The sequence below is a fragment of the Arachis hypogaea genome, chromosome 15, assembly GCF_003086295.3.
Source record: "Arachis hypogaea cultivar Tifrunner chromosome 15, arahy.Tifrunner.gnm2.J5K5, whole genome shotgun sequence".
In the NCBI taxonomy this organism is placed as follows: Eukaryota; Viridiplantae; Streptophyta; class Magnoliopsida; order Fabales; family Fabaceae; genus Arachis; species Arachis hypogaea.
Genome location: NC_092050.1, coordinates 155332189 through 155454084, shown reverse-complemented (window position 1 = coordinate 155454084; position 121896 = coordinate 155332189). Strand labels below are relative to the sequence as shown.

The 121896-nt window shown below is 31.6% G+C and overlaps 9 protein-coding genes, 1 long non-coding RNA gene and 2 pseudogenes across 21 annotated transcripts; 7 read left to right on the top strand and 5 right to left on the bottom strand.

Moving 5' to 3' along the window:
• Window positions 1-203: 203 nt before the first annotated feature.
• Window positions 204-4820, top strand: LOC112751599 (protein NUCLEAR FUSION DEFECTIVE 4-like). Its single transcript, XM_072217305.1, has 3 exons — window positions 204-1432; window positions 2495-3032; window positions 3955-4820. Exons 1-3 carry the CDS (start codon window positions 1060-1062, stop codon window positions 4754-4756), a joined length of 1713 nt encoding a protein of 570 aa, XP_072073406.1. The 5' UTR covers window positions 204-1059; the 3' UTR covers window positions 4757-4820.
• A 3512-nt stretch (window positions 4821-8332) lies between these two features.
• Window positions 8333-10369, bottom strand: LOC112751598 (peroxidase 47-like; annotated as a pseudogene).
• A 7926-nt stretch (window positions 10370-18295) lies between these two features.
• Window positions 18296-20900, bottom strand: LOC112751597 (peroxidase 47). Its single transcript, XM_025800796.3, has 4 exons — window positions 20349-20900; window positions 19334-19522; window positions 19087-19249; window positions 18296-18825 (listed from the first exon to the last, which is right to left on the bottom strand). The coding sequence occupies exons 1-4, from the start codon at window positions 20595-20597 to the stop codon at window positions 18446-18448; spliced, it is 981 nt and encodes a 326-aa protein (XP_025656581.1). The 5' UTR covers window positions 20598-20900; the 3' UTR covers window positions 18296-18445.
• A 7443-nt stretch (window positions 20901-28343) lies between these two features.
• On the bottom strand, window positions 28344-42782 carry LOC112751595 (histone-lysine N-methyltransferase ASHH3). 11 transcript variants are annotated; one of them, XM_025800783.2, is made up of 21 exons: window positions 42646-42782; window positions 42298-42409; window positions 42151-42211; window positions 41511-41549; window positions 40794-40906; window positions 40425-40650; window positions 40273-40319; window positions 39973-40066; window positions 36479-36567; window positions 36204-36333; window positions 35858-35966; window positions 35646-35745; window positions 34982-35060; window positions 34703-34874; window positions 34525-34605; window positions 34257-34365; window positions 30116-30143; window positions 29840-29924; window positions 29669-29714; window positions 29487-29596; window positions 28344-28700 (listed from the first exon to the last, which is right to left on the bottom strand). In XM_025800783.2, exons 2-20 carry the CDS (start codon window positions 42406-42408, stop codon window positions 29564-29566), a joined length of 1752 nt encoding a protein of 583 aa, XP_025656568.1. In that variant the 5' UTR covers window position 42409; window positions 42646-42782; the 3' UTR covers window positions 28344-28700; window positions 29487-29563. The 11 variants fall into 11 exon arrangements, with proteins under 11 accessions (XP_025656568.1, XP_025656572.1, XP_025656569.1 ...); XM_025800787.3 differs by having other exon boundaries at window positions 34273-34365; XM_025800784.2 differs by having other exon boundaries at window positions 34257-34362.
• A 4308-nt stretch (window positions 42783-47090) lies between these two features.
• Window positions 47091-50170, top strand: LOC112751594 (uncharacterized). 2 transcript variants are annotated; one of them, XM_025800782.3, is made up of 7 exons: window positions 47091-47652; window positions 47741-47816; window positions 48321-48451; window positions 48561-48631; window positions 48975-49056; window positions 49221-49269; window positions 49720-50170. In XM_025800782.3, the coding sequence occupies exons 1-6, from the start codon at window positions 47218-47220 to the stop codon at window positions 49239-49241; spliced, it is 816 nt and encodes a 271-aa protein (XP_025656567.1). In that variant the 5' UTR covers window positions 47091-47217; the 3' UTR covers window positions 49242-49269; window positions 49720-50170. The 2 variants fall into 2 exon arrangements, 1 of the variants encoding a protein (XP_025656567.1); XR_003176425.3 differs by having other exon boundaries at window positions 47142-47652; window positions 48325-48451.
• A 3609-nt stretch (window positions 50171-53779) lies between these two features.
• Window positions 53780-62846, bottom strand: LOC112749361 (uncharacterized). The gene is made up of 4 exons (XM_025797619.3): window positions 61014-62846; window positions 60678-60805; window positions 60392-60458; window positions 53780-57971 (listed from the first exon to the last, which is right to left on the bottom strand). The coding sequence occupies exons 1-4, from the start codon at window positions 62812-62814 to the stop codon at window positions 56167-56169; spliced, it is 3801 nt and encodes a 1266-aa protein (XP_025653404.1). The 5' UTR covers window positions 62815-62846; the 3' UTR covers window positions 53780-56166.
• Window positions 54014-55569, top strand: LOC112751593 (putative clathrin assembly protein At1g33340). Its single transcript, XM_025800781.2, has one exon. It carries the CDS (start codon window positions 54014-54016, stop codon window positions 55181-55183), a length of 1170 nt encoding a protein of 389 aa, XP_025656566.1. The 3' UTR covers window positions 55184-55569.
• A 9865-nt stretch (window positions 62847-72711) lies between the features above and the next one.
• On the top strand, window positions 72712-73524 carry LOC112749360 (kunitz-type trypsin inhibitor-like 1 protein; annotated as a pseudogene).
• Window positions 73525-82215: 8691 nt separating this feature from the next.
• Window positions 82216-82911, top strand: LOC112751592 (kunitz-type trypsin inhibitor-like 1 protein). The gene has a single exon (XM_025800780.3). The coding sequence runs from the start codon at window positions 82216-82218 to the stop codon at window positions 82909-82911; it is 696 nt and encodes a 231-aa protein (XP_025656565.1).
• A 1884-nt stretch (window positions 82912-84795) lies between these two features.
• Window positions 84796-85440, bottom strand: LOC112749359 (kunitz-type trypsin inhibitor-like 2 protein). Its single transcript, XM_025797617.1, has one exon. The coding sequence runs from the start codon at window positions 85438-85440 to the stop codon at window positions 84796-84798; it is 645 nt and encodes a 214-aa protein (XP_025653402.1).
• A 14266-nt stretch (window positions 85441-99706) lies between these two features.
• On the top strand, window positions 99707-100485 carry LOC112747270 (uncharacterized). Its single transcript, XR_003174852.3, has 3 exons — window positions 99707-99776; window positions 99896-99944; window positions 100346-100485. It is a non-coding gene; the product is annotated as an uncharacterized lncRNA (long non-coding RNA).
• A 13374-nt stretch (window positions 100486-113859) lies between these two features.
• Window positions 113860-114771, top strand: LOC112751591 (kunitz-type trypsin inhibitor-like 2 protein). Its single transcript, XM_025800779.3, has one exon. It carries the CDS (start codon window positions 113914-113916, stop codon window positions 114541-114543), a length of 630 nt encoding a protein of 209 aa, XP_025656564.1. The 5' UTR covers window positions 113860-113913; the 3' UTR covers window positions 114544-114771.
• Window positions 114772-121896: the final 7125 nt, after the last annotated feature.

Below are 121896 nucleotides of genomic sequence, written 5' to 3'. Positions count from 1 at the left end.
AAGTTCCCACATGAAACCTACTTTAATTTCTTTTCCAAAACCTTACAATATGGCATCCTATAGTGTATATTTTTCTTATCCTAGTAGCCATTTATTTTGTCAATCATATCAAGATATGTAGCATTCAAAGTTTAATTTTACTAGAATCTAAAAAGAAAAATGGTTGAGTAGTATACTTAAAAAAATTAATCCAAGTAATTAATTAATATAAGGGTAAAGTATACTTTTTGTCCTTGAAATTTGGTAAAAAATTTAAAAATATACTTAAGTTTTATTTTGTTTCAATTTTATCTTATAAGTTTTCGATTTGCATCAAATATACACTCGATGGCTAAATTTTCAAAAAATTTAAGACCAATCTAATAATAATATTTGAAAATTATGCTTGATTTGGTTGTATTAAGAGTTGTTCTTATAAAATTGTTATTGAATTGGTCTTAAATTTTTTTAAAAATTAGCCGTCGGGAATATATTTGATGCAAATCGAAAACTTTTGTGACAAAATTGAAACAAAATAAAACTTAGCGATATTTTTAAAACTTTTGTCAAACTTCAGAAACAAAAAATATATTTTACCCTTAATATAATTAATCTGTCTTAGTAAGATAAAACTTTATAATTGTTATATTAAAAAAAAAAAAAATTTAGGTGGATTTGATATTTGTTAGTCCATTATTAATATTAAGAAATAATACCCACCATCACATTCTTATAGAATTTGAAACCTTAGTTAAATCAATGTTATGTTGACACATACACAACTTGCAACACTAATACCTTAAATAAAAGATTATTAGATATGCATAATAGGGAGACAATGATAGGTTTAAAAATTAAAGAATAATTAAGATGTCATTGTATGTGAATAGTAATAATACATAAAACAATAATGTTCTTTTTTTTAAAAAAAATATATATATATATATATATATGTCTGGCCATAAAGACAAATAATACAGCATATAGTTGTGTGTAGAAATAATATATATTAGCCAACCCATGTGTACATATATTATATGCATGGTTCCAAAATAGCCTAAGTTTCCTAAGAAGCAAAAAATGGTAGAAGAAGAGATGAGAAAAATGAAGAAGTTGAGCTACCAAATTGTAACTGGGAGGTGGTTCATGATCTTTGCCTCATGCTTAATCATGTCAGTCTCAGGAGCAACATACATGTTTGGTTTATACTCCAATGAAGTCAAATCCTCATTGGGATATGACCAATCTACCCTCAACTTGATTAGCTTCTTCAAGGACCTTGGTGCAAATCTTGGCATATTCTCAGGGCTTATCAATGAACTCACACCTCCATGGGTGATTCTCTCCATTGGTGCAGCCATGAACTTCTTTGGTTACTTCATGGTTTGGCTCTCTGTCACTGGCCACGTTGCAATTCCCCACGTTTGGCAAATGTGCCTATACTTCTACATTGGTGCACAAATCCTTCCATTCTATACTTTCCTATTTATGTTCCATATGCATCAATTTATTCTCCAAAAAATCAAACGTTTTAAATTTATCTTTGAAAGATACAGTTGTGAATCAAATTAATCATTTCATAAGTTAGATGATAAAACATAGCATAATCATTTTGCCACATATCATCATCTAATTCATTTTATGACACGTGAGATAAGTTTGAACTTTGAGAATCAAATTGATAAATACGTAGTTTTTAGGTAGCGTTTGTTTAAGAAACTAAAAATGAGATTTAGTATTGTGTTTGATGGTTAGAGATTAAAATTAAAAATTCTGTCTCAAAACTCAAAATTTTAGTACCTTCAAAAAGTGAGGATATAAAAAACTTAAATTTTTAGAGATGGAACTGAAATTTTAATATTTCTTTTAAAAAATACCCTTATTTAACTTTTTAAATTTTAAATTTTTTCCTTAATATCTATATTTATCTTAATTTAGACATAAGTTTGAGATATAACATAATCTAGTATATTTTATACTAGACATAATACAAAAACTTAATCTAGTCTCTGTCTCCTTTCCAAACACAGCCTTAGAATGAAGCTATTTAAACTATTAGGCTGCGTTTATTTATAGGGACATGACACTGAGACAGGGACACAGAGTCATGTTTGACAAATGAGACATTGACAAGGACATTGTGTCCAAAGACATTAAATTTGTGTATTTTGTGTCCATCATGACAAAAAGGACACAGAGATATTAACAAGGGATATAACTTATTTTTTATTTTTTCTTTTATTATTATTGTTAACTTTTCATAATTATACTTTTTATTGTTACATTTTTTTTAAAATTTTTTGAATGAAAAAAATGAGAATAAATTAGATTTTTATAATTTGTTCTACTTTATTAACAACAAAATACAAAAATACTAAATTATGTGTGTCTATGTTTATATCTTGTTTTTAGTGTCTTATCTTGTCATGTTCTAAAAAATAAACGCAACTTCAGATATTATCGTACAGTTTTTAATATTCGTATTTATATTTGTATTTGTATTTGTGCGACATAGGAGCTAATTCGCAATCATTTGCCAACACTGGTGCATTGGTAACGTGTGTGAAAAGCTTCCCAAGAAGCCGAGGAAGTGTTATTGGGCTTCTAAAAGGCTATGTTGGACTCAGTGGTGCAATCTTCACTCAACTCTACCATGCTTTTTATGGTGATGATTCTAAGGCTCTCATCTTGCTCATTGGATATCTTCCTGCTGTTATAAGCTTCTTGTTTTTACCCACGGTTCGGATCCTCGACATCGTTCCGCAACGGAAGGAGCTGAGAGTTTTCTACAAGCTTCTGTATATATCACTTGGTGTTGCTGTTTTTCTGATGCTGTTGATTGTGTTACAGAACAGGTTGAGTTTCAACAGGGTTCAGTACATTGTTGATGGCATCTTTGTTCTCTTGTTGCTTCTTCTTCCACTTGTTGTTGTCTTTAGAGAGGAACTTAACATCTTGAAGAATCATCATAATAACATCAATGATGCTTCTTCTTCTTCTTCTTCTTCTGGATTCAAAGTTGTCACACAGGTTCCATCTCCTGCTAATGAATTGTCCCAACTATAATCACACTCACAGGTAGTGTTCAAATTTCAAGTGCAAGTAATTTAGTAACGGGGAATGCTAGGGAACAATGATTATTTTGAACTAACATGAACAATCACTAATCAAATAAAAACACACTACACCTTTAAATTAATCATCTAAATTTTAATATTAAAATAACCATCCGTACACTAGTAAAATAAATATTCGATATATCTATTGTTTACATTATTTAATATTTTTATTATCTACCTATACTTTTTTTTTTAGTAATACTTTTGTTATGTGGATGTTATATATATGTTAGTTATTATGTCCAATATCTTATTAGATTGGTAAGTAATTTAATATAAAATTCAAGAGAAAATAAGAATGTGTTTAGTAGTTAAGACAAGACAATAATATATAAATAAAGAGAAAAAAAAAATACTCTTTAGTAGAAGAATAAAATATAAATAAAAATTTAGTTAATCTGTGTTTTAAAGTTACATGATAAATTTATGTTAGTTAAATGTTTTAAATTTCTTTTATTTAATAAATTTAAAACAAATACATAAAAAACTTATTATTTTTTGTATTTTTAATAAAAAAATTAATTTATAATTTTAACATATATCTTTCTTAGAACACAAGATAAATAGCCCTATAAATAATTTATTTTTTGAGTGTTAAATATATTTTTTATCTCTTTGTTCTTTCAGTATTAGATGTCATGTCTTAACTAGTGAATATGATTTAAGATAATAAAAAATAATAGAAAGTTTGTCTCTTTGTTATTGTTTAAAATTTAGACGGATAAAAATTGGATAAATTATTGTGTAAAAAAATCTTTTTTTGTCAAACATATTTGTGCCTCTCCTAGTATAAACAAAACATTAATATTTTGTATCAAAATGCAATAAATTTTTTTATTTTTTCTTTTAATTACAGTGCCATTTCACATGGTGAAACTTCATGTCTAAGCAACATATTCAAACCCCCAAGCAGGGGAGAGGACTACACAATCTTGCAAGCACTTTTCAGCATTGACATGTTAATCCTCTTCATAGCAACAACATTTGGTGTTGGTGGAACATTAACAGCACTAGACAACTTGGGACAAATTGGTAAATCATTGGGTTATCCCAAGAAGAGCCTCACAACATTTGTATCCCTAGTTAGCATATGGAACTACCTCGGACACGCCTCTTCAGGTTTCGCGTCCGAGGTATTCCTAAAAAAATACAAGTTCCCCCCGCCGTTGATGCTCTCCCTTGTCATGCTTCTATCTTGTGTCGGCCACCTTCTAATCGCGCTTGGAATCCCAAATTCATTATACTTTGCCTCCGTGATCATCGGATTCTGCTTTGGAGCCATATGGCCATTAATGTTTGCAATCATATCCGAAATTTTTGGACTCAAGTACTACTCAACATTGTACAATTTTGGAGCTGTGGCTAGCCCTGTTGGATCATTCATACTAAATGTGAAAGTAACAGGCTCTTTGTATGATAAAAAAGCTTTGAAGCAATTGGAAATGAAAGGACTACAAAGAAAAGTTGGACAAGACTTAACTTGTTTAGGAGTACAATGTTATAGGTTGCCATTTTTCATAATCACAGCATCAACATTAGTTGCTTGTTTAGTCTCATTTATTTTGGTCTTGAGGACTAGGGAATTCTATAAAGGTGACATTTATAAGAAGTTTAGGGTGAAAATTCAGACACATGCAGGGACGGATCCAGGAATTTAACTATGGAGGGGCCAAAATTAAAATTTTATATAATCAAATATAATGTCATATATTTAATAATAAATATAATTATAATTAATTTTTTAATTAAAAAATTAATAAATATTTATTAAATAAAAGAATTATTATCTCAATTTTTATAATTTTTTTCATAATTTTTTATGATTTTACATCTAATAAAATATAAAATTATCTATTTTTAAATATTTTGTTAATTAATTTACTTTAATAAGTATTTATGTGCCGCGAATTAAATTTTTATGTTTTATATCATTATAAAATATGACATAAAATAATATAAATTAATCTCACTAACAATTTTGTTATGTGAATTTAAAATATACTAAAGTATTTTTATATAATAATAGAGGTAAAAGTAATAAAAAAAGAAACAACTAAATTACCAATTAAAAAAAGAATAATATTATTGTAAATAATATTAAAGTATTTTTTATATAATTATAGAAGTTAAAATTAATTTAAAAAAATAAATATAAAAAGAACTTTAAATCAAATAAAAAAATACAAATAATATAAATGTATGTAGAGAAATTTAAACTCTAATACATAAAAAATATTAACTCTTTTTATTATTATTACACTATTAAATTTTACTCTATATAATACATCTATTATAATAATATATGAGTTTAAAATTTGTTGGGGGGGCCAAGGCCATCACTTGTCCCCCCTTAAATCCGTCCCTGAAATGGGCTACATTGAAAGCACTTCAAGCATTCTCACTACCATCTCCGACCTCTTCAGACTAGACGAAAGAAGTCGGAGATAGTAGTAGGGTGCTTGAAATATATTCACGTCAACTCCAAAATGGCTGTTAGGGGTACCCGCAAGAGAAAAAATATTTTATAAAAGTACTTGTATTTAAATAACATGTGAAAAATAGAATTGAAATTAATGGATTCAAAGATATTGAGAATTTTGAATTTATAGAAAAAAAAAAGGAGAAAAAACTAGTGAAGTGACTAATTTGTGAAGTGACTAATTTGGTGCACGACATTCAATTTCAGGGACTAAAATGAGTTACTTAACGCAAAGTAAGAGACTAATTTGGTGCATCTACAATAATGACATAATAGATGACACGTGGACGACTACTGTTGCGACACGTGGCACAAACAGACATGTGACCAAAAAGCACTGTAACACGTGGCACAACCATCCATGTCAACATGCCACGTGTCCCTGGTCAACACATCATCATACTATTACATGTAGCTAAATCATGGAGCGACACATGTCACTAACAGCCTACGTCATCAAGTCATGTAATCACGTCCTTAATGGAAAATAGGTTAAAGACAAACATGGTGCATTTTTGTCCATCTCAGAGACGTAATTGGTACAATTAGAATCTCAGAGACAATTTTAGTGCACGACGTCAATCTCAAAAACCATTTTAAGATTTAACTCGTGTACATATACTTAGAATTTAAGAATGTGTTAATGTATCTACTAATATATATGATAGCATCCTACCGTGTGACTTTTAAAAATTTATTTTTACGTATATTCTCAGAAACTAAAGATCATATTATTTATTTGCTATTTTTATCTTTTTAAAATTAGTAAAATACACAACCAAAAAATAAAAAATTTATTCGTTCAAAAGCATAAATAAAAACTCAACATTTTCATGTATTTTATGTCTAATCCCAAAGTAAGAGTGAATAGTATAACGAAAAAGAAATAAAATTAAAATAACTAATAAAAAAAATACGAAATACATATGATATAATTTAATTCATTATTTAAAAATAATTATTCAAATAAAAAGATACATAGAAAAAATTAGTAATCTATGTGTAAGTTTTATTTTATAATATAAAAAAAGAATTAATTCAACTGATTTATGAAATCATTAATAAATAAGGTTATCAAATTTTTACATATGATCACTCAAATATGATTTTAACCAAACCAGCTTTTCCATCACAAGCTCTGATTGTTACAAGAGAGAGAGTAAAGGCAAGTGTTCATAAACAAAAATTTCAGGGAGAATTTCTGTACTTTGTATGTGTACCGTAGTGTGACCCTAGACTTTTTGCTAGATTTATGTTACCCTATCTGCTAGTACCCAGCAAAAGGGAAATTAGTAATTATAAGGGGGACACATTTTATAATGATTTCGTCGCTCAAATTATGTAACGGAAATACATATTGCCAAATTATTCTTCCTAAATCGGCAAAAAAAAAAGATACCACTTTAAAATGGATTCAGTCGGTATATAAATTTCTATACTAGACATATTCATAAATAAAATAACTTGAGAGTCAACAGTTCGTTACACGTGAGAGTTCAATTAGTTACTCTGTGCTATTTAAGCAATGCAGTTCAAACAGTTATTGAACAATACAATTACAATCTGAAGCTCACTCTCAAATCCTCTCTTCTCTCACCTCATCTCAAATCCCTCTTTTCCTCATCCTCTCCAACTGAGGCCTGGTATCATTTCATTCGCTTACAGTTATACCATCAACCCACAACCCACTCAAGTTCTAGTTCTTGTTTTTGTTCATCACATCATTCTATTTCTCTCAATCAGTGATCCAACCCAATCTAAAATCAAGTAAATAATCTCTTTATTATTACTTAATATTTTATTTTGGCTACAAACATGTACCATTTTATATACAAAAATGTTTCACATATGTATGATAAGTTCGTTCGAAATTGAAGTCCTGTGGTTTTGGTGCCCACATGTTTTTCTCTTTGCCATTGGTTTTCCTTAGCTATGTACACACTACAAAATCATTGCAAAATTATAATAGCATCTTTGAATATGGCAACGAAGAAAATCCGATATAGTTGTGTTTAGTTTGACAATTTACGGTGTTTGTATACAAAGGATGCTAGTTCGCTGGGTTCCACCGTCTGAAGGGGCTATCAAACTCAACGTCGATGGAAGTTCAAGAGGAAATCCAGGAAGAGCCGGATGTGGTGGCTTGCTTAGAGATCAAGATGGCAACTGCATTACCGGATTCGTCAGTCATATTGGTTTCGCCGGCAGCATTGCAGCGGAACTGGTAGCTATTCGCCATGGTTTGTGGTTGGCGTGGCAGTTTGGGTACAGAAAGGTGGAATGTGAAAGTGATTGCATGGTGGCTCTCGAGATTATTCATGACAATGCCTGAGACTTCCCGGAATTCGCAGATATTGTAGAAGAAATTCTTCAGTTCATGCTTCTTGAGTGGGATGTCACTATCTACCATGTCATGAGAGAAGCAAATTCGTGTGCTGATTTTCTGGCAAAAATAGGTTCTTGTTCGAGTTCTGCATTTTCTCTTCTGAATAGGCCTCCGCCGGAACTCACTCACCTTCTTCTTGCCGACTCCAAGGGTGTTCTTTATTCTAGAGCTTAGTTGTATGAGGTTTTAAAAATTGTTGAGTTTTTTTTCATTATTCCTTAAATTATGCATGGTTGATGTACTCTTTTTCCTCTATTGGATTTTTTCCCAAGCTCCATGGGTTTTGTCCATAGGGGTTTTTTAAGGAGGCATAACCTACATAAGCCGAGTATCCATATAGTCGATACCAATCTTGGTGGAACAATGTACTATTCAGAACTATGTAACATATTCAATTTCAATGAAATTACAAAATTTCTGGAGAAATTATTCAATTCTATATTAACTGTTAATAATTGTCAATTATGTTCATCAGTGCTAATGTAATATTTATCAAACTATAGATATATAAATACATAGATCATATATTTGCTTTAAATAAGTCATAGCTAGATTCTCCAATTCAATTCATTTTGCGGCAGTTATCTCTAATTTGACCCTTGGAACCTTCTTTGATATCAAGCAAGCTCATTTTGACCATGGCTTGTTGCAAATCCAAGAAGAACAAGGCTTGGTTCTGTGCATAAGAGTTGACAAAATTCCTAGCTCTTGGACTAGTGAACGATGTTTGATCACAAATTGTCGAAATCATCCCTTGTTTCATCGAAGGGCTGCTCAGCATTGTCACCGGCACTGCATGTTCTGGACAGTGTCTTTGCAAATTCTGAGTTCAAATTTGGATCTACTTTTGTTAGCCTGTTCTTGAAAGAAGAACACCTACCTACTCCTATTGTGTGAGCCCCTGAAGATTCAAAACCACAAAACATTATTAAAAATGTTTCCTTGTTGCATAATCTCTATCAACTATTCTATTTGAAAATTATATGCATTTCTAGTTTAATATATAGATATTCTGTAACAGAAGGAATGACATAGTGAAAGCTAGTAATTATTAATTTAGAAGCTATTCATCAAGAAGCATGTATATATAGATAGAAATAGAAGCATAGGGACATATATGTATATTAATTACCAGAGAGAGCCACCATCTCTTGTGCTGAAAAGCCATGTTGGCCAAACATCTTGATGAGATCAGAAGCATTGAAGTTGGGAGATGGCAGATTAATGGTATCCTCAATTTTGGACCTTGTTCCATCTTTTCTTCCCTTTGGTATGTCATAAACTGGCCCCCCTGCCTGCTCATTGTGCCATTCATAATATATATTAGTATAAAATTAATGGTAAATAGAAAAATATATAAGTAGGTTGATCTTACAAAGAAAACTGCATCCCTAGCAGCTAAAGCAAGAATATCAGCACATGAAACTACTTCAGGGCATTGTCTTTCAAGCTCTTCTTTGATGTCATCAATGATTTCATAGCCTCTCAAACTCAAATTTGCTGGTGAATTCTTTTCTGCTTTGTTACCCTTTGTGGAATCAATCAAAATTGATCCATCACATCCCTAGTAGCAGATCACACAACCATACATATATGTTAGAATATTTATAATCTGCAATATATGTTGAATTTTATGGCAGAAAAATGGATACAACATGCATGACATCTTTTTAGTGAGTTACTTATTTACTATACCAATTGAAATTTTATATTAATATTGAGCTATATTTCTAATTTTTATAACAAATTTGATATTTATTCCAAAAACATTTATAATTACCAAGTCAATAATGTTATTCTTCAACATTAAAAAAATGAAGAATTATAAATATTTTTAAAATAAAACACACATTAAATATGTTTTAAGAACATGCAAGTATTTTTCTCTAACTTATTATATTACTCACAGAAACTCCAAAACAAAATCTTCGAACATGATACTGACACCCTATGACCGTAATAACAAACTCAACTAAGTAATTTCGCCAAACAACAACATGATCATTATTAATTACCACAAACTTAATTGAAATAGAAATGAAATTAAGAACCTGAATGAAACAATCATGGAAGTACATTCTGAGAAGAGGAGCAGCAAGTGAAGGATCATCTTCCAATGCCCTATTGATAATGTCCTTAACAACAGATTCAACAAAAGGGCAACTAAACAAATAGTAATTCATGTTCAAACCATCTGCTCCAATTCTGAAACCACTCACAATAATTCCCATCACACCAAACAGTCACCAAATTAGTCATCACTATCTTCAAACACTTCAATGGCCTTTTGTACACCATATTAATCAATGATACACAATACTATATATATATGTGTGTGTGTGTGTGTGTAGCACTAAATTAAAGAACACACTTTACTTAGTGGGAAAAAGCTGGCAGAACAATACATTCATTGTAGAGTGAGGAAACTGCAATATGTATATGTGCTATATATAATGATTGAAAATATACAAAATAAGCACAAAATTAGATTAAGGTGAGATTGAAAGGATAAAAAGTAAATAAAAAAAAATTAAATATCTGGATAGTGGTTTATCGTTTACTTTTGTTTTCTAAATTTCTTGAACCCTACGTAATCATATTGGTCAATATGAATGCTATATATGTATGTGTATATATATGGATGCATGGTGATTGCATTTGCATGTAAGTTGACAATAATAAGGATGTTCACCTATGTATAATTTTATTGAGTTTAATTTTGATGTTATAATTATTTAATTATAATAAATTATTCTTTTATTGTTTAAATTGTATTTTTAAAGAAATTTAATAATTATATTATTTTTTAAAATATCTTTTAATAATTTTTTAATTATTAAATTATAATTTTACCAAAATTTTTGTTAACAATTTTTTTTATATTTTACTATTAATTTTTCGATATCTATATATATTATTTTAATATTAAATAAAAAATTTTAGTAAGATTATTTTTCAATATCAATATATATTAATTGTTATACATATTAATAGTGGTAAGATTTTATATTTAATGTTAAAATAATATATATTGATATCAAAAAATTAATGGTAAATATAAAAATAATTATTAACAAAAATTTTAATAAAATCACAATTTAATAATTAAAAAATTATTGAATGGTAGGTATTTTAGAAAAAATAATTTAATTATTAATTTTTTAAAAAATATTTTGATAAAAATATAATTTAATCAATAAAAGAATAATTTATTAAAAGGTATTTTAGTAAGTAAAATTTAATGACAAAAAATAAAATTTTTGTTAATAGGTATTTTTTCAAAAAATAATTTTTTTTTTAAAAATAGATAAAGTTAATATTAGTTAATACAAAAAATTTAAAATGAATTAAAAAAATATTTTTTAAAAGTTAAAAAAGGGAGAAATGTATAATTATAAAATAGAAGAAAAAAGAATGTCATTTTAACATATCGAAAGAGAGGGAGTGAAATTTTCTCTTGTAATTATTGTTATTGTGTGAGTTAGTATAGTGGTTCATACGCGTCTAAGTTACATGCGGGAGAGGTCTTTTATTCCGTGTAATGTATATGTTATGAGCAGCATGCAACTCTCACTGTATTCAATTTTTATCAAATGAAATGAAATAATATGTTGAATTTATGCTTAGTTATATAATCAGATTTGTTCCATTCAAGTGTATATGTAAAGGTAGGATTGTAACTATTCATAACTTTGAATTAGAATCTAGTTTATATATAATATATGAGTAAGGATCAAATAACGTAATTTATTCAAGATATATACATGATAATTAACATAATATATTTATTCAAATAAAATATAAATAAACAAGAATTTTTTATTACATGCTTATTAATGTCTATTTCCATAAAAATTTGGTATAAATATTATTCACCATATATTATTATGATTCAAGGGTTAGATAGATCCTCATAAGTTTATGGTATAATTTTTTGGTATTTTTTTAAGGTGTTTAAATTGCGATGGAAATAAAAGAAAAATGAACTGATTAATATTAATTCCAATACAAAGCAAATATATATAAAATGGAAAAGGATAAATAGGTTTTTGACCTTTTGTCTTGCGGATATTTTCGTCTCTAACCATTAAAAGATATTTTTAAATTTCTGAGCTTCACAAAACTTGGACGGATCAGTTCCTCCGTCCAAATGCATCTGTCAGACCCAATAGAAAAGTCTGACGTGACTACTTTAATGCTTGTCACGTGTACGTGTGGATCACGGGTACGCGTCACCTGACAGACTTTCTTCTCACGCAGGATAAAAGATCAAGAATTTATTTGTCTTTTTCTCTAAAAAAAATTATGAATAACTAGTATAAGAAAACAATAAATTTAATTACAATGTGTATAATAAAAAAAAAATTAAAATCAGATGATAATTAAATTAATTAATTTTTAATAATTTTTAATTTTAAATTTTTAAAAAATAAAAATTTGCAATAATAATAATTACCTATTGTTGGTGGGCCTCAACAAGTTTGAAACAAAAAAAAAATAATTAAATAAAAGGAAGAGAAGTGGCTAAAACCAGGAAGAGGGAGAGAAGGTTTATTCATTATTCTGAATAAAACCAAACGAAGCAGGCTTGGACGTCGAATGAGAAAAAGAAATTTAGGGAAAAAAGGCAGGTTATTTTTTATCCCATTAAATTGGTAAATTTGTTTTATTTTTTATAAAATTTTAGTATGTTATTTTTAGTCTAAAAATGAATATTAAAATATAACTTGTTAGTTGTATTATTTTTTTTTGCTGATTTGAGATACCCACTTTATAAATAATTTATGTTGATTCTATCAATTTTGATAATGTATCTTGTTGATTGTTGAGATGTCCTAGTGCTACTAGAATGACTGATTGTGTACTCATTATTTTGATAGTGGAAGATTTTACTGGACTAGGTCTCGTGGGTTTTTTGTCCTTTTTTTAGGAATTTTTTCACGTTAAAATTTTAGTGTCTGATTATTTAATTTCTACCATTATATTTTCTACTTGGAGTATCTTTAGTATTATCTATTTAATCGCACAGGTTGTGGGAAAATTATTTTTGGTGCTTTCGCTTTAGACATGTTCTTGTTTGAATTTTTGTTGAGTTTTCCCAACAAAGTGGTATCTAGAGCTTTGGTTGTTTATTGCTGTGCTGATTAAATGGAGGAAAATACTCATGGGCCAAATATGGTCAAATTGAATTCTCAAAATTACTTGATTTAGAAGACCTTCATAGAAGATATGTTGTATAGCAAGGACTTGTATAATCCTGTGGAGGGGGATAAATCAAAAGGTACAAAATCCGATGCTGAATGGAAGAAGCTGAATCGGAAGGCAATTGCTTTGATTAAGCAATGGCTTGATCTTAGCGTATATTCATATGTTGACACCGAAACGAATGCTGAGAAGTTGTGGAATAAATTGAAGGAGTTATATGAGAGAAAGAATGTGCAAAACAAAGCATTCTGGATTAGAAAGCTTGTCAATATGAAATATATTGAAGGTAAATTAATGTTGAAGCACTTGAGCACTTTTCAAGAAACGGTGAACCAACTGACAAATAATGAAATCACTTTGAATGACGAGTTGCAAGTCTTGTTGTTGTTGAGCTCTTTGCCTGATAGTTGGAAAGTTTTGGTTGTGACACTAACTCACTTAGCTCCAAAAGAAAAGTTGACGTTAGCAATGGTTAAAGAGAGCATGTTGAATGAAGAAGCATGGTTTGACTAATGCCTCCTCCCAGTCAGAAGCACTTTTTCAGAGTCACGGGGAAGAAGACAAAGTAGAAAACCTCACAGTTCTGACAAGTCAGAGTCAAACCAAGTCAAGAGAAAAATACAAGCCAAGAAAGGAGTTCATTTGTCACCATTGTGGCAAGTCGGGGCATATCAAGAGGTATTGTAGGTTCTTGAAATGAGAACAATCAAGGAGAAGAAACAAAGACAAAGGTAAAGATAGTGATAAAGAAACTGCTGCTATTGTTTATGAAGATGTTCTTATCACATATGATAAAAATTATGTGAATCTTGTCTGTGATGATTCCACTTGGATTATGGATTCTGGTGCCTCATGTCATGTCACTCTGAGGTGTGAACTTTTCACTTCCTATACTACTGGAAATTTTGACAAGATTAAATTGGGAGATAAAGGAGTATGTGATATCATTGGTATGGGTGATATGTGACTTGAAACCAACATGGAATGCAAGTTACAGTTGAAGAATGTTAGGCATGCGCCAGATATGTGGTTCAATCTTATTTCAGTCAAGGCATTGGATCAAGAGGGTTATTGCACTTCCTTTGGTGGTGAAAAATGCAAGATTACTAAAGGAGCTCTCATTGTTGCTAAAGAAGACAATAGTCTCACTACTCTCTACCAGTTGCAAGCAAAGTTGTGCAAAGAAGAGGTGAATGTAGCTAATGATTCCTCTTCTGATTTGTGGCATATAAGGCTTGGTCACTGGAGTGAGAAAGGACTAAGCGTCTTAGCCAAGAAGCACTCACTTTCCGTGAAAGGTACAACTTTAAATACTCGTACTCATTGTTTTGTTGGAAAGCATGCTAGAGTATCATTTTATAGTTCTGGACCTCATAGGAGATCACATGTTCTAGATTTAGTTCACACTAATGTTTGCACCATGAATGTTAAGACACTAGGTGGTGCATCATACTTTGTTATTTTTATTGATAATTATTTTCGAAAAATGTGGGCTTTTGTTTTGAAATCTAAAGACCAGGTGCTCGATACCTTCAAACACTTTCATGCAAGTGTTGAAAGAGAAATAGGAAGGAAATTGAAATGTGTTCGAACAGATAATGGTGGTGAATACAGGGGTCCGTTTGAAGAGTATTGTAAAGGACATGGGATTAAACTTGAGAAAATAGTTCGTAAGACTTCTCAATATAATGGAGTTGCAGAGAGAATGAATTGCACTATCAATGATAGAGTTAGGTGTATGCTCTCTCATGCAAAGTTGCCTAAATCCTTTTGGGGTGAAGCAATGAGGACTTCGGTAGATTTGATCAACCTTTCTCCTTCAGTTCCACTAAATGTATGGTGATGTTCCAGAGAAAGTTTAGAGAGAGAAAGATGTCTCCTATAGTCACTTGCGAGTGTTCGGCTGTAAGACTTTTGTTCACATTCCAAGAGATGAAAGGTCCAAGCTTGATGGAAATTCAAAGTAGTGTATCTTCATGAATTATGGTCACGAAGACTTTAGTTACAGATTATAGGATCCAGTGAGTAAGAAAATAATTAGAAGTTGAGAAATAATTTTTTTTGAAGACCAAACTATTGAAGATCTTGAGAAGACAGATAAGCCAACAATAACTGTTAGACGTTTTGCTGATGATGAACCTGGTCCTTGATGAGGGAGATGTACAAGTTGATAATGATGGTGATGATTTGCATGATGAACTTACACCTCAACCTGAGGTGCCAGATGTTGAATTTCCACCTGAACCACCAGTTGAGGCTGAATTGAGAAGATCTACTAGAGAGCGTCATCCTTCTCAGAAATACTCTCCTCATGAGTATGTGATGAACACTGAGATTGGAAAACCAGAGAGCTACCAGGAAGCTACGTCTGATGAGCACAAGGAAGATTGGTTGAAGGCCATGCAAGAAGAAATGAAATTCTTGCATGAGAATCATACGTTTGAATTGGTGATGCTACCGAAGGGTAAGAGAGCATTCAAGAAGAAATGGGTGTTCAAATTGAAAGCGGATGAAAATGTCTCACGGCCAATGTACAAAGCTCGATTGGTTGTGAAAGGCTTTGAGCAAAAGAAAGGTATTAATTTTGAGAAAAATTTTTCTCCAGTTATGAAGATGTCCTCTATTCAAGTTGTGTTTGGATTGGCAGCTAGTTTGAATTTAGAGGTTGAGCAGCTTGATGCGAAGACTGCATTCCTTCACGGTGACATAGATAAAGAAATTTATATGAAACAACTAGAGGGTTTCGAGGTTAAAGGAAAGGACAATCTTGTATGCAAGTTGAAAAAGAGCTTATATGGGCTGACGCAAGCGCCAAGGCAGTGGTACACAAAGTTTGATTCCTTCATGGAAGGTCATGGGTATAGTAAGACTTCTTCTGATCATTGTGTATATGTTAAGAAATTCTCTGATGGTGATTTTATAATTCTCTTGCTTTATGTTGATGGCATGTTGATTGTTGGTCATGACACTAAGTAGTTGAAAGTCTTAAAAAAGATTTGAACAAATCTTTTGCTATGAAGGATTTGGGTCCTGCAAAGAAAATCCTTGACATGAGTATCACTCGTGGCAGGAAGAATGAAAAACTGTGGTTGTCACAGCAGAAGTATATTGAGAAGGTTTTAGAGAGGTTTAGCATGAGTAATTTCATACCTGTTAGTACTCCACTTGCTAGTCATTTCAAACTGAGTTCATGACAATGTCCTACAAGTGAGAAAGAGAAAGCAGAAATGAAGAAAATTCCATATACATCTGCAGTTGGCAGTTTGATGTATGATATGGTTTGCACCAGGCCAGATATTGCTCATGCTGTTGGAGTTTTTAGTCGGTTTCTCTCTAATCCTGGCAAGGAACACGGCAAGCAATGAAGTGGATTTTCAAATACCTTATGGTACTTCCAGAGTTTGTTTATGATTTGGAAATGGCCAACCTATGTTGGATGGTTACATAGATGCGGATATGGCTGGGGATCTTGATTCAAGAAAGTCTATTTCTGGTTATATGATGACTTTTGCAGGGAAAGCTGTGTCATGACAATCTCGACTTCAGAAATGTGTTGCTTTGTCTACTACAGATGCAGAATACATTGCTGTTGTTAAATCTTCTAAGGAACTCTTGTGGATGAAGAAATTTCTACAAGAGTTAGGCATCAATCAAGAGAAGTTTGTGTTATTTTGTGACAGTCAGAGTGCTATCCATCTTAGCAAGAATCCGATGTTTCATTCCAGATCAAAGCACATAGAGGTGAGGTATCATTGGATATGTCAAGCGCTTGAGATGAAGTCATATGCATTTGAGGAGTCCATACCGATGATAATGGTTCAAATATGATGACTAAGAGTTTACTTGCAGTGAAATTTGATTCCTACAAAGAGAAGGCGGACTTGTTGGACAGCCTATCCCCACTTAAGTTGATGAGGGGAGATTTGTTAGTGGGCCCACAAATTAAAAAAAATAATTCAATAAAAGGAAAAGAGCTAAAGGCACGAAGAGAGAGAGAGAGAAAGTTTATTCATTTTGAATAAAACTAAACAAAGCAGGGGCTTCGACGTCAAAGGAGAAGAAGAAATTTGGGGGAAAAGGGCATGCCATTTTTTATATGATTAAATCGATAAACTTGCTCCATTTCTATAAAATTTTAGTATGTTATTCCTAGTGTACAGATGAACATTAGGATATAACTTGTTAGTTATATTGCCTTCTCTTTTAGTTGGTTTTGGTGCCCACATGTTTTTCTCTTTGCCATTGGTTTTCCTTAGCTATGTACATACTACAGAATCATTGCAAAATTATAATAGCATCTTTGAATATGGCAACGAAGATCATCAGATATAGTTGCGTTTAGTTTGACAATTTACGGTGTTTGTATACAAAGGATGCTAGTTCGCTGGGTTCCACCGTCTGAAGGGGCTATCAAACTCAACGTGGATGGAAGTTCAAGAGGAAATCCAGGAAGAGCCGGATGTGGTGGCTTGCTTAGAGATCAAGATGGCAACTGCATTACCGGATTCGTCAGTCATATTGGTTTCGCCGGCAGCATTGCAGCGGAACTGGTAGCTATTCGCCATGGTTTGTGGTTGGCGTGGCAGTTTGGGTACAGAAAGGTGGAATGTGAAAGTGATTGCATGGTGGCTCTCGAGATTATTCATGACAATGCCTGAGACTTCCCGGAATTCGCAGATATTGTAGAAGAAATTCTTCAGTTCATGCTTCTTGAGTGGGATGTCACTATCTACCATGTCATGAGAGAAGCAAATTCGTGTGCTGATTTTCTGGCAAAAATAGGTTCTTGTTCGAGTTCTGCATTTTCTCTTCTGAATAGGCCTCCGCCGGAACTCACTCACCTTCTTCTTGCCGACTCCAAGGGTGTTCTTTATTCTAGAGCTTAGTTGTATGAGGTTTTAAAAATTGTTGAGTTTTTTTTCATTATTCCTTAAATTATGCATGGTTGATGTACTCTTTTTCCTCTATTGGATTTTTTTCCCAAGCTCCAGGGGTTTGGTCCATAGGGGTTTTTTAAGGAGGCATAACCTACATAGGCCGAGTATCCATATAGTCGATACCAATCTTGGTGGAACAATGTATTATTTAGAAGTATGTAACATATTCAATTTCAATGAAATTACAAAATTTCTGGAGAAATTATTGAATTCTATATTAACTGTTAATAATTGTCAATTATGTTCATCAATGCTAATGTAATATTTATCAAACCATAGATATATAAATACATATATCATATATATTAATTTTAAATAAGGCATAGCTAGATCCTCCAATTCAATTTATTCTGCGGCAGTTGTCTCTAACTTGACCCTTGGAACCTTCTTTGATATCAAGCAAGGTCATTTTGATCATGGCTTGTTGGAAATCCAAGAAGAACAAGGCTTGGTTCTGTGCATAAGAGTTGACAAAGTTCCTAGTTTTTGGACTAGTGAACAATGTTTGATCAGATGTGAGAACCCCATTGCTGGAAACCAAAGCGTCGAAGTACAAGTTGTCGAAATCATTCCTTGTTTCATCAAAGGGCTGCTCAGCATTGTCACCATCACTGCATGTTCTGGACAGTGTCTTTGCAAATTCTGAGTTCAAATTTGGATCCACTTTTGTTAGCCTGTTCTTGAAAGAAGAACACCTAGCTACTCCTATTGTATGAGCCCCTGAAAATTCAAAACCACAAAACATTATTAAAAATGCTTCCTTGTTGCATGATCTCTATCAACTATTCTATTGAAAGTTATAAGCATTTATAGTTTGATATATAGATATTCTGTAACAGAAGGAATGACATAGTGAAAGCTAGTAATTATGAATTTAGAAGCCTTTGTCAAAAAGTTTCACTTAATTATGATATTCATTATTCATCAACAAGCATGTAGAGGTATAAATAGAAGCATAGGGACATATATGTATATAATTACCAGAGAGAGCCACCATCTCTTGTGCTGAAAAGCCATGTTGGCCAAACATCTTGATGAGATCAGAAGCATTGAAGTTGGGAGATGGCAGATTAATGGTATCCTCAATTTTGGACCTTGTTCCATCTTTTCTTCCCTTTGGTATGTCATAAACTGGCCCCCGTGCCTGCTCATGAATTGTGCCATTCATAATATATATTAGTATAAAATTAATGGTAAGTAGAAAAATATATAAGTAGGTTGATCTTACAAAGAAAACTGCATCTCTAGCAGCTAAAGCAAGAATATCAGCACATGAAACTACTCCAGGGCATTGTCTTTCAAGCTCTTCTTTGATGTCATCTATAATTTCATAGCCTCTCAAACTCAAATTTGCTGGTGAATCCTTTTCTGCTTTGTTACCCTTTGTGGAATCAATCAAAATTGATCCATCACATCCCTAGTAGCAGATCACACAACCACACGTATATGTTAGAATATTTATAATCTGCAATATATGTTCAATTTTATGGCAGAAAAATGGATACAACATGCATGACATTTTTTTAGTGAGTTACTTATTATCTATACCAATTAATAAGAATGACACTTTTTTTATGCATTATTCCAATTCATACATAGATACCCTATCCACTTTAAAGTGTGTAAATTTAGCTTTATGTATATAACTACATCTACTCTTATCAGTTATCACTACTTTTTTTATTTCTGCACTCTGTCTTTCATTGTTTTAGAACATTCAAGTTCTTGTTCACTCATTCCATTCAATTCTCAAAGAAAATCAAAACATGTTAGTATATTAAGTTTCTCAATTAAAATGATAACATATGTTCGATTTTTTTTTTTAAATATATAATTTATTGATCACTTACACTCACAAAAAAAGAAGCATGTTTGTTTTGCAGTAAAAAACCCCTCAAAAAACAATGATTTATATTAATAGGGCAATATTTCTAATTTTTATAACAAATTTGATATTTATTCCAAAAACATTTATAATTACCAAGTCAATAACGTTATTCTTCAACATTAAAAAAATGACAAATTATAAATATTTTTAAAATAAAACGCACATAAAATATGTTTTAAGAACGTGCAAGTATTTCTCTTTAACTTAATATATTACTCACAGAAACTCCAAAACAAAATCCCCGAACATGATACTGAGACCCTAACAACAAACTCAACTAAGTAATTTCGCCATACAACAACATGATGGTGATTATTAATTACCACAAAATTAAAATGGAAATGAAATTAAGAACCTGAATGAAACAATCATGGAAGTGCATTCTAAGAAGAGGAGCAGCAAGTGAAGGATCATCTTCCAATGCCCTATTGACAATGTCCTTAACAACAGATTCAACAAAAGGGCAACTAAACAAATAGTAATTCATGTTCAAACCATCTGCTCCAATTCTGAAACCACTCACTATAATTCCCATCACAACAAACACTGTCACCAAATTAGCCATCACTATCTTCAAACACTTCAATGGCCTTTTGTACACCATATTAATCAATGATACAACACAACTACTATATATATAAATATATATATATATGTGTGTGTAGCACTAAATTAAAGAACACACTTTACTTAGTGGGAAAAAGCTGGCAGAACAATACATTCATTGTAGAGTGGGGAAACTGCAATATGTATATGTGCTATATATATAATGATTGAAAATATATAAAGTAAGCACACAATTAGATCAAGATGAGATTGAAAAGGATAAAAAGTAAATAAAAACAATAAATATCTGGATAGTGGTTTATCGTTTACTTTTGTTTTCTAAATTTCTTGAATCCTACGTAATCACATTGGTCAATATGAATGCTATATATGTATGTGTATATGGATGCATGGTGATTGCATGTAAGTTGACACGTAATAAGGGTGTTCACCATTCCATCACTTTTTTTTTTTGTCAAAGATAGGAGACTCAAACCCGCAACCTCTTAATTGAGTATGGAGAGACTATGCCATTTGAGCTATTACTCATTGGCTTCACCATTCCATCACTTGAATCTACCTTGTATGTATAATTTTATTGAGTTTAATTTTGATGTAAGTAAACAATTTTATAATTATTTAATTATAATAAAAGTTATTTTGAAAATTAGTTATTTCGTTATAATTTTTTGAAATTACATATCTAATATAAGAGGTCGCATTCAATACAAACGTATAAGTTTATCAAAATTTTTAGAATCATGCTGATCAGTCAGAAACTAAGGTAGCCTTTGGTAGAGAGACAGAGACTGAAAGACTGATACTGAGGGACAGAGACTTAGAGACAGAGACTGAAATAAATCTCAGTATTCTGTTTGGTGCAAAGTGGGAGACAGAAATTGAAATAAGAATGAAGCTCTAATTTAATTTGTACAAAGGATAAAATTGGAATTAATTAATTGAAATGAAGGTATTTTAGGTATAAAATGTTATTAAAGTTTCAGTCTCCTGTGTCCCTACTTTTTGGAGGTACTGAAATACTGAAATTTTGGGAACAGAGACAGAAATTTTAGTATCAGTCTCTGAGCCAACAAACATAATATTGAGTCTCAGTCTCCCAGTCTCTGTCCTAATATCTCAAAACAAACGCTACCTAAAATTTCATAAAATAAGTAAAATTGTTGAAATTCAGAAAATAATTGTAAATTATTTTTACAGTAGAAAAAGTGAAATTGTGGAACACTAATTAAGGGTTGACAACCAAATTAATTTAATCAATTAATAGGGTTTAATCAAGTAGTACTTTGACTATGAAACCTCCATAATACAGTGCAAATTGACTTGCATATTATTTGGAATTGGATGAACTGTAAGAAAGTGGGAAGTGGGGTGGTTGTGCGTATATATATATACAGAGAGAGAGAGAGAGAGCATTATAGCTGGCTGCCATTTATAGAGAGTATAGAGTGTACAAATAAACTTGTAATGAAAAAGTAATGTTAATGTATGTGGCATGTTATTGTTATTGTGTGAGTTAGTAAAGTGGTTCATACGCGTCTAAGTTACATGTGGGAGAGGTCTTTTATTCCGTATGTATATGTTATGAGCATCAGCATGCTACTCACTTTTTTAATTTGTATCAAATGAAATGAAATAATATGTTGAATTTATGCATAGTTATATAATCAGATTTGTTCCATTCAAGTGTATATGTAAAGGTAGGATTATATACTATTCATAACTTTGAATTAGAATCTAGTTTATAGGATTTGGATCCTCTAAAGTTTGAATTTCACTTTAGAGAGTAAAGTGTGATCTCTCACCATTGATTTCATAGGTAGGAACAAGAATAAATATGAAAGAGAAACTATTCAAGTGTAGAAGATCACACTTTACTCTCTAAAGTGAAATTCAAACTTTAGAAGATTCAAATCGTAGTTTATATATAATCTATGAGTAAGGATCAAATAACGTAATTTTTTTAAAAACTAACCATTGGATTTGAAATTATACCTTATAAATCATCTTTAGGAAATTTTATATCAATTCAAGATATATACATGATAATTAACATAATATATTTATTCAAAATATAAATAAACAAGAATTTTTACTTACATGCTTATTAATGTCTATTTCCATAAAATTTGGTATAAATATTATTCACCAAATATTATTTTGATTCAAGGGTAAGATAGATACTCATAAGTTTATGGTATAATTTTTTGGCATTTTTTGTAGGTGTCTAAATTGCGATGGTAATAAAAGAAAAATGGGGAACTGCTTAATATTAACTCCAATACAAAGCAAATATAAAAAAAATTATGAATCACTTAACATTTCTCAAATTTTATTTGAACTTTAAGTGCCATTATCCAACTAGAATGTAAATTCCAAGATGGTCCCATATTCAAATCATTGGCCAACAATTGTGTCAAGGGTAATTGTCATTCAAACATATGGATGTCGCATTTTTTTTTTTTTTGATGACTATATGGATGTCGCATTTAAAACCAAGAACATACGACAAATTTTAAAAAGATTATCACTTCTATCATGTGTAAACATCATAAAAATCATTTGCGCTAAAAGTCACAATTATTGTTTTAGTTTCACACTATTATTAAAGCATCAATGGATTTGTTCTTACATTCCAAGATCAACCAATTACATGTTATCCCAAGTTTTGTACATCCAACTCATAATCCATAAATTTTGCCAAATAATGTCTCAGTGGAAACAACAAAATTTAACACTAAAAATGGATCTACACAAATTCAACAAAAATGAATACAAACATACATGCTAAGCACAACACTGATGTGCCTTCTCTTTATTGACATAAGCCTGCTTGCATTCACTATAGGAAACCCCCTCATATTTCATCACAAATTTTAAGATCTTTGAATCAAAGAACTAATGGATACAAAAAAGAAAGAAAAATCATAGACTTTGTTGAATATCAGATTAGATCTGTTTTGATATAGTTTCCATCTTTAGATATCTAATTCTGTTGGATCTCCTAGTATTAAGGGATCTGATTCTATCTCCTAGTATTAAGGGATCTGATTCTATCATATCTCCTAGTATTAAGGGATTTTATTTCTGTACCTATGTATATATATATATATTGACGCTGGGAGATAATTCTCTCAAGGGAATTCATCCAAAACACAATCCTTGTCTCACTCCATTCGTATATTTCAAGTTGGTATCAGAGCGGGTTCCGACCCGGCTCTGGTTTCTATTTTTTTTTTTTTTTTTCTTCTTTTCCGGCTGCAATCTCTCAGCCGTGTTCCCTTTTCCCACCAGCTGACACTATCAGTTGTGTCTCTTCGTCAGAAATTGTTTTTTTCGGCCTGTCCCCAAAATTTCTCCGCTGCCCAGGCTTTTTCCGGCCCTCGTTTCCCTTCTGCAGGTGTTTTCCGGCCGTTTCTGAGTGTCTGCCATCATGTCTTCTGAGGTAATCCCCGACACCAACTCCAATGGTGGTAAACCGGCTGTTCTAACAATTGTCGTTTCTGGAACCGCTACAATGACCTCTGAAAAATTGATGGGTGCCAAAAATTACCTTTCTTGGGCTGATTCTGTAGAACTTTGGTTCATGGGCCAAGGCTATGAAGACCACCTTACTAAATCTGTTGATGATGTTCGCGCCGCTGACAAAACCACTTGGAAGAAGATTGATGCCCAGCTATGTAACCTTATGTGGCAGACCATTGATCCACCAAAGCTGACTATGTTTCGGGCTTACAAAACTTGTAAAAAGGTGTGGGATCGTGCTAAAGCTTTATACACTAATGACATTGCAAGACTTTACCATGTTGCTAAGAAGCTGTGTAGTTTACAGCTTCAAGGAACTGATATGGAATCTTATGTTGGGGCTGTGGAAGCTGTCAGGGAAGAGTTTTCGACTCTCCTTCCCTATGTGTCTAATGCTGATGAACATCATGCTCAACAGGGAAAGCTGTTTTTGGTACTTACGTTACTTGGGTTGCCAGCTGAACTTGAATCTCTTCGGCAACAAATATTGGGCACCTCACCCGTTCCTTCCCTTCAAGACGTATTTGCACGACTCTTGCAATCCGGCCCCTCTCTTGAGACCCATACTTTTGACCAAACTGCATTGGCATCCCAATCTTCTTCTCAAGTGTCCTTTCAAGTGCCCACTCGCGGCGGCCGTGGGGGTCGTGGTAATGGTCGTGGTAATCGTACTCGCCCTAGTTGTACCCATTGCCATAGGATTGGTCATACTCAGGATAAATGTTATGCTCTCCATGGTCGTCCTACTAAGGTAGCTAATGTTGTCCAAACTAATGAGCCATCTGACGTTCACTCCGCCGCACAACCACAAGGGATATTTGTCTCTGGCAATGATTATGATGAGTTTCTCAAGTACCAAGCTTCAAAGCAGGCATCTACTCCCGTTGCTTCGGTGGCCCACTCTGGTAATTCTGTTGCTTGTATCTCTCATTCCTCTTCTCTTGGACCATGGGTCCTTGACTCAGGTGCTTCTGATCACATTTCTGGTACTTCTTCTGTCCTCTCTAAACTTGAACACCCTGCATTTCTTCCTTCTATCACTTTGGCTGATGGTTCTAAAATTGGTGCTAAGGGAATAGGTCAAGCTACTCCTCTTCCTACAATACCTTTGAAATCTGTTCTTTACATGCCCAATTGTCCTTTCAATTTGATTTCTATTAGCCAACTTACTCGTTCTCTCAATTGTTCTGTTACCTTTTTTGCTGACTCCGTCATTGTGCAGGATCGAGGGACGGGACAGACGATTGGAACAGGATGTGAGTCTCAAGGACTGTATCGGCTTGCCTTACCCACTACTACTGTGTCTTCTGTTGCTGCTGTTGAGTCTCCGGACGTGGTCCATTGTCGCCTGGGACATCCCAGCCTCTCGAAGTTACAAGCTATGGTCCCGAGTTTATCTCGTCTTACTACCTTAGAGTGTCAAACTTGTCATTTAGGTAAACATGTTCGTAGTTCTTTTTCAAGTCGTGTCAATACACGGGCTGCGTCTCCCTTTTCTGTTATTCATTCTGATGTATGGGGACCTAGTCGAGTTACTTCTCATTCAGGCTTTCGTTATTTTGTCACCTTTATTGATGACTTTTCTCGTTGCACTTGGCTATATTTAATGAAGGACAGATCTGAATTATTTGTACATTTCAAGTCTTTCTGTTCTGAAATTCAAAACCAATTCAAAACTTCAATTAAAATTTTACGAAGTGATAATGCTCGTGAGTATTTTTCAGCACCCTTTTCGTCTTACTTGTCCTCCAAAGGCATTCTACATCAGTCATCTTGTCCTCATACCCCTCAACAGAATGGTGTGGCTGAGCGTAAACATCGTCACTTGATTGAAACTGCTCGCACTCTTCTTCTCCATACTCATGTTCCCCTTAAATTTTGGGGTGAGGCTGTTCTGACTGCATGTTATTTAATTAATCGTATGCCTTCTTCTGTTTTGCAAAATCAAGTTCCTCATTCCATTTTATTTCCTCATGAGCACATTTTTTCTCTTCCACTACGAGTCTTTGGTTGTACTTGTTTCATCCATGATCTTACCCCAGGCAAAGACAAGTTAACTGCTCGTTCTATCCAATGTGTTTTCTTAGGGTACACTCGATTTCAAAAGGGTTATCGTTGTTATTCTCCAGCTCTTAATCGTTTCTTCGTGTCTGCCGATGTCACTTTTCTTGAGAATACCCCTTTTTTCTCTGCACCCGACATCACTTCACCTTCCATTACGGAGGTGCTTCCTGTTCCTTACTTAGATGGGCCTCCTATTCCCACAAAGCCTCTCCAAGTTTATCATCGCCGCCCACGGCCTGCAGTCCAAGATAACTCATCTCCTGAACCCGTGGCTGAACCGTCCTTGGATCCTTCTTCGGGAGTTAGCAGTAGTCCTCCTATTGCTCTCAGACAAGGTACTCGTTCCACCCGTAATCCTAATCCTATTTATAATTTTCTCAGTTACCATCGTTTATCATCTTCGCACTATGCTTTTACCTCCTCTTTGTCTTCTGTTTCTATACCCAAAACAACAGCAGAAGCTCTTTCACATCCAGGGTGGCGCCAGGCTATGATTGAGGAGATGTCTGCCTTACATTCTACTGGTACTTGGGATCTTGTTCCACTGCCACCGGGCAAATCTACTGTGGGTTGTCGTTGGATCTATACTATTAAGGTCAGCTCAGACGGAACCATTGATCGATTAAAAGCCCGCCTTGTGGCTAAGGGCTACACTCAAATCTTTGGTTTGGACTATGGTGATACCTTCTCTCCTGTTGCGAAGATGGCCTCTGTTCGTCTTTTTCTTTCTATGGCTGCCATTCGCCATTGGCCTCTTCATCAACTTGATATTAAAAATGCTTTCTTACATGGTGATCTCGAGGAGGAAGTATACATGGAGCAACCTCCCGGGTTTGTTGCTCAGGGGGAGTCTTCCGGCTTAGTATGTCATTTACGCCGATCTTTATATGGCTTGAAACAATCCCCTCGAGCTTGGTTTGGTCGCTTTAGTGCTGTTATTTCTAAATTTGGCATGATTCAAAGTGAAGCAGATCATTCAGTTTTCTTCCGTCATTCTTCCTCCATGACCTCCATATATCTGGTTGTTTATGTGGATGATATTGTCATTACTGGAGATGATCATGAGGGAATCACTCAGTTAAAACAGCACTTGTTTGATCACTTTCAGACTAAGGATATGGGGAAGTTAAAATATTTCCTAGGAATTGAAGTGGCACAATCTAATGCGGGGATCTGTATCTCACAGAGAAAATATGCTCTAGATATTCTTGAAGAAACTGGAATGTTGGATTCTAGACCTGTAGATACACCAATGGATCCCAATACAAAACTTAGTCCAAATCAAGGAGAACCTCTTGCAGATCCTGGTAGATATCGCAGATTAATTGGCCGATTGAATTATTTGACAGTCACTCGGCCAGATATTTCATTTGCCACAAGTATCCTAAGTCAGTTTCTTGACTCTCCATGCGATAGTCATTGGGACGCAGCTGTTAGAGTCCTTAGATATATCAAAGGTGCTCCAGGAAAAGGTTTGTTGTATGAAGATAAAGGACATAACCAGATTGTTGGGTATACTGATGCAGATTGGGCAGGATCTCCATCTGATAGACGTTCTACATCTGGTTATTGTGTTTTTATTGGTGGAAACTTGATATCTTGGAAGAGTAAGAAGCAAAATGTTGTAGCAAGATCTAGTGCGGAAGCTGAATATAGAGCTATGGCACTTGCCACATGTGAACTTATATGGTTGAAGCAATTAGTTAAGGAACTTAAGTTTTGTGAGCCGAGTAAGATGGAACTGGTGTGCGATAATCAAGCTGCCTTACATATTGCTTCCAACCCTGTGTTTCATGAACGGACCAAGCACATAGAGATTGATTGCCATTTCATAAGGGAGAAGTTGCAAAGTGGGGAAATAGTAACAGCCTTTGTCAACTCCAACGATCAACTTGCAGATATTTTCACCAAAGCTCTCCGGGGTCCTCGGATACAATACATATGTAACAAGCTTGGTGCATATGATTTATATGCTCCAGCTTGAGGGGGAGTGTTGAATATCAGATTAGATCTGTTTTGATATAGTTTCCATCTTTAGATATCTAATTCTGTTGGATCTCCTAGTATTAAGGGATCTGATTCTATCTCCTAGTATTAAGGGATCTGATTCTATCATATCTCCTAGTATTAAGGGATTTTATTTCTGTACCTATGTATATATATATATTGACGCTGGGAGATAATTCTCTCAAGGGAATTCATCCAAAACACAATCCTTGTCTCACTCCATTCGTATATTTCAAGTGACTTGATACAACAATTGTGCAAATCCAAGGTAAGGTTACAAGATGAATTCTCACTTTATAGTACAATCAAGATTTGCAGAGACACAAAATATCTCTAGAAGTAACAACAATCTTCTAGGTTGGCGCGATACATCTTGTTCGGATGGAAACCAAAACAGCTTATTAATGCCTTCAATCAGAAACAATGATCTAGTCTAGGTATTAAGCTTTCTATCAGAATGAATTTTCAGAGCCTTAGCAACTCCAAAGAATTATGTACTGAAATGAAAGAATAATGCCTCCATTTTCACTAGTTTTCACCTACACACCTGAAACACAGTTATAGCAATCTTAGGAGGAATTTGGCTAAAGGAATAACACACAAAGGAACACCACACATTTCCTTTTCATTTTCAGAATTTAGCAGAAATAAGTGAGGAATAACTGAAATTAACTTAATTCCCTTCACGTGCTTTTTCCTATTTATATATATAAAAATAAATGAAAATACAGAGGGATTAGCTATAGCCCTGTTCTTTTTCCTACAATGACAAGAAAATTATCACAGCAGGAACAATGACATTAATAGCAATTCTGTTAGCTTAGAATCCTCATCTAGAATGGAAAATACTGCTCATCAAAGCATGCATTCAAGGTGGGTTTGGTAAAATTAGCTTTCAGTAAGCATACTCTATAACAATTATGTTCGGTAAAATTGTTTTTAAAACTTCAAAGGACTTTAATATACATAAAAGTAAATGTAAAGAGTAAGCATAAATCTAGAAAATCATTAATATATAATAAGATTATATTAGACTTGAAAAGAATAAGCTAGCTTTAAAAAATATCTTCATAGGTGTTTTAAAAGCACCTATTGCTTTTAAAAACTAAAAACAAAAGCACATGATCTTTTTGAATTATCAAACACAATAAGCTTTACTAAACCCACCCTCAATGCAAAGAACATCCTTCAAAAGTAGCCAAGGGAGACAAATAAAAAAAAAACAGCATAGTAATCAAAATCAACGCCTAAGGCGTCAATCTATCATAACAAGCACATAATCAGGAAGAAACACTACTAGTGTCACAGAGATAAATACTGAAAAAATACTAACAAGGAAGTAAGTGGTAGTGCAGCACTCAAAAGTAATTGTGTCACAAACTAGTGAGTTCCCAATCTTCTTTAGACATCTCAAATTTCAACACAGCCATCTTCAAACAGGATCTGCAAAAATTTATTGATACATGAGCACAACGTTGATCTAAGCTTTTAAAGCCCAACCAAAGTTTCTCTCACCAAGTGTTTTTGGGAATATTTGTTAAACCATTTAATAAGCCCAAACCTGTAACATAATAAGAATACATAAGAGTTGAAGTTGAATTCTACACATAATGTGGATAAAGTGAACTTGTTGATTAAATACATAAATATCAAAAGCATATAATTCAGAGGCAGAGTATCTAGTACCTCACATGTTCAAGGTGTTTTATCCTAATAACTTCCCCAATGCAAACTTTTAAGCTTTTAGATTGCGCAAAAACTTGAGAACTGCCTGAAATTCAAGCACAAAAGGAAAACTAAATGGATATGACAGCTAATTTTAAGCATAAATCAAATAGTATTTTAACATGTTTTGTTTAGTTTTCTAGAACCACAAAACCATGGCTTGAGGCATTCCAAAAAGCTTAACTAAACATGCTATATAACTCAATGTAATAAAGAGTAAGAAAGACGCAAGCTTACCAATTTGCAAACCTCCATTCTGATATACCTTTAAAAAATTGAAAAAAGAGAGTTAACATTAGTCAACCAGGCATATCTTATTATTTGATACACATGTAGTACATACAAATGCAATTCAAGAAATACACAAGGTTTAAGATAGTAGGATACTACGGCATTATGACCCGTGTAACCAACTTTGCCTATAGGATAAGACCTGATTGTTGTTGAGGCTATACTTATAGTATGATTGAATGATGAGGATAAGATGGAATAAGAATGAGGAGGAATTTACAGTATTGAAAGTTAGGTAGCACATTTCTAGTCGGAACAATTCCATCAAAATGAAGGAATGACTATTCTCCGAGAAAATGGATTGTGTAGGATCTATAAATCTACCTAATATCAGAAATTAAAATTCCCAAATCAATCATACTTACCCTTAATGCCCTACATTTGAGTTTACCCTGAAACTTGTTATACGAGATAAGAAATGGAAAAACTTAGAAAATTATGTTTCTACCTATATGCTGTAGCGCTATATTCAGCGCTACAGAGCTATAGTGCAGCTTTCCTAAAACAATGAGAATCGTGTTACATTGTGGATTTCATGTAGCAACCATGGCAGCTGCTATTCCCTGCCACTACTGATCAGGAAAAATTGAACTTTGACACTACTGATCATTATAGGAGGTTAGAAACGGAAAACCTTAGATAAATATGTTTCTACCTATAAGTAATATTGGTGCATGAAGGAATTTTAGATACCCATGGGTTCAGTGTTATCAAATAGCCATATCAGCGCAGATTTTCTGAAAAACACAATGAGAATCTGTTGAGTTGTGGATTTCAGGTCACAGCCATAACAACCGCTTTCTCTGTTGCCAGTCGCAGGAATGGCGACAGGATTCTTTTCGTTTTTTCTTTTAAAGGGAAGATTTGTGAATTTATGTTTTATTAAAAAAAACCCTACCCTTCCCTAATTAAATATGCCCTCCCTCTGCCTTTTCTCCTATGGCGACAGGCTCCACCAATTTCAGTCCGCCAGCGAGCAGCTGTACCCTCCCTGCACTATAATTCTATCTTTATTTAATTAGTGATGTATTTGATGAATTTAATTTCCTAGAATTTTTTAATATATCTCTAATTTTGTTGTTCCTAATTCATGTTAGACTTTTTATTAGATTTATGTTAGACCCTATCTGCTAGTAATTACACAGCATAAGGGAAATTAGTAATTATAAGGGGGACACATTTTGTGATGATTTCATTGCTCAAATTACATAACGGAAATATATATATTGCCAAATTATTCTTCCTAAATTGGCAAAAAAAGATACCTCTTCAAAATGGAGATTCAGTCAGTATATGAATTTCCATCCTAGACATATAAATAAAATAACTTTTGTATGGTAAAACTTAGGTAAGAAACTCGTCCTAAGCGACAAACGTTAGGGCATACCTTTAGACTCAACAAGAGCTCATAAAGGTATTTTCATACGATCCACCTACAGGAGAATCAAAATTCAAATCTAGGCCATGACAGTACATAAACAACAGGCTGACCTAGCTAGCAATTGTTTATTTTTTATTTTCAAAGTGAGATATAAGCTTAATTAATTAGTTATATATATATATAGCAACTAATTACTTAAATATTGGAAGCTTTTTAAGAAATGATGGCACCCTACAGAAACACACTCCTCTGAAAACTTGATGATACATCGGGTTTGGTTCAGAAGATGACAAAAGGAAACGGAAAATTTACCAAAAAGGATTATTAAACAATGATTAACTCATAAGTAGTTAATAAACACTATGTGGACATCTTGACCACTATTAGTTCCTAACGCATAAATTTTTTATGCTGATGCTCGTTTGCACGAAATTGATTTCGTGAATCGATGCATAAATTAAAAGTTAATGCAGGTGTGTCACTTGGTTCCCATGCGATATTTTTCTCTGGATTACAGTTATGCCACATCATTTGTGGAACAATTTCATGAAAAGCTTTTTGTATGATTTAGCAATGCTCATGTTTTCATCAAGAATTTCAGCTTTGTGATATTCCTAAATGTAGATAAATAAATGTGGTATAATCAATCCACTGTCCCAGCTACTTTTTAAGCCTATGGCTGCGTGAAATATATATATACCGTATTTAATTTGAAATATACAGATTATAAATATCTAAGATTGTTAAATTAATTCATTAAGTTTTATTTAAACGAAGTGTTCCAAGCTTTTATCTTTTGTCAAATTCACTCCTCTTTTACATGACAAGGATTATGCACATTCCTTTCCCACATTTCAAAAAGAATTACCAAAGATGCAGAATAAATGAGTAAGCTAACATAAAGGTAAATGAACACAAGCATTAAGCATTAAATATCAGTTGTCAATATTAAGAATCCAAATAGAATCAAGAAGTAAATAAATATAGATGAAAGCACTCAATTGATGTGTATGTCATTTTATCTCAGGCAGGCAAATAAAAGCCCCTTTAAACTAATTTACACACACAAGGTGGGGTATAGGAAGTGCCAATGAACAAACTCCTCATGATGAGGTGGTTGTTTTCATCACTAGAACCCATGACCGCCATGGCACGAGCATCAACCTTAACGCTATACATTTGACCTCTAAAAACAATATTCATATAGATTTTTGAGATTTGTCCGATTTATATATTCTAAACACATTTTAGCCAGTTTTGAGGAAATTCAGAATCAAATTCAAGAATTTAAAATCCTTCCACTAATGTTCCAAACATTTTGGAACAGTCCATCCATTTCGACCAATTTTAGCTAAAAAGTAGAAATTAAAGAAAAATGTTGACAAGGTCCACATCAGGTAAGCTATTTCAAGAAATTCTTAGATGCTCTCAAAGTGGGAAAAGAATTAAAAGAAAATAGCAAATAGGACTAAAATGGTTCTCTAATCCATTAAAAGTTTAACACCTCAGCTATTGTGGGTTAGTGTTTCTTATTTTTATTCCTATATCTGAGCTGTTTAACAAGGAATGGATCAGAGCTCAACTCTTTTTCTTGCTCGAAAAGGCATCTATTCTCAAGTAGTCCACCTTGGTCTTGATTTTAAGCACCATTTTTCTAACTTTCCCTTGGAACAACCACGTCTCAATTTTACTGAGAAGAGTGGCTATCATGTTATATTCCCCACATCCCAATTTTTTATTTAATGAAATAGCCACTCAAGGGTAGTTATACTCTTGTGAGGTATGTGTATCTTGTAAGTGTTTGTATTTTAGAAATCCCAAATTGATGAGTTTTTCATCAACTGTTGAGATTGTGTATTTACCTTCTAAGTGCACCATGCACTTCAAAGGAGCCAAATTTATTCTGAATGTAAATGCAGCACTAACCTGCGTAATATGGAAACGTATTTATACTTCTATAATAAATGTAAACACAGCATCAAAATGGAATCATGTGCCTAATGAGGGATCCATTAGTACTTCTACAATAAAAAGAAGGATCACGATAGTCTATGGGACGAGTGCCTATTGGGCTGTACAATTCTAAAATGTGAGGTGTGGCAGCACCAACCAATTGACCACAACGTGCTATCTCTGGGAATACAATCCACAGACAACTAGACTGATCTAAACGAATACATTTATACTCTTAAGATAATCAGCATCTTCATATTTTAATTAAAGAATAACAAATACAACCATCAAACATGAAAATACATTTAAGGGTATACACACATTTTTCTTTTCTCTTTACTTCAGTGGTACCTTGAAATCTTCAATGTATTTGCATTCTTCATTATACTCAATAAGTCATTTAATGGATATGTAAGCTAAAGTTACATATCCTTTGCCAGAAAAAATATATACAAGAACTAGATCTTATTCCACCAAGTGGAGTTGGCTACATAAATCAGATGACTCCAGCATCACCAAGAAACCAAGGAAAGAATGACTTCAGAAAAAACCTATAATCATGAAATGTGAAGTAGCAATGTTCTATACATTGCAAGGCTAATTAAAAGTTGAGAGAGTTTATTCCCCTGATTCAGATCGCATTGTTTTGCAATAAAATAATGATGAAATTTAAGTTTGGTTCTGTGCTTTGTTAAAATGAAAGTCACAGCCATTATCCAGATAGAATTTCTATTTAAGAGAAGATGAAGCCACCTGACATTTAACTGACATTTTAGGCTTTGTAGGTTGGACACCCAGCTTACGCCTGCAGGCAACAGCACCGCAGTGACAGTCTTGGTCTGCGCCAAATTGGACAAACCTGCTATATTGTTAGAATCCACCATCACTAACATAGAGATATGAGTATCATTCTGGTTTCTGGAGACACCCAAACTTTCTACAGGAGTGTATACTACTAGTAATATATTAGAAATAGTGCATATGAAAGGGGGTGATCAAATAAATAGTCAAGTGCTCATACCGGTAATCGTAGGTGAGTTGTTCACCCTTTTGAATGTCTCGTGTAGCAAAAATGGCTATTCTGGTTTCACCATCTGCTATCCTTAAGATAGAAAGAAGAGAAAGTGTGTTAGACTGAGTAATTAACTTAGCTGCTAAATGTCAGATACCTAACACTAACAAAACAATTCATAGCCAACCATTTCTGCATCTCGGTATTGGGACAGCAACTATGATTGATATATCTAGATTTGTTTCCCTTATATGTGGCATCAATCACAGTATCTCGATTGATTTCACATAAGTAAAAGTTTGAATCCCCACGATACTTCATGTTCCAAAGTCTTTCTTCACATGTTTTGTCATCAATTACTGATAAGACAGGTAATCTATAAGTAGCTTTTAAAACACAAATAAACTATCAATAACCTTTTCTCAAAATTTTATAATGCATACAAGCGAAACTAATTGCTTATCACCTTCTCCAACATATTCTATAACAAACTCCCCACGCTTAATATCTTCAGCAGCTACAATACCAGAGCCACATTTCTCAGTCTACAAGCAACATATTTACACAGAATGTTAAGTGCGAAAAATATGGGGGATATCCATGAACAAAAAGTTAATAAGGCAGAGGTATTGAATGATAGAGAAGTGGCACAGATAAATAAAGGGGCGGAAATTGATTTTCTAAAGCAAAAGAAAATCCTGGAATAATTTGGAAGAAACACAGAACTCATTTCAAACATTAGGAGGATGAAGAATCAATAAAAATAATAAAACAGATAAAATGATGCAAGAAACTGGAATTATAACATTGCAAATTACCAACAAAATAATCTTGAGGAGTAAACCATCAAAACGGTATCTAAAAGACTTTGAAGCAAACAAAAAAGAATCTGAGAATAAGTCTCCTATGGCCTCCAAAACATTACATATGTTTGACAAATTTTGATCCAACCATGAGTAAATTCAAGGCATATGTTGAGGAGTAAATTCATGGTTGGACCATTTTGTCAAATGTCCATAATCTTTTGGAACCATATGAGAATTTCATTCTTTTAGAGACTATTTTCCAACAGCAAAATCTTTCTAGTATTGCTTTCGTGGTTTACTCTCATCCTAAGCCAAAAGTTGTACCTGAACTAATTTCATCTTTTTCACCCGACGATGCTGAAATGGTTTGTTGAGACAGGAGCTCCCACATTTACAGGCTGAAGAACAGCAAGATAAAAGCACCCTATAGGGACAGAAAACAAAAGGAACAATGAGCATGGCTGCACATAATGTAATAGCATCTACAATTAAATGATAAAAGAGAGCATACCCCAGGCGCCATGTCGAATACTTACCCACAGTGGCAATCAATACCACACACATTCGGAGATTCAGGTGAAGGAGTACAAGAACAGAATATGCCATCATCAAACCGTCTCTTAAACTTCTTTGAAGTATATATATCTTAGATTGGATACATAAGAACAAACAAAGGAAGCTTTTCTAAAGCAATAGGACAGCCAAAAGAAAAAGAAAGATAAACAAAAACAAATTTAAAAGTGTAAAATACTTCAAAACAAGTATGGAAATTGTGATTTATGAACAACTTGAGATTTTAATGTTAGCTGGGTCCATAGAAAATGCTGCTTTCAACGCAAACACTGCTATTGAGAACATTTGATCAACATCTATAAAGGATACTGCGCTTTATGGATCTATACTGCACAGGTTTATTCTTGGTAAACGAATCTGGAAGCTCAAAGTCAACAGGTTCCTCAAGCTGCTTAGCCAAGTTGTTGAATACAGATCCAATCTCACTCAGGTCAGAATTCTGTTAAAAAGAAAAATCAAGGAACTCACTCAGCAGCCCAAACGCTATTCCAAAATTGCATCAAAATTAATTTCGAAGATACACACCCACATCCACAACATGTAATCTCAAAGGAATCTAAAAGCTAAAGATAACATCAAGCCACCTTTTTCATCGTATGCATGAAATCTGATGAAGGACTAGATATTTCAATGTGATAGCTCCCAATCTCAGATTGATTCTCAATAGAGGCTCCTAATTGAATATTGAAAATTATATCACAAAATCCACATACAAGACTTGTTCAATTTCTTCAATAACACGCTTTGCCTACACATGAACAATTTGTCAACCATAAGACAAAAAATTTAAGACATCAAACCTATATCTCTATTGAGGTTCCGAAATCAATAAAATCAAAATCAACATGCTCAACTGGATTTGACAGACAGAAATCAAACAGGCTGATTGATTAGTGGACAGATGGTACACTTTGCCTTTGGACTGTCAACAAAAAAAAAATTAATTCACAATTAGGCCAAATTTGTCCCATAAAAAAGGTATAAAAATAATCCATTCTTTAATGACCTTATATAAAGTCCATACAGTGCCCTCATGTATCTCAACCAATTCAACTCGCTCATTTTGAAAATATTATGACTGTTTCTTATTAACCACTTTATTCTGTTCATCCATTTAACAGTTTTGAATGCAGAAACAACTTAGAGATGTCAGCACTGGAGGACAGTAATGTAATTTAAATATGTGGATAGGAGTAAAAATTAAAGGGTATATTGGCACATAACAGGGTTCAGTTCAAACATCTACTGAAATTTAAAAGATCAAGTCCACAACTTTCAGAAATCTTGTCAACCTCAATTCTTAACAAAACTTCTCTGTAAATATCTATTCTAATCTAGAAGAAAATCCCCAATGCACAAAGTTTCCGGCTTTCAGTGTAAGTCCTTCCGACCAATACCACTTTAATTAAGACTCCAAGAATTCCAACTTCTCTTCCCACAGTTCCTCCTGTTAAAGATATAAACCATTCATGTGTTTATCCGCTTACTAGCTTAAGCTTTTGAAATAAATAGTTTAATGATACGTCCTCCTCTTACTAAATACTTCAAATTCTTGCTAACAAAATAGCGTTCTTCGATTATCGATTATTTCCAAATAATGCACTTCATTACAGCATCATGACGATGACGATGATGACAACAACTAGTATCTCCAATGTGCATCATCATTCCCAAATCCATAAATAAACAGCAGGTACTTTAAATTTAAAAGCGCAATTCTATCACTTTCTGTCTGCATAGAACAAAAAGGACAAAAATAAAAGAGGAAACAAAGTTCTAGGATTTCTACAATGATTGAAGAAGATTTCGGAATCATACAATTTCGAAACAAAAAATTCCCACTGAATCCAATTCCAAACACCAGAAAAAACTTCACATCAAACAACAAAGAAGCAAAAGAAAAGAATTGAAAATTTTCATTTCTCTCCACCTTTGACTCATAAGTCAAAAAAACTAGTGTGAGAAAACCAGTGAATAAATTATAATTATTAAAAAAAGAAAAAATAGACACACGTTGGTAAAAATCCAAAATCTCATCAAAGACTGTGCGGAATGAATTGGCTACATTGAAGACACAAGCGATGGAAAAAAAAGTCGAAATGTAATCTGTTAGAATCCACAAAAGGGGAATCGTCAAAGCAGAACAAAAGAAGCGCAATCACAGAGCAAAGATAGTGAAAGAGAGAGGGCAAATCTGCCACATTTGTCACAATAATCTGAAGAAGAAACACAGAGAGCAAACCTGGAAACGAAGTTGGAGTAAGAAGAAGAGAAAGAATGAATGAGGCAATGAAATGGGAAAAACGGATTACGATAGAAATTTTGGTATATATAGTGGCGGTAGCCGCTTATAACCAACTCAAACTGACGTCAGATTTTTTTTTTTTTAAATATTTTCTATTCACTAATGTTATTTTGTATTAATTATTTTTCAAAAAAGGAAATTTTGAATTTTACCTGAATAACGCCACCTTAATAAAATACTCAGAAATTAAACTGTGTTTGTTTTTATATGTAAATACTTAATATTTTATTGTTCAGAACACTTAGGCTTCTTTTGTGTTCTCTTTAAGTCAACTGTAGATTTTGAAGAAACAATAATACCGTTGACTTTGACTTGTGAATGGAAAAACAGTGAAAAGAAGGAGAACTAACCACGTGTCACTTTCATGTCAAAGTAAACACGTCAGTTCTGTCTTTTGCGGCAGAAAATCACACGTCAGTTTCAGTTGGTTGATACACGTGTGGCAATTTCTGCTTTTCCCCAAAGTCCAATCCTAACCCCAACAAATAAAACAAAAAAATTCAAATTATTTTGATGTGAAATTAAAGATTGAGAAAGAAGAACTATTAGATGATGATTTAATTAAGTTTATTAAATTATTTAATAATTTTTAAATATAAAAAATAGTTATATGTAACTTTTTTCAAAAAAAAAAAAGGAAAAGAAAATTATTTCATGTTAACACTGAAGATTTAGTTTATATGTATTATCACTGTAAATTTTTCTATCAAAATATCTAATAATGTATTATTAGTCGACTCCATCTAATAGGAAGACTTTCTTTCATATATCCAATATGTATTGTTGTATTAACAAATGTGTTTTCTTTTTATTTAAATTTCAGTTTTTCATAAGTCTTAAAAATGTAATTGTACAATTGAATGACAATTAAAATAAAAACTATTTTACACTATAGTTACTTATTACTAATATAAAAATATATAGGGATAAATAAGCTTTTAGTGCCTATAAAATATCCATTTCTATTTTGGTCCCTATAAAATTTTCCTTGAGTTTGGTATGTAAAATTTAGTGTTTTTCTTTTAATCCTTAATTTACTCCATTAAATACAGACATAATATATTAAATATTGATGACAAGTCTTGTCATATTAGTCCTTAACCTGTCGAACCAGAAAACACCATGAAAGACAAAAGAAATATATATTTCAGCTTACTACATCAGTATTTAATATAGTATTTCACAAAACAAATTAATGATGGAAAAAAACACCTTTAAATTTTACTAGACTAAAATAAAAACAATATATTTTATACAGAACACCAAAAAAGGGGTATATTATAGACACCAAAAGCTCATTTAGTTAGATATTTCATTCTAACAATATATTAAAATTAAGTTCAATGTGTAAATTTCAAATGGCCATTCATTATAAAGGTTTTGTTAAGGATTATGGAACAACAAACATTTGATAGAAAAAAGTATTTTATAATTTTCAATGCATTTTGAATCAAATTTCATAATTATAACCTCCTAACAAGTGATATAAAGGCATCCATTAGCAAAAATCCTTTTAATAAACTCTAAGTCATTTTATTTCAATATCTGCATCTAAAATATGTGCATACAGTAGATTAATAACGGGATTAGGGTATTAATAAAGACTTGTCCTGATTTTGTAACACAATGGAGTGAGACTCCTACTAACACAATTGGATAAAAGATGGAAATTTTAAAATTATAATTTTCAAAACCTAAACAAATTCTTGTGAACTTTTGGTACCAATCTACAAGTTAATGAAACTCTAGTGGATGTTCTTGATATATCCTTACTCTCTTCCTTCCCCATTGTTTCCACTGATTCCTCTGAGCCAAAATAGGGTCTATCTGATTCATTGTGTTTCAAAGCTTCCATTTCATTTACAGCCTAAAAATGACGAAGTTTAATTTAAAGCATGAGATACAATGAAACAAGTATCACATCTTTTCTTTTTTCTTTAGGGCGATTATTCAATCAGCGAAAGTGAAAAGTAGTTATTTTTACTAATTTGACAATACATGATTGAATGTGTGTTACTATGTAAAATATTTTTACACTAACAGTACATATAAAGTTAAATCAAGGTAGCTTACCCCATCATAGCATTGTACCACACAATCTTTAATACCATGCAAATAATCTGAAATGATCAATTAGTGAATGTTACTAAAATTTTAGGAAGATTAAAAGAAGATACCACAAATTCAAGGGTTAACCATAGCTCATAGCAGTTGAGAATAAGAACCTGAGTATGCCTTATCCTTGAATATCAGTAGACTGCGAGGCATCAATAGAACAGAGAATGGGAGGTAATTATCATCAAGCCTTTTATCTTCTCCATCAGAATCGTTGCCATTAACATCTTGCGGATCTAGTTTAAATCTAGCATGAGGTGTAAAGTCCATGACGACAGGCGATCCAAGTGAAAGAATAGCTACAACTGGGAAGTAAGCTGGACCATCTTGATGTGGCTGTAGAATTTGAAAAAATAAAATAAAACAATAAAAACGGAGTACATTTGAAAAATATTAATGAACAGGAATTGCAAATTCCATAGTTAAGCATTTCCGCCAATGAATATGGCTAGAAGCAAGCACAGAGGTGAAGGACAAACCATTATGCCTTGGTTAGGTAAGTACTCATTGATGAGAACATGATTGATTGCTGATGGAAATAGTTCTGATTCTTCTGATATCTTTTGTGTAAGATTTGTTAACCATGGAGGCACTGCAAGACAGATACAGATATACTTAAATGTTTGAAGCATATTAAAAACAAAAATATCTTAAGAAAGAGTGGTAGAAGGAGTTCAATGTTACATTTTTATTCATTAAATTAGATCCATAAGTATTATGATATATTCTCCTCATTCCATGATTAGGTCAGTTTCAAAACCAATCAGTATAGATCAACAATAACAATGGTTCAACAATCCTCATATTTGAAAGTCACCCTCACAAATTCAGACCTCACAGTGTATGCAAGACAACAACATAAGAATTCAAATTCAATCCACATCCACTTATGGAGCAACAGGTATCTAATAACATAATGTCTGAAGCAATTGCCATCAAATCAAAAAATGCTACAGGAATAAACCTACTGTTTCAGGTGTGCGAAAAGCAATATTTAAAGGTGGTAAAATCTTTAAGTGCATTGCAGGAGTTACTATACTAGTTATTTCAAGAGAAAACCGGCCTAAAATCAAATTGAAGATGGACAAGAATAACTTCTATAACATCGAGACCTTTCAGTTGCAATAGCTAGCATCATGCGTAATCATGCAGACTGTAGATTTGGATTGTGGAAGGAGAGAGATTTTCCAACTTACATGGTTGAGGTAGAAGGCCCTTCTCATGGACAACGCCACCTGCCAATGAACAATATTAATGAGAAAGAAATTTTTCGTGTCATCTCTGCGGTTCTGCTAAATACTATTAATTTGATTGGCTGTATGAACGAAGCAAAAAAGAAATATCATTGACATGGGCATGTTGAAAATTTGAAATTACTTAACAAACAAGACTCCCCTTAACCCACCCAAAGGAAAAAAGAGATCTAGTGAGATTTACTGTACTCATAAAACATGTTCAGTTCCTCAATTAAATTATTTTGTATCATGTTTCACTTTCTATCAATTCAAACATACCGAAATTTTGAGGATTTGATAGTGCAACTCAAAATCAATTCTACACTTCGAATCAATTTTGACTATAAGTTTGGTTACTAGTTTGCAAAACCAACTCTTGCTTCTAGAATTGATTCATGCAGACTTGAAAATATATGACCAAATATACATCACTTTACATCAAAATCAAATCTAAACTGAACCAATTCTGCCAGAAGTAATTCTAGCTAAAATGAGTTCTACAAAAGCAAAACCAAACACTCAAATGGTTTCTGCATTGACTTACAATCTACACAGTTAGCACACGGAAACCGGATATATAAAAAGTAAGAGGCCATCGTACCCCAATTCTGTAACCTCCTATTCTTCAACAACTTCCACTTTGATGCAGGGGCTCCATATATCTAATAACCATCAGAAAAACCAATTTAGAATACCCAAAACACTAAATGAACACAACAGTGAAAAGAAAAGAAATAGGAAGTGTTACATTGTTAAGAAGAAAGCTTTGTTCACTATCTGTGATGAAATCAGGTATATATATTACAGTAGGCAAAGATCCAACTTTGTAACTATCTAATTTCTCTTTCTCTTCCATCATTCTGCAAAATCAGGGTTTTAAACATTAGTTTGCATTGCATTATGTATCAAAGCATCGCAATCAACAGAACATACTAAAAGATATAACGCACTACTCTCCTTTTAACATAATCAGTGACCTAAATTTACTTCTTTTTTTCGAATAACTGAATTGATTGGAACTTAGTTCGGAATAGAAAATTAACACTGAAAATAGTCTATAGAAGAAAAGAAAAAAGCTGAAAGGAATAAAACATACTACCAATCTTGTTGTATTATGTGAAAGTTGCAAGCTTTTTAACAAAAGCCTGATGAAGAATGGTGGAGAGGGGTTAAGGGTTTGAAATAAGAGAGAGAAGGTGTTCTGCAGCGGAGCTCTGGAAGAACCTAGCCAGCTACCACTATGGGGTAATTTATTTATAATTTTTTTACTTTTTAACTAATATTTTAATATCATTAATACAAAAATAAAATGACAATTAAGTTATATTTGGTTTGTATTTTTATTTTCCGTTTTTATTTTTAGTCATTTCTATTTTTTAAATATTATGAAAAAAAAAGTAAAATCAGCCGAAAATAAGATTTCATTACTATTACTTTTACTATTTTTATTTTTTTTTTATAAAATCTAGAAAACAAAAAACAATAAAAATGAAAACGCAAACTAGACGTACTTTGGATTCTCAAAAATTAAAATTTTGAACTAATTAACCCTGAAAACAAAAAAGTATCAATTTAGTCATCATCATAGTAAATAATAGACACTTTATGTCATTTTATTAATTTATTACATAAAATTTAACTGTAGTGTTTATATGTTTAACGTGTCTATTTATAAAAAATTGTTATGTAGATAATAATAACTTTTAGAACGAAACTTCACCAGTTTTAATAGAATTTGTGATAAACAAAGAGTAGGTGATAAATGTTATATAAATTACATTGTTTCTTTTCTATGCTCATGCGATAACAATAGACATATATCTATAGAAGGATATACATATTCACTGTCTAAGTCAAAATCTTTAAAGATTTAATTGTCACTTTACTCTTAATACAATAAACAAATTATTAAGTAAGTTATGGCTTGATTTTTTTTCATTTACAAATTTGCTGCTGTCCAATAGGAACTTTTTTTTTATTTAAATTAAAAAATATAATATTTACCGATTTAAATAAACGTATAAGTATTTACCAAATTACATTTAGAATCATATCTCGGATACAGTGGGGAAGCCAAAAATTGAACGTATCTCGGATGCACGGATCCCGTTTTGTGATACGAGACGCGCTAGTCATATCACGGTTGCACCTGAGATATGAACAAGAGAGCATTTCGGATACACTGCGTCCGAGATATGTGCATGTTCTGACATAGAGCAGTGCATCCGAGATACGTGCAAGGAAGGAAAACAGGGGCACTGCATCCGAGATATAGTCAAGATTATATTAGGGTTTCAGCATCCAAGATAAATTGTACAATAAGTCTATTTATAGAAATCATCCCAATACCTCTCCTCACACAATTCACAAACCATTCTTTTATTTCTCTTCTTTCGATTTTTCTCTGATGGAGAACAATCAATACTTTTTTTGTGGTTTATCCGAATGGGATAGTCAGACATGGTAATGAAGGAGTAATTTTTTAGTCTGACAACACTGTGATGTTGCGCACTCACCGGGTTGATACCTTGGATGCGCTAAAGACGATGATGCTGCGCAATATGGGAGGAGTAGGAACAAATGAGGTTGGGAGGATTGCATATAGATTTTTGTATGCGCTTCCGAATGATGGATTTACGAACCGGTTATTCTGGATAGATGGGGATCAGCATGTGAGGGTAATGTTCGATGTACATGCGCGACTGATGCCCCAACATGTGATGGAGTTGTATTCTGTGGTCCGTGATGCAGTTGTAGGGGATTGGTCGTCTCCTCTGGGTCCTGAAGTCGTGCCGCTCGAGGCGATACCGATCAACTATGCCCAGCCTTATGATAGTGCCGACGATTCTGACAGTAAGGGCGATTCCACCTATGTTGCCGGGTCCGAGTCGTCAAGTGATACAGTGTCAGATGATGAGTTTGTGCTAGAGACTCCTAGTGGCAGCGTTGGTAGGTTTCTGCTACCTCCGCCTTTGGTCATTCCTCGACTGTCGGACGTTCCTAGCCATTACCAGACGTTGAACTTGGATGCAATGCGCAGGGGACGGGGAGGATTACAACACGGATGGTGGGGTGGAATTCCGAATTGGGCATAGGTTCAGCAACCGAGAAGCATTCCTACTGGCGGTGAAGAACTATAGTATTCGACGGAATACGGAGTACAGAGTGCTGGAGTCAGATAGGCTAAAATATCACTGTCGATGAAAGCAATTCTCCAATGGTTGTCCGTGGAGTCTATGTGTGGCATTACGATAAAACTTGAATTACTGGTATATTTTACATTATATTGTGGATGCATTAGACTCTATACGTTTGTTTTTTGTTTAGCATGTTATTGACATTGAATCAATATTCGCAGGGAGGTACGTCGGTTCGGTGGATCACATACCTGTCTGGCACCAACCATGTCTCAGGACCATGCGCAACTGGATAGTGGGTTGATTTGCAAGGTTGTGTTACCTATGATAAAGATTGATCCTTCGGTGTCTATCTCAGTATTGCAAAGTGCTGTCCATCAAAGTTACCATTTTAAGCCCTCATATCGGAAGGTGTGAATGGCAAAGGAAAAGGCAATTGCCAAGATCTATGGCGAGTTGGCGACTGGGAAGAGTCATACAATAGGATTCCGACACTCTTACAAGCCTTGCAGGAGTGCCTCCCAGATACGATCCACGAATGCCACGATGTCCCTTATTATAACGGGGATATGGTTGACGGATAGTGGAGTCAGTTTGATAAGATTTTCTGGGCATTTTCTCCATGTATTGAAGCGTTCAAATATTGCAAGCCGTTTGTATCGGAGGACGGAACACATCTGTATAGCAAGTACGAGGGCGTGCTTTTGATTGCTGTGGCTCAAGATGGTAACAACAATATTCTTCCTATAGCTTTCTCACTGGTGGAGTCTGAGACAACGGAGTCATAGTCGTTTTTCTTTTCAAACTTAAGACAACATGTTACTCCACAACCAGGAATCTTGATCATATCAGATAAATCACAGGCCATTCGTGCCGCTATTAATGCACCACACAGTGGATGGCATTCCCCGTCAGCATATCATGCTTACTGCATCCGGCACATGGCTTCAAACTTCAATTTCAGGTTCAAGTCGACCGAGGGTAAGAGGTACCTAATAAATGCGGCGTGCAGTCCGAGTAAGGAAGGATGCGACTAGTACTTGGATGCTATAGGTACATTGTCCCGTGAGATGGTGGATTGGGCTCTTCGTTTTAGGAAGGAATTGTGGTTGCAACATTGCGACGAAGGTCGATGGTATAGTCACATGACTACGAACCTATTGGAATGTACAAATGCCGTGCTGAAGGGAACGAGGAATCTTCTGGTAGCAGCGATTGTTCGGGCAACAGTTGTTCGTGCGTAGAGGACGCGAAGCACATGCTCAGTTACAGGATGGACAGATCCACTCGCAGCGGCTATTGGCAGCCATAGATAAGAACAGAGAGAACCTGCCGATGTTGCGAGTCACCCATTGTGATCGTAGGGTATCCGTTTTTAGCGTGGAAGAGATGGAGCCAGTAGACGGTTGGTCACAGACTTCATATCAGGTTTGTCTGACTGAGCGTACATGCGATTGTGGCCTGTTCCAGTCATTGCATTACCCATGTCGACATGCCCTGGCAGCATGTGCAGCTGCGAGTATTGAGTGGGGTCATTTTGTGGACCCCGTGTACACGATGGCCTCTGTATTCAAGGTATACTAGAGAGAATTTCCGCCGATACCAGACGAAAAGATGTAACCTCCATGGTACGGTGCATGCCTGAAGCCCAACTCAGCCATGAGGAGGAAGACATCGGGTAGGCCGGTATCCACTCGGATCTGAAATGAGATAGATGCCATTGAGCATGCGGAGAAGAGATGTGGGCTCTGCCGCGGAGAGGGCCACACCAGACGTGGGTGTCCCAATGCGCGGCACTCGAATCCATGACGACGCATACAATTTGGGGTTTAGCCGTTTAGGTCTTTTTGTTCCACTGTTATCACTCCGATGTACTGATTGTTATTAAATGTGTTTAATGTGTAATGAAGCATAATTTCTGTATACCTAAATTCAATTGTTATGGGACCATTTTTCATCTACAATATTACAAAATTTTCATTAAAAAAGTATACAATATTTTCATAACATTGGATCTTGAATATATCTCGGATGTAGTGTCCCTGTTTTCTTTTCTTGCACGTATCTCGGATGCACTGCTCTATGTCAGAATATGCACATATCTCGAACGCATTGTATTCGAGATGCTCTCTTGTTCATATCTCGGGTGCACCCGTGATATGATCAGCGCGTCTCGTATCACAAAACGGAATCAATGCGTCCAAGATACATTCAATTTTTGACTTCTCCCACTGTATTCGAGATATGACTCTAAATATAATTTAGTAAATATTTATACGTTTATTTAAATCGGTAAATATTTTTTTTATTTAAATAGAAAAAAAAAAGCTCCAATAGGTCACATTCACAAAACCAATTTTTAATACTTGCTTAAAAGCATGGGAGCTAACTAAGTTGGTTAAATAACAATTTGATGTCAAGAATGGGATGCCCTTTCGGACCAGTAACTGACAAAGGATATTTAAGTTCAAGAAATTAGTTAAACATTGGTAGTTGGTAACCCCATATATATAAATGATAAAGCGAAACCAATGCTCCTTCTTCTTCGAATGGCTCACAGAATGTTATTATTCATATGCAAACCAATTTTCCTTCTTCCTCTTAGAATCTTCGCTTCACACTCTTATTCTCTTCCATTTTCTCAATCACAATCACAATCACAATCACTGTTACCGCCGTTAACAACAACACCTTATTCTCTTCCACTTTCTCAATCAAAATCACTGCTACCACCGTTAACAACAACAGCAACTAGAAACAGAATCAACAACCGACTGTGGTGCTCCACCACCGTTGATGCCACCACCGAAGATGCTTCCAAACGCTACCTTGAGCTCACTGACGACGAGCTCATGCGCCAGTGCGAAATGGGAACTTTCAGGACCTCCGGCCCCGGCGGCCAGCACCGCAACAAACGCGACACCGCCGTCCGCCTCAAGCACCTCCCTACCGGCATCGTCGCTCAGGTATGTCATTTTACCCTTTTGCCCCTTCTCAAAATCTCGTCTTGCTTGGTTTATTCCTCAATTTCGGTGTTGTTCTTGTTTTGCATAGGCTTCCGAGGATCGCTCTCAGCACAAGAATCGCGCTTCCGCTTTGAAACGCCTTCGTGCTCGTATTGCTCTCAAACGTAAGCTCTATTATTTATTTGCTGTTCCAAGCTCTGGAATTTGATTGCTTGTTTCATTGGGTAGGAAAACATGTTTAGATAAATATATGAAATTGATTGAATTTACCAAGGGAGTCTCTGTATGTGTGTGTTTGGAGTGTTGGTGATTGAAATGTGTCTGACACATGGATACACGTGGATACGGCAACTCAACGAAGCATCTGTCCTTCACAATGAGCACAAAAGCATTTTTTCTTTAAAGAAAATTGAACCCTAACTGGCCTCAAGCTTACTAGTACAACTTAAAAGAATCAGCACTGGATAACTAGCTTCCTAAATAAACTAGCAAGTAGTGGATAAATATATTTGATTTCACAAAGTTGATCTAGGACTCTAGAGAAGGTTTTTTTTTCCCCATTACATTCTTAGATGAGATTGAAAATATATATTAACTAATAGCAAGCAATGTACACAGATTTTTTTTTTCTCCTGATAGATAAGATAGCATTTCTTTTGTTGGGCTAGTTAGGAAGACAGTGGATCTTGAAGCTTATTCGCCACCAAGGGAGCTTCTTCAGATACTTCCTCCCAAGTCATCCATTAGAGGTTCAGATTGTGGTCCACAAATTGGACCCAATAACCCCAAGTTTTTGCTGGTATGTTTATCTCTGCTCCTTGTGCCAATGTCTTTTGCTTTTCATTCTGTTCTTCATTATCTCCAGGCATTTTACAGAATTTAAAAACTGATTGTGTCCTTTCCAACAGGGAATGCAAGCTCTATTGGATCTCATTTTTGCAGTTGAGGGTTCCGTCTCAGATGCTGCAAAATATCTTGGGTACTTGGCTCATGTTTTCTGTCAGATTTTTGTTTTCCCATGTTCTGAGCATGTGAAACTTTCATCAAATGAGACATGGAATATTTTACCAGCTGATGGATGTATAGAATACCCACAAATCTAATTGAAATTTGATATTTGATATGAAAGTAATGAAGGAGATATAGGCTAGTTTCACTCATCTCATGAAGCAATTTCTCGTTTAAGCCGGACTGTTGTGATAACCGATATCATTTATTTATTTATTAGACAATATCTATATTGTTATTGTAACTACTGGCTTACCTTTTATATTTATGTGAAAAGTTTATAATTGTTTTGGCTTTTATTAAACATATTGCAGGTTAAGTACTGGGGCACTGTCTCGGTTAATTCTATCAGATGATTCACTTAGAATGGAAGTAAATGAACTGCGGGCATCAAAGGTATGCTTTTTTATGTTTTCTCTGGCATAAAATAGTTGTATTTTATCGATCACTTCAAGTTTTGTATAATTAGTTAATAGCATAAAAAGAAATAGAATGAACAGATAAGACATGTTTTATCTAACAAATAGTAATTCGGAATCTGCTTTTTGGTGCTTGAACAGGGTATGAAGCCTCTCAAGTAGAATCTCTGAATTTTCACTCCATATGCAGGTACAATTTATTCTATCTCCTGCTCATACGACCCACAATTTGAGTCAACATTTTGGGTATATATATGCAGTTGAATAGAGAAAACCTCCAATATGCATGGAATTTGGTTAAATAATGGAAAATAAGTTGTTATACGTTGTTATTTTAAGTGGTACTTGACACAAGAAAAATGGGACATTGTCAATAGGAGTTTATTCTGAAATTTAACTACAGTTATGAAGATCAACAGTTCGACCCATCTTTCACAACAAAAATTTATAGAAAACAAACTACTTAATTTCTACAACAATTTGGTTGGTAAACTTGGTGCAGAAGAAAGGACAGTTTATGAACTTTACTCTTTAATTTCCACCACAAATGAAAACCAAATTTGAAGAACATATAGTATTCATAGTTTTATTGAAATTAGTTATGATATATTCCTTAATTTTTACTATATTTTTCTTTCAGATGTCTCAGTTTGTGTCATGGATACATATATCTACTGAAGGAAATTCTTTGAGCCCATAACAAGGTATTTTTCTCCAGTGAAGAATCAAGGTTACAAATGAAATCAGAATTTCTGCTTGTAATTAAGACCTTATTCATCAGACTCCGTGTGTAGAGTGGAATGAAACTGGTTTTGTATGATATGTTGAAGGTGAAGCCTGAAGCAGCATCAAGACAGCAACCTCAAATACATGATGCATTCCTGTGTACACCTTGTTAAAACATTGACAGCTACTTTTGTAATTTTTTTTTCCCCTTTTTTTTCTTTTTTCTGGTTGTATTTTAATTTTTTAATTTTAGTTGTTTCTAGTGAACATCAAGTTGGCAACCTGATATACAAGATGCAGATCTTTGTAGATTTTATAGACAATGATTATAATTTATAACTATTCATTTCTTGATTTTTCTGGAAGGTATGTGCTTACTGCTTTTTTTTTTTTTTTTATTTGTTTCTAGTGGCATGATTATCAGAATAATCAAATTATTCTTGTAACTAATGATTATAATCATAGTTCTTCACTCAATGGAATCCACTCATAGGATGATTATACAGCACCAATTCATTGGATACGAAACATAATCCATGCTCATCTAGATTTATGTCTTCCAATTTTACTATGGTGCTTGCTGTTTATGAAGTCATGAACTCCACTTGTATCTTAAACTACTTTTTTTTTATGTTTTGACAATCATAATGTTTTGTTATTAAAATGATTAAAATGCTTTTAGCTTTTTGGTTTTTGGAACTTCTAAAAGAACAAGGGTGTAACTGTTGCAAATATGGAATTAAAGCTCATCGGAAATAAACCTCATTTAATTATTTATTTTGGCCTTTTAGTTAAGGATTTATATTCTAGAAAATGATATGGATGTTGATATCATGAAATAATTTTGTGACATCAATTAGTAGAAATTCAGTTTTGTCATCTAAATCTTGTTAAATTAAGTACATGTAACTATCTAACATAATTTGACAATTTTCTTAACTTTTTTATTCTATGTGTGATTCTCTTGATCTCTTCACTATTTTATTATCCATAAATTAGCATCTTTCACCTTTCTCAGTGGTCAAATTCCCACCATGTGATTTATAAATTCCAGAAACAGTGGCTGATGACTGACCTCTTCTTCTGGTTTAAGCCCTAATATATATTTTTTTTCTTAAAAAAGAAAAAAAAAATGTTAGAGTCATGTAGAGTACAGAAATCCTGAATGGCTGAAAATCCTTTCTTTTCAATTCCTCTGTTAATGGTCATGGAGATTCTTCCTTTCTTGACTTGACTTTGTCAAAGAGAGATACACAAAGAAAGTATGCAAATTGTAACATGGACCATTAGATAATGGGACTGTGTTTGAGTCATTGTGAAAAATCTTTGCTATTTAGCTTTGTCCATTAGAATTAGTACCTAATAACCATAGTCAGCTTTGAAATTGATGCCACAATAAAACAATTATAGTGAGTGCTGTTTTAGATTAGGCATCCTTCAGAATACCAAGGATATTCCCAGCCGCCAACAGCATATACATCACATATGACTGGATGCTTTAATTTCTTTTCTACTAATAACATTCTTTTTTGTGTCTGATGTAGGATATTGTTATAACATATTTTAAAATTATTATATTTTTTTATGAAAAATAATAATTTTTTTTATACATATTTGGGCATAAAGCCTAAAAAGAAAGAAAACTAGACAGAAATTATTCTAGAGAAAACAGTTCCAATGAAATCTACATGAAAACTTAAAGAAATATACAGAGAGAATAGAAAAAAAAAATGACATCCCAACTGAAACTCATGTTCTTCTCATGCCAATCTATCTACACAAGCATTCGCTTCTTGAACGATATTCCAATTACTTAGTCTATTGCAACGATCTTTAATAGCTAAAACTAATATTCTTATAGAATGCAAGTTGATGGTTTTTTAAAGTCACCGTACAACTACCCATTAATAAAGATCTAATTATAAATTTTTATCTTATATAAGGACTTAATTATAAATTTTTAAATTGTTTGATACCTAATGAAAAGTAATTAAGAAATAGTTTCAATTTAAATTATTTCGAGTAAATTATGCTCTTTTTTTTCTTTTGCTATTCTAATTTTGTATATCTTTATACTACCTTGTTTTCTCCTTTTGTACTACCATAACAAGGCATAACAAGGCATACTCTTTGTGCAAGGTTGCAACAAAAACTATAGTTCTCTTGCACTAAAAAGTTACCTTTTTTATGCCCAGTTTAGAGTTTAGAGTTTAGACTACTCCTTTACAACCTTACTTTTAATTTGGTAGTGCTTTATTTTCATTTGTCATCTTCAACCAACAGGATTCATCAACAGGGAACTATAAAAAAGTCATCAATTTTTTATAATCTAAAAAAAAAGTTGTTATTTTGTTTATAATCCCCCCCACCCAACATAACAAACAGTGAAAAAATCCTAGATGCTTACATACTATAAGAAAAGTTATTCCATCAACTTTTTATAATCTAACACGAATTATTGTATTACACATGTAGCAAATGCATGAATAAATCATAATGTACAAAACTGACGTGTTCAAATATAAATGGTATAAGGCAACTTTTTTCTTATTCTATGAATAAAAAAAAAAAATTATAGACGCTTATTGCAATCCAATATTAAAAAAAGCATATGTATTAAAATATAAGTCATACTAAAATCTAAAAATAATGAAGTGGATGTGAACATGAAATACAAGAATTTATGTAAAAAAATCTATTTTCTATATGCATTACCTTGGTGTAGAAACATCTTGGTTTATTATTGGTAGAATAGAATATAGCAACAACATACAACACTTTTTTGTCTTTGGATCTCTGTGGCAGTGGGTGGGGCTTCAACTTCCCCACCAAAATCAAAGTTTACATGATATGTATATATATATAGAACCTGTGGAGGAGAAGAAAGATTTGGCAAAGTCAAATTATTTTGTATTTTTGTGAATGGCAAGAGAGTTAAATGCTAAAAAGAATCATATGCTTGTGGAATGAGGTTCTTTCTCACCTTCCACTTTTTTTTCCTCCCACCGTTGACTCTCTTAGAATGACATAAAAAGTCTTAATTAACCTTGAAAAGCCTTCTAAGGCAAACTTTATTATTCCATGTTGGTTATGATATTGATCTGTATCAATCAATTACACCTTTAATAAATGGTAACCTTGATGACTATCCTTTAATTTGATTATCCCTTAGTGCTTTTTGACCTTTGGTTTACTTCAAGCTTATCTAAATAATTGCTACTTCAATTCTAGTAGAAAACAGAAAGTTCCTAAAAGAGAGTGAGGTAAAGCTGGTGAAAGATAAAATAACCTTTAATAGGAAAGTTAGGCAATAACTAGAAAAAGGAACAATAAGACTTTAAGAGGAAAAGAAAAACCGAAAAACAAAAACAAATATACTCATGTGCATATATAACATCAAGGATAAAAATGAAAATTAAATCCTAGCCCCCAGGTAAATTGTGTTGTAGGTTATCTTCCAAATAGAAAATATTTATGTGACTTTTTTTGTGTGGTAAAATTGTTAAATAAGAAGATATACAGATAAGAGGTAGAAAAGTATTTTTATATCAAACCAAAGTCACAAGACTAATTACTTTATTACCATATGATGAAATGTGGTTTATTCTTTAAAAATTTAAGATAAGTCTAAAATGAATACTAGTTAAAATTACATCATTCTCCTCCATTCATTCTAGTAGTTAGCTCATGGCTAAAACAAAAGAGGCTTACTATACAAAACAAAATCCTTTGCATTTTCATTGATCTTGCAATTCAGCCACTTTAAAAGGACCAAAAGAAAAGGAAGCTTGTTGATTATATACTCGTTGACTTTGCATGTAGGTTATTGCCTTTTTCCCCTATAGGACATATTGCAGTGCTGTTGGGTGCGTAGACTGCTAATCCATCACAAGAATTTATATATATATATATATATAAATCCAATTTACTATTCTACATGATGAATGTTCTTGTCCACATTACAATTCTCAGTATATAAAAAATGAAAGATTTGATTCTATGATTTGTAATTACACCCCAATATTTTAAGGACCTCACTTTTATTTTTCTCACTCTTCTCCCTACTCACCTTTATATGTTTATACTCTTTCAACTTCTTACCTCTAGTCCTCTACACACACCAAATTATTCCATATTAGTCTTAGCTTCTTCTAATCATAATTGAAGTTCTTCATTCCTTTTTGATTCAACAAGAAGCTAAGAAGAATATGGGTGTAGTAGATATACAAGGCAAGCTCAAATTGGCTATTGGCTCTATGAAAGATCATGCGTCTATTGGTAAGGCCTTGATGAACCATCACCAATATGATGGCTTTACCAGCATAAATATAGCAGTTCTGCGCGCCACCGGTCATGACAATGGCACCATTGATGACAAATACATGCATGAGATCCTCTTCCTTGTCTCAAACTCTCCGAATTCCATCCCCTTTCTTGCCGAGAGGATCTCTTGCCGCCTTGCCAAAACTAAGGACAGCCTTGTTGCCCTCAAGACCCTTGTCCTGATCCACCGCCTCCTCCGAGGAGGAAACAGGTCATTTGAAAAGGAATTATGCAAGGCACATGTTTCTGGCCATTTACAAATCAGTACAAGGCCATGTTTCACAAAGAATGGTTATGATCGTTCACTTGGATTCCTACAAAAATATGCTTCTTATATTGAAGAAAGGATGAGTTGGCTAATCAACCAAGCGGGGAAGCTTGAACCAGCAATTGTGTCAAAAGGGTTAGAGTTTAGGAGCTATGATGAGAAATCCATTGACATGGTATTCAGAACATTACCAAAATGCCAAGTTCTCATTGATAAGGTTTTGGAATTCTCATCAAATGATATGTTGGGGTCAGATCATAGCCTTGTTGCTCAAGTTGCCATGAGCAACACCTTGAGGGAAAGCTTCCAAGTTTATGTGACATTCTCTGAGGGGATCGCAGCACTTGACAACATGCTCTTTGATCTAACACCATCGGCAAGAGGCCTAGCATGTGAGATTCTCAAGAAAGCTTCATTGCAGAGCCAAAGGCTCCATGATCTGTATGCAAGTTGCAAGAAAATTGTTAGAAACAAAAGTTTGGAATATCCGTTTGTCCAATTAATCAGCATGGATCATATAATTGCATTGGATCAATATGGTAGTCCAAAAATTCAACCTTTGGCTTCACAATCACATGTCTCTTTATCAAGAAGAATGGGCATCTCAAACCCACCTCAGATTTCAAACCAATTCAAAGGATCATTACCAGAAAGGGAAAAGAAGGAAGAGAAAATTGAGATAAATTTGTCACCACCTACTACTCATTTTTCATGGACACTAGAGACTAAAATAAGCAAGGTATGGGTGGTATTTGAAGACGAACCTACCAATGAATCACAAGTGTAGTGCTGAATCCATTTTCACCTATTGCTGATACAAGAATGTTCTCCAAAGTTTGAACCTGAAATCAACTATATAGGTTTGGGTGAGTTTCTTCAATAGTTTTGGTAAACTAATAATGCTGTGAATCCCTTTCACTGTGGTGTGCCAAATATATTATTAATTGGAGAGTAATTTGGTAAAGAAGAATGTAATTTTTTTGAGGGGAAAAAACAATGTTGCTGTGGAAAATATAGGACACAAATGTTATAGAAGTGCACAACAATAGAATAGGTTATTTTCAGTTATATATAAGGCTATGTTCATAGTTTTAATTCATTATTGTATACAAAGCTTTTGGTCATTCAACATACATAGACGGAAAATGTTATTATTGATTGGTATTTGTTATTGTTTCAAAATTTGGTGAAACCATATATATTGGATTATTTGAACTTTCCAAAAGACTAATTCTGATTGTAGTATAAGAATTATTTTATTGTACAAATTTTCTTGATAACAAGATCTTTGGTACATGGTTTTATTTAAAAAATAAATAAAAGGGGGTATTGAGTATTGACTATTGAGCTTTGGTTGGTATATGAAGAATAGGCCAACCTTCTCCAAAAGGGTGGCTCTTGCTCCACTGTGTCCACTATAAAACACATAACAGCAATCAAGAAACAATTCCAATTCAATGGTCACAAACCACGATATCCTATGTTTTACCTTGCTCTGTAAAAATCCACATGAATGAAACTTAAAAGGAACTAGATGACTGGAATAACACAAAGCATAACCTTCTCAAGTAGGAGATTCTCGCTCTGCTGTGGGAAATTTGAAAACAAAGAACAGCATGGAAGGATCAAATTCATAGGCTTCAGCAAGTTGAGACAAAATTATCCCAATCTAAAGCCTCAAAATTTGACAACCAAGTAATATAGAATATATACCACACAACAGCTAAAACATCAAACCCTCAATTCAAAGAATGAAACAGGAGGTTATATTCAAACAAATTTCTGCACAAATTCTTGAAAAGCATTATCTCCTTTGTGGGCAGAAAAGTAATCTAAAAGCAATTCTGTGGTGGTAGCATCTCCTGTAAAACCTTTGTCTCTCATAATCTGAAGATATTTTATTGACCTTGGAACATCGTTTCTTCGCAGTAATCCTTGGACAAAGACATTATATGTGCAGGAATTTGGTAGGCAGCCAACCTCTTCCATATTCATCAGTAACTCTTCAGCATCAAGCAAAAGTCCTTCGTTACATAGACCTTTGATCATTATTGTATAAACATAGTCATTAGGTTTTAAGCCTTTTCCTGGCAGAGAAGAGAAGAGTTCTCGTGCATCATCTAGTTTTCCAGCATGGCACATCCCATCGAGCACAATACAGTAAATTACAATATTAAGATCCAAATTGTTCTCCATTTCTCTAAATAATGATATTGCATCAGAAAACAAATGACATCTAAATAGGCCATCCAATATAGTTCCACATGTCTGTAGATTAGGATGCTGGCCAAATTCGTGCATTGTAAGAAACAATTCTTTAGCAACTAACGGTTTCCCCACTTTGCAAAATCCATCAATAAGAGCAGTCCAAGTCACAACATCTAGATTTAATCCTTTATTGATCATTTCATTCAAGAGATAAATAGCCTTATTAATGCTTTTGATCTTGCACCATCCATGTATTAATGAAGTGTAAGTGTTAGAGTCAAGCTGGCATCCTTTGTGAACCATCAAATCAAATACTTCCATGGCCTTCTCCATTTGATTTTGGGAACAATAACTAGCAATCATTGAGTTATAGGTGACAACATCAGGCTCCTCTCCCACTCGAACCATTTGACCAAGTACAGCTCTAGCACTTGAAATCTTTCCTTCTTTATAAAGAGCATCCATTAAAATATTAAAAGTATGCATATCCGGCATAATGCCCTTTAGCTTCCTCTCACTCAGTAAAGATGCAGCCTCTTGCCATCTGCTGAAAGTACAAAGTCCTTGGATTAAACAATTGTAAGTGATAGTATCGGGTTGTATACCTTTTGTCGTCATTTCCAAGAACAGACTCAAAGCCTCATCTACTAGCCCATCCTTACAAAGGGCATCCAAAACTATGTTGTAAACGAAAACTTGTGGTATGAAATTTCTTGCTTCCATCTTCCTTAGAATCTCAATAGCAGCAGGCGTGTTGCCTTTCTTGCACAATCCAAGTAAGATTGGTCCAAAAGTGTGGCTGTTGGGTTGATACCCCATGTTATCCATGTGGTCAGCTAACCACATAGCATGATCCACATTGCCTTCAATACAAAGGCCATTAACAATGGTGTTAAACGTGCGCAGATCGGGCTCCACACCGATTTTGAACATCATCCCCACCACAGAGAACCCAAAGGCTGTGTGGTTCAAGTGGCACAAACAATTGACAACAATATTGAGAATAGAGATATCAGATTTGACTCCTAAGGAGAACAAGTGTTTGATTAAAGAAATGGCAACAGTGTAATGCTTCATCTTAACAATAGAGCTAAACAATAAGGTAAAGTCGCTCATACATGGCAAACAGTTCATGGAAACCATTCTGTTAAAGAAACGCAAAGCAGAATCAACGTTTTTCAGATTCCTAATACAACTTACACGGTATGATTTGTGTTTCATTGCCTCAATCTCAATGGTGGAACAATATGGATGAGAGTGAAGGAGAAAGGAGGGTTTAGGGTTAAAGATACCAACTTGAATCTGTTGAAGATGGTGATAGCGTAAGAAACGCAGAGAAGCACATGTTCTTCCTCGAAACATCTCACCTCAAATGGAAATGAATCCAAGACAGCATTTGCATCATTGAGAATCCTGAATGTTTGGGATTAAAAATGCTACTAAGTTATTATTGATAAAGATAAAGATGAAGCACTTGTTCTTCGGAACTTCGCAGTGATTCAGAGTGTGGTGGGTACTGGCAACAAATTAAGTTGATTCAGTTAGCTTCTGTACATCTTTTGTTTAATTAATAGAAAAAAGAGGAATGCCACGCCACTAATTTTGGTATTTTGTAACCATCAATTGGTCATTAATAGTGTTTTTAATAATGTGAGACATCTTGATGAGAGATTACTCACTTTTATTTTGATTGTTAAATATTCACCAAAAAACACAAAAATTACTGCCTTTTAGACTTTTTCTAGAAGAAAATATTGCCACTCGTATTTATCAAAATATCATTTTTTTAATAAATTTGTACAAATGAAAAAAAAAACGTGTAATTACGTGTAGAATGAAATTATTAAAATAGGGATGATTTTTAACTAATATGGAGGTATTATCATTTTAGCAAATAATTTAATTTTTATACACACTCAATATTTTATACATGCGATTCAATATTCATGTATTCATTTTTTATGTTTATCTATCTATTTATATATTTTCACATTAATAAAATTAATAAATTATATAAGTAATTATTCAAGAGAACATATGTGATTAGATTATTACACACGCTAAAATTATTTTATTACAAATTTAATTAAGTTATTATTGTGAAAAAGAAATTAAAAAATAGAATATTCATAAGCAAAAAAGTATAAATAATAAAAACTTAATTATATTATTGCATATCTGTTTTTTATTATTACAAAACTTCTAATTGTTCATTATCTTGTGATAATAAAAAGTTTAATAAAAGATAATAGCCGATAGTGTGAACTATTTTATTTTGACAATTTAAAAATATAGTATTTAATTTTGATACTCAGTCATTCAATTGCGTTCATTTATTTAAATAATTATTTACATAATGATTATAAAAGATAATTATTTTTTTATATGACGATAAGTAATTGAATGCATATGTACAGTTCTTTTACATTATCAGTGTATTAAAATTAAATATTTAAAAAAAAAACAAATGCATATGTAAATTTAAATATATTATCATTCATTAATATTATGAAAAATATAGATGAATAAAAACATTTTACTTTTACTTGTGTATAAAAATAAGGATAAAGTACTAAATTGGTCTCTATATTTGGGTGTAATTCTGTTTTGATCCTTAAAGTTTAAAGTGTCCTATTTGAATGAATTGAATCCAAAAAAGTTTCATTTAGCATTAATTTAGTCCCACAGTGAGGTCAAAGTTAAATAATTAACGGAATGTCTTACATAACAACAATACAAGAACAAAATCGATAATCTGGAGAACAAGTACAAGCTCCAGAGGCACAAAATCAACCGTTGATGCATCAATACATTTATTTATCATTCTCTTTAGTTCAATAGAAAATATTTTATTTATATTATAAGAAAAATAATAAATAAATATATTGATACATCAACGGTTGATTTTGTGCATCTAGAACTTGTACTTGTTCTCCATATTATTGATTTTGTTCTTGTACTGTTGTTATGTAGGACATTCAGTTAATTATTTAAGTTTGACCTCACTCTGAGACTAAATTGATGCTAAATGAAACTTTTTTGGATTCAAATAGGACACTTTAAACCTTAAGAACTAAAACAGAATTACGCCCAAATATAGGAGACCAATTTAATACTGTACCCTAAAAATAATAAAGATTAAATTAATTGAGATAATAATTAATTTATATTTTAATCGAGATAATAAATAATTTATAATTTAACTAAAAAATCTTGGGTTCAAATCTTAAAAATAATTATTTTTTATGAATTATATAATAAACATTTTAAGAAAATAATTTTAACACTAAATTGCACATATCCCCTTTATATATAATAAAAGATAAAAGAATAGATAGATGTGAAATCTAAGTTTGAATGTTTACAAAATTTGTCAATTAAGTTCCCATAAAAATATATCTAGAAATATTCAGTTTAATTTAAATATGAGGGGTATTTTAAAAGTGACATAAAATAGCATGAATTAGAATAAAATAATTATTCCATGTTTACATAACCTGGAATATTGCACATATTTTGCTGAGAATAACATGATCTATGAATCTATGATAAATATCACTAGTTCACTCTCTACTCTTGAATCAGATGAAATCTAAATATAACATATATACAGTGTCAATTTTTTGCTCGTACAAGAACAAAGCCAACCTTCTGTATAGGGAGATTCTTAATCTGGTGATCTGTGATCATAAGACAAAAGAATGTTGGAATTTGAAGTCAAATTTCACCATTCAAACCAATGTTCATATTGTTTATATTGCTCGGTAAATTATGTCTATAAAAACACAATGGTTGAATGCTATAGCACACAGCCAGCCTTCTGCAAAAGGAGATTCTTGCTCTGTTGTGGCAATCTGAAAACAAGGAAAACCACCATTGTACTATCACCAACACATCAATCAATATTTTAGGCATCACAATGCTTCTGTTCCACATTAAATACATACTCATGATGCCTAGGAAAACAATGAGATATCTGCCGACTGCCAAGCTGTAATCAGTAATCACAACCTAAATTGAATTATTCTTAATCAAATCGAATATGTTTCTAGTCTAGGTGCTTTGACACATACCTGCATATAGGAATTTTTCAGGTTATAGAAACACAGCCTCTTGTAGCCATTGATAATGTCATAGCAAAACATGCCTGCTTCTCTGAACTCTTTGGATGCATTACCATTTACCAACCCACTACCTTTATCTTAAAATTCAGGATGGAATTTCTTAGATGCACACTATTCAGTCTTGCTTTTCCTCTTTAATTTCCACTCATTACTTTCAATCATCCGATTTTGAATGTTTTCGGATATTGAACCCACAACATGTTCAAGGAAGACTCCAACCATTTGGGGCAGCAGGAATACCTTGGTCCTATTAAACAATGAAAAGAGAGATTAAATACAATCTTCAGTTCTGCAGCAACTCTTGCAATGCATTGTCTCCTTTATTAGCTGAGAAGGCGCAGATAAGCAATTCTACAGTGGTAGCATCTAAGGGAAAGCCCTTGTTTTTCATTCTTTGAAGGTATTTTCTTGACCTTGAAATGTCATATCTTTGCAGCAACCCTTGGACAAATACATTATAAGAACATCTATTAGGTGGGCAACCATTCTCTTCCATTTTCATGAGCAAGTCTTCAGCATCATCCAACAATCCTTCTTTGCATAGACCTCTAATCATTATGTTATAAGTATACGCATCAATTTTCATCCCTTTAACTAGAACACAAGAAAGAAGCTTCTGTGCATCATTGAATTTTCCACCTTTGCACAATCCGTCAAGCATGATATTGTAAATTGCAATATCAAGATCCAGATTACTATGCTCCATTGCCTTAAACAACAAAAATGCTTCAGAATGGAAATGACAATTGAATAGGCCATCCAATATAACAGCACAGGTCTGGAGATTGGGAACTTGTCCATGTTTGTTCATTGCAAGAAACAATTCCTTTGCAGCTAGTGGTTTACCTGCTTTGCAAAACCCACCTATAAGAGTGGTCCAAGTTACAACACCTGGATGTAATCCTTTGTTAACCATTTCTCCTAAGAGACACATGGCCTTATCGATGTCTTTAACTTTGCACCATCCATGGATTAAAGAGTTATAAGTCACAATGGTTGGCAAGCAGTTCTTATGAACCATCAAATCAAATAATTTCATGGCCTCCTCCATTTGACTTTGCAAACAATATCCATCAATCAAAGAGTTATAGGTAACAACATTAGGCTCCTCTCCCATCTGCAGCATGAAACTTAGCACACTTTTCGCCCCCAAAATCATGCCATCCTTGCAAAAAGCATCCACCAAGATTGTAAAAGTGTGCACGTCCGGCATAATTCCTCCCTGCATCATCTCATTCAGTAAAGAAGCAGCCTCATTCCATCGACCGAAGTTACACAAGCCATGAATCAAGCAATTATAAGTGATAACGGTAGGCCGAATACCGTTGTTGGTCATTTCAGCGAACAATCTCAAAGCATGAGATAGCAACCTATCCTTGCATAGACCATCCAAAATTGTGTTGTAAACAACAACATTCGCCTTGCAATCCCTTTCATTCATCTTCTTCAACCACTCAACTGCAGCATTTGTGTCTCCAATCTTACACAACCCATTAATAATTGCTCCAAAGGTGACACCATTGGGTTGATAACCAATGTTTTCCATGTGCTCGACCAACCATATAGCACTATCCACGTTCCCTTCAACACAAAGTCCATTAACAATGGTGTTAAGTGTCACCATTGTAGGCTCCAAACCAATTTTGAACATCATCCCCATCACAGAGAAACCAAATGCCGTGTTCTCCAAACGGCATAGACAATTGATAACAATATTGAGAGTACAGACATTAACACAAACACCTAATGAGCACATGTGCTTAATCAAAGAAATTGCAGTTGTGTAATCCTTCATCCTCACAATGAAACCAAACAGCAAGTTGAAGTCCTTCTCAGATGGTAAAGGATTCATTGAAACCATTTTGTGAAACAAATTGAAAGCAGAATCAACGTTTTTGAGGTTCCTAATAGAATTCAAGAGTTGAGTTCTGTTCACCGTTTTATGAACACCTATGCGACTATCATGGGTACAATAATTTGAAGAAGAAAAAGGGAAATTATAAGAAATTATGGGATTCGAAAGTGTAACAAGCCTTTGAAGGCGTAGCAAACAAGACTTGGAATTTGTTTTTCGTAAACCCAGCATTGTCTAATGTCTATGGATTCTGGAGCGACTAGTGAGAGTAAGGGACTGAGTCAGAGAGCGAGTTGAGTTGAGTTTCAGTTTCAACTCGGACTGAGAATTGGGCTCAATGAGTCCAGTCATGTTTGGCCCAATATTCCTAAGCCATGGGAATCTCAATCTTTCTCTACACTGCAACTTTGGGCTTCGGCCCAGATTTCTATAATTAAATTTTTTAAGTTCAAATACATAGAGCTTTAAAATATATTAAATTTAACTATTAGTAAAAGTTTTAAACTTTTTTTACTTTAATAAATAAGCAATAAATATATTAAAAATTTAAATTTTGTATTTTTATATTTTTTTATTTGATAACATTAACATGTGACATTAGGATATGTAATTGATAAACTTATTTAATTACTAAATTGTGAGCTTAGTTGCTCGTACCTCCTCCTGTTATATTAAGTATCTCTGTTTAATTTTGCATAAGTATTAAGACAATTATTAGATCATATTGAAAGTTTAAGCAATCAAAACTCAAAAGAGAAAAAAGTAAAATTTTAGCCAATGAGTAATAGCTCAAATGGCATAGACTCCCCATACTCAATTAAGAGGTTGCGGGTTTGAGTCTCCTATCTTTCCAAATTTTTAGCCAATGAGTAATAGCTCAAATGGCATAGACTCCCCATACTTAATTAAAAGGTTGCGGGTTCGAGGCTCAAATGGCATAGACTCCCCATACTTAATTAAAAGGTTGCGGGTTCGAGTCTCCTATCTTTCCAAATTTTTAGCTAATGAGTAATAGCTCAAATGGCATAGACTCCCCATACTCAATTAAGAGGTTGCGGGTTCGAGTCTCCTATCTTTCCAAATTTTTTAGCCAATGAGTAATAACTCAAATGGCATAGACTCTCCATACTCAATTAAGAGGTTGCGGGTTCGAGTCTCCTATCTTTCCAAATTTAAGCCAATGAATAATAGCTCAAATGACACAGACTCCCCATACTCAATTAAAATGTTGCGGGTTCGAGTCTCCTATCTTTCCAAATTTTTAACCAATGAGTTATAACTCAAAATGGCATAGACTCCCCATACTCAATTAAGAGGTCGCGGGTTCGAGTTACATATCTTTCTAAATTTTGCCAATGAGTAATAGCTCAAATGGCATAGTCTCCCCATACTCAATTAAGAGGTTGCGGGATCGAGTCTTCTATCTTTGGTAAAAAAAAAAAAAAAAAAGAGAAAAAAGTAAAAAGATCTCTAATACTATCTCTTTCTTCATTAATTATTTTATCTCCTAGAATTATCTTTCTATTTAGTATCTACATAATTTTTTAATGAACCTAAAAAGCAAAGTGATACTTATTTTAAAACCCAAAATGTAAGTAAAAATTAATTAATAGCTTCTTGAAATTAAAAATAACACTTAATTTGCAACAAAAACAAAAATAGAGTTTAGCAAATATATATCTTTAGAACACAAATTAAGATTATTATTACTAAAAAATTTTAAATATTTTATTTTAATAGATACACAATAATTATATTAAAAAAATAAACTTTACATAATTTTTTATCATAAATTTTTTTATTAATTTAATAACTTTAACAACTCCTCTTATGATATATATATATGGGTAAAAAACGTATTTAAACCAAGGGAAAAAATTTGTTACACAAATCAGCCAAATAGAAATCTGATACATCAATCAACCAAAGCATGTTATTATGTAATTCGAAGCAACTTCTCTCGAATTACATTCCTACATAATTCGAAACAATATAGTTCGAATTATGCACAAGCGTTTTGTGAAGGTAAATCGAAGCAACTTAGTTCGATTTACTCCTTGGTTTTGTTTCTATATAATTCGAATGAGGCTGATTCGAATTACTATGCATTGAGCTATTACTCTATTACAAATTTTTATAGTATTTCAAACATCTTTTAAATTATTTTTTAAAATTATTTTACCTGGAATAAAATATTTTTTGTGGTTTAATTTAAAAAAATATAAAAAAAATTTATTAAACTATATATTTACTCAAATTTTAAATATAATACTCTTCTACATAATTAATTTTTAAATAATTTTTTTAATTTTAAATAAAAAATTTTTAAATAATTATTTTACATGGAATAAAATATTTTTTGTGGTTTACTTTAAAAAATATTTAAAAAATTTATTAAACTATATATTTACTCAAATTTTAAATAATTTTTTTAATTTTTAAATTATTAATTATGTAGAAGAGTATTATATTTAAAATTTGAGTAAATATATAGTTTAATAAATTTTTTTAATATTTTTTTAAATTATATCACAAAAAATATTTTATTCCATGTAAAATAATTTTAAAAAATGACTTAAAAGATGTTTGGAATACTATAAAAATTTGTAATAGAGTAATAGCTCAATGCATAGTAATTCGAATTAGCCCCATTCGAATTATATAGAAACAAAACCAAGGAGTAAATCGAACCAAATTGCTTCGATTTACCTTCACAAAACGTTGTGCATAATTCAAACTATATTGTTTCGAATTATGTAGGAATGTAATTCGAAAGAAGTTGCTTCGAATTACGTAATAACATGCTTTGGTTGATTGATGTATCAGATTTCTATTTGTCTGATCTGTGTAACAAATTTTTTCCCTTGTTTTAAATACGTTTTTACCCTATATATATATATAAAATATGTGTATGTTATGGCATAATATTTATTCTTAACAAAAGAACGCGTTTCTTAATTCGTATAATAAGACAAGAATAAATTAATTTAAGGATAAAAAGAAAAACCCTTGATTTGTTAGGCTAGCTTGACACTAAAAAGTATGCATAGGAACCAATAAGTAGGATGTCAAATGGGCTAAGTTCGTCGAACTCTTCTGTTTAATTAACTACTTGAACTAGGTGGATATTTTGCTCCAAAAATAGACTTGTGAAAATGAGACCTTAACACTACAATATTTTGGGTCTATGGTCACAGTTTTTTTTGTTACGATAAAAAACCAATATCATAAACTCTCTATAGTTACGATTTTTTAGCGTGACAAAAAAAAACTATGGTCACGGTTTTGAGGGGTGACCTAAAAGGATCTATGATCACGGTTTTGGAGGATGACCTAAAAGGGTCTATGGTCACGGTTTTAGGAAGTGGCCTAAAATGATCTATGGTCACGGTTTTTTACAGTGACCATAAAGGGTCTATGGTCACGATTTTTCAAAAAAGGGTGACCTAAAAAGATCTATGGTCATGGTTTTGGGAGGTGACCTAAAGGGGTCTATGGTCACGGTTTTGGGAGTGGCCTAAAAGAGTTTATGGTCACAGTTTTGGAGGTGACCTAAAGATGTCTATGGTCACGATTTTTTACAGTGACCAAAAAGGGCCTATGGTCACGACTTTTCGGAAGGGTGACCTAAAAGGGTCTATGGTCACGGTTTTGGGGGTGACCTAAAGGGTCTATGGTCACGATTTTGGGAGTGACCTAAAAGGATCTATGGTCACGGTTTTTTACAGTGACCAAAAAGGGTCTATAGTCACGGTTTTTCAGAAGGATGACCTAAAAGGGTTTATGGTCACGGTTTTGGGGGTGACCTAAAGGGATCTATGGTTATGATTTTGGGAGGTGACCTAAAGGGGTCTATGGTCACCGTTTTGGGGTGTGAGCTAAAGGGGTCTATGGTCACCGTTTTGGGGGTGACCTATAGTCACAGTTTTTTGAAAGGGTGACCTAAAAAAGTCTATAGTCACGATTTTGGGAGGTGATCTAATTAAAGGTGTCTATGGTCACGGTTTTGGGAAGTGACCTAAAAGGGTCTATGGTCACGATTTTTTGAAAGGGTGACCTAAAAGGGTCTGTGGTCATGGTTTTGAGAGGTGATCTAAAATAGTCTATGATAACGATTTTGAGAGTTAATATAAAAGGATTTATAGTCACAGTTTTAATCATTTAAATTAAAATTAATTTAGATTTTTATATATTTTTTATAATTTTAAATATTTTATATATTTAAAATTTAAAAATTTTAATAATTAAAATTTAATAAAAATTTTATGTGATTTACTTTAAAATATTAAAATTTTAAATCTAATTTTATAAATAAAAAATTAAGTTGAATATTATTAATTTTAAATTAAAAATGATTTAAAACTTAATAATTATTAAGTTTTGTGTTTTTTTAGAAAAAAAAAAAACAAACGTCAAAACCCTAAAACTAAAGAAGCTAAGAAACCAACGCAGCCACACCCACACTCACTTAGCACCACGATCCTCTCCTGTCTAAAACTACACAGTATCAACGAACTAAACCTAGCGCCTAGCCACCCAACACTGCAGCCCGCCCCCGCAGCCATCGCATTCTCTGCCGCTACTGCAGCCACGCAGTCTCTGCATCTGTTCCTGCAGCCGCTGCACCTCCCCGTAACCCCACAGCCACCGCAGGCCTCACACCCACGCATCCTCCACCGCCACAGCAGGAAGATCCGTCGCCGTCATTGGAAACTGTGTCGCCGTGATTGGAAGCTCCGTCATAGTTAATTTCAGTTTGAGATGGTGATGCGGTGTTGGGAAACACTCAAAGTTCAAAGCACATGCAGGATGACTTAGACATTCATGTAATTTAACTCTCTCTGTCATGCTCATATTTGAGTTTGGTTACTTGCATTCTGTTGTTTTGCTTAATTAATTTTTTCTCTTTAATTTTTTTAAATCATGTATAAAAAGTTCTTGTTCACAGGTCTATTTCACGAGTCTTTACCTCGACAAGTTTTGCCCTTTTTGATTTCTAAATTCTAATCTCTCCCTTCTTGAACAAAAGAAACTTTTTGAATTGAAAATGCCTTGAACCAACAAGCTTATCTATCTTAAATAGAAAATATGATTCTGATTGATATAAAATAGACAATAAATGCTAAATAAATCAGTAGTGCTTTCATAAAGTACGAATTTTTTAGAAAAATATTAAAAACAAAAAACGAGATGATGGAAAGAGAAATAAAAAAAAACAGAGTAAGAAGAAAATAAGTGGACAAGATGGTATGGAAATCATGTATCTGGTCTGAAGCATTGGTGCAGTTCTTCTGGCTTTTCTTGTTTTGGGTCAATTGCTTGTGTCTTCATAGTTAACTAAAATTCTACTAGCTAGCAATTTAGACTTCATTTTTCTAGTCCCTGATCTTAAATTTAAATTATCAGTAGGTTTGGAAAAAAAATATAAATAAAAAATTGTCTCTGCTGTTGAACAATGTAGCTAGCTTTGATTTCAAAAATTAGGAAAAATAATAAAGATGACGAAGCTTAGTAGAAGATGTGATAATAAAAAGAAAAAAATATCATTTGATTTGATTAGTAGGTAGTATTTACATTATGGAGTTGAATGAGTGAATAAGAAGTAATAGCTAGTGATGGTAAGAGAGTTGAAGACGGTGAGAGCAGAGGGTACAAAAGTACTGTCGCTTGATGTTGAAGCACATGGGCAAGAAGCTAAAGCAGTGGTGTTGTTTGTATGTATTAAGGTTGCATTAATTTAGCTTGAATTTTTAATATGGCTAGAAAAAATAATATTTTATTTTAATCCAATTGAAACTGTTAAAACTATTTTTACTTATTCAAGTTTCTATTATCATATGTGTGTATTTGTTGTTAAAATTATTAATCTTCTTCTCAATTTTCATCCACCACTGAAAGTTCAGATTTACACTCACATTTGCCATACCCAGAAAGTATTTGCTGTTTTTGATATAAAAAGTTTACCTTTTTGAGAACCGGGTAGATTTGGGTTCTTTGTTTTGTGTGTTACCCATAGTCAACGATCTAAGCTTTTTGGATTTGGTCTCTTTGTGTAAAAGGGGTGACTCATATTAAGGGATTTTAGAGATTTGGAATTTGTGATTTTGACCTTGTGAATCTGAGTCTGTACAAATAGGTAAGAGTTAGAAAGACTATGTTCAAATGCTTGTATTACTTAGAATGCTTATGCTTATGTAATAATATCTACTAACACAAGTTAGTTTATGATGTAAGTGATGAATATTCTGTTTCCTTTTTTAGCCTAATTGTGTTGTTCTAAGGCATTATGATGTTTCCTCACGTTGCTTTTTAGTTAAATAGTATCCATCAATTAAGATTCATATGCATGATGTTACCTATTAATTAACGAAAAAATTGAATGTTGATGCGATTTGTTTAATGTTTCTTTCTTATCCAAATTTTGTTTGTTTGTTTTGTTACATATATTGTAGGCATCAAGGCTTTTTCTAAGAAATGGGTTATGATCTAAAAGTTGAAATGTCCAAGAAAATTTCTATTTTTGTTGTTATTGATTTAATTAGTTTTAATTTAGGTCTTTTGTGAAATTATAACAGTGTAGCACTAATGCTATCCGTTCCTTTCTTCTAATCAGTTTTTATGTATAACTGAAGTTGCTTTAAGTTATTCTTAGTAATTTATGAGTGTCAAAATAGGTAAAAGTTAATGTTGCATTCTTTTAGAATTAAATTGAATAATTAATATATAGTTCAACAAAAATTTTCATCCGGATTAGTATATTTTATTGAAATCATATTAAACAACAAGGACTGCTATATGGACTTTGGTTGTGTTAGCGTTAATTATTTGAAGTACAGCTAAGAAGAAAAGAAAAATTAAAGTTTTGATGCAGACTTTCTTTCTCATTTTTTTGTTGGGATAATTTAATTACTTTCATGCAATTGGGTTCTAAGTTCTTGTATCTTGATGGAGATAACTATATACAGAATGCTTTTTTTTTTTATCTTTTTCTTTTCGTTTCTTTTAGGATTCGTATTTGTTAATTGATTATTTTGTTTTCTTACTCTCGAATGTTCTTTATCTTCTCTTGAAAATTGTTTTGGCTTTATTTTGTGTACAAGATAATTTTTTCATATTGGTAAAGACAACAGGAGTTGACTAGTTACTGCGGCACCATTTATAACAACTTCGAATGTTCTTTACTTTTTTATAAGAGACCTTATCCGATATTATATGTAATAATGGATAAATTACACCTTATTTTAATTAGTGTTGTAATGGATATCTAGTTTTTAATGAAACTTTTATGATTTAGATTTATTGAATTTCTCATTCTTAGATTTATTTTGTGATTATCATCATTTTGAGATGTGATTATGCTTTTAAAAACATTAAATCTCATAAAACAAAATAGGTTATGGTCACCATTTAAAAATAGGGTGACCATAGATAAGCTATGGCCACGGTGAAAACGGTGACCATAGATAAGGCTATGGTCACGGCGAAAAACTATGACCATAGATAAGGCTATGGTCACGGTTTTAAGGAGGGGTGACCATAGATAAGGCTATGGTCACGGTTTTAGAGAGGAGTGACCATAGAGGCTATGGTCACGGTTTTAGGGAGGGGTGACCATAGAGACTATGATCACGGTTTTTACGCATGACCATAGATTAACCTATGGTCACGGTGAAAAAACGTGGCCTAAAGTGTCAGATTTTAAAAATTGAAATCGTGACCATAGATAAAAAAATCGTGATCATAGACCTATGGCCACGAAAGAATAGACCACAGTAAAAAATCGTAACCATAGGTCCAAAACCGTAACCATAGATCTATCGTCACCCTTTTTACTAGCTATGGTCACGATTTTTTACTGTGACCATAGACTTTTTTTTGTAGTGTAACGAACTTGAACTGGTTAACCTATAAATTAAAGGAGTTGGTTTGTTTAACCTAATTAAAATTTTCTCTGTCTTTTTTCTATTTTTTAATGTTTTCAATAACAATTCAACCTAAATATATCAAATTCTACTAAAATATTCCAAGTTTTAATCTATAAAAATACTATTTATATACTAAAATCAGCCAAATTTTAATAAGTCCTACTAACTTATCTATCTATCTAAGATAATAAAAATCAGCTGAAATTAATTTAAAGTTATTTTATTTTATATTTATTAATTATTTTTAAAATAAATACATAATATTAAATATAATGAATATATAATTTTAGATATTATATATATTAAATTATAATAAATATTTTAAATTAAATAAAATAATTAAAAATTTTTTTTCTAATATTACTTTTATATTATATTATATAATATATATATTATGTTATGTTCCACTTTTTTCAATCAATGGGTTTATGCCGTTTATCGTTCCTTTATTATTTTCAATCATATAAAAACCGCACGGAACATACTCTACCAAGTACCAACACATGGGCTATTTTCTATTTATCATCATATAGTATTTCTATTTACAAGTATTTTCTTACACATAAAAACACAATATATATCAAATGGAATACCTACTACTACTACTACTACTACTACTAATAATAATAATAATAATAATAATAGTAATATTTATTATTATTATTATTATTATTATTATTATTTTGTATGCAAAAGTGTTTTAACTAACTAAGTCTTATATTAAAATTTAAAAGTATACTATTTCAATCCTAAATGAGCTAAAACAAATGAGACAATTATTTGCAATTATCTTCCGTACTATAATTTTTTGCATTATTAGTGACAATATTTTTATCAGAAAGTCTAAAAGACCAGTATTTATTAAAATTTGGTTACTATTTAACCAGCAAAAAAAAGTGAGTAATTCCATATCATTAAATATAATTTTATACCATTAAAATATTAATAATAATTAATTAATAATTATAAATTACAAAATCTATACTAACCCCTAACTAGGGACGGTTCCAAGTATATTGGTGTGGGGGCAAACGCTCCCACTAGAATTTGGAATTTTTTTAGTAGTATATGATAATAATATTTATTTGTCCCCATTAGATTATTAAATTTGACATCACAATAATCTTTTACTCAATTTTTAGTACTTAATCGTCAATTTAAAAATTTTATATTAGATATTCGTTAGAATGATCAATTCTCATATTTAAACGAAATTAATATTTTTTTTAAAAATCAATTCAAAAAAATATTATTTATCTTTTTTTCAAATTAGTTTTAATTTTTGCGTAGCAACTATATTAATTGAAAGAACTTTTTTAACTATGAATATCAATAAGAGTCGGCTTCTAATTGTGTTGGGGAGTGAATTTTTAAATAATTGTTCAGTAATATATATGGAAAGAGAGAAAGTTTGATGGTAGTATTAAGAAAAAAATTAATTAATTTTTTAAAAATATAAAACCTAAAAGAATAAAATTTTAAATTAGATATTATTTAAATTACTATTTTAGTGTTTTAATTTGTATATTAGATATTTTGAAGGCTAATCATATTTTACAATAACAAAATATAATCATAACAATAATCATGTTATATATACATAAAAAATAATTATCTGTATAAAATATATATTAAAATATAAAATACACATTAAAAATAAGTTAAACAATACATGTATTTATACATAGATATATAGTGGCTAATAGATAATTTAATATTTAATTTTTTTATATACACATTATTTTTATTATAGAAATTATTATCATGTTATATCAATTTTTTCCCACTATCAAAATTTTCTGAATCCGTCACTGTCCCTAACTCTCTTCTATTTTTATTGTCCAATAATATTCGTAGTTAATTTCGTTAGTAACATTGATATTCATTATTAACCCATAAAAATCCATCACAAAAGTTTGATGCTAATACAAAAGATTCTAATAGTAACCAATGTGTACATATTTATTTTAACATAATAAAAAATATTTTATAAATTTGAACTTGAGTGTCAATTTGGGAAAAAGAAATATATACTATTTTTCCATGCATGCATCCGATGTTTTAGATTCACACGCACACTATACGTACTCTCTCAAACATGTAACTCTTGTAACTCTATAAATACTTTAAATAGAGGTTAAGACCTTATTAAGGGCATGAACACAAATAAATATAACAAAACTTTCTTCTTGATATATAAATCATGAAGCCAACATTACTCATAACTCTTTCTTTTCTCTTTGCCCTAATCACCTACATTCAACCATCCTTCTCTTACGCTGCAGTTGAACAAATGGTAGATATCAAATGGAAACCCTATTTTCCCAGGGCAAAGTCTCTATATCAAACCAGCTATCTTTGGCGCGGCGGGCGGAGGAGTTAGGCTTGGAAGGATCGGAAACTCAACGCAGGGGCAGAGCTACATTGTAACAAAAGGGGCAATGGTTCCCTAATTTTAATTTTTTACATGTAAATTATATGTAAATTTTAGTTTAGCCCCCTTAAAATTTTATTTTAGTCTTATTTTATTATATAAATATTTTTTGCCCATCTCTAATCTTTCATCTAGCTCCATCCCTGACTCAACGTGTCTAGTCACTGTCTTGCAGTTATAAATAGCATGTCTGTGGAATTTACGATACCAGGAATAAGTCCTGGTATCATCTTCACAGACACGACGCCACTAGACATATCATTTGAAGAGAGGCCCGAGTGTGCGGAATCTTCAAAGTGGGTGGTGGTGGTCGGAGACGGCGAATTCCCAAGAGATTGGATTGGTATTGGTGGTGTTGGGGATCATGAGGGCAAGAAATTGATCAATGGTAGGTTTATCATTGAGAGACATGATGATTTGAGTTACAAGCTTGTGTTTTGTCCCAATATAAGTGGTGCTACTTGCTCTGATGTTGGAAGGTACGATGATGAAGATGGAAGGCGTTTGGTTTTGACTAATAACAATGATCCTTTTCAAATTGTGTTTGTAGATGCCACCAATGTTGATGACGCCACCATATAGTTTCAATGAAATAATGTCCATTATTCATGTATTTGAAAGGAAATTTAAGGAGCGAATACATGTTCCGTACAATGTATATAATGGGATTAATTTCAAATTAAAATTAAAGTATCGGATGTTTATTTAAAGCGATTCAGTAGGATAACAGATGTTTATTATCCCTGATATTCTAATAGTTATTTTGGATAGTATAAGTGTATTATGTTTGATAAATTAGTAGTATTTTACTCTAGATGTTCAAATCTGTACGATAATCAATAGTTACTTTTTTTATTAGGTCAAAAAATCAGCCCATTATACACATTGTATACTTATTCTATTTTCATTATATATAGATTGAAAAATAATGCGTCATACTTATATGGTTCTTATTGTTAGCTTATCTTGTACCCTCTTTTTCAACCAATAATGTAAAGCATTGAATACATGCGGCATGAACAATAATATACATACAAAATGTGAATATTGATCCCTTTTTCTTCGAAAAAATATATTCTCTCAATTTTTTTAATTGTTGGTATAAATTATAAATTTTAATTTTTTAATTTTTTTATATATTTCTTCTTAATTCTATCTATAAAATATGTAATAATAAAAAATTATATTTTATTCCCTTAAATAAAAAAATTAAAAAAAATTCAATCTCATCCTATTAATACAAAACTTTAGTTCTCACACATAAATAAAAATATATATTATATAAATAAATTTAATTAAATATATTAAATTTATCTAATAATTTTTAATTATTAATTATTTTTAGATAAAATTATTTTTATGTGAATAATTATCTTGTGTACGAAGCCGAATAATTTTTGCTTTATGCGCCGAAGCAACGGCCCAATGGGTATTGGATCATATTTTTTTTTTATATGAAAAGGTACAGAATCTATTTACCAAAATTCCACAACAAATAATTTCTGTCAACTAATGGGGTTTATAGTTAGCATAATTTAAACTAATCATATAATTTCCGTCAAGTAATGGACTTGGATCGTTACCATATAATCTAAACTGATCTAGACTAACATTTAACGTACACGGATAACTATTAAGTTTAAAGTACTGTGAAAAAAAAAAAACTATTAAGTTTAAAGTCTAATAACATGATGAACGCCATAATAATTTCTTTAAAATTACTAAATTATATATCTATTCTTTTTTTTTTGTCCAATAATATGTCTTCTTCAGCAAGTTAAAAATTAATTTATTATAAATTAAAATTTTATTTAAAAATTTATTATTAATTAATAAAAAACTGTATATATATAAATTAAAGCATGATTCAAATTTTAATATTTATTTAAATATACGAATAAATAGACTATTTGATGACTAAACCAAATTGGTTCTATTCAACTTTTTTTAATATAATAAAATTAAGAACTCATTAGTTAATAGAAGCCCAATAATGTTTAAAGAAGTTCTAAGAACTTGAGAGTTGGCTGAAACTCAGTCTTAATATTTAACTATATAAATTAAATAATATTGATTATACCATAATTTCCCCTTCAATATTAAATAATTATATATTTAAACAAAGTAATATATTAGTAGAAAGAAATGTATCTAAGCACAATTAACCGGAACAGAAGGACGTGACGATTTTTCTTGTTTGTCAATCCTGTTGCATTTTATTGGCAATTCTGCTAGGTAACTAATAAAAATTTAGTCAATAGTAAATTAATAAGTATTTTTAAATTATATTTTATACTAATTAATTATTTTTAATTAGTAATTATTTAAATTTTAATTTTTTAAAAATATAAAATTAATAATAATTATTAATTACAGTTATTTAAAATTGATTGGTTAATTAAAAGTTTTTTATTTATATTTTTTTATTGGTTAAATCTTAATTAATTTTTTATTTTCTCAAATTGTATAGCTTTGCATATATAATTTATAAAATATATTTAATTATAAATAAAAAGCCAATCTCGTGCACCACGTTTGGGACTAATTTCATACTATCTATTATTTTTCCCGTATGGTTCCAATTTTATCGGATGACTCCGAAGGGACAACTATCTACTATATATTATTTTACCCCCAAAAAAAAATTGCACTATGACTATGATTAAGACTTTTGAGAGGGTCCAAAAACGTTTATTAAATCTGGTTCGATTCGGTTGGTCAGATTGAAAACTTTGGATCATCATTGAATAGATTAAATAATTAATTCAATCAAAATTTGTCAAATAAACATGATAAAATTCAATCAAATTCATTCAAAATCGATTTAAATGGACCCAGTTAAATCCGCGGTTAAGCTAAAAAAAAAAATTATTTTTTATACATATTTTTTTATTAAATATATTATTTAAATAAAATTAAATTATATTTATAAATTTAAAGGAAAAACAATATTTTATTAACTACAATAGATTTTTTATTTGTATGATTGTCATTTTTATTTTTTTATAAATATTTAAAGAGTATAATAAATTTAAATTTTTAAATATTTGAAGAGTATAATAAATATAAACTAATTGATGAGTTATTAAAATTTAAAAATAATAATTAATTAAATATAAATTAAAAATTAAAAAAATATATTTATTATGAAAATAAAAAAATTTGATGTAATTATTTAATTATGATGGAATCAACTAATTCAATCTGTGATACACCAATTAAATTAATAACCCAATAATTCAATAATCTGAACCGATTCGATTATGATAATAATGTTCAAAAACATTGCCACACATTGTTCTCTACCTTCTTAATCCTTTTCGCACGCGTTTGTTTTCTCCCCCAAATTAGGCTACGTTTATTCGTAATGGCACAGTTCTAAGTTGTAATTAGATTTTTCTCTTGTTTGTAATATTTCTTGCTATATTGACGAGATTCAAACTTGAGGTAAATTTTCAACCATTACCGCACCGCCACCATATGAGTTAAATTCCCTTTATTGGAACACTTCATGAACAGGTTTTTTATTTAAATAAAATAAAGAGTGAGTAATTAGTAATATTATCTCATTTTCTTAAACTAATTTTAAAAACGTAAATTCTATATTCTTAATAATATATAAAATGTTTTAGAGATGTGTGTTTTAAATTATATGTTAATTAACCGTTATTCCTTAAAACAATTTGTATTTTGAAGTGCTCTCAAGAAAATACACGTAAATTATTTTAATAAAAATATATATTAAATTTTAATTATTGAAAAATATCTTTAAAAAAAATGTTTTAAGTATCTTTATTTAAATAACTCTTTTAAATAAATTGTGTAATAATGCAAGAATTTCATTATCATGGATTCATGGTATGCATTATGCAAGAATCTCAAAATGTTCCTTCAACATGCCTAAAAAAACCAAATCTTTCTAAAATTAGATAGTCATCCATCATATTTACTAAGTAAATTCACAAATCAAAAAATAATTAATGAATATATTTAACATTTTTTATATAATACACAAATATTATTTTTTTAGTGAATAATTCTCATTCTACTCAATTTTTTCTTGGTATTAATTCTATTTATCAAGACAACCAAACAAATAACTCTACTCTAAGTGAAATTAAGTTTCTCCAAATAATTCTAATGATATTGTAACTTGTGACGTCTGATCCTCCGAAAATATTTTTACGTCCTGCAACACTTATACAAAAGAGTTAATAAAAAATACTTATTCTCTATCAAATTTTTGATGATTCTATCTCTCTCTGTCGTTTGCTAATTTAACCAACAAATTATAATAAATTGCATTGATTTTATCTAATAAATTATTTTAAATAATATTATAAAAATACTTTTTTTATATATCTCATTTATAGTGTAAATAAAATAAATAATAAAATTATATAAACGTAATATATGTATATCTATCACTCACTTAATATAAACTAGATAAATAATAGAGTATAGAAATATAAATAATTTGAAAATGCATATATAAGTATAAATATAAAATTTAATTTATAAAAAAATCCCTTCTCCATCTTCACGAAACATCTCTCCCAAATTGTCTCATAAAATTATTCTCGCTCCTATAACATGAATTTCCTTTTTTTATGTATCACAAACAATAAAATTTATTCCGAAAGTTACTTAAAACGTTGATTTGGGCCTGAACGTGAGATTTATGTCTCTTGTGAGGCAGCGTCCAACTTGTTTAGTGTCGAAGTACGTGCCGCTGTTTGAATTCTTCATAAAGAGACTCTAATATTTACGTCAGCAAAAATTTTAGACAAATTTTTAATAGATTAGAACATAAATTATATATGAGGGACGGCAGTGTATTTATAGTAAAATATTAACCACTTTTATTGAAATAATTCCACTTTTATTAGAGAATAATCGTTCCCTTTATCTTAAAGTTGTTAAAATCTATCTTTTAAAAAATATAAAAATAAATAGAGAGATTTAAAAAGACGGTTCAATCCTTTGTCAGCGCGTCCGACCTCTTTAAAGAGATCGGCCACAAATTAAAAGCCCTTTTATAGATTAAACCCCTTATTTTTGTTAGACGCTCTAGTTGTTTGGGTTAGAATACGAATAAAACTCTTGTATGTCTTTATGCGCTCTTTAAGATTCTTACTCTCTTTTTTTCTTTTTTTTTTCCATTAACGAAAAGAAAAAAGAAAAACTTAGTAAATTACATTATCAATAAAGACTAGTTCCTCAGTTTCTCTGTTATCCATATCATATCCCAAACGACAATAACCATTATTCCCCATATATGCAACAACAATAATTAATTAAATAGCTACAAACATGTCATGATAAATTCGTATTAATTAATATAAAATAATTATTATAATATTTAACAATATTTATTTAATTTATTAAAAAAATTAAAAATTAATATTTAATTTTAAAATATAAAATAAATCATTATTAAATATTTAAAATTTTAAAAATAAATTAAACAAAAATTAAACATTAAATTATAGACATTATAAAATTCATTTTAATATAAACTTGCACTGTATATATACAAACATGTGTCACATGCAATTATTACTGTTAGGAAAAGAAAAAAAACAAATTTGATATAGTTGATATAAAAAATTTTGATATTATATTTCAAACTCCAAATAAAAAAAAATCTTACACTAAAAGACGTATGCGACAATTGACTTATTATTCTTAGTGACCAAATCTCGGAAAACGAAAAACACGTTTATATATATATATATATATATATATATAATAACATGATTGTGCCTTTAATGTGAATAATTCAATTATTACTAGGATAAACTAATTAATTGATACGGTTGTCTACTTGTCTTGTGTGGGACTCTCTCTCTCTCTCAAAAAATTAAAGATGAAATTTTAATATAAGATAAAATATATCTATGTTAATTCACGTTTTAAATATATAAGTATTTATAATCTTTCCTGCACTTGATAGAGTTTAAAAAATTTTTTAAGTCTACCGTCATACTAGTATTTTAGTTATTTTTAATCGTTTATTTTAATTATAAAAATATATATATAATATATATAATTAAAATCAACAATTAAAAATTACTGATATACTGATATGACAGTACACTTGAAAATCTTCCTAGAGTTTATAGAGAAGCTGTTCATCAGAGAAGGTACAGCTCATCCTAGAGAATAAAAATCTATACGAAAAAGATTACAATAATTCTAAATCCATACAGTCGATATATCATAATAGAATTTATTATAGCATGGCTGTAGAGGGAGAAAATGCGGTGACAAGGCGATGAAAACTGCACTTGGAAGACAAGAATTGAATAAAGATAAACGAAGTGTTCTTTTTTTTTTTAATTTTAAAAATAAAAAATAGAAATACAAATCAAAATAGATAGTATTTTGTTGTGAATTGAATAAAAAAATATAAAAATATTATATACATAAAAAAATCAATCATTAAATGCAAAAAAAGAAATTAAACAAATTAAAACTTGATATTCATTTGTTTGTTATCGTATGTTTAATTAGCCAAAGCGATCAATCCATACCTTTTTTCTCAACGACGAAACACAAAGCTAGCAATAATAGTGGAATGAGGCAATTTTCAAATAGATTTGGATTATGGAAAAAAAAGCACCGCAATACCATTGATAATTTGATATCTCTCCATCTTTATTTAACATACATCTTGGCGTCAAGAACATCTCTAAGCTAAGTGTTCAAGTTTTAAAACTCAAGACAAAAGAACGAGGTTGAGAATGTTCATAGTTGTGATCTTCCAAGAATAGAGCAACGGAAATAGAAACGATGAAGACTGTAGAGTAGAGATAGAGATAAATTTACTTTAATAAAATAAAATAAAATGAATATTATAATTGAAATTGAGAGAAAGAAGTATATGATGATTATAGTTAACAATAATTTATTTGGGTCTAAATTGCTATAGTGATACTCTTATTATTTTAAAAAATTCTAAATTACCTTCGAATATGTGTGTTTTTCTTTTGCTTCTCTTTTTCCTTTTCTTTATTTGACTCTTTTATACCCAAATGAGTAGAACATGATTATGAAGTTACATCCTTATTTGATTGTCATTTTTTTATTTTTAATAAAAAAATATTCTAAAGATAGATTGATTGAAAAAATGATAAATTTTTTTATGGAAGATAAAGTATGATGAAATAATAATATAGAGAATAAATACGAAATAAATTGTGATATATGCTGCTTTTTTTTTAGTTTTTTATTTCATTTTATTATACTTAAAATAAAAAAAGAAAGTAATAGAATAAAACTAAATAAAATAAAATAAAATAAAAGATAAATATTTAATTAAAAATTTTAAAAATTAAAATAATTAATTATTATAATATGATAAAAAATAATTTTTGTTGAAGAGTTCTCAATGAGTTTGGTTAAGGCGTGAAAGGCCCACCATAAGTTTAATCTCCTAGTTTTTTAATTAATACATATATATTTAGGATAACTATCTGTGTCTTTAAAATGTTACGTGTAGAATTTTCGTAACTTAGATCAATGACTAATAAGTTAACTCCTCATATTATTGATCTATTTCATCTTTTTTATTAAAACAAAAAATAATAATTTATTTTCAGTTAACTAAAATTATGTGTATTTTTTACTTTGATGTTAGATGGATTACGTGACTTTTTATGAATTTAAAATTGTTAAATCTACTAATCAATTCCCACTTATTAATAGATTGATACTTTTTTCAAACTCAAATCAACAACTTTCTTTTTTTTTTATCGGATTGAACTAAAATCTATAGATTTACAATAATAAACTAGTTCAACTCAATATAATAGGCACCTATATATAGACAATGACAATCACATAAGAATATATATGATTAAATTCCATAGAAAAGAGATATATGTATAATCACGTGTTTTGTTGGGCTCAAATTAGCACTAGAGAGTGATTTTTCTGACATTGTGATAAAGGGGAATAACCTTTAAGTAACGCAGGTCCTATTACACATTTAACTAGTTCCTAAATAATTATTTTGGATTCACTATTTCTAATTGTAAGATTATTTTAAAGAATTTCAAATTTCATTATATTTCACATGTAAAGAGGAAAGGTAATATTTTTAATAGAAACGGCCTTTGAGGATATTTTTAATTTGGCCTACTTAAATGTTTTAAGTTCTTTTGGGTGAATATTAACAATATATATAGCTTTTTTTTAAAAAAACAATTTACATTCCTATTATTGTGTATATTAAAACATACTTATTCATCATAAAAATAATGTATTTGAGATTTTATAAAAAATATTATTATATTATTGTAAATAATTTTTTTGTTCATTATATATTTAATTATTATATTGTATATATTTTATTATTTTAATAACTAATTATTTAATTAATAAAATATATAATAATTAATTTAATAGTTGAACTTTAATGAATATGCATGGAATAATTTTTTACAATCTTAATTAAAATTTTAATTTTCTTTGGACACTTATAATAGATTAATAGCCTATATATTCAACAATTATATTAGACAAGTTTTATCCTTCTTTAGGGATGGAGAAAGAGATTTATACGCTCATAAAATACTTTATTATATAAACGACTTTATTAATCATATAATTTTAGAACATTGTTTCTAGAAGAAAAAGTCTAGGGGCAGTAATATTATTGAATTTTGGCCAGTATATAATTAGTAGAAAAAGGTTAGTCATTAGATGAAATCTCATACCAATCTCACACCATTAAATCATCATTGATGACTATTTGATGGTTACCAATTACAAAAGTTGCTAGTCTCCTAGCATTGCTCTAGAAATTATTCAACAATAATGACTGGTAACTAGAAATATTAAACACTTTTTTATAATCATTCACCATAAAAATATTCTATCAAATAATTATTTGTAATTATCCTAAAAAATGTTTATTATTTTTATGAAATACTTATTTTTTCTTAAAAAAATAATGTTGTTAACCTCATTATTTTAAACTATATACAGAAGTAATTAAATATTTATTAGTTATTAATATAAAATATATATTAAAAATAAATTAAATTATATAAATATTTACACATAAATATATAATAATTAATTTTAACGACTAATTTTAACATACATCTAGTAATTTAAAAAAAAGTTCAATGAAGTAACCCTAGGTGGACATGCATCTATAAATAGAGCTTAGCTAGCAGGCTCCAAAACACACAAACCAAAACTTCAATTGCTACAAACACCATCAAATCTTCAATTATTGAGAGTTTGCATAGATTCATCACCATGAAGAAACAAGCAGTAGCATCACTACTTACCCTTTCTTTCCTCCTCCTCTTAGCCTTTCCTTTAGCCTACTCACAGACTGTTTTTATACCTGTGAAGGACATTCATGGCAACGACGTTGTCACCGGTATCCCTTACCAAATTCGGCAACTTACACCTGGAAACCCAACCCCACATGGCGGCGGACTTATACACGGCAAAACTGGGAACTCAACGTGCCCAGTTTCTGTCGCATACACCACGGGTTTAATGTTTGGTTCTCCGGTGAAGTTCAACATACCGGAATGGGCAAACACCCCCGGCAAAATAGTCCCCCAAGGTGTCCCATTGGAGATTGAGTTCTCGGATGAGAACCCACTAGAGTGTGCTTCATCATCCCAATGGATGGTTTATGGTGACAATATTGAGACCCAAAAAGCGGTTGTGGGCATTGGTGGTCCTTTGGACCACCCTGACCAAAATACACTATTTGGGTATTTTAACATCCGAGAGTCTCAAGTTGGATACAATTTTATGTTCTGTTATATGTTCCAGGGTTCACCTCTTTGTTCTGATGTTGGGACCCACCTTCAAAACTATCCGGCTTCCCTTCTTGTTCTTACTGCTGGTAACCTCGTGAGTGACCCCGTCTTCTACTTTGGGCTTGAAAAAACCGATTCAGACTCTTCTGGAATTATCAAGACTGTTGCCTACTGAATCAAGCATGTATAGAGCTATCATGGCTATGTTCATGATATGCTTTGAAATGAATAATAATGATGTAAGTTTCTGTTATTGGGTGCTGGAAGCAAAAGTTCAACTCATGCATGCTTGCGTTGAACATATGATGTACTATCTAATGTAATAAATAAAAAATGCTTTCTTATATATTGGCGCTTGTTTGTTTATGAGACTCAGCAGTCTAATGTTAAGAAATTAATTTTTTTAGTTAATTTCAATTGATTTTTTAAAAATTATTTTGTTAATCATAAATTTTAAATTTCAAATTATAAATATTTAAATTTAAATCTTAAATTATATATCTAAATTTTTAAATTAAATAATTAAAAATTAATTCTTAATATTTTTTCTTAAAATAAGTATAAAAAACTAATTAAGCATCAGCTAACTATAAAATTTTAAATTCCAAATTTTAATAATATAAAAGTAAATATTAGCTAAATATCAACTAATAATTAGATTCTAATATTTCTCTTTAGCTTATACATGACAATTCCACACATTCTTGAATTATATTTTCTCTTATGAGGCCTAATTAGTCTGGTCCTGTTAGTATAAGGCTTTAGATATATATATATATATATATATATATATATATATATGCGCTTGCTGCTTGTTCTGTTTTGGAAACTTGTTTACTTAAAATTATTTAATTTAATTTAATATTTTAATTTTATATATGTAATATTTTATAAATATATTTATTTATTTTAACATTATTTAATTATTCCAATAATAATTAAAAGATATAAACTAAAATAAATGATAATAAAAAACTACGAAATAAAATAAATTCATATATATCATTTTAAAAAATTAGCCGTTAAAAATATATTTGTCATAAATAAAAATTTTTTGGGATAAAATTAAAAAAATAAAATTAAAAGATATTTTAAAAATTTTTAACGAATTTTAAAAATAAAAAATATATTTTACTTTCTTTTTTTTTTCTCTTGCACTTTGCTGAAATCGGTTTGCAATCATTTTTGCCCTCACGAATGAAATCTCTTTGAAAACTTTTTCTACTAACTTGATTCTGTTATTTTAACGGTAGGGATTCAGCAACAAAGTTAATAATTAAAAATCATAAAATAATTTAATATATTTGACTAAATTATTATCTAATAAATTTTATCTATTAATTTTATATAAATATATTTATATATGAATTTTCGCCTTAATATAAAATATACCGCTTTAAGCGTGCATTACTCAAATATTTTTGTGTGCAAACATTTTAATTTATAAATGTGTTCAGTCGAATAAAAATATTTAAAAAATGGTTACCCGTTTAAAATTTATAATAATATATATACCAGATGGTAGATTACTGCTAATCCTATTCAAGTATTCATCCCTCTTTACTTAAATCATGTTAAGTATTTTAAATTAAAAATTAAAATTGGCAATACAAAGGTGGCACATGCATATATAAGCAATCAACAAACAACAATTTCTCAGGTAACCAATAGGGATTTAATTATTAACAACTAACAAAGATTTAACTAATAACTATAAGTCAACAAGTATTTTTGTATTACATTCTATATTAATTAATTATCATTAATTAATAATTATTTAAATTTTATTTTTTAAAAATATAAAATTAATGATTATTAATTATAATTGTTTAAAGTTTGATGGTTAGAAATTTTTTACCAATACTTTTCCAACAAATAAAAATGCAAAACACACGTAATAAACTAGTAATCATTTATTCATCATATAGATACAGGACCTCTTACAGTTACATATACAGAGCCATTCACTAGCTACGTGGGAAGCACACTTATTAGTTACATACATATGTTGATGATGATGAGGTTTTGCTTAGCTTCCATAGTAACTGACTCTACTCATTCAAACCACAGTATGAGTGGGACCAGGTCTATCTTTGAAGATATCAAAGTGTAAGGTGGGGAAGTCCTGAGTGAGAACCAGAGGGCTCTCACCTGGTTTGAAATCCGTAACGTTTCCAAAAAGGTAGTTTATTCCATTCCCTATTCCAGGAGTTGGCACACTGTACCTAAGGATGTACGAAATTGTGTCTTTCTGGATACTAAACGTGCTTCCAATTGTTGCTTCCCCAGAGTGTTCTTCAGGACCTCCAATTCCCACGCTCAAGCTTTGAATCTCGCTGTTAACGAATGCCATCCACGTTGTTGAGATCGGTGTGTTTATGCCTGTGAACTTGATCTCTAACGGAGATTCCGTGGCGATTGGTACACCGGGATCTGGTGTTCCAACGATGGAGAAGCTCACTGGGATGCCGTCGAAGTAGGATATGGAATCGTCAACTTGGATGGTAACCGGGTCTACCTGTTTCCCGGTTGCGCCGAGGGTTATTCCGCGTTCATAGTTATGTACGGGGTACCATCGAATTGCGCCAAGAAAGTATGGGCTACCGGAGACTACCCGGTCGCCATCCCGGTCCAGCACTATTTCGGAACATGAGAAGGCTAAAAGGGAAATAAAGCCTAAGACGAAGAGGGCTGCTTCTTTCATGGTGTTTATTATTAGTGAGAGTATATCAGCTTGTTTTCTTTGTGTTTTGGACGACTATTTATATAGCATGGTCAGATTGATTATTAAGATGAGAGTATATATCGATTTTGGTTGTCAAAGAATTTTAGATCAGACACTTTTGTTTTTAACTAAAATTAATTATTCAATTAGTCACTAATAATTAATTCCATCAATCACTGAGGTCTTTTACTCCGTCAACTTTAACGAAAGACAAAATAGTTTCTAACAACTCTAACAGGGGACAAAATAGTTCCTGATCTCCTCTATTCTGAAACGACACTGTTCTCTTCCAATTTTTATCATATCTCGCATAATACTAACAGTCTAACACTGTAACTTCAAGTTACACAATACATACTCTATAACTTTAATGTTCACAAAAAGAAAAATTCTCAACTTATTCTCAACTAATTCATACTCAGAAAACTAATGACTATATCTCTCAACTACTTGTCGTCTTCGATAGATCTCATGAATCTAGACAGCAAGTCTAATTTGTTAAGACCCGTCGTCGTCATTGCCATCTCCCTCCTCCTCTGTCCTATCATCTCTATGACCACGTTGTCCATTACTCCAATTTCATCTTTTAACTTCTTCTCCGAACCAATGTTCAGTAATCGCTTCAGTTTCCATATGAGCAGCAACAGCGACATTGCTCGTTGTACTGATAGATTGGATGCGAGGTCGAAACTGTCTGCCAACTTGGACTCCGAGAAAGAAAGAATGAAGCACTCCGTATCTATTTCAAATGAGAATTTGCATATGATGTCGAAGGAGAATCTTCTCATGATGTTCTAATGTCCAACAATCTATATTACTTGCCAGAGAGTGGAGAAAGGCGTGTCTTTGGAGTAGTTGTGAAACTTGGTCTTGAGGATGTCGTGGACGTTGTCGGGGTTGGAGATGATGTTATCGAAGATGTGGAAGTAGATGCTTCTCGTGGGTGAAGTGCAGAGGAGGTGGATGTACTAGTCACAAAGACTTAGGAAGTGTGTGCTCAATGACATGTTGAGGTAAGTGCGACACGTGTGACAATTATACCATGGCTTAATCTTGGAGTTAAAGAGGAGAAAGGAAAAGATGGAAAAAAAGATTGTGAAAGTGAAGAAGGAGAGTATGAATATTAAAGTTATGCGAGATATGATAAAAATTGGGGAAGAACAGTGTCGTTTCGAATAAAGGGGTCAGAAATCATTTTGTTCCTTGTTAGAGTTGTCAGGGATCATTTTGTCCCCTATTAGAGTTGTCAGGAACTATTTTATCTTCCGTTAGAGTTGACGGAGCTAAGGGCCTAAGTGACTGACATAATTAATTGTTAGGGACCAATCGAGTAATTAATTTTAGTTAGCAAAAGTGTCTGGTCTAAAATTCTTTGAGGACCAAAATAAGTATATACTCTTAAAATAAAATATTACTGTGGTCACTAAAAAAAATATATATATTACTGTATTACTTTTTTTAATAATATTTTAGCGGATCTAAATTTATTAATATGTTTGCTTATAGATTAGCTAGATTTGGTTATAACTTTTTACATTATAGTTACTACATTTTTGACACGGTTATTCACGTCAAGTTGATTATACTAGTTTCTTTAACTAAAGATAGCAGTTAATTATATTAAATAATTTAATTGAATATATTAGAAAATTATTTTAACCATCTTTAAATAAATAATACTTTATTTTTAATTCTTTGTTTAGCTAATAGGCTAATAAGGCGAGCGTAAGTTCTAAAATAATTGTTGTGTAATCTTATAAAAAAAAATGTATAATTCCTTTTGGCATTTTTTGTCCCATTAAAAAAATAAATAACAAATAAAAAAATTAGATAATTAATATTTTTTTATCTTACATTTAAATCAATATTAGTTATTTGTTATTTTTTGTACTAAAATTAAAGTGTTATACTCTAATATTTTTCAACAACAAATATGTGTTATTATGGAAAAAAAAATTTTTTTACATAGAGATTTAAAATCTAAATAGACAGGAGGGATAGATATATACAAAATTGATAGATATTTTAATTAAAAAAAGTAAATAGAAATAGACCACAAATAATTAGGATTCCCCAACCAGAACCTTACATCAAGAAATCATAGCCAATAATATATAAGCTACTACAGTAGAAACAGCTCTCCATAGTCCATAAGACCACAACCACGTAGATATTGGGTCGTTCGAAGATCATAGCAGCTGTTGAATTTACTTGAAATATACTAACTTAATGTAGTTGTCAAACACAGTTGTGTGTATATATATATATAAAAACATACAGGATCAAGGTTCAAATGAACGGTGTTGAGACTTTATATAAATCAACGGTGTTGGGTCTTCCCATAAAGTTTTGTCCGAATCGATTTTGCACCGTTGAGCATTTGTTCTTTAATAAAATATTTTATATTATTATTTTTTTTAAATTATTCGCACAATAAAAAATATAAAAATAATTAATTTTATTGACAAAATTTTATATAATTAAATACATAAATAAAATATTTTATATTCACAATACCTTAAATTGAAATTCTAATAAATATTCACTTTATTTTAAAATATAGTTGGGCTACATAACATCCAAACAATTTTTTATCTAAGTCCATCCAAGCAGTTCCAAAATTAAAAAACCTCAATCTCATTAAATAAAATGTGTATACACGCGCTGAACCCTTCTCCCACAAATGTTATCGTTCGCGCTTGAATATGAAACAACGTTCATTTTTCACTGTCGAAACCACTACTGAAAAATTTTAAATCTCTCTCAAACCTCGTTCGTGTTCTTTGCGAAAACTACCGCTACTCCAGAATCGTATCAAGCTTTCGAAAGGAAGAAAAAAAACAAACAAAAATAAGAATAGAGACTCCCCAAGGTATGAGAAAAACTATTGTTATTATGTTCATTTAATTTCGCGCAAAACTCACGTTTCTCCTAGTTCGATTTAAGGTTTAGTGGATTGAGTTGGTGCGTTTAGTAGATCGACTTATTTTGATTCCATTTTTTTCTCTATAACTAGGACATACGATTGGACATGTGTTGTTATTTGCTTTAATTTCTGTGATATATAACCCGGTTCATTGTAGTTGGTGATTTACATTCACTTGATTGTTAAGTGTTCACTTGAGTTCAATTGCATACAGAAATATTTTAGAGTTGGTGATTTACGAATGGAAATATGTTTATCACGTTTTATTCAAACATTAAAGGAGTTCGGTTCATTGGAGTTGGTGATTTAGATTCACTTGATTGTTAAGTGTTCAGTTGAGTTCTTTTGCATGCAGAAATATTCTTCTTACTGATTGAATGTTTATCACGTTTTATTCAAATATGAATTGAGTTCAGTTCATTGGAGTTAGTGATTCACATTCACTTTATTATTAAGTATTCAGTTGAGTTCTTTTGCATACAGAAATATTTTTCTTGCTGATTGAATGTTTATCATGTTTTATTCAAACATGAAAGGAGTTCGGTCCATTGGAGTTGGTGATTTAGATTCACTTGATTGTTAAGTGTTCACTTGAGTTCATTTGCATGCAAAAAATATTTTTCTTGCTGATTGAATGTTTATCACGTTTTATTCAATCACCCCTTATGCCTGATTTTATTTTATATCCTTTTCAGGAATTAATAATATCCCAGATGAGGGTTTATGTTAGGGTAGAACCTTTGATGGAGGACGAAGAGGGAGTTGAAGCAGAATATATCAAGCTCAGCGGTCAACGAACAAAATTAACAAAATAAGAGATCAAGTAATTCAGGTATCTGAAGTCATAAGATTTCCCAAGCCATCTGCTGCCCTCTGAAACTCTTTTTGTAAATTCATATCTGGCAATATAGATAGTAAATAGGTTGTAGTTTCTTTTACTCGTTGTAATTAACACTAATTTGTTTAACTTGTTTAAAAAAGCAAACACTTCTTCTTTAATATATATATATATATATATATATATATATATATATATATATATATATATATATATATGAATATTAATGTAAATGTTAATGAAAATCTAATTTTAATGTATATATGTGAATGTTAATAAAAAATTTAATGTTAATGTATATATCTGTTAGAACTGTTTGGGCTGCTGTTTTATTCTAGGTTCACAGTGAATGGATTAAGGGTATTTATCAAACATCAAGAGTTCCAAAAACACAAATGAACCAAAATTAATACACTAGATAAACCGAAAAAAGTGTATGTAGCACTATTGCAGAAAGCTAATTTGAAAAAAAATGTTTTTATCAGTATTCAGTTTCAGAAACACCTAAACCTCAAGAGCCCTTCTCTACTGCATACGATTAGTTGATTCTTAATCTCATCTCCCTTTCGAGTCGTGTTCCTTATTTTGGTAGAAAAACCGGCAAGTTTGGAATAATTTTTGTAGAACTTTCTAAATTCTTCTAGTGTCTTGAAAATCATATATACCAACTTTTGGGATAAATTGTTTATCCACAACACACCTGGTCTGCATAATGAACCGAACACATTATTAAAATGAAACCATTGTATAGTACTAAATGAACGGAATATTATCCATTACATAAATTCAAATTCGAACAACTGTCTGCATAATGAACCGACCACATTATTAAAGCGAAACAATTGTATAGTACTAAATAAACGGAACATTAATTCACTACAAGAAAAAGCAGTATTTGTAACAAAAAAAATTGTTACAAAAAATCTAAATTTTGAAACGAAATATATTTGTAACAAAAAAGGGGGCTGTTGCAGTATGTCCTGTTACAAAAAGTTTTTGTAACAAATTTTTTTAATACAAAAACTAAAATTTGTTACAAAAGTGATAACAATATTTTACCTTTAAAATATTTTTCGTAACAATTTAAATTTTTGTGTCATAATATTTTGTTACAAAATACTACTTACTTTTGTAACATTTTTTATTCTTAGTTATAAAAATAGAAAATTTATTTTAAAATATTTAATTAAATAATTGATATATCAATTAATTTTCTAAACATGCTAACTTAACATTTATATAATATATAATCATATAGATAATTAGAATATCTTACATATCATTAAGATTCTTTTACAATAAAATAAGTTCTACAAATTCAACTAAACATAACTTTTTTCTAACATAAAATTGTATCATATTGAATTTATAATTCTTGACTCTTCTAGCATATTTCAGCCAATATAAAGTCTAGCATGTTGACATTAATTTTGTACTCCTATATAAATATGAACAATGGAAACCAAAATTAAAAAACAACACATAATACTATCTTTATCCGAGTGAAAATTAAATTAGAACTTACAAGTTAAAATTAACTAATTCTTTAAGAATCTATTATCAAAGTTTAAAACTAGCCAATCAAGAATGCAAATGATCAAGAATAATTGACAATTCAATATATAAACTCGGGCTAATTAATCATAATTCAATTAATTAAATTTACATAAGTATCAATTGTCAAACAATCACTACAAAACACAATTTTCACCAAAATTCTCATAACAAATATACTTGATTTTTTTCTTTTTATGCTTTTACACTCATAAAGTTCCATAATGATGTTTATGTCAAAACACAAGATAAGAACATTACAATAATTATCCTAATGAAAATCCAAACATAAAAAGAAAAAGTTCCAAAGCAGTACACCATCTAAATTTAACAAAGCAGTGAAGTACCTGAACAAGTTTATGTTATTGCAGAAGCAATAGTGATGTAGAGAGTTTAGAAATAGAGAAGTATAGCAAGAATGGAAAAATAAAACTGAATTAACTCAAATTGACAATGAATAAAAAATGCTATCGGATTACAATAAGTATTAGGCTTATATAGAAGAAGACTGTTGATAATAAAGCTAAAGGCTCCCTAACCAACTTATAACAAACTGAATAACTTGACAGCTAAGCCACACTATCTTAAACTTTCTTGAACTCTAATTGCTCCTGCTTTTCAGCTTTAACAACACCATCAACAAAATTATTCCAGAATCATTAAAATCAACCATCAACAGTTATTCCAGTTTCATAAAGATTATATATAGAAACAAAAAACTTAACAACAGAAGTTGCAACAACGTTATTCTGTCCAAGTTCAGAATAAAAAAAATCAGCACCATAGCACCATCAATAACTCAAAATCAGAAAAATAAGCAACTAACAACTCCGAAATCAGAATCTATAAAATTAACAAAACTTAACAATGCAGTGAAACATCATAGTACCATCAACAACTCAGAATAAAAAAAATCAGTAATTGGCAAATAGAGAAGAGACAAGGCTCAGTGATGTTTTTCAGCAACACAAAATTTTACCTCCAAATATGATTTTAAGCAACAAAAAAAATTTAGTTTAGTCATAATTTCAGCAACAAATTCAACTTTCATCCAAAAATTGAAGGCATAGTAATGATTTACAGCAATGAAATTGAAAAAAAAAAGAATATGGCTGAAGGAAGCTCACCTCCAGGGACTAACTGACAGTGACGGAAGCTGACCGAAGATGATAACAACCACCAGCTGAGGGACTAGATGCTGGTTTCGTTTCCCGACGATGGCAGAAACCAACTCTATTTCCTCATTGCGTTCTGGTCCTCTCCCGACAGTGACAGATCTGGCGACGACGGGAGTCACAGTGGCGTGAAATAGAGGCGCGAACGGCGATGGCGACGAACCTTCAGCGGCAGTGACGACGCATGCAGTGGCACTCGCAGTGACGATAGCGACGTGGACCACCACAACGACGACGGAACGTGACTGTAGCTCCCATCTCTCTCTCTCTCTCTCTCTCTCTCTCTCTCCCTCCCTCCCTCCCTCCCTCCCTCCCTCCCTCCCTCCCTCCCTCCCTCCCTCTCTCTCTCTCTCTCTCTCTCTCTCTCTCTCTCTCTCTCTCTCTCTCTCTCTCTCTCTCTCCTCGACGGCCACGCTGGGACGACAGCAGGCGTTCAGCGGCTGTGAGACGAAGACGCATGGCTTCACAAACGGTGAGGCGCTACGCCGGCGCGGGACAGCCGCATTCCTTCTTTTCTTCTATTGCAGCTCACTCTCTCACCTTTCTGTCTTTGTTATTTCTGTGTGTGTAGGAGGTCTGTGGGAAGAAGAGATGTGAGGGTTGTTAGGATAGGTGAGGTAAAATTAAGGTTTTAATTTGGGGATTAGGATTTGATTAGAGTATTAATTAAAAAATAAATTTAATTTAATATAATTAATTTTAAGAATAGTATATATTTTTTAAATTTATAAAATTAATCAAAATTTTTAAATATTTAATTTAAATTGTATAAAACTCTCATTATTTTTAATTACTAAAATTTTAAATTTTTAATATAAAAATACTCAATTATTTAAAATTTTTTATAAATTGTAATAAATTTTGAACTCAAAGTATCATAAAATTTAATTTAATTACTTTTAGAAAAAATAATTTTCTTTAAATAAAATTATCATAAAATATATTTTACTATTAAATATTTTTTATTTGAAAAATTAATTTCTAATGAGAATTCTGAATTGATTCCTAATAGATATTAGATATATTAATTTTTTAAAAAACTGATGATTACTAAGGGTTAGATATATTAATTTTTTTAAAAGATTAAAAAAAATCATTTTTACAATTTTTTTAAATTAATAATTTAATTTTTAATATTTTATAAAAAATACTTAATTATCAAAACCAATATTTTAGAAAACTAAAGTTTTGAAAAAAAATCACCATGTAAAAAATTATATAAATAATTTTTTTCCAACACTAAAGGTTTTAATATCTCGAAACAAAATCTTTTTTAGTTACAAAAAATTTTTAAATTTTGTGACAAAATCTGTTTTAGTTACAAAAAATCTTTTAATACTGAATTTTGTGACAAATTAATTTTTTGTTATAAAATATTTTGAACTTTTACAGTAACTTAATTTTTTGTTACAAAACATTATAAATTTTTGTAACAAAATACCATTTCGTTACAAAAACCAACACAATTTGTAACAAAAGAAATCATGTTGTTACAAAAAATTCTTATTTTGTAACTATAACTAATTTTTGTTACAAAAAAAACAACAATTTGTAACAATTTAAAAATTGATATAAAATTTTTGTTACAAATGCTTCATTTTCTTGTAGTGATTATTCATTATATAAATTCAAATTTGAACAACTGTATGCATAATGAACTGAACATGTTATTAAAGTGAAACCATTGTATAGTACTAAATGAATGGAACATTATCCATTATATAAATTCAAATTCGAACATTGTATATATATAATCAAATTCAAAAGACCTGCATCTAAAATTCAGAGATTGCATTCCATTCAATTCAATTCGGTTCAATCCAAATCAGAACACCTGCGTCTAGAATTTAGCAGTTGCATTCAATTCAATTCAATAATAAAAACCTTGTCCGCTTGATTCGATTCAAAAGAATAATCCAAATCGCTCTCATTCAACTGATTTGAAGTTGAGTCATTCATTGTTTTGATAGTTTATTGAAATCTAAAAACGAAGAAGATAAATCCACATATCGAAGTAGAAAACGAAGAAGAATAGGAAGAAGAACGACAAGCAGCAGAGAAAAATGACGAGTAGCAGAGAAGAAAAATAAGAAGAACGACAAGCAGCAGAGCAGATCCAAAAATTATAATCAGATCATTAACGTTGAAGAATGTTTACGTTGAAGAAGAAGTTTTACATAATTCTGTTACGTTAATAGGAAGGGGAGGGGGAGCGCGTGTATTTCACATAACTTAGGAGAGGGGGAGGCGCGTTGACAAAAAAGTACTTGGATGACTTGGTTAGGTTTTTGACATGGATGTGGAGCTATTATTTAAAATAATAGTAGCTTGTAAATTTATTACATTAGTTTTTCAATGATTTTAAAAAATGAAGAAGACAATTATCTTGAAACAAAGAAAAAAATAACATAAATAAAATTTTTTTATTTTTAATGTATCTTTTCAAAATAAAAATGTTAAGCTTTTTAATCAAGTAAGTCCGATCAAGTCATCATACACTTATTCTTCTTCTTCTTCTTTTTTCATTTGAGTTCTTTTTATTATTTTTTTTCTACATCATCATCATTATAATTACTTCTTGCATCTCATTGGCACCATTTTACCATTAGATTTATCCGACGATAATATTTTTTGGCACAGTTAAGCCATAATTAATAGACTCTTGTTAACAAAATTGTTAGCAGAAATTTAAAATTAGTAAAAATTAACAAATTATTTTATTAAAAAAATAAATGGTCTGAATACAATAAAATATTACAGAAGTAGAATAAATGAAATAGAAAAAAAATGCATAAAAATCTAACCCTACATATCCCAGTAATCGTCGTCGTCATCGTGGTCCCAATGTTGAGGCGGCGTAGTAGGTGCTACCGTCGGTGCCCACCAGCCGCATTGCCGCTGGAACCAACAGTCCCGCTGCCTCCAGCGTGCATTTGCTGGCTGTACTCCTCCATCCGCTGTCGCAACCGATCGAGCTGCTCCAACTTCTCCGTTAGGCCCAAGCTGACGGCATGCTCAGACTGCTCCGCTTGCCGGTGAAGCTCCTGTGTTAGCTTCTGCACCTCCTCCCTCAAGTCAATAACTTCCTGGGGATCAACAGGGCTGGTGGAAGAGATAGAAGCAGAGAAAGCCGCCAACGTGGAGGAGCGGAGGTCACTGGCGAAGAATGACTCCACCCGAAGCGGCAATTCTTGTGGAGTTCAGGACCGGTCTCATGCCAAACCCTACCAGGATTTATTATTGAGGTATTGGAGCTGATTTCATCGTTCCCACTAGGCGGCTGAGATTGCTGGGTTGCGACCTTCAACCTCTGCATGTAATCTTCTTGTGTCACACACGTTAATTGTGATTAGGATAACAGTTAAATAATTGACTTTAAACCAAATAAAGTTAAAACTTAGAATTAATTTAAACTAACATAATGAGTTGCAGATAACTCGTAAGCAAATTTTTTGTTGTTTGTCTTTAAAGTATGGGTATACTTAAAGGTCTTCATCAGTGTCACCTCACGATCTCACGATTAATTAAACTACAAATTAAGATATCAACTAATAAAATAAATGAACAAATTAAATAATTAATTCAAGTAACTATTAAAACGTTAAACAATAAGATTATGAGAACATATACAAATATATCAAATTTATAATTATATGGTTGCTAATTAATGTAGCTTATAGCTCGTTATAGATAAGAACACATACACATGACACATATAGGCACTAAACAATTTCTACCTTAGCTTGCAATGCAACTTGTACATTCACAATAACGGATGTAGAGTTGGAAAACCCACATTGCAATTGAAGTCAAAGATACATGCATATATATAGTGATAGTTATTTAATTTATAGATGGAACATTTAAACAGAAAACACAATGGAAAATAGCTATCATATTTATTTGGAAAATCTTTGATGCTAGTAATGATAATGTCTAATATAACAAGATCCAATAAAGGACAAATTATGAATCCACGTATTAATAGTCTAATACCTAAAAGATTATTATTGACTATGAATACTAAGAAAAAGTTGTTACTTTTAGAAGGGCACTAAGTTAGACCCTTTATAAAGCAAAGAAGCATCTAAAATTTAAAATTAAAGCTTTTTCAAAAGGACAAAATTAAATACCAGAACAATCCTAATAAAAATTTGCATTAAATTCACAAAATTCAGTTAAATGATAGCAAACTTTAGTAAATGAATTCAACAGTATCAAACGAATATAAATTAAAAAGCTGGAAGTTATAATACAAATAGTCAAATACTATATATTTTGGATAAAACAACACACTAAAATATAATTATAGTATAATATAAACTTTAAAATATCATTCAAATTATACAATTATTTAACTTAATTCATACAATTTTTTAGAATCATAACACTACTACCACAACTAACACAAATATAAATCAATTGATAAACATTCATCTTTAATAATAAATTTTTTCAGTATTACTATTTTCTTTTACATACTTATGATACCCATTTATCCATCAGAACATAGAAATTCAAAAGAAAAAATATAAATATTAAAGTCAAATAATTCATTACATTCATCGAGAAGTTTTTCTAATTTCTTTTAGGCATTTAATCAAACACCATGTGCATGAATGCTACAATGGCAGAATTTTAATAAGACAGTATCAGCAACAAGAGTTTTCAGTTTTCACAAGATCAAACACCAGTTAAACTTTTGTCATTTTCAATATTGAAATAGAAAACATAAATTCAAATTTTGTAGATAAAAAGAAATTAATAACACTACATCAGTAACAAGAGTTTCCACATCATCAGTAACAACAGTGGCAATTTTAAAAATAGTAGTAAAAATACTAGCAGAACTAGATAAGAAACAAAAGCAAAATAACAACATAATAAACAAGAGTTTAAAATCTAAATAAAAAAATAAAACAAATGTATGTTAAATTAAACTTTAAATGGCAGCAAGAAAAACAACATAATAAAGAAGAAATCAGCACCAACAAGAATTCACCTTTTATAGCCGAGGGAGATGGAGTACAAACTCGAATAGATGAGGGAAAGGGAGCACAAACGAAGGCTGGAATTCAAACACGCAAGGGAGCGGGAGCACAGATGAGGAACTTGAAGTGGAAGACGAGGGCTGGAGCATGGCGGACCAGAGGATGAACATCAACGGAAGCACGATGGAACAGAGGCTGAAAAGTAGTGGAAGCGTGATGAAAAGACGCGTAATAGACGCGTTGATGTGACGCTGAAGCAATGCAAGCGACGGCAGAGCAAACGTGACAGTGCAGGTGGCTGGACAGCTTGAAGAAGGGCGAGGAGATGGAGGCTTAGGGTTGCCTCTTTTTCTACGTTTGAAGATCGAAGATGAGAGGGGAAGGAAGTTGCGACAACGGCAGGAGTAGGCCGGTGGCTCGACAGAAGTGAGAGAGTGATCTCGATACGATGAGAGAAGGGGGAGCTCGAGTTCAAAGATGACTGAAGGGAGTGCTGCGCGTTGTAGAGTTAGGGTTGGGTTGGTAATGGTTAGGGCTCCTGAAGCCAAACGACGTCGTTTTTTCAAAAATTTTGAAAACTGACCAGATCACGATTCGGTTTGACCGATCGATTTTTGGCTAGTTTGACGGTCTAGCAACGATTTCTTTTATTTTGCGATTTTAACATCCATTAAATTGTTATTTTTATCAATTTAAGGTTCGACCGGTTCAACCGACCAGTTCAAACTGATTTTCATAACCTTGGTGGATAACTCATCAGTGGACTTCATTAATATTCAGTTTTTTGGTTTCACAGGCCGAGCCTTTTTCATAATTGAGCTTTAATTTAAACGGGCCAATAAAAATCAACGGTATTATAACTGGATTAACAGTCAAATTAATTTCTAAAAGATAAAACGTTCTTTAAATTCATTCTTAAAATATTTTTTCAATTAAATTAGTCTATCAAAAATTAAAATTTAATCCTATTTGTCCACCAGTTACTCTATTAATAATTTTCTTCAAATATTGATGTTAAAAAGGTATGAGAGAGCGATAGAGAAAATGTTTGTGTATATTCAAGTTGTATCAAATGATACAATATAGAAAGATATTTATAAAGGTTTAGAGAATCAAAATCATAAAGATATAATATCCTATAATAAATATTTAGATATACTAAATAATTATAATGAAAGGTAATTAATTCTAATATATTCTAACATCCCGCTCAAACTTAAGTGACAATTTGAGTTTGAAACTTATTTAAAATAACGAAATAAAAAATGCATAAATTGATAAAATGGGTGCATATGGAACTGTTAGAAAAAAGTGTATATGAAACTGCCGGAAGGAAGCGCGGACGGAATTGCCAGAAGGAAGTGCAGACAGAATTGCCACAAGGAAGTGCAGATAAAACTGCCACATGCACTACAAAAAAATCTGTTTAAAATGGCATTTATATTATGGCGGTTCTAAAAAATTGCCATAATATTCAGATATTATGGCATTGGATCTTAGTGCCATAATTAATTTGTATAAAATGGCAGTTTTAAGAGATTTTGGTGATTCTAAACCGCCATTATCAGTGCCCATTATTTAAAATAGTCTCAAACTCTGATTCAACCCTAGAATTATATACCAAAACAAAAATGACGCTGCCACTGTGTTAGAAGAAGGACGAAAATGACGTGGTCACTCTGATCTGCTCCGGTGACGATCTACTCCAGCGCCGATCTTCTCAACAGCGTTCTCCTCTGACCAGAATCTCCTCTCCATCGAGATTCTGTGTTGTGAACCAAAACTCTCTCCTTATCTCCTTTAGTGACGATCTCTCGAGCGATAATCTCCTATGGCGATGTTCTCCTCCGGCGGCGCGTTCTCCTCCTCCGTCAAGATTTTCTCTAGATCTGTGAGCTTCTCCTCCTTTTTCGAGCTTCTGCTCTGCTAGCTTCTCCTCATGCATTGACGTGCCTTCTCCTCCTCGATCTATTTCTCAGTTTGCGTTCTAACTTCTCACTTCTAGATCTGTAACTAAATTCACATCCTCTTTTTCTAATTACTTCAATGATTGCAGGAATGATGCATGGACAGATCAATGGCGGCGTGAATTTGATTCACAAACATTTAGTAATAATGCATTGATTGCACTCTATGTGTTTGTTATTTTGCTTCTTAAAAATTGCTTCTGTTAGTTCTGTATTTGGCTGTATCTCCCAGTTTAAGACCTGGAGTTTGTTCTTCGTTGCAATTGAGTTTCAAGGATTTTGTGATTTAACTTAAATTCTGCTTGTTTAAAACTGGATAAGTTATTGGTTGCTTGAATTCTTTCTATGTTTCGATTATTGATAGCAGTTGGTCCTTCTTGGAAGAAGGATCAAACATTGTTAATCCTGCTGGTAGCCAAGGTTGTCCGGATAAATACTTAACTTTCTATTTGCTAGAATATGTCTAGTTAAGTTTTCATTCTCATGCTAAACAAGTATTCGTTGATACTTCTATTTCATATGATGAGGAACACATAGATTCTTTGTACTACTTAGAACAATATTATTTTGATGATGAGGAACATGATCATGTGTTTCTAGAACAAGGAATGGATTCTGAGAGTGAATGCATATTTCTCATTCTCTGCTTTCACAGCTTCTTGCTATTAACTACCTTCACAGATTCCTCTTCACCTTCACCATGAAGAAGAAGCAGCCGCTTGCATCTCTCTTGCTGCTAAAATAGAAGAGACACAAGTTTCACTTCCTCTTGATTTACAAGTATGATTAATTCTATTAGAAGAGACATCATTTGGGTTAGTTGATGTATTTCCAGTTGAAGACCGCAAACATGCTTTGCATGAGGTTGTTTTTTTATTATATTTTTAATGATAATATGTATGTATATATTTACTTATTTGAACCTGTTCCATCATTGGCTTCTGACACCTATTTGTTGCTGTTTCTGTGTTTTAACTTTTAAGTCTCTAGCAGAGATCAATTTACATTTGACAGAGGCACAGAATACTGGAGGTACTTCTTACTGTGAATGATATGATGTTAATATTGTTCTTTGATGCTGAAAGGATTTACTATTTGTCATGTGTTTCGTCCGAACAGAATCAGATGGCATTTTATTCCCAAAATCTAGTCTGAGAAATTCTCCTTGTGGCAATAGCACCAATTTCCATACTTCTTTAGTTGCCTTGCTTTGCATGTTTAGAAACTTCCATTCTGATGTTTATTGGGGGGCCATTTTTTTAGTGGTACTATTAATCAACTTTTCATTTGTGCACTCAAGGAATTGTTGGTTGTTGTTAGTTCTTTGCTTTTAAACTCACATTTTTTGTGTGTAATTTGTGTGTATGCATTCTTTTATTTATGGGTTCACTTGGTTCTTATTTATCTATGAATCTTGCTTTCCTTATTCCTAGGAGTTTGTTTTCCTTTGGGAAAGGGCATGTACCGTGTGCTTTATATTCCTGAAGATGAAGCTGTTCTCTTGAATTCTAGGGAGAATGCGCCTTACATGATCTGTGTTGAAGTATTGAGATGTGACATGATAATGTATTACTTCAATAGTAATCCCCATGAGTTTTAAAGAATATAGCAGTTCATAAAATGAGAAACATATTTCTGATATATTCCCTTCACTACAAAACATTTATCATAGCAATTCCAAGGACACGTCCAGTCCTCATAAACTTTCCAAAGGTGGAATTCCCTTGGCAAATGGAGATGCTCTCTTGCCAAAACCACCACCATGGGCTTATCCATTGTGGACAACACAAGAGGTTTATCGTAATAGCAATGATAGGATGTCATTAAGTTTTTAATTTGAGAAGACTGGCCAAGTTATCTTATTACAATAATATAATGAGTAACTCGAATAATTAAGTTACTCATGCATGCAGTAGGTAGATTGTTGATATTAATCTGTAATGCGGATCCATGACTTCATTTAGTTAAAGATTATGCGTTGATTATGCATTTCACACTGGTTAGTTCCACTTTGCTTGGGGATATTGCCATTGTCGGTTTATTAAGTCTTTGGACATCCCTCTTCCCTTCTGCTAGCTTTTGGTATTAATTTAGACCTACTCAGTTTTGAGATGTGTTAGACCCTAATCTATTGTTGTTATTGGGCCACTGTAGATGCCAGCCCTAGGTTTAGAGTTTGTGTGTTGTGTCCATTGCTTGGAGATATGGGCATGATAGCCTTTATAATTGCTTGGGCTTCTCACCCCCCACCAGCTAGCTTCTGGGGTTGTTAGATCTACACAACTCTAAAACAGACCATGACATGTAGATAATTCATTTCTTTGTATGATTCCTCCCAATCAATGTTATTGTAATAGTTTTTGCTGACATTTCAACTTTTTTAGGCGGCGGCTGCTAAAGGGGAAGCACCTCTTGGACTTCCTTTGAAAGGTGCTGGTCAGGATTCATCAGATGCACAATCAAGGGTAAGACATGTTGTAGAAGTTCTTGAGTATTCTTGAGTATTCTTCTTTTCGAACAACTAAAAAACAGTCTGTTAACTTGTGTTAGAGCAATTATAGTGTGAGCTTTATTCATTTTTTGGTTAACTTTATTTAATTGCTTTTTGGAAATCACAAACTGTTTTAGAAGTTACTATTAATTAAACTAACTTTTAAGATTAAACTAGAAAGTATCTACAAAAGTTACCACTTAAATGCTATGCAGTCATCAGTTACAGGGTTCGGGCAAAGAATCAAGCAAAATTTACGCCGCAAGAAGTGCCCAAAAATAATTGGCAACGAGTTATTACTTATTAGTAAAGCACTTTTTAATTCTAAAATTTTTGCATGCTTATTTGCAATATTTGGAAAACCAATTCCTAGTTTCCTAATTCCTACAGATTCGGTACAGAGCAAATTTGATATATATTAGCCAATTTTTTCTTTAGTAATAGGAAAATGATATGACCTTATTAGATAATAATTTAAAAATAATAATAATGAGCAGCAATTTTTTCCAAAAGAAAGCTAGCAGCATTAACAATGAATAAAGGTAGGTTTTTTTTGTCTCTCTTCCAATTAGAAGTACTCTAGAGCAATAGCAATAGCAATAGCAATGCTTTTTTATTGCACAATCCTGACAAATAATAATATTATTATCTTGGTTTATGTGTTTCTTTTTTCATTGGCTTTACTATTTCTCTTTAAATTTTTGTTCGTTTCAGGATTCCCAAATCTGTTCTCAGTACCCATCCATTTGTTCTTACAACATTATCAAGCTTGAATTCTGAGTTTCTTTCTGAGGCATCTGTAAATGGTATGTATGATAGCATGGAAAAATACTAATAATTTTCTATTTTTCGTAAATATTCATATACTTTTTGTTGGTTGAGCAATGAAATGTAGGAAGGAAGATATGATAAAATAAGCTAATGAATAGTATGAAGTTTGATATTCATTTTGTTTGATATATTTTTGTCACAGAAGAAAAAGCATCAAATACAGATGAAATAGTATGAAGTTTGATATTCATTTTGTTTGATATTCATTTTTGATATATTTTTGATATTCAGGGGTTGTTGGTCTGACTCCAGAGTGAAAGCAACTCTATGTTAGCATATCAGTTATTAGCGTTGTTGAATTATCCATGTAAACTATGAAACATGAATAGCATGATGAAATTTCTCTGTGCTTTGGTTTGGTTTTTTTTATATTTATCTTTTACTTTTACAATTATTTATACTTTCCTCTGTTGCAGCATACTTACAGGCTTCCTTTAATTCATGGTAAGTGTGTTTTATACTTTCCATATCGTAATGAAATTATAGTTTCCTCTTCATACCTTTTATCACAGCATTTATTCTGTCTTGCTTAATTCTCCTTTTCAACATTCTTGTTTGTTGACACTCCTTTTCTGCACAACGTAATTTACTAATCAATTCATTGTATTTAATAGTCTACCATGGTGTGGTGTTTTACTTTTTTGCTTTTGGCAATTGGCGGATTTTTTTTTTTTGTAGATGGACGACAGTCCAACCACCGAAACTGTGAACACCATGACTGCCGAGAAGCAGTATCTAGCAAAATTACTTATATGGGAGAAAATCACTTGTATGGATCAAATTAGTCATGTTAGTTGTATGGTAAATTATGTCTATAATCTTAATTATTAAACTACCCTTTAGCTTTTCTAATCTGTTCTCATTATGTTCTTCCTATAATATTTCTTAAATCATGTAGCCAAAACAAGAAATTAAAGGGGATCTTGATCATGGTAAGAGGATATTGCAGTGCTCTTAACAAAATCCAACCTGGTGCCATATCCAAGGTATGTTTATTCTATTCTATTTTCCATGGAATCAGTCATATTCTATGCTCATCTGGTTTCACATTGTTCTTATTGATTATCACGACTAATTGTTGGACTTGAATTGGTTTATTAGGTGGTTGAAGCCCCCAGTGATGTTGATGTTTTTCCTGATGGAAAAGCACTATCTATGTATCAATACTTTGAAAATGTGAGGAACTTTCTTGTTGCTCTTGAGAGATTGGGGCTTCCCACTTTTGAAACTTTTGATTTGGAACAGGTGATTATTACTTTTTTTTATTATTATAAAAGAAATGATAAATGAAAGTATTATAAAAGAGATTGGGGCTTCCCACTTTTTTTTTTTAATTATTACTTAGCTGGTGGAAGAGGCATGAATTCAATTAGCAGGTTGCTAAGTGGTATTTACTAGTTTCCTCACTCTCTGATATTCTAATAACAATTAATATATTCTATACTCCCCGCATCATGCAAATTTTTTCATCGGGTAAGTTTGTGCGTTGCCTCAATTTAATGTCGTGTGTGAGTTATCTTTAAGTAGTTCTTTTGCTTAATGCTTCATTATTTACAGGAAGGAGGCATAGATGTTTGGGAGCATGCATATTACTTACAGGTAAAATTTCGGGCTTGGTAGGTAACTGGTGATGGCATGATTGCTGTAATGACATTATTGAAGGCCTGTTTTTCTTTTTAGTGTGATGGTTATGATTTATGAAATGTTGTGTTAGCAGAATATTGTGTGAGAAAATCTGCTTCCTTTCTTAATATATTCTTGATGATTTCATTGATTGAGATGTCTCTTCATTATAAGATGAAACTAAATGAGTAAATGACCATTTTCTCATAGGAAGCTAGAGCTTTACTAGGAAACCTTGAATATCAGAAGGGTAATTTTGTTTATTATGTTTTTAAATTATATTTTTGTTGTAGGAAGTGAATCAAGAGAGTGAAATTTCATCGCCAAAAGAGTTAGGAAGTAGGTCTTCTAGAGCAAGCAATAGAGCAGCATGAAATATGATGGAGATTTTATGTATTAAGAGTTACATGTTATGACATTTATAGTTGAAAACATATGTTATGTTTGATACTTTGTATAAGAGTTATTACTTTTGATTTCTAATACTAAAAAATCATATATTATGTTTAATACTTTGTTTCTGAGTTATATAATATTTTGTTTATGGATTATGATTTCTAATAATAAATATTATTTGTTTAATACGATAAAAACGAGGGTAAAATTGCATTTTTAAACGATAAAAAAGTGTCACTGTTAGGGTTAAAACGACGGTTCAAAAATGACATTTTAACCAATCAAAAGCCACTTTGTAAGGGTAAAAACGACAGTTCAAAAATACCATTTTAACCGACTGAAATGCCAATATTAGGGTAAAAATGGCGGTTCAAAAATACCATTTTAACCGACTAAAATGCCATTCTGTGAGGGTAATAATGACGGTTTAAACTGCCATTTTAACCAATCCTTAAATCGCCGTTTTAACCTGGAAATAACGGCGGTTTGAACCGCCATTTTAACCCAGTAAAAAACTGCCGTTTTAACCCAGTAGAAAACCGCCGTTTTAACCTCAGGAAATTGTGGCGGTTTTTAGAAAACCGCTGTAATAACCAAAATGGTGCTCTGAATTACGGCGTTTTTCAAAACCGCCATACTTGGTAATAATGGCGGTTCAAACCGCCGTAATTACCCAAAAAACCGTCGTTTTTACCCAAATTTTTTGTAGTAATGGAAGTGCAGACGAAACTGCCACAAGGAAGCGTAGACGGAACTGCTATAGAGAAACGCAGACAGAACTGCCACAAGGAAAGTGCAGACAGAATTGTCGCAAGAGTGGCCAATTGTCGAAAACTTCTGAAAAGATGGCAAATTGCCGAAAATTTGTTGAAAAGTGACAAAGTGCGAGGAGATGACAAACTATCAGAAGGTGACAAAAATATATGGTTTCTCCATGAGAATAAGTAAGTAGTGAATGAGCTAATCGGTTAGGTTAGAAAGTATCAAAGTATTGACAAAAGAGAAGGAAAAAAATGACACGGAAGAAAAGTATAAAAAATATGGTGATTTTATCAGAAGAAAAACAACTTATCCTCCTTAAGAAGGATACCATGACTCTGATACCATGTTAGAAAGGTATGAGAGAGCGGTAGAGAAAACGTTTGTATGTATTCAAGTTGTATCGAATAATACAATATAAAAAGATATTTATAAGTGTTTAGAGAATCGAAATTATAAAGACATAATATCCTATAATAAATATTTAAATATGCTAAATAATTCTAATGAAAGATAATTAATCTTAATATATTCTAACAATTGATATTGTAAAACGTTAATTGACAATATATATAGAGTCCCGCTAGGGAGACAATGAAGTTTCTATACAATGTATACAATGGGCTATTTATATAGCCCAAATTAAATTAATGATCCCAATTTATCCTAATTACTATCCCTAAATCAAATTACCCTCAATTTACCATTGTTGACCATCCATGACCCTAACCCTCAAAAACATCACTGTCGCTGCTCCCAAACCCCCTCCGCCGCGTCATTGTAGTTGGTAACCACCTCCCTTCGCCGCGCACCCGCCTTTCGCGCGACCCGCATCAGCTCCGACGCGAACTGCATCGGCGACTCCTGTTCGCGACCATACACCATCGCCGGCAGCATCCGCATTGCAACCTTGGCGCTGAACCACCAGTCCGTCACGCCGAGCACCGCCCAATGACCCTAACCCTCAAAAACATCATTGTCGCTGCTCCCAAACCCCCTCTGCCGCGTCACTGTAGTTGGTAACCACCTCCCTTCGCCGCGCACCCGCCTTTTGCATGACCCGCATCAGCTCCGACGCGAACTGCGTCGGCGACTCCTGTTCGCGACCATACACCATCGCCGGCAGCATCCGCATTGCAACCTCGGCACTGAACCACCAGTCCGTCACGCCGAGCACCGCCCAATTCCCGCGCTTGTACGCTGTTGCTTGAAGCATCCCCGTGCCACTGTTCGCAGCGGAGGATCCACGCCTTGGGTCACCGGCTGACGTGGACCATTCACCGGAACCATCACGAACAACATAACCAGAGCGTCGTCGATCATCCAGGGTAAGTGGGCTAGTTTCTTCATTTCATGATTCATCATTGCTGTTGCATCTTGTTCTAGAGACAGATTGTGTTGCTGGGATGGTTGATCCCTTATTGGATGGTTACATTAGTAGGGTATTGGATGGTTGGTCTGTATGATAGATCCTTTGATTATTTAATTGGATGGTTATTTCAATATGTTATCGGATGGTTGGTTTTCGTATTCAATTTCATGCTTGCCTAAACAAGGTTTTTCTCTTAAGTAAAAATGGTTACTATTGGGACATTTTGCTGATTGATTTTGATGATCGTGAATACTGGTTTGATTTTATTATGTTAAAGTCTTCTTTGAATCAGCTTATGGTTGCATGCTATTTTTTTTCCCTTTCTTGGTTTGCTTTTGTTAGGTAAACAAATGCATGTTTGATGCTCAAATGGGGTTATAATCTGAGATAGTAAGTACCGATTTTTTACTGAAATAGATGGCTAATTTATTATCTATTCGGATGGCTGTTTTTCGCTATAAAAACTGCTTTATGGGGCTGCGATGTTGTTGCATTGTATGAAAATAATTTATCTTGGTGGCTGTTATAGTTTTAATTGATTGACCAGGTCTGTGTGACCAATTAAATTCCTGCTAAAAATTATCACTTGCATGGCAAACAGAAAATGGATTTACATATACGGTTGGTGATTACATCTTTATGCTTTACTTTTTTTTCGTATCCTAATGGAAAGAAGGAAGCATGTTGGGGGTTACGGTTCTTGAGAAATAAGGCTAATAACATGAAGCAGGGGTTCATAAACATTGACATTAGCTTCAAATGAGAAAAGGAGTTTAAATTAAGAAATGAATGGGAGCAAAAAGCAATGAGTAAAGAAAACAAATCTGTTGAATGGGTATGAAAGAGGTTTAATGTGATCAAAGGTGCTGCCTTATGGGGTCTTGATGACAACCAATAACTAGAATTTTGTTGGATTGAATGCAGGGGATGGCTTGCGGAATAGAAGCATTGAAAATAAAGCTGTGATTGTTAGATAAAGGGAAGAATGTTTGGCCAGCAATTACAGAAGGAAAGGTAAAGCCTGTCGTGTACAAATACTTCCCTCTCTCTGAGGCAGCGGGGCACATTGCATCATAGCTAAAAAGCAGCCAACATGTTGAGAAGATATTGCTTGCTCCATGAATTTCTTTGTTCTATAATACTGAACAATGTAAATGATAACATACTATAAATTTTCTGATTTTGTTAATCTTTATGTTATATATATGAACTCAAGAACCTATAAAGCTGTGATTTACAATAAGAGAAAACGTGTTCTTATTTGTGTACAATGGGTTGGCAAAAAGCACAAAAAACTGAATGTTTGAAAAGCTTTAAAAAAAATACAAGAAAAAGAGCATTAGATTGGACTATGTCTATTGTGGGCAAAAGTTGAAATAAAATAGTACTAAACTACTAATCATAGTAAGACTGAAGCTAATATCCAACTTAATTTTGTCTTCAATAAATATATGTCAAACTAGTTAGAGACACGGAGCTACACTTTCTAATGTTATGTGGTTGCATGCTTAAGGATACTGTTTTTTTCTTCAATGTGTGGATAGCTGGCTATGGACCAAAAATAAAAATGCTAGAGAAATTAGAGAGCAAAGTCAATTTCTTTGTAGGATCTCAAATAGGAAGTAACGGCTATGTTCAGTGACCACTAATCCTAATTTGTCTTTTATTATGCGTTTATGAATACAATTACAACTTCTTTATTAACTTATTTTTTCCTCCGAAAGAAACATAATAATAAATAGAACATCCAAATTACAATGAAAATAACCATCGTCCTACCTAGTAAAATGAACATCCGGCCTATTTTAGTTTCTCTTTTAATTTTTTGTTTACATGAACACAATAGGATCATAAATTATACTATAAATTGTATACCCACAGTAATCATCCACTTTAGAATGAAAAGAACCATCCGCAATCATACTAAAATGAACATCCGCCTCAGTTTAAATGGCTTAAAGTATAGTACATGATTTATCTCAATCATTGATGCCAAAAAGAAAGGGCAATGAATAAGAGCAATATAAACATAGTAGTACAAACTATGGTGAGAGGAGCCTTTGCTGGAAGTTCTTATCCACTCTTATTTTTGTAGTGAACTCCTTTGATAATTCCATTTTTTTCTAATAGAGATGTGACAGTTCCTTGTTCTAATTTTACACTGCAAAACATAGTAGTACAAAACAAAATTAAACCAACTTAAACCTGCGATTCATGACAAAACAAAATTAAACTATATTCCAAACTTGATGACCAAGATCTGTCTCATCACTTCCAACTTGAATAAGATTCGAAACTTGCATGGCATTCATTCTCAAATAAATACACAAATCCAAAACAAAATGAATTATGTATCGCACGATGAACTAAATAGCAATTATAGAAACCTTCACTAAGCAACCAAATTAATTCAACACACATACAAATTAAGCCAATCATCATAAACATTTTGACATGGAAGCACATACATAAAAAATCACATGCTGAAATTACTATATCTTTGTCAATTTAATAAACAATTTCAGCAATAATATTAATAATATAATATCAATAACCAATTTTGTTATTAATAGAATATATTAACAAGTTTACAGGGGCTGCTGCATTCATCAATAGGAGCATCGGTGATTACTCATTGAGGAACAAGATGTTCAATGAAACTAAGTCTTGTGCTTATACATACAAGATAAAGAAAAATTAGAATAAATAAATACATACATACGTACTATGTACGAGATTACAAACTCTAAAAAGTTTCAAGCAACATATACAACATTTACAACATGTTTAAATGGCTTAACATATACAACATTTAAATCAACCAAATTTAACATATACAATATTTACATCTAATTTTTTTATGATTGTCCATTAGTAGAGTGTAATATAAATGATCTTCAACTAAAGTAGTAAATCTCTTTCAAAATATCCAGCAAGTCCTCCCTGCACAATAAAGTTACAAATTGGGGTAATACTATGGTGAGGAGTGTTTTTGAATGAAGAGTGAAAATGGTTCTTTTTATAAAGGTAAAGGTAAAAAAAAAAAGAAAAAAAGATCATGTGTAATGCACATGTCCTATATTAATCTTGATTTTTATCATCTCTGATGATTAATCCATTCATTTTTTCTTGTCTTGAGTGAAATAAATAAGTAACGAACGCTCTTTACTTGAACAGTTTTGTATCTTTGGCTAACATCTCCATCATCACATCCTGTATACCTCATTTTTTTCATGCTACTATTTTAAATTATGCAGTCAATTAGCTATTTATTTATTTATTTTAAAAAAGATAAATAAATTATTTTTACCTCTTGAGAAAAATACTCAAGGTTTGTTAAATCATCTATTTAATCTTGGTCTATGGGGTTAATGGTGTAAATAGCAAAAAAGTGGCTTCCAAATGCTCAACTTTTGCCACGGCTCTAGAGTTTCTGTGTAAGAAGAAGCTGTATCCGATTGAATATCATGTTTAAATGGCTTAATTCAGATTCAACTTTAATTCAACCAAAATTAAACAAAATCCAATCTAAACCACATAATAAAAGAAACATGCGGAGTATGAGCATGCACAATCTAGTAAATCAAGTAACAAAGCAATAGCATAAAGTAGATAAATATCCACTTTGTCCATAAAAATAACTACTGCATATAGTACTTGAACCTTAGATTCGCACCCAATTTCAAATGAAGCTACATTATGTTGAGTTATAACTATTTTTGGATTTCAAAAAACTAATAACAATCACAAGATCAGGAATTGAACTTTTATATTTGGTCTACATAGCAGTTCATAACATTTACATCAATTAAAATCTAACATCAATCACATTAAACAGCCAAACCCAAAATCAAAGAACATCTGAAATTTAGGTATCAAACAAACATACACTATAGAGTAGATAGCTTTATACTGACCTTTTGTAGTCCAAGAGGGGGACGAAGAGAAGCATCGCGATCAGGCAGAGAAAATGGTGGCATTGGATTCGTTGACGGCAAACCACAGGCGGCGCAAAGAAGACGCGGCGTTCAGAGATGAGTATGATGCGACACAGGTCCGCGCGGGCGTGTGGATGTCTAGCGGCCAGGCGACGGCAATGGAGAGCTCTTAGTCGACGACAGACGCTTGACGGTAGCACAAGGGAGGCACACGGGACGATGGCAGCAGTGAACACCAAGCATGAAGGGAAGATTCCAATCGTGCGGGAGGACCGGTTGGGTAGAGCCGACTGCTCAAGTTGCAGCGGACTTCATGGAGATTGGTTCTCTAGTGCCGGCAGTGGGACTCTCTTCAATGGCTGCTCGTCAAATTGGGGGAAGGAATTTCTGCTAGGTCAAAAGGAGAGGGAGTTAGATGAAGGAGGTAACAACAAATAGAAAATCCTAATTTTCTTTTAATTTGAAATTTAAAATAAATGATAATTAATTATTTTAATTAATCATTTGATTTTAATTACAAAATTATCCTCATTGTACATATTGTAGAGCAATTACATTGGCTCCTCATACTTTTCCATCTATATAATACCTAACATGTCTAATTGGAGATTAACTAAATATGTTTATGAAAATTTATTAATTTAGTTATTTTTTCCAATTACATAAACGGTATTCTTAATATGACATAACGACTAAATAGATAAATTTTTATAAGTATATTTTGTCAGTATCCAATAATTAAACATGTTAAGTGTCATATATATTATACAAAAATTATAAATAAAGTATTAAAAAATAAATATGATTAATTTATAATTTTTAAAAAACTAATTTAATTGATAAAATTTTTTAAAAATAAATTTAAAAAACATCTCATTTTTTAAATTAATTTGACTATTAATCCTATTATCACCGGGTTATCAGCATCTTGGTTATTTATCTACAAAAAATTGAAAAATAATAGAAAATTAACTTAAATTTAGCTCAATGCATTATTTGACCCATTTTAATGGCTACATTTATCATCCGCCCTTCTTAGTTTGTTGAGAAAAATTATAATATATTCGCCCTAAGGAGTAATACCTAGTAAATTAAACACCCATGTGAAGCTCGTGAATGAATATGATACTTACTTTATTAGTAGTTAGTTCATTTAAATGACCCGAACCACCTTGATCTATATTTTAATTGGGTCAAAATAACTCAGCATTTATCTATTTTGATTGTTTAAGTTCTTCGAGATGCTTCGTTATAATTGATTGACACGTTGAGCCTCCTGCACATGCTATGCTTTGAAGCAAGAAACCAAAACATGTATTAAAATTGCCACCACCTAATATTCATGCTTATCCTTTTGACAATGCAAGTTCTTAGGGTTTTACTAGGAGGAGCACTAGATAAACAATAACTATTTTAAATAATATGAATAATTATTAATTAAATAAAAATATATTATTATATTTTTAAATTATTTATTTAAATTTTAATATTAAAATAATTATTTATATATCTAATAAAATAAATATTTAATATATCTATTATTTACATTATTTAATATTTTTATTGTCTATCTATATTTATTTTTCTTTTACTATTTATGAAAAATCCACAAGAACCACGAAAAGCGACAATGCAATGCAATCCAATACGAACGACATATATAGCATATAATTAAATTCGTAATATTACCTATTTTCCTAAGTTCTACATTATATATATCATCTTTAATTTTTCTGAACACCAATATCGATGATATTCTTTTGCTCCAAAAAATTAATGAAAGGACTTGTTAATATCATAGACAAGAAATTCCAACGACATGATTCATATGCTCCATAAAATTAAGTTTTAAGATTTCATAAAAAATTTTTTATAAAAATTTAAATTAATAAAAAAAACATAAATTATATTTGTAACAAAAAGATTCCGTAAGTAATTTTTGTTTGCTTGTTTTTTGTCATTTACGGTTAAAAATATAATAATTTATATATTTTTTATTAATTTAAATTATAAAAAAATAATATTATAATATGATATCAAAATTTTTATGATCTAAATATCTAAATTTTAATTCTTTTTATTTTCCAAGACAAAATAAAAAATAAAAAAAATAAATGAAAAAAGTTATATGCAAAATAAGATTATTATAGATATTAAGTTAACTATGATTATTTTGTATTATAACATTACTGATTACTCCATTTTTAACAACTCTAATTAATAATTTATTTATTTATTTTCTCCTTAGATATATGCAAATGTTTTACACGCGCGCAACTATTTTATTACATGCTTAACTTGACCTTCAGAACGTAGCCCGTATAATTAACAAGGTAAACAAAATCAAAATCTTACCTAAAATAAAAAAAGTTAATTAAATACGTGAAATCGTAATAAGATTTAAATAATATTTAATATAAATTTTGTAAAATTTATTAGTTTATTTAAAATTATAATATTAAAAAATTTTATCAGTTAAATCGAAATTCTAAGAAAAGAGTTAGTTTAATTCGAATATATCTAGAGACATGTATATATGTCTCTTTATTATTGTACAAGAAGAAAAAAAATTACTTTAATTTTAATAAGGAAAAGTATAGGTAACTAATAATATTTTTGAACAATGTGTGAATAATGTGAATTAATAGGGTTAAAAGAATAAATTAATCTTAAATTTAATTAGTAGCATTAAATTAGAATGTAATGTATTTTTATTTGATTGGTGATTATTCATATTGTTTAAAATAGTCATTATTTACCTAACACTCCTCTTTTAATAATTCTCTTGAACCACCACGAATAACAACACGAGAACGTTGACATGCAAGTAAAGTGCACTTCTCGATGAAAAATATTTCCTTACTCATTTCAATTAACAAATAATAATGAGGTTCTTATGAACAATCATGTGCATAATTAATTACATTTGCAACTTTTTTTTCTTAAAATTATTTTTAAATTAAGACTATGATTTTAATTTAAACATATTAATTCTTGTTATATAATAATTAATAAAGAAAATTTGGTCTATTATATAAAGATAAATTTATGCATTGTCAAGATTAATTTACTATTATTATTATTAAAAATGTAATGTTTTATAGTTATTTTGAAACCTGTTGAGTACATTAACTAGACATACTTATTGTAAGAAATTTATATTTGAATAATAAGAATAATAAGATAAGTCACAAAAAAAAATTAAATAATAAGAATAAAAATAATAATATAATATATAAAATTTCATGGAAGAACACCATAAAATTAAATAAATAAGTAAACAAATAAATAAATAAAATATTAAAAAATTATCAAAATTTATTTTATTTAATCATCATTTTTAGTTATTAATCCAATTTTTTTTAATTTAATAATTTAATAACATATATCAATCTATATTTTTAAATATTAATAACTAATTAATTAATTATTAAAAATAATAAATTTTGATAATCTTCTAAAATTTCTCGTAAATAAACAAAGGTATACAGACTCCCACTATAAATAGAAGTTGAATCGTAAAGCACAAACACACACAAACACATCAATATTTTCAATTAATAGCTCAAGAAATTAAAAAAAAAAAATCCCATGAAGCTTGCGTTGCTTGCCCTCTTTGCGTTGAGCACCACTCTGCTGCCATTAATCATGGCAGCAGAACAAGTGGTGGACACGAGCGGCAACGCAATTTTTCCTGGCGGAAGATTCTACATTATGCCAAATATTTTTGGCGCCGCTGGAGGTGGAGTCAAATTCGGCAGGACTGGTAACCAAATCTGTCCGGTTACCGTCCTGCAAGATTATTCGGAGGTTATAAAGGGTCTTCCTGTGAAGTTTGCTATTAAGCAAGACATAGGCCCCGGCATAATCTTCACCGGAACCCCACTTGAAATTTCTTTTGAGTACAAACCCGGTTGCGCTGAATCTTCAAAATGGGTGGTTATTGATGATTTGCCAGCACCATATGTAGCTATTGGTGGTGCTGAAAATCATCCTGGGAAGATAATCATTGATGGTAGTTTTAAGATTGAGAAAGTTGGAACATTCAGTTACAAGCTTATTTTTTGTCCCAGTATAACTGCACCACCTGGTTTGTGTTATGATATTGGGAGGTACGATGATAAGCATGGAAGGCGTTTGATTGTCACGAATAAAGATGCTTATGAACTTGTGTTTGAAGATGCTGGTGTTGTTGACGAACACTACTCTATTGTTGCATGAATCAAATGACCACCATATGCTGCTAGTGGTAGTGTATGTTGATGTTGAAGAATAATATAATAATAATAAATGTGATCTACTAGTAGCTAGGGTTAATTGTCTTGTATCTTGTGATTTGTGACATCTTGCAACTGTTACAATAAGTGTGACAATTGCTCTCTTCTAATTGTCATGTATGTGTTGATGTTTCATCACTTTAATTGATGAATGATTAGTTTGTTGGGATAATGTTAGGTAGACAAAAAAAAACAGCCAGAACTTGTCTTATTTATTATTAATTAAATGTCACAACAATTAATGAATGCTAAATAAAGTAAGTTATGGTTGTTTTTGGCTGATTTTCTTTGGTTACCAAATATTTTTCGTTTGGTAATAAGCTTTTCTTTTGTCTTAATTAATACGTTGCTAAGAACAAAAAAACAAAAAAAACCCAGCTCAATAAAAGGTCTTACAGAGTGGAATGCAAAAAAAGTTCACAAGGTCTAAAAAGAGTGCTATGGGTTAGTAATTTTTGTATTTTTTAATCATCAATAGCATTTTTAATGGTGTAAGATTTCATCCAATAATGATGGGAGATCAATCACTTTTTTTTTATGGTTAATTGCTAACCACAAAACATAAAAATTACTTATCCCTAGACTTTTTCAAAAAAAAAATTCCCATTGTTCAGTTTTTTCCCAAAAACAGGCTTTTTTTTCAATTTTTTAAAAATGATCCAGTCCGTATAACTGGTTGGACTGTTACAAACGGTCAAAATCTAAAAATTGAGTCAGTAAATACGCCAAAAAAATTAGTATAATCCGTAGACTGACACAAATCAGCTTAAGGGATTAGACAATAATAATAATAATAACAACAACGGAAAAAGGTGAATAATATACATTCTAAATGGTGAACTACAAAGTGTCATATGATGAGACACTCTCATGGCTATGAATAATTTGAATTGGAAATCTAGTTTGCAAACTTGATATATATGGGTTCATGCATGCATGCATCTGGCTGGGAATAGTGCCGACACTAGTTTGTCTCCACCCATATAGACATTATGTGGGCATGCATGCATGTTATTACTGCACCAACTGCTAGTAATTGCAGCCATTATTACAGATGTGGGCCTCCAATTAAAGACACTTATGAAGATAAATTTATGCTCATTACATTAGATATTTATTATTTCAAAATACTATATTATTAACACTTTAATATTTAAGTGAACAGTTAAAATTCTTAACCGGTTTTGAGTTAGTTAATTGATTAATCGGTGATATGTGTATGTATGTGATGGTTTGTATGTGAAATGATACTTTGTGTCTATTCATGTAACAACAAAAGGATTATGATTATTCACAAAACAACAAAGGGTCACAATCATTCAACATGGTACGTGACTTCTAGTTATTCATGCAACATATATATAAATATCCCTTATACTCAAAATAAAAAAGGCAAGACAAAATTGTTTATCAAGCCTTATTTTTTCCTTTTTTTTAAGTTGAAGAGAGTTGAGAATTTCTTATTATTACTAATTAAAAAATTTATTGGTTTCATTGTATCCTAAAAAAGTATTGTTATCAACCGTATAGCAACTAAGTATAAGGATAAATATCTCTCTAAAAAAAACGATACCATAACACAATATAGATTTTGTCATCTTACCATCTTTATATACCCAACATTTTTAGAGAGATAATACTTGAAGATGACAGAAGATCAAAACACCACATTCAAGGTCATGAATAAAGAGTTTGTCAAGTTAGATCGCTTTGATGGAACAAACTTCAACCATTGGAAGGACAAGATGATGTTCCTTCTTTCGGTTCTCAATCTTGCATATGTGATTGACCCAAAGACTACACCAATTGCCGATGCCGCTGAAAATTCCACACTGGAAGAGAAGAAAGAAAAGATTGTTCAATTGGAGAAGAAACGTGATGAAGATACTTTTGCATGTCGAGATCATATTCTTAATTAATACTTTATCCGACTCTATGATCTTTATATGTCAATTCAATCACTATTGGAGATTTGAAAATCTTTCGAAGAAAAGTACAATACTGAACGACAAGGAACATATAAGTTTATTATGATGAAATATTTTGAATTTATTATGAATGATACTATGTCTGTCATGGATCAAATTCATGAATTGTAAATCCTTGTAAGTAGACTTCGTGATCTACAAATGGTGATCCCTGAATCATTACAAGTTGGAGCAATTATTTCAAAATTGTCTTCATCTTGGAATGGTTATAGGAAGAAACTTTTACATCTTGGTGAGGAATCCACAATTGAGAAATTACCAAGGCATATACGTATAGAGGAGGAAACTCAAAAACGTGATGTTGTGTATATTTCTCAAAGTTCTAAAGTGAATCATAATGGTGAAAATAATACCAATAAGAAGACAAAAAAGTTATCTAAAGATTCAAAGCAAGATAAGAAAAGACAAAGAGAGTGTTATCATTGTCACAAGAAAGGACACTATATCAAAGAATGTAGACTTCTGAAAAAGGAAGCACCAAAGACCAACTTAGTGGAAGAGAATGATCTAATTGCTATGGTTGCAGAAAAAGTACAAAACATGCATATTGTCATGGTTACAGAAGTCAACATAGCAACACAAAGAAAATCACTTGAGTGGTGGTTAGATTCTGGGGCTATTGTTCACGTTTGCAATGATAGCAACCAATTCAAAACATATGAAGAAGTGAACAATAGAGAAGTCTTGATGAGCAATGATAACTCAGCCAAAGTTTGTGGTCAAGAAACTGTGGAATTGAATTTCACATCTGGAAAGAAATTAAGTTTAATAAATGTACTTCATGTTCTAGATTTGAGAAAAAATTTAGTTTCTGTTAGTCTCTTGTGTAAGAAATGATTCAAAGTTGTAATGGAATCCGATAAAGTGATCTTGCTTAAGAATGATGTATTCATAGGAAAAGAATATTGTACTGATGGCATGTTTAAACTTACTATTAATAAAGTGAATATTTTCTTGTATGTTGTTGATTCTTGTGATTTATGACATAGTAGATTAGGCTGATTAGCACACTTAAATTACAAATCAATTGAATATATGCATAAAAATAACTATATTGATGTTAGTAACAACGATTATTTTAATAAAAAATGTGATATTTGCATACAATCCAAAATTACTAAGAAACCTTTTTCCAAAGTTAAAAGAAATACACATTTATTAGAATTGATTCAGAGTGATATTTGTGAATTAAATGGCAATATTACTAGAGGAGAAAAAAGATATTTTATAACTTTAATTTCATTGATAATTGTTCTAGATTTACTTATGTGTATTTGCTTAGAAATAAAGATGAAACTTTTGAAATGTTTAAAAAATATAAAATGGAAGTAGAAAATATGCACGATAAGAAAATAAAAGTTATTCGTAGTGATCGAGATGGAGAATATTTTTCTAATGAATTTGATCACTTTTGTGAATTACATGGTATTATGCATGAATCTTCTGCTCCATATACTCCGCAACAAAATAATTTGGCGGAAAGAAAAAATTATACCTTAGTGGATATGGTTAATTCAATGTTATTAAATGTAAAATTACCTTACAATTTATGGGGTGAAACATTATTGACATCATGTCATATTCATAATAATAAGATACCATCAAGACATAGAAAGGTTTCTCCGATCCTTATGAAATTTGGAAAGGAAGAAAACCTAATTTGAATTATCTTAAAGTTTGGGGGTGTTTATCCTTTTATCGAGTTTCTAATCAAAAGAGAACCAAATTGGTGCCAAGAGCCATAAAAGGCACTTTTATAGGATATGCTCAAAATTCTAAAGCATATAGAATATTAGACTTAGTGTCTAATGTAGTTGTTGAATCAAGAGAGGTAGAATTTATTGAAAATAAATTTATCAATGATTCAACTTTTAATTTAGAATATCCCCAAAATGATACTAATATTTCACAAGAAATAAATAATCAAAATAATAAACGTCTAAGTGAAAAAGAGTTGATTGAACTAAGGAAGAGCTTAAGAGTGAGAAAAGAAAAGGACTTGGGTCCAGATTTTATTTCTTCTCAGGCTATCACTTTTTTGGTAGAAGGAACTAGGGATTCTGTGACAAACAAGATTCCTATTGTGATGAACATAGAGGGTGATCCTCAAACATTCAAAGAGGCTATGGCTTCAAGGGATTCTGCTTTTTGGAAAGAAGCAATAAATGATGAAATAGACTCAATATTATCAAATAATAATTGGGTCTTGGTTGATTTGCCTCCAGGATCAAAGCCTATAGGATGTAAGTGGGTATTTAGAAGAAAGTATAATATTGATGGTTCATTACAAACCTTTAAAGCAAGGTTAGTGGCCAAAGGATTTAGACAATAAGAAGGTCTAGACTATTTTGATACCTACGCACCTGTGGCAAGAATGACTTCTATTAGGACTCTTATAGCATTAGCATCCATTCACAAGCTTCATATACATCAAATGAATATTAAAACAGCTTTTCTAAATGGAGATCTTAATGAAGAAATTTATATGGAATAACCAGAAGGCTATGTGCTACCCGGAAATGAAAAGAAAGTTTACAAATTAATTAAGTTTTTGTATGGGCTAAAACAAGCGCCTAAACAATGGCATGAGAAGTTTGATTCAGTGGTGTTATCAAATGGCTTCTCACACAATAGTGCAGATAAATGTATTTACTCAAAATTTACTAACGATTATGGAGTAATCATTTGTTTATATGTTGATGATATGTTAATCATCGGAACAAATTTAGAAGGAATTCGTATAACAAAGGAGTATCTAACTTCTAAATTCAAGATGAAGGATTTGAATGAAGTTAATACAATATTAGGCATAAAGGTGCATAAGAATGAAGTTGGCTTTATTTTAAGTCAATCTCATTATATCAAAAAGGTATTGAAAAAGTTTGATCATCTCACAATTAAAGAATCCAATACGACCTATGATCCTAATCTTAAATTAGAAGGAAATATGGGAATACCTATAGCACAATTAGAATATGCTAGTGCTATAGGAAGTTTAATATATACAATGCATTGAATTAGACCTGATATAGCATTTGCAGTGTGTAAATTATCAAGGTTTACAGGAAAGCCTAGCAATCAAAATTGGAAATCTATAACAAGAGTTCTTGGTTATCTCAAGAAAACCATAAACTTAGGATTACATTATAGTGATTATTCCACAATTTTAGAAGGATATTCTAACGCAAGTTGGATTACAAATCTTAGTGATAACAAATCTACTTCAGGATAGATTTTCACCATAGGTGGTGGAGCAATAAGTTGGGTCTCAAAGAAACAAACATGTATTATACATTCTACTATGGAGGCTGAGTTTGTAGCTTTATCAGCCGCCGCAGATAAAGAAGCGAAATGGTTAAGAAATTTGTTGTATGATATAAAGCTGTGGCCACAGCAGATGACAGCCATTTCAATCTTCTGTGATAGAGAATCAACCATGTCTCGAACATATAATAAGGTTTATAATGAAAAGTCTAGACATATAAGTTTGACACATGAGTTTGTGAGGCAACTAATAGATGATGGTGTAACTACCATCACTTATGTAAGATCTCAAAAAAATTTAGCAGACCATTTGACTAAAGGTTTGTCAAGGGATAAAATCAAAGAGACTAATGCTAAAATGGAATTAAAATCTATTATTGCTAAATGATTAAAACCCAACCTTATTCTAGTAGACCACTAGTTTCAAGGTTTAATGGGTAATAACAAGTTATTTAGCAATTGGAGCACTAAGGTATAGGATTTACTGCTATTTACAATAAATTAGGAGGGTGGGTTAAAACTCTTAACGAAATGATAATATTATTTATCAAAAGATTATACCTATATGAATATAAGAGTGGTGGCGCTCTAATCAAGAATTTTAGAGGTTTTATTCTCGTAAATATTCATGAAATCAGGATGAGCACAAGGCCATATAAGTGCTTAAAATTATAAACTCTTGAACTTGGAGGGTATAAGTAATATGTGTGATTTTTAGTACTAGCATATGGAGTATAGGTTTAATCGACTAGACACCTATTACTTCGTTAGAACTTTAAAATTTACACTAAAAGAATGTTTAATCTTAGTGACATATTCTTTATGCATATACTTGTATGTCATTTAAATTTTGTAAATAGTGGGGGATTGAAGGATATTTACAAATTTGATTAAATTAATATTATTAACATTATTGATATTATTATTAATATTATTATTAATATGAATGAACGATTACTAATCGTTTAGTACCATTTGGTTGAAAGGACACAACCTTTTAAGGATTGTGTATGTTCAAAATATTGTGTCTATTGGCTAAAGGGATACAACTCTTTCAGAATTGTGTATGTTCAAAACATTGTATCTATTGGTAATAGAAAAGACACAACCATTTGAGTACGTAACTAATCATAATTGCTACGTGCAATATATATAAATAAGTTCTTGTCCACTATTTCAAAAATGTAAGTACTGAGTGTACAATTTACTCAACTATTAAGATATTTTCTTTATTCAAAAGAGTTGAGAATTTCTTACTGTTGCTAATTAAGAAATTCTTAGGTTTCATTGTATCCTGGGCGAGTATTGCCATCAACCCTATAGCAATTAAGTGTGGGGACAAATATCTCTTTAAAGAAAGCCATCTAATCGTTCCTTGAAACCAAAACACAATAAAAGACTTTGTCATTTTCTCATACTAATATACCCAAGAAAAGTCTGGCGCAAAACGGAAGATACAAGATAGGCTCGATGCAGAAAGATTACAAGGCAGGCTGGTATTAGAACGACGGATATATCATTTGCACACTGAACTCATACCAAATCTAGAGCTTCAACTGCCTAAACTTCAACATAACGTAACTTCAACACTCCCAACCATACCATATTAAACAGATTCTCCGCGAATCCTCAACCTCATCAAATACTCCGCAACCCACTAACAGGCACAAGTCTAACATCAACCAAACTCCTTCGCAAGAATCAAGCTCCTCAACATCCTCCGATGTTGCACACTTACAAACTCCACCTTCCACGTCCGCATAACGTATCCTAAAGAACTAACATATCGCTTGCTATATCTAACGATTGCCCATGTCACCAAAACAAGTCTTAAGTCACTCAAAAAGATACAAGACCTCAGAGAAAGGACAAGCAACAAGGACAATGTTCACAAAGATTTCTATATTTCTCTTTGATGCATCAATAAGTCCAAAGTTACATCAGAGAATACATGAGCCAAGAAAAGGAGTTTAAACAGCATAAGACAGATATCCAAGGAATCGCATGTTACTCTAAAACAAGCTTGAGTTACCTAAAAAGATATC

Excerpts from the sequence above, each read along its gene's own strand:
- LOC112751599 (XM_072217305.1), top strand. The coding sequence starts at position 1,060 with ATGGTAGAAGAAGAGATGAGAAAAATGAAGAAGTTGAGCTACCAAATT. Across the intron at positions 1,433-2,494 it reads GTGCCTATACTTCTACATTG|GAGCTAATTCGCAATCATTT; the intron begins GTGCACAAATCC and ends TGTGCGACATAG. Across the intron at positions 3,033-3,954 it reads CCATCTCCTGCTAATGAATT|TGCCATTTCACATGGTGAAA; the intron begins GTCCCAACTATA and ends TTTTAATTACAG.
- LOC112751597 (XM_025800796.3), bottom strand. The coding sequence starts at position 20,597 with ATGGTGTACAAAAGGCCATTGAAGTGTTTGAAGATAGTGATGGCTAAT. Across the intron at positions 19,250-19,333 it reads CTAGAGATGCAGTTTTCTTT|GCACGGGGGCCAGTTTATGA; the intron begins GTAAGATCAACC and ends ATTCATGAGCAG. Across the intron at positions 18,826-19,086 it reads AGAGATGGTGGCTCTCTCTG|GGGCTCATACAATAGGAGTA; the intron begins GTAATTATATAC and ends TTGAATTTTCAG.
- LOC112751595 (XM_025800783.2), bottom strand. The coding sequence starts at position 42,408 with ATGATGGAAGAGAAAGAGAAATTAGATAGTTACAAAGTTGGATCTTTG. Across the intron at positions 40,651-40,793 it reads TACCTAACCAAGGCATAATG|CCACATCAAGATGGTCCAGC; the intron begins GTTTGTCCTTCA and ends CAAATTCTACAG. Across the intron at positions 29,925-30,115 it reads GAATGGAGGTTTGCAAATTG|GCAGTTCTCAAGTTTTTGCG; the intron begins GTAAGCTTGCGT and ends CTTGAATTTCAG.
- LOC112751594 (XM_025800782.3), top strand. The coding sequence starts at position 47,218 with ATGCTCCTTCTTCTTCGAATGGCTCACAGAATGTTATTATTCATATGC. Across the intron at positions 47,653-47,740 it reads CTACCGGCATCGTCGCTCAG|GCTTCCGAGGATCGCTCTCA; the intron begins GTATGTCATTTT and ends TGTTTTGCATAG. Across the intron at positions 47,817-48,320 it reads TGCTCGTATTGCTCTCAAAC|TTAGGAAGACAGTGGATCTT; the intron begins GTAAGCTCTATT and ends TTGTTGGGCTAG.
- LOC112751593 (XM_025800781.2), top strand. The coding sequence starts at position 54,014 with ATGGGTGTAGTAGATATACAAGGCAAGCTCAAATTGGCTATTGGCTCT.
- LOC112749361 (XM_025797619.3), bottom strand. The coding sequence starts at position 62,814 with ATGCTGGGTTTACGAAAAACAAATTCCAAGTCTTGTTTGCTACGCCTT. Across the intron at positions 60,459-60,677 it reads TGAAAAATTCCTATATGCAG|ATTGCCACAACAGAGCAAGA; the intron begins GTATGTGTCAAA and ends CCTTGTTTTCAG. Across the intron at positions 57,972-60,391 it reads TGCTATAGCATTCAACCATT|GTGAGATGTTTCGAGGAAGA; the intron begins GTGTTTTTATAG and ends TTTCCATTTGAG.
- LOC112751592 (XM_025800780.3), top strand. The coding sequence starts at position 82,216 with ATGAAGAAACAAGCAGTAGCATCACTACTTACCCTTTCTTTCCTCCTC.
- LOC112749359 (XM_025797617.1), bottom strand. The coding sequence starts at position 85,440 with ATGAAAGAAGCAGCCCTCTTCGTCTTAGGCTTTATTTCCCTTTTAGCC.
- LOC112751591 (XM_025800779.3), top strand. The coding sequence starts at position 113,914 with ATGAAGCTTGCGTTGCTTGCCCTCTTTGCGTTGAGCACCACTCTGCTG.